The following is a 143481-nucleotide window of genomic DNA, read 5'->3' on the forward strand; positions in this document are numbered from 1 at the left end:
CACCGTTTTAAAAAACAACAAACACTTAAGATTAGATCTGACATAAAACCTCAAGTATTTTTGCTCTAAGATTATGCTCTTTACAATTAGAATATATTTAAACGTAAGGGGGAGCTAAAAGCAAATGGGGGTAAACAAACCAGAAAAATCAAAATACAAATATACACAGAGCCAAAATAGTATTTCCGTCAGCAGCAAAACAGAAACAATTCCAAAATTAATGTGCAAATGAAAATAAAGTAGTTAACAGTCATTCATTTAATAAGCTTGTGTATTTGATAATGAAAACGCTTAGCTTTCCTTTTCTGACCTCGGAAAAGTAATCACCATCTTTAGTAAGGTATTACTTTTAAAAGTATGACTTTAACAAGCGAATAAAGCATGTTTAGAGTATGTTTATGTTTAGAAACAATACCTTGAACACTACAGAAAACAACAATATTCTGAAAATCCAGTTTATTTTCCATGTCGTGGACAGATCCAGTCAGTGTGATCAGTTTTTCTGCGTGTGTAATAATTTATCAAAATAAGTTTTCTCACAAGACTCTTTTCCATCAACTCTGAAAACCCTGGTCTGACAACATACCCCAATAAAGCTTTTGAAAATCACCTCTTAAAATGTGGAAGAAAATGTGCCAAGTCTTTTCCTGTAACATTTACTGCACTACAAATGGCTAAAGAGCAATTTATGGTTTAAAAGGTGAATAGTACAAGTGAGTTCAGGAAATTGTTTTAGTGCACTTTGCTCCAGTTTTAGCCAACATGCTACATTTTCCTTTTTGGTTTTTGTTTTGTTGTTGTTGTTTTTTGGGGGAAGGAGAGGGGGACCGCACAAAGTGGACTTGAGGATTTCCATTGTACGAAAAAGATATGACTCTGCAAGCAAAACAGTGTAAGCTGCCTTTTTTCTTAAGACCTGGACATTTTAAGACAGAAGCTTTGCAAAACATTACACAATTTTTTATTATTAAATGAGAAAATCTCATTTGTTACATCGTCACATTGCTAGTCAGAGAAATGTTGCAGTGATGAAGAAAGTCAATGTTGGACCAACCCAAGTCCTCATTCCTACAACATTCATTTACAAAGAAATAATGTTCAACACAGCCCAACAAAACATTCTTGGTTTTCTTCATATTGAAGTCCCCCAAAAAATCCTCTTCTAATGGGGTATTTCACTACATAAATTATAGTTCTTCATTTTTACAATTCACCCCAAACTGTATGAGAGAGATGTATCACACTAAGATTTCTAAAGCTGTTAGGAAATCCTTCACACATCGTCATCATCTGATGTATCACTGCTACTTGTCTCTGTGTCATCATTCTCAGTTGTGGGTTTGAAAGTGCTGTTCTTCCACGGTCCAAACTTGAAGTCACAGATCAAGCCATTTTTCAAAATACCATTTTTTCTCAGACCATTCTTCTGTAACTAAAATGTTAACAGCAAAATAAATAAATTATCCCTCAAGAGTTACAAACCTACTGTAATAATATAAGCATGAATATAATAAAATTGTATCCTATCCCAAAAACTACACAAGTAATGATATTTCTGAAAAAATTCTGGATCCAGACAAAGTAGATGTGAGTAATAATTGTCACACTGATTAAGGTACTAAACTTTCCCACATTTTTATTGCCTCAAGTGACAACTGTAATAAATACCTTCAGGGACTTACCAGAATATAATCAGAAACCATTAAGCTGTATCTGTTATTTTTATTATTCTGACCTAAATTAATACACCCCCCAATCTGCTTTGTTCATAGTTTGTAAAGTAGAATGAGGTATATAAAGTTACAAAATTGTCTCGTTTAACCGGAGATGAAGATACTAGAAAAAATACAGTTCTCTATTTCTGAAAATGAGAAATCATAACTAAAAGGTTGGTAATAAATAAGAATTGAGTCAAAACATCATCAAAGAAGAAAAAAGATAGTTGGCCCAAATTAGAAACAATTTAAAGACAGAAAATAAGCCCAGTGTAGTGGCACAAGCCAGTAGCCCCAGCTGCTCAGGAAGCTGAGGCAAGAGTATTGCTTGAGCCCGGAAATTTGGGGATGCAGTGAGCTATGACCAGCCACTGCACTCCAGCCTAGATGACAGAGTGAGACCCCAACTCTTTAAATAAACAAATAATGGATTTGAAAAAAAAGCATCTCAACTTCCTGATGCTCTAACAAAACTTCCCTAATACTCTTTCAGAAAGGTAACTAGGGAGACATTAAGCAAGATGTTTTAGAATATGAAATACTCTTGTGCAAGAAAAGGATAAAAGATGAAGTTACTTAGGAAGCTACTAACACTCTCTACTTCTTATCACTCTTGCTCCTCCCCCAGAAAAGCCAAAAACAAAAACAAAAAACAAAACAAAAAAGGTCTGGAAAATGACTAATCATAGACATCACTTACACTAATTCCTAACTATTGCACACCCAATAGTTTAAATAAGTCACTATTGCAGACTTCTATAAAGTCAATTCAACCAGGTGCAGTGGTTCCTGCCTGTAGTCCCAGTTACTCCAGAGGCTAAGGTTGGAGGATCACCTGGCACCCAGGAGTTCTAGAGGCCAGCTGGACACCATAGCAAAAGCCTGTCCTCCCTCTTTTTTTTTAAAAAGCAATTCTGACCTATCGTGATAAATTCCTAAATCTCCCCCACTCCATGCTTACATGTAATTATATTGTTCTAAATAAGGGCAGTTTAAAAGTGAAGTTGTATGATTCAGGTTTTCTTACCTGTTCACTAATAACTTGGAATTCTCTCATTTCATCCTCAGTTAAGGGAGCACATGTTTCATCATTTTCACTGTCTTCCTGCCAGCCCATTTCCTTTAACAATCTGAAAAGGAGAGGAAATTAAGTTTAATGTAAAGCTTACCCTGAGTAGGACAGTATCATTTACATTATGTATAAGAAAACATGATCCACCAGGATCCATTATACAAAGACCCCAAGACACATCAAAAGGATTTTTGAGCTCAGGCTCTGAATATCTTTCTGAAAATGAATAAACAGGTAAGATTAATAAACTGATATTAAAATTAGAATGAACTCCTTGACTGCTTAATCCTTGGTGTCAAAGGCTCTTCAGGCTGGAAACTTTTAACAGATGTGAAGCAAATCTGCTAAATTCTTATACTAAAAGTAACAGCAATATCACTCCTCTTTTTCTTCAGTACCACCATATTTCTGACTACTCATTAGGTTTTCTACTTGGGCAGTCATGAACACTGCAGCAATAGCTACTTCATTTGATCAGGAAACCTCCAAGCTTGTTTCTTATATGGCCACATATCTTGTATTGATATGAAAGGGTTTGTTTTTAAAAAATGAAACCCCTAAGTACTTCTGTTACTCCTACAAGGAGTCTTCAAAAAGTTCATAAAAAATGTGTATCATGGAAAAACTATGCAAGAATTTCAAGAAAAAAATTCTGCACCAAAATAAACTTGTGCTAACTTGTGATAACATGTTTCAACAGAATCTTGTTTAAGGCACCACAAAGGGTAAGACATCAGTTTGGGAAAAGCCCCTATCAGATCAACATGAATTCTGCTAAAATCGAAGCAAGAACAAATACCAAATTTATGGTGAAACTTGGGTGGAAGAATAATGAAATCACTGATGCTTTACGAAAAGTTTATGGGGACAATACCCCAAGGAAACAAGAAATTTCAAATAGATAACTCATTTTAAGAAAAGATGAGGTGATTCTGAAGATGAAGCCCTCACAGAAGCAGCAGCAGATCATCCCCATCAATTGACAAGGAAAAAATTAATATTGTTAGTGCCCTAACTGAAGAGGACTGACGATTAACAACAGAAATAGCCAATACCACAGACAAGACATCTCACTTGGTTCAGCTTACATGATTCTGAATGAAAAATTAAAGTTGAATAATTTCCACTCAATGTGTGCCCAGATCATCTGCAGACAAAAATAGAGCTTTCAATGGAAAGTTTAAACAAGTGTGATCAAGATTCTGAAGCATTTCTTCAAAGAACTGCACACGGCTTTACCAGTATGATCCAGAAGACAAATCACAATCAAAGCACTAGCTACCAAGAAGTGGAAGGGATCCACTCAAAGCAAAAGAGGACCAGTCAAGAGCAAAGGTCATGGCAACAGTTGTTTGGAAGGGATAAAGAACAGTAACATCTGCTTATTATGAGAGTGTTTTGAGAAGGAAAGCTAAAGCTTTAGCAGAAAAATGCCTGGGAAAGCTTTAGCAGAAAAATGCTGGGAAAGCTTCACCAGAGAGTCCTTAACCACAATACTCCTGCTCATTCCTCTCATCAAACAAGGGCACCTTTGCAAAGTTTCAATGGGAAATCATTAGGCATCCACCTTTCAGTCCTGATTTGGCTCCTTCTGACTTCATTTCCTAATCTTAAATTTTAGAGGGGGCCCATTTTTCTTCAGTTAGTGTAAAAAAGACAGCACTGACACGGTTAAACTGCCAGGGCCCTCAGTTCTTCAGGGATGGTCTAAATGACTGGTATCATTGCTTACAAAAGGGTCTTGAACTTGATGGAGTTATGTTGAAAAACAGAGTTAATAGTTTTTATCATTTAATTACATTGTTCCACAAACGTTTAAGTCCCCTCTTATTTACACCTACTCATCTTTTTAACTTGCACCTGCTACACAATAGCTGCTTATAGACTTTTAGACCTTTTTTCAGAGTCTCACAGAATATCTGAGACCTTGAATAAAACATAACATGATATCCACATTTTACAGATGAACAATCAAGATCATATAAGTAAAATAATTGCTTACTTGATGGCAAAGACAAATAGAATTTTGGTTTTCTGTCTCCCAAATTAGTATGTATTGCACAGCACCTTGTTGCTTCTGAACAAAAATGTCACAGTCAGCATTAATCATTTCTTCTTTCATTCCTTTTAGCCACGACTTCTTCCAATGCACTATCTTTACTCTTTAATCTGGATGGCCTCCTTTTGGAATAGCATTTTCATTCACTTTTACCATTCAATGACACCTAATACAGAGACTATTAAATCTAGACTAGCAAGACAATTTAACTGCGTTTTGCTGGATCCAAACTTTTACCTGTTTTACTTTTAAAAACTGAATCGTAACTAAGCAATAATGCAGATGGAAAAAATTATCAACTATTATGAAAGAGAATATAACAGAAGGCAAGTATTTCTACTTCTCCACCAGAGGCTGTAGCTTTTAACTGTTCCTGAAATAGCTTTCAAAATAATCTAGCCGAGCATGGTGGCTCACGCCTGTAATTCCAGCACTTTGAGAGACCGAGGTGGGAGGATCACTTGAGCCCAGGAGTTAAGACCAGCCTGGGCAACAAAGTGAGACCCCATTTCTACAAAAAGAAAAATAAGAAAAAATAAAAACAATCTGTGTTTCCCTTTCCCCCCTAAACATACAAACTATGTGCCACGTAACTATATTTTGGTCAGACAACCGCACATATGATGCATAATCCCATGAGACTGTAATACCATTTTCTTACTGTACCTTTGTATATGTTTAGATATGCTTAGATATACAAATACATACCACTGTATTATGATTACAAATACTATACAATATTCAGTACAGTAACATGCTATACAGGTTTGTAGCCTAGAAATAACAGTCTATACCATATAGCCTAGGTAGGTACTAGGTTATACTATCTAGTTTGTGTAAGTACACTCTATGAGTTTCACGCCATGACAAAATCACCTAACGACACGTTTCTCAGAATATATCCCTGTCATTAAGCAATGCATGACTGACTATATTACTGTAACCCTTATCTGTACTTTGCTTTTTCATTTCAATTATTCCTTCCCACTCTCTCCTTCAAACTATTGCCAAATCATCCTGATACCAGTTTCACAACTACCATCCTCTGATAAATATTTTCGGTGGCTTCTCACTTTCTAAAGAACAAACTCCTTAACTGTGTTTGTGCCATGGTCACAAATTCAAATTCCTCAGTAGAGAAAATCTAGGATTAGAAGTTAGAAGACCTGGGTCACAGTTCCTACTCTATCACAAACCAAGTATAAGACATCTCTAAAGTCCTGCCTTTTCAATATGATCTTTAACTTCAGTGAGTAAATTGCCTGCTTGTGTCAAAATATCCCACTCAACACCCTTAAAACAAACTAGGTATATACACCATTCTAACCATGTCTTTACATCCTTTCTTTTTCCAAAATACTATCTAGCACGCTTGCTCTTATTTATGTCTAACCCTTTCAAGATTTAATTTAGGTCCCAATTAAATCTTTCTGACTAGGGCCAGGTGTGATGGTTCATGCCTGTAATCCCAGCAATTCAAGAGGCCAGGGCAGGAGGATTACTTGAGGCTAGGAGTTCAAGACCAGCCTGAGATACAGTGAGACCATGTCTCTAAAAAATAAATATTTATACAATTAACTATTTTAAAAGGAAAGAAAGAAAGAAACCTCTGACTGGTACCCAAGTCATAATGATCTCTATCCCCAAACCCTCTGAATTTCTTTAGCATTTACTTCCACTAATTTGGTGCCTGCTTAAACAAGTTGACAACTGTATCCCTTTGATGTTGAGGCTACCTCGATACCCTGATAAAGTGGCTAAAACTTGACAATAAAACTAAGAATGATCTATGTGCCTTAGTATTGAATATTTCATATTTTAATATTTGAAAAGCATTATCCTTAAAAAACCTATCACTGGCCAGGCGCAGTGGCTCACGCCTGTAATCCCAGCACTTTGGGAGGCCAAGGCGGTGGATCACCTGAGGTCAGGAGTTCGAGACCAGCCTGGCCAACATGGTGAAACCTCGTCTCTATTAAAAATACAAAAAATTAGCCAGGTGTTGTGGCGGGTGCCTGTAATCCCAGCTATGCCGGGAGGCCGAGGCAGGAGAATCACTTGAACCCAGGAGGTGGAGGTTGCAGTGAGCAGAGGTCACGCCACGGTACTCCAGCCTGTGTGACAAGAGTGAAACTCCATCTCAAAACAAAAACAAAAACAAAAACTATCACTGCCCCATATTATTGAATTCAACTAATATGAGTATTTATATGTATATAACTTAAGAAGTCACAAAGTTTACAGAAAATATGAAGCAATGGAAAAGAAGTAACATTCCATTTTGACAGGGAAAAAAACCCTAAAATCTAAAAGAAGCCATTAACTCTCTTAGCTTAAGAGTGGGGGAAAAGGTATTGATATACGTCTTTGAAACATTTACAAACACATATTCTACTTAAACAGTCAAGGAAACTCAAACTAAGAAATTTAAATAAAAACAGTTCCATATCAACTAGCCCCTTTACTTGTCTTAGGATCTTTTTCAGCAAGTGCAACATTTCTATAAAACTATCCCTCTATTCCAACTAGCGGCTACCAAATCTGAAATCTTGAATCCACAATTTTATTCTATTCTTGGCAAATAACAAAATGTTCTTATTGTTTGCCCCCTTCATCTTCATGTCCACACTAGATAATGGTATTCGTATGCATAACTCTCTCTTTTTATAGTTTAAACTATATGGTTTAAGGGAAAAAAACTTGGTTAAAACTTTTAAAGTAACCTAAATATAAAAGAAAAGTATCCACTGTTTTAAAAAGACGAAAACAATGTAATCTATAAAGTCTCAAAAAAATTAAAACATATATACTAAAATAATCATTCAAGTAGGTCATCACTGATACTATTCTCTTCATGCAGTATGGGGTGTTTTTTTTCCCCCTCCCTCTAGAGCTTACTCCAATTTAGGATGTTTTTGTCTTTTATTTTTTATTTTTTGAGAATGGAGTCTTGCTCTGTCATCCAGGCTAGAGTTCAGTGGTGCGATCTCAGCTCACTGCCACCTCACCTCCTAGGTTCCAGAGATTCTTGTGCTTCAGCCTCCTCAGTAGTTGAGAATACAGGAACACGCCACCACGCCTAGCTAATTTTTGTATTTTTAGTAGAGATGGGGTTTCACCATGTTGGCCAGGCTGGTCTCAAACTCCTGGCCTAAGTGACCCACCTGCCTCAGCCTCCCAAAGTGCTGGGATTATAGGCGTGAGTCATTGTCCCCAGCCAGATGTTTTCATCTTGATTTGCCTTAGTTTCTAAATCTCATCCTCTCCATTTTCTCCTGTTAGTAGTCACAGAGAACCAAATTCTGTCAAGTTATGAAACTAAAGTCTCTCTTCCATAAGTCTTCCTAAATGAAACAAGAACCATCAAAATGCTTCCTGCACTAAACATCTGCTCTGTAGATTAAAAAAATAAAATTAAACATTAGATATGTCTATTAGGGGTTATAAGAAACATTTTCTAAAGGTATGGGCCAACTGTTTTTTTGCTACTAAGTACTGAAGGGAAATCGGAAGACAAGATATTAGGTGACAACTTTCTCACTATGGCCTTAATGAATAGATTCTAGGAGTTAAAAAATCTTTTATCTGTATTCTTTTACTGCCTATGCTCTATCTCCTTAAGAGGTAACATTCATCTTTTACTATCATTAGAATATCTGATATGTTTGTGTTTTATTCTCCTTTCTACACACAGGCCTTTTCCCTTTCTACCAATTGTGTGACTAGAAATATTTCAATGATCATTGGTGAGAGTGCAAATTATCAGAATGTTTTTGGATAACATGGCAGTAGCTGATTATTTTAAATATGTATGCCATCTGACCAATCAAATTCACTCCTAGTAATCTGTTACCTACACATTTATACAAATATTCAAGAATATAAATACAAGGATGCTGATAACAGCATTATTTGGAATAAGAGGGGGAAGAGGAAAGGAAAGAGAGGAAGAGGGGAGGAGAGGAAAGGGAGAGAAAGAGAAGGGGAGAGAAGAGAGAGAGAGGACGTGAACACACATAAATCTTCATCACAGGAAAACAGTTTCACAATTTATATCCATACTATAGAATAGTGGTTTCAAATGGCAGAGGGGGAAAAACAAGGTGATTCATTAGAATGATCAAAAAAATTCTGAAATATCTGTTTATGTTAATCTTTTTAAAAAAGAATTCATGTTTGCTAAATTTTTTCTATATTTGACATTTCAGCCATCACTCAAGCCTATTAGTCACAAGTCATAAACTGTATTATGTGGTAGCATGAAGTTCCACAATTTGGGAGGCAATAAAAATAGTGTGGTTATTTATTCATCTGTTCACATTAAATGTACAATAAATTATACTTTGTCTAAACGAGTGAATTTATAGATATCTGATTAAGTTAGTTATAAATTAATCTAGCTAAATTAATTCTCAAATGCAATTATCATCAGCCCAATAAATTATTTTAGGAGAAAGGTCCAAATACAAAACTTACTCTTTTTTTTTTTTTTTTGAGACAGTCTCACTCTGTCACCCAGGCTGGAGTGCAGTGGCACGATCTCGGCTCACTGCAACCTCTGCCTCCCAGATTCAAGTGATTCTCATGCCTCAGCCATCTGAATAGCTCGGATTACACGCATGCACCACCATGCCCAGCTAATTTTTGTATTTTCAGTAGAGACACGGTCTCACCATGTTGGCCAGGCTGGTCTTGAATTCCTGACCTCAAGTGACCCACCCACCCTAGCCTCCCAAAGTGCTGGGATTACAGGTGTGAGCCACAACGCCCAGCCTACAAAATTAAATGCCTACACATTGACATACAATAGTTACAGCCACATTTAAGAAGCAAAACAGGACATGATTTGGAGAAGGGAAACAAAAGTAACCACGAAGATAAAGTAGTAATATATGATTAAAGACAGAAAGATAAAGATTTATTCTGAAGGAGCAATCTAAGGGAAAAAAAGCAGGGGGCGTGGGGAAGGGCTGGGCATGGTGGCTGTAATCCCAGCACTCTGGGAGGCCAAGGCAGGAGGATCGCTTGAGCCCAAGAGTTTGAGACCAGCCTGGGCAACATGGCGAAACCCCATCTCTACAAAAAATACAAAAGTTAGCCAGGCATGGTGGTACACACCTGTAATCCCAGCTGTTCCAATGGCTGAGGCAGGAGCATCATTTGAGTGGTTTCAGTGAACCATCACTGTGCCACTGCACTCCAGGCTGGACAATGGAATAAGACCCCGCCTCAAAAAAAGAAAGAAAAGAACGAAAGAAGATCTAGCCAGGTGTCGTGGCTCACGCCTCTACTCCCAGCCCTCTGGGAGGCTGAGGCAGGAGTATCACTTGAGTCCAGGAGTTTGAGATCAGCCTGGGAAACACAGTGACACAGTGAGAGCTCATCTCTATGTTTTTTTTGTTTTTTTTTTTTTTAAGGGGGCAGCCATAACCCTTGGCAGGAGAAATATAAACTATTAAAACATTTGAAAAAATTAGAAATAAAAAGTAAAATTAAAATATTCCTCAAAAAAACTACAGATTTACATAACAGGTAGAAAAATACTGCAATATTTACTTCCCTCATTCATTTAACAAATTTAAGCAAAGTAATGTGCCAAGCACCATTCTAGGTGCTAGATATAGTGAACAAGATGGACAAAATGTTTGGCCTCATGTAGCTTATGTTCTTAATTAAAATAGAAGTTGAAATTATAAATAAATTCCACAAAAGTTATCCAAGAGGAGATATAACCCAGTTTTCCACTGTCTTAGAATTAAATGAGGTTCTAGAAGAACTGGCAAAAAGTCAAGTCAATCAACTGGGCTGTTAATAAATGTAACTTAGCCCTAAGCTTGCTCTTAGAAGATGTAAGACTTTTTAAGTTAAAAAAAAAAATCAGTTTATACAAAGCAATTACAGAATAATAATATGATAATCTAAGGGTATAAACTATTAACTTTCTTTGCTTTCATAGTTTTTAACATCTTTTAGTTATGCCGAACCATGTGGTTATTTAAGGAATACAGTAAGGGTATGTCATTTCTGCAAAAATACCTGCTTTTAACTACAAAAAAACAAAAATAAATTCTAGATATGAATACTCTTCAATTCTAAGACTAAACCACTTAAGAGATCACTATTTTTTAAAACGCTTTAGACTATACTCATGGAAGCAAAAAGTGCTGTTAAAAGTTTACAGCAGGCTGGGAGTGGTGGCTAACACCTGTAATCCTAGCACTTTGGGAGGCTGAGGCAGGTGGATCACTTGAGGTCAGGAATTCGAGAACAGCCTGGCCAACATGATGAAATCCCATCTCTACTAAAAGACAAAAATTAGCCAGGCGTGGTGGCGTGTGCCTGTATTCTCAACTACTGAGGAGGCTGAAGCACAAGAATCTCTGGAACCCAGGAGGGGAGGTGGCAGTGAGCCAAGATCCTGCCACTGAACTCCAGCCTGGGCAACAGAGCAAGACCTGTCAAAAAAAAAAAAAAAATGTACAATAAAAACTAAATGACTGGCTGGGCACTGTGGCTCATGCCTGTACTCCTAGCACTTTGGGAGAGCGAGACGGGAGGATCGCTTCAGCTCAGGAGCTTGAGACTAGCCTACGCAACATAGTGAAACCCTCATCACTACAAAAAAATACAAAAATTAGCTGGGTATGGTGGTGCACACCTGTGGTCCCAGCTACTTGGTAGGCTGAGGTGGGGGGATCACTTGACCCTGGGAGACAGAGGTTACAGTGAGCTAATACCGCACCACTGCACTCCGGCCTGGGTGACAGAGTGAGACACTGTCTCGAAAAATAAATCACATATTGGGACAATTCGCTGTCCACGTGGGAAAGGATGAGTCTGGACTCCTACCTCACATCATCCAGGAAACCTGCATAAACCATACAAGGAAAAAAATGAACTACATCAAAATTAAAACTTTCTGCCCTTCAATAGGTACCACTGAAGCCGTGCATGGTGGTGCAAGCCTGTAATCCCAGCTACTCAGGAGGATCACTTGAGACCAGTCTGGGCAACACAGAAAGACCTCATCTCAAAAGGTGCCTGTGGGGGTGGGGGTGGGGGTGGGGGTGGGTGGGAGGTGGTTGCACTACTGAGAGAATGAAAAAACTCGCAGAATGGGAGAAATTATCTGCCAATCATATATCAGACTTATACACAAATATATAAAGAACTCTTACAACTTAGTAAGAAAATGTAATTTTTAAATGAGCAAAGTATTTATACAGTTATTTCTCTCCAAAGAGGATAAATGGCCAATAAGCACATAAAAAGATACTCAACACTATTAGTCATTAGGGAAATCATACTTCACACCCACTAGAATGACTGTAATCAAAGATAGATGGTACCATGTGTTGGTAAGAATATGGAGAAACTAGAACCTTCTATATTGCTGATGAGGAAGTAAAATGACATAGTCATCTTGGAAAATAGTTTGTCAGTTTCTAAAAATGTGAAACACAGCTATCATATGTCCTAGCAATTGAACTCCTAGGTATCTATCCAACAGAAATAAAAACATATCCACACAAGAACTTATATATGAATGTTCACAGCAGCATTATCCAAAACAGTCAAAAAGTAGATTGGACTAGAGCCTACTGTTAAAAAAAAAAAAAAAAAAAAAAAAAAGGTGGAAACAACTAATATTCATCAACTGATGAACAAAAAAGCAGTATAGTCATATAGTGTACTATTCAGCAATAAAAAGGAACAAAGTACTGACGTGCTTACAACGCAAATAAAACTTGAAAATATTATACTTAGTGAAAGAAGCTACACATCAAAAATCACATACTATATTATTCCACTTATATAAGATACATACACAAGGCAAATCTATAGAAAGAATAGTAGCTGCCTAGGACAGAATGCAAATGAAAAGTAAATGCGAATGAACAAAGGGCTACTTTGAATATATTAAAAACCATCTGTACATCATAATGGGTGAAATTTATGGCGTAAGTTGTATTTCAATAAACCTGTTAAATCACGTAAAAACTCTATAATATTGAAATCTCGAATACAGAAAATGCTAAGCAAAAAGTACAAACAAATACTAGCCTGTGTTCTGCCTCAAGTGAACTTGAAAGAACATCAGTTTGTGGGAAGGTTGAAGACCGAATGATCTGCTGGGAAATCACTGAGGCATTGCCATTCTCTTGAGGAATTTCATTTTCATCGAAGTTTCGGTTTATATCCCTTTCTTGGTGAGTACTATTGCTGTTATGTAAATTAAATGAGTCGTCATCCTGATTTTTAGAGAGTTAAAAAAAAAAAAAAGAATGAGTTCTACAGAATACAGTTATTAAAAACTTTTAATAGATCCTAACTAAGCTTCCATTGAAAATACATAAATGTGGCCAGGCGCAGTGGCTCACCCCTGTAATCCCAGCACTTTGGAAGGGCAAGGCGGGTGGATCATCTGAGGTCAGGAGTTTGCGACGAGCCTGGCCAAAATGGTGAAACCCCATCTCTACTAAAAATACAAAAAAATTAGCTGGGCGTGGTGATACACGCCTGTAGTCCTAGCTGCTTGGGAGGCTGTGGCAGGAGAATTGCTTGAACCTAGGAGGTGGAGGTTGCAGTGAGCCAAGATCATGCCATTGTACACTATACTCCAGACAAGAGCAAAACTCTAAAAAAAAAAAAAAACCAACAACCATAAATGTAATACTTATAATTGTTAAATTTAGGAATGAAAAATTAAGCCAGGATGGATATCCAAAGCTTTCTTACCCTAAGTATTCATATCTATACAACAAATGCAAAATTAAAAGCATGAAGGCAGGCAAGATGGGACAAGCAAAAGAGAGCAGATATAAACAAGAATGCTTTTTAAATGTATTTTTCCACAGAAACTATAGAATGAAGCAAATCTACTTTAGAAATGAAGTCATGGCCAGGTACAGTGGCTCACGCCTGTAATCCCAACACTTTGGGAGGCCAAGGCAGGCGGATCACCTGAAGTCAGGAGTTCAAGACCAGTCTGGCCAACATGGTGAAACCCCGTCTCTATAAAAAATGAAAAAATTAGCCAGACGTACAAAAAACACAAAAATTAGCCAGGTGTGGTGGCACATGCCTATAGTCCCAGCTACCAGGAAGGCTGAGGAACAAGAATTGCTTGAACCTGGGAAGTGGAGTTTGCTGCAGCCCAAGATGATGCCCTTACACTCCAGCTTGGGTGACAGAGTGAGACTTTGTCTCAAACGAGGAGGAGGGGGAGGGGGAAGGGGGAGAAGAGGGAAGGGGGAAAGAGGGGAGGGGGAAGGGGGAAGGAGGGGAGGGGGAAGGGGGAAAGGGGAAGGAGGGAAGGGGGAAAGGGGAAGGAGGGGAGGGGGAAGGGGGAAGGAGAGGAGGGGGAAGGGGGAAGGAGGGGAGGGGGAAGGGGGAAAGGGGAAGGAGGGAAGGGGGAAGGGGGAAGGAGGGGGACGGGGAAGGTGGGGAGGGGGAACGTGGGAAGGGGGAAGGGGGGAAGGAGGGGAAGGGGGAGGGGGAAGGAGGGGAAGGGGGAGGGGGAAGGAGGGGGAGGGGGAAGGGGGAGGGGGAAGGTGGGGAAGGGGGAGTGGGAAGGAGGAGGATGGGGAAGGAGGAGGATGGGGAAGGAGGAGGATGGGGAAGGGAGAAGGGGAAGGAGGGGAAGGGGAGAGGTGAAGGAGGGGAAGGTGAGGGGGAAGGGTAGGGGGAGGGGGAAGGAGGTGAGGGGGAAGGGGAGGGGGAGGGGGAAGGAGGGGAGGAGGAAGGAGGTGAGGGGGAAGGAGGGGAGGGGGAAGGAGGGGAGGGGAAGGAGGGGAGGGGAAGGAGGGGAGGGGAAGGAGGGGAGGGGGAAGGAGGGGAGGGGGAAGGAGGGGGAAGGACGAGAAGGGGAGGGGGAAGGAGGGGAAGGGGAGGGGGAAGGACGGGGGGGAAGGAGGGGAAGGGGGGAGGGGAAGGGGAGAGGGGAAGGGGAGGGGGAAGGGGGAAGGGGGGAGGCGAGAAGAGGAGAGAGGAGGGGAGAAGCCAAGTCATTATTTATGCAAATGGCTTTCCAAGTTTCTTTCCAAGGAAATGATTCAAATGTATTCCAAGGTCCTAATACATGCTCAAATATTTCAATGACATATCAATGTCAAATCAAGTATTGCTATAAATTCAATTACCTTCTCTGAGCCAGCACGGCTTTCATCTTCATGTTCCTCTTCTACTCTGTCTCTTTTCAATGCTTTCAAAAATTCACTCTTCTTATCAGTGCGCATTCGTGTCAGTTTGGTTAGACGAGGCTGCTGATTAAGTTTGTCAACAGGAGAAGAGGAATTTGAGCGATTACACTAAGAGGAAATTCAGAAATACTGATAAATATGTAGCCAAGGAATCAATGTCAACATAAAATTCACTACTACCACAGCTTCCTATTTTACCTTTACTCAGAAAATAAAATTGATTATAATGTCTATGTTACAGTCTAGTTCTCTCTATCCCTGTTTTTTCCCCTACTGAATGAGTCAACAAAATAATTTTCTTATCCCACAAACAATGAAGGTCTGATAATACTCAGAACTATGATTCTAAATTAGGTGTCTATTATTTTATAAATGCATCCTAGAATTGTTTAAACTTTTCTATAATACACAGAAGAGCAGCTTTTCAAACTGTGTTACACAGAGTTCTAGAGTTCAGTAACAGCTCCAATAAAATCTATTTTATAATTATTTATACACATACATAGGGTTTATAAGAGTGGATTTCACCTGGTAAAATGTTTGTGAGATGGCAGGGAGGAGAGGAGAAAGAATCCTTTTGCTTTTGGCTCTTTGGTGTTTTGACAGTGGAACACAAAACAATGTTAAAACTCTGTGTCATATGGATTATTAGTCACGGAAACAAACCATAATAATGCTTACTTGTTGGCATTAATGTATGTATATTATAACTAATCTTAGCAGAATTAACCAGCTAGGAATGCTAGTCCTTCCCTCAAAGCTCAAAAATTCTGTCTGAGATCATAAATAAAAAATAGTATCTGAGGGGTTCCAATACAGTACCCAAAGCAATTTCAGGTACAATAATATAAGTGCTATGGGTGTCCTTTGACACTAGACTGGTCAGAGAACTCCCTGTTCTGGGAGTTTCAAAACCTTGATCAAATGAGAAAGAAAATACCTGAACTACCAGGTACTCACAGTCAGTACAGTAACAATACATACCTTTCTCTCTTGTTCCTCCTTTCCCCCCAATCAGTGTTAATAGTAATAAAATGTCCATCATCCCCAAAAGAAGACATTATACAATACAAATCCTCATTAGTTAATTTCAATCCTACAAGGTAACTATCACAAGTATCAAATTAAGAAAATTGCAATTTTCTTAATTGTTTTCTTAAAAATTACTCTTGGTCCAGGTGTGGTGGATCATGCCTGTAATCCCAGGAACTGGGAAGCTGAAGAGAGAGGATCACTTGACACCAGGAGTTTGAGACCAGCCTGGACAACATAGCAAGATCCTCGTCTCTACAAAAAGTAAAAAATTAGCTGGCCCAGTGGCAAGCACCTGTAGTCCCAGACAATCAGGAGACTAAGATGGGAGGATTGCTTGAGCCCAGGAGGTCAAGGCACCAGTGAGCCACAAACGAGCCACTGTACTCCAGCCTGAGCAACAGAGACTCTGTCCCTCCTACCACCCCCCAAAAAATTATTCTTTGTTTATTAGGATGTTTGGAATTCCCCCCCATCCCCACTCTGCCACCACTTTTGAGACAGGGTCTCACTCTGTTGCCCAGGTTTGAGTACAGTGGCACAATCACAGCTTGCTGCAGCCTTGACATTCCCAGGCTCAGGTGTTCCTCCCACAATAGCCTCCCAAGATCTGGGACCACAGGCACATACCACCATGCCCAGCTATTTTTTTTAAGTAGAGACAGGGTTTCACCATATTGCAGAGGCTGGTCTGAAATTCCTGGGCTCAAGTGATCCTCCTGTCCCACTTCCCAAAATGTTGGGATTACAGGAATGAGCTGGGAATTTTCATTTAAAATATTTTAAATGATTCCTACTTTCCCAAAGTGCAAAATTGGTTAACAAATGAAGTAAATGAATCCAGTTTTCTGAAGGAATGAAACTCATTCTAATGTATTCATTTAATGAATTTCTACCTTTTATTCACTGTTAAACTATCATAATTAAAATGTTACATTCCTCAAGTGTGATTTTTAATGTCATACCTCTTTCACTGAATTTGTAGATGGACTAAAGTTCCTGGCAGTTGATTTAAAAGCATTAAAGTTGCCAACGCCAAATGTGGACTCATGAGGGAAAGAAGTTCCAACTTTATTTTCTTTTGTTTGGCTTTTCCATTGGGTAGGCTAAAGAAAAACACACAAACATTAATGGCTATCAAAAACAGGTTACAGGAGAAAGACAAAAACAGTGAATATTATAAAACAAAAATGACTACACTAGGCTCATGGAAACAATTATTTTTGTATCACACTGCATTATTCCTACATAGTTCTCTGTCCTTTTCTTTTTCAACAAATAAAATAAAAACTGAACATTTAGGTATCTAACTAAATTGCTATTTTTCCAAAGCTACATAAAGTTGGGTTTCTTTCACTTGAGAATAAGAAAAAACATGTAAGTTTCCAAAACCTAAAACTGAGCACCAGGTAAAACAGCATTATATATTATCATTAAGCAAATATATCACAACTACATCTAGCAAAAAAAAAATTGTTTTAAGTTTCACTTACTACTGCTAAAACAATAAAACCACACACACGCACACACCACATCAAAGATAATTAAGAGCACATATGGGTCAACTCTTGCCACCTAGAACTCAGCACCCCACGAAGTACCTCCATACACACTTTAAATTCTTTAACATTTCCCCCCATAGGACATAAATTGGTTATCAACTCAAAATTTACATTTGTGGTAATTTAGAACTTACTTTTGTAGGTGGAGCAGCAGGTTTAGGGACTAAACCTTTATAAACACTTGGACCAGTTCCATTCTTAACTGGCTGTGACGGAAGATTTCCTACTACTGGGAATCCAGATAGCTGTAAGTCTTTTGTATTACCTTTCTTAATGACCAGCATCCTTGGAGCTCTAGATTTAGGATTCGGAGGATATTCTGCATAAATAAAGCATGACCAAGAGTCACTCACAATTTCAAGTTTTAGTATAGAATAAAACCACCAAAAGAACAGTATATTCCAAATTTTTTTTTTTTTAACTAACAGCTGCCTCCTGGGTAAAATAACTAAACTAAAAAAGTACAAACTATATTCCAACTGAACAAGTAAAGCTAAAACATTATCCCACAGAACATAGGAAGAATTGGGCAATGTCAAGTAATACAGATAAATTCTGCTACACAGTGGCTCAGAATGTTAAAACCAAGACAAATTATATTTTAACATGCCTTGCATTAACTATAAAAAATTGCAAATATCAACCTAATGACTCTTAAGATTTAGAATATAAAATACATTTGTATTTTCCCTTCCCCATTTGAAGAGAATTAAAATTTCAATTTTTTCATTCTTTTTACTCCACTTACAAAGTTATTACCAATAAGCAAGAAATTACATTCCTTTTATTTCTAAATACTTCAGTTATGACTGAGAATTCTATTTCACAATATCAATTCATTCATGTATTTATTGACCATTTATCTACATTCAAAGCATTATATGAATGCAGACCAACCAACTCAATCCTGATTTCTGAAGATAAATACTACGAATAATTGCTGAAGGCAGACTTTTCTCAAGACTACTGCAGTTGCCAAAAATACCTATTATTCCTATAATTTAATCAATGTGTGTGTGTAATCAAACAGACATTGCAGTGAAGTCTTTCTTTCTTCCCTTACAAAAACTTTTAAAAGCATCAGTTTCACAGCTGGAAAGTTTAGAATAAATTAAGTTCTCCACATTAAATAAGATCATGTGAATTAGTGAGCTGGGTAGATATCTGTAATGATTCCCTCCTCAAAAACTAAATCAAGCTTCCTCATGGATCATCTCAAAACCCAAAACTAAATATGGACTCCTAGGGAAACCCGGAGGGACTCTCCAGTTCATGGGAGGATTCAAGCTCTCCAAAAGATAAAGCCGGTATGGTGCTTCACCTATGGAAATGCTAAAGGATAAAAAGAACAAGGGCTTAAAATAATCTGAGAAAAGGTTCATCTTTCCAAAAATTAAACACATGTTGACTTACTAGGGTAAAGATTGAAACTTCCTGACAGTCTTAAAAAAGCCCAATATAAAGGGCTAAAAAAGACAACTTCTGGCACACAAAAACACACAAAGTATTACTACCAAAGTATAGCTTTTCTGATATTACACAACAAAGTTAACAAAACAAAGATGAATAAAGATCTCAAACAGACTGCACGTGGTGGCTTAAGCCTGTAATCCCTGCACTTTGGGAGACGAGGCGGGCAGACCATGAGGTCCGGAGCTCAAGACCAGCCTGGCCAACATGGTGAAACCCCGTCTCTACTAAAAATACAAAAAGGAATTAGCGGGGCGTGTTGGCATGTGCCTATAATCCCAGCTACTCGGGAGGCTGAGGCAGGAGAATCACTTGAACCTGGGAGGCAGAGGTTGCAGTAAGCCGAGATCACGCCACTGCACTCTAGCCTGGGCGACAGAGCAAGACTCCATCTCAAAAAAAAAAAAAGGTCTCAAACAAAGAATAGTAAATAATATTAGGATTGTACTCAACAATGTAAGATTTCCAATTATTTTTGGTAAACAGATGATAATGGCATGGATAAAGTATAAAAAAAATTCTTGACATTAATAAAATGTGAGAGAAAATCTTAGCATGTAACTCAAAATCTAAATTAAGTAAAGCCCAGGAATCTGAGGAATGATCAGTGCTACAAAATGTGAAAGGTAATCTCATCTGAGAGGAATCCAGGTGTTAAAGCAGGGGGCAGTTCTATAACTATACTACAACTAAGTAAGTTTAAACATGGCTAACAGAGACTTCTAGTTCAATGTGGCTAAGCACACAAGTTTATCTTCTTCTAGATTCTTATATTAAAATTACTGTAAGGGAGGAAACCAAACACAACTATATAAAATAGGAGTAGAGTCATCAGCAAGAAAATGATTTCAACACACATTTCTAGAGAAGTAAATAAAAAGTTTCAATTTAGAGTGTACACAAAGGAACCTAACAGCTGAGGAGGACCTAATCTACCACATAGAGCCTCAAAGGGATCAGGACTTGAAAATGCCAGATATGGCAGAAGGCAGAAATGCAACTTCGATAAAAATAGAATAATTCAAGAAAAGATCCTTACTAATTCTAAAGAATGTACTTTAGGCAGAAGGAAAATGATCCAATGTGGAAAGCTGAAGATATAAGAAGAAATAAAAATTTTTATAAATATGAAGGTATCAGATCCAGGAAGTAGGCTGGGTGTGGTGGCTCATGCCTGTAATCCCAGCACTTTGGGAGACCAGGGTGGGAGGACCGCTTGAGTCCAGGAGTCCAAGACCAGCCTGGGCAATATAGTGAAACTTTGTCTCTACAAAAAAAATTTTTTTAATTAGCCAGACACAGTGATGTGCACCTGTAGTCTTAGCTACTTGGGGGGCTGACACAGGAGAATCCCTTGAGCCCAGGTTGAGGCTGTAGTGAGCTGTGATGGCACGACTGTACTCCAGTCTGGGCCACAGAGTGGGACCCTGTCTCAAAACAAAAACAAGGAAGCAGAAGACATAAAAACTAGATAGGCAAGTAGATATACTGTCTTTAAGCCTCAATATAGTTTCTGAGTACAAATTTCACCTTTCCTAAAGCTGGATTCCTAGATGCCTAGGAGTAAGAAATATTCTGGCTAGTTCCTCAATGAGGTCTTCAGTACAAAGAATGATGAAATATTCTATAAAGAAGGAAAGTGAAACCTAAGAAATCATTCACAGAAGAGTAGGTAGCAGAGTAAGAGATGACAAAAGTCCCTGAAGAAAGATGATAGGGACTGAGAGGAAAGGGGAGGGATATATCGTTATTGTGCTTATTAAGAATTCGTATTAGGCCAGGCACGGTGCCTCATGCCTATAATCCCAGCACTTTGGGAAGCCGAGGCAGGTGGATCACGAGGTCAGGAGTTCAAGACCAGCCTGGCCAATATGGTGAAACCCCATCTCTACTAAAAATACAAAAATTAGCCAGGTATAGTGGCAGGCGCCTGTAATCCCAGCTACTCGGGAGACTGAGGCAGAGAACTGCTTGAACCTGAGAGGTGGAGGTTGCAGTGAGCCAAGATCACACCACCGCACTCCAGCCTGGGAGACAGAGTGACACTCCATCTCAAAAAAAAGAAAAAAACAAAAAAAGTAATTCATATTAGGCCGGGCGCAGTGGCTCACGCCTGTAATCCCAACACTTTGGGAGGCTGAGGCGGACGGATCACAAGGTTAGGAGTTTGAGACCAGCCTGGCCAACATGGTGAAACCCTGTCTTTACTAAAAATACAAAAAGTTAGCCAGGTGTGGTGGCAGGCCCCTCTAATCCCGGCTACTCGGGAGGCCGAGGCAGAAGAATCACTTGAACCCGGGAGGCAGAGGTTGCAGTGAGATGAGATCACACCACTGCACTCCAGCCAGGGCGACAGTGCGAGACTCCATTTAAAATAATAATAATTCATATTTAGGCCAGGCATGGTGGCTCAAACCTGTAATTCCAGCACTTTCGGAGGCCAAGGTGGGATGGATCACTTGAGCCCAGGAGTTCAAGACCAGGCTGGGCAACATAATGAGACATCATCTCCATGAAAAATTTAAAAATGAGGCAGGAAGATCGCTTGAGCCTAGGAGGCTGGGGCTGCAATGAGCCATGATCGCACCACTGCACTCACGCCTGGGGGAGAGGGCAAGACTCTGACTCAAAAACTACAAAAAGAATTCACATTTAAATATTACAGAAGAATGTGTACTTTTGTACCAGATTTATCAGAATTTGAATACTAGCTCCAACCTTACCAGTTGTATAATCTTATATAAGTTACTTAATCTCTCACCTATAAAATGAAAAACAATAGCTCTTATCTGGGATTTACTGTGGAATGTTTCATATTCAAATAATTATTAGAAAACAATACAGAAAAGCCATACACTGTCACTAGCATAGGATTCCAATTACAATTCAAATTAAAGGTGCCCTTTTGCAAGAATTTCAGGTTGCTTAACCTGCAATTAGATATCGGGGGGAAAAAAGAATTTTAGGTTGACTGGTAAGAGTAAGAAAAAGAAAAACTTTAAGATAGACATGATAAAACCAATCTATGTCCTGTGTAACAACTCTGAATAATCGACATAAACCTGCTCATTTAAGAAAAAGAAGTGTTCTTAATGGTAACAATAACCTGTAAGTAATGGAAGAAGGGATGTGGGACTAAAAGGCAAGAATTAATTTGCATCATGTATCCCCATTTTATATTATTTAAAAATTGGCTCATCTATTCACAGATTTTCTCCACAAATTCTCCTAGGAAAACCTTGCCAAGTATTTAAGCTCTTAGAGTCAAACATTATCCAATGTTTACTTTCTGACGTGGTTAATTATATGAAGAAGACCCCAAATGTTTACATTTTAAAAGAGAAAACTTATATATTGATGACAGACCTTAATACCTATATAAAATGAGAAAGTAAGTGACTATCTTCTATAAGTTTCATGTGCTTATTACGTCAACCTCACCTACACAGGTATTCTCATGTTCAAATTTCAGAACAACCGAAGGCAAATGTGACCTTTGGATTTTCTTAACATTATTTCCCTCTATCCTCGCAAATAAATGTAGCCTGACAATAACTGACCTTTTTATTTTTATTTTTGTAGAGACAAGGTTCACTATGCTGCCCAGGCTGGTCTCAAACTCTTGGCTTCAACTGATCTTCCCACCTCGGCCTCCCAAAGTGCTAGGATTACAGGCCTGGACCACCAATCCTGGCCCTATAATTGACTTTAAATATTAAATATCACTTTTATTGTCTTGTTATTCATGCTCTTCCCATACCTATGAATGTAAGAATTAGTTTTCTTCTATAAATGCAGTGGTGACGGGGATCTGGCCCAATTCTCAGGAAGACAAATTAGAACAAAAATACTGCCACATATAATACAAAGTAAATTGGCCACAAAGATAATTCAGAGTTGACATTTCAATTCCTCACCTCTTTCCTTTCACTACACTCTCCATATAGCTACCTTCTACATACATCAAGTTTGTGACTCAATCACTACATTTAACTACTTCATTCTTTGGCCCACTACCTAGAAATTCATTTTTGCCTTCTAACAAAGCTACAACTAGAATCTCCTTCATTCATTGGATTTGAACAACATAATTAGCTGACATTTATTAAACACCTGTGACATGACCAAATATTTTTACATAGTAGACAATTTAACCTTAACAATGCCTTTTTTTTTTTTTTTAATGGGAGACAGAGTTTCACTCTTGTTGCCCAGGCTGGAGTGCAATGGCGCGATTTCAGCTCACCACAACCTCCGCCTGCCTCAGCCTCCTGAGTAGCTGGAATTACAGGCATGTGCCACCACACCCAGCTAAATTTGTATTTTTAGTAGAGACAGGGTTTCTCCATGTTGGTCAGGCTGGTCTTGAACTCCCAACCTCAGGTGATCCACCTGCCTCAGCCTCCCAAAGTGCTGAGATTACAGGTGTGAGCCACCACTCCCGGCCCAACAGTGCTTTTCTCATAATTTTTGTGGTCATCCTCACCTCACAGATGAATAAATTCACTCAGATTAAGCAATGTGCCCAAAATCTAAATAATCAATAAGCAAAAGATCTAATGTTAGCCACATCTGATTCTGAACTCAATATTCTTCCACCATTATATTAATGAAGAAAATGGAAATTGTTCCTGTGGCAGATATTTCAAAATGTTTACCATTCCAACTCCACTAGTAAACCTACACTGAATGGTTGGGGTAAGAGGCTTATAAGTGTGCACTATACCAAGTGACGTCAAGAGTCATCATCACATTGATGCCAGTTACTAATTTAGTTTCCTATTATTTTGACAGAAGAGGTAAATTTAATGTATCAACAAAAGCATGTAGCCAAGTGAAGGGTAATCAGTATCTGAATTAATCAAGTTTTCATTTCTTTCTTTGGAGAAAGAGTCTTGCTCTGTTGCCCAGGCTGGAGTGCAGTGGCACAATCATAGCTCACTGCAACCTGGAACTCATGGGCTCAAGAAGTCCTCCCACCTCAGCCTCCCAAGTAGCTAAGACTACAGACACACACAACCACGTCCAGTTAATTTTTTATTTTTTATTTTTGTAGAGACAAGGGTCTCCCTATGAGAGCTCCTGGCCCCAAGTGATACCCCCATCCTGTGCTCCAAAAATGCTGGGATTACAGGCATGAGCCACTGCACCCAGCAAGCTTTCCAATTAATTTGAAGAGAAAACTTATCACTAAGACAATAGTATATACACAGACCAAATGCAAAGACTCTATAAGACAGCAATTTAAACAAATTTCTATTGTGAACACTAGTTTTAATACCAAAAAAAATGTTTAAGATCATTTTTACAACAATTGGTGCTGTTTGAATGTTGTTGGTTTCTGATGTTTGTTCGGAGATGGAGTGTCTCTTTGTCACCCAGGCTGGAGTGCAGTGGCGCGATCTTGGCTCACTGCAACCTCTGCCTCCCCGGTTCAAGCGATTTTCATGCCTCAGCCTCCCAAGTGGCTGGGATTACAGGCACACAGTACCACGCCCAGCTAATTTTTGTATTTTTAGTAGAAACGGGTTTCACCATTTTGGCCAGGCTGGTCTTGAACTCCTGACCTCTGATGATCAGCCCACCTTGGCCTCCCAGAGTGCTGGGATTACAGGCATGAGCAACCACGCCCAGCTGGTTTTTAACGTCTTTATTTTATTAACAAATCTATTTTGGTTTACAATACTATGAGTTTTAGTCAAATGAGTTTCACTAACTGTTATAATTTATATCAACACCAATCGATATGGTACTTTCCCTTTAACGGGGGCTCTCAACGTTATTCATATAAAGAACATGCTTAAAGAAATGCATTTCACAAATATCAACAATTTCCATGGTGAACAAGTAATTCAGACCAAATAAAATGTACTTGGGTCAAGCTGTATCAAGCTGTCTACTCAAATCCTATTAATTTTCCCTTTTCAACCATGAACACGTTGTACTACTTTTTTCTTAAAACACTATAATTTCAACAACTGTTTTCATATAAGACAGATATTAAAAGTCATTTCAACATACAAAGCAATTCATCAACAGAATACTGTCAAAAAAATTCAACGAAGAATTTTCCCTTCCCTTAATTCTGTTTACCAAAGTTCCTATTAATAAAATCAATCCCCATTGGCTTTCATCATAATTTACCTCACTGAATGCAATTATGTCACTCAATCTGTATGCTTGTGGCAAATATTGGAATTCTCTAGAAAACAACCCATTTATATTAACTGGTGACTAATTTGCTTTGATTTAGAATGCTCAACAAACCAAAAGAACTCTGAGCAATGAACCTTTATGTTCTTAAGTAGTATATCAAATATGAGCTAAAATCAAGAAAGCTCATCAAACTACCAAGGAGCTGAAAAAATATATAAATGCTGAGTTGGAAGAAGACCATGCTTAAGCTAATTACTAGTCACTGAAATTTCTGATTTTTTAATATCTTAAGTAAATGTTAAGCTCTGCCAATAGTATGTTGCTGACATAGTCACTGACACAAAAACAGTACTCCATAGGACTTCTAAAAACACATGATCAGTAGCCACTAATTTATTTATTTATTTATTTATTTTTTGAGACGGAGTTTCACTCTTATTGCTCAGGCTGGAGTGCAATGGCGCGACCTTGGCTCACCGCAACCTCTGCCTCCCAGGTTCAAGCGATTCTCCTGCCTCAGCCTCCCGAGTAGCTAGGATTACAGGCACGCACCACCACACCCGGCTAATTCTTTATTTTTAGTAGAGATGGGGTTTCTCCATGTTGGTCAGGCTGGAGTCGACCTCAGGTGATCCACCTGCCCTGGCCTCCCAAAGTGCTGGGATTACAGGCATGAGCCACCATGCCTGGTCGCCACTAATTATTAATGCAACTCAACTCAATTGCACACTAACACTTGAACATACATCACTCTTTCTTCCTCACTCACCAAAGAAATCAAACAATTACATTATTTTTAAATTCTCATAGGCAGCTTGAATTCCTGTTTCAGTTTTAAATTAACAGCGTGGAGATGGACTATTTAATAACCATTAATTTTATGTACCTAATAGCTATGATTCTGGTTAACATAAAAACACTATTGAAGTCACAGATATAAGCTGCATGAGGGTGTTTCCAGTAAAGCCAACTAGGTTCTAAGCAGAATTCAATTTATGTAGCTATATTATAAATCACTTAACTACATTCCCCGCAGGGTATTTCTCAAATTGGGGCATCATGTTTAAGTCTGCCAGTTTTCAATCTACAAAATTATAGTTTCAGGGACAAATTGCTTTTTTTTTTTAATAAATATTATATTTTCGTTAGTAAATTTTTACTTACCTGGAAGGAAGTAGCACTAGAAAAGCTCTATTGAAGTCTTTCCTAAAATTCTCTTGTCTTCCTCAGGAACATAGCTATTTTAAATGTTGCAATAGGGAAAACAATACTTGGGAACCCAGGGGGGAAAGTGAGAGAGGAATAGTAAAGTGTGATACAATGAGAGTTTCATTGTATTCCTATGGGAAGTACTGGGAATTTAACAATTAACCATTCCACAATTAACCATTTTCTTTTTTTGTTTATGCAGACACATTTCTTAGTTTACCTAAACACAGTAAAGAGTACATCTTCCTTTTGAACATCTTTTCAACTAGTACTCAAAATCCTTAGACCAACCCTGAAACAGTAGAACCAAAATCTTCATATTAATACATTTTACTCTCATTATTTTCAAATATGTCTTTGTCTCTAAATCATTTCTAAGATTATTAAATCAACCCAGGATCAGTACCAATAGTATCTATAGATAGCTTTATATGACAAACGCTCACTGGCATTCTTGATTTTTAAAACTTTCATTCTAATCAAATCCAAATTATTCCTAATTTCTTAGAGATTCTATTTAACACCTTCCAGGTGGTTCTATATTCTTATGCAATCAGTTGTTCCCAGAAAAACTGAATAATAAGGAAACATACCTAAGAGAGGAGCTTGGGAGATTTTTTTGGTTGGGTATGTGTGTGTCTGGGCGTGTAGGCCTGGGGAGAGTGGTAGAAATACTAATTTGCAATACAGAAAAAACAATGCCATTCACATGGTTCTAACAAAAGTGTCTGACCACCCCCACCCCCACCCTCAAAAAGCCCTTAAATAAAGAGGAAGATCAAAAGAAAACAAAATAATTCCCGAGTTTCACCTCATACATACAATATAGCACAGGAAGTGGCAAAGTTTAAAATAATGCCTTTACTGTTAGGACTAGTATGCTGTCAAAAGCCACAATCCTTTTGTTTTAGTGAGTTGATTTTCAATAGAAAAATACAAATGAACATGTGTTTAAGTTCCAACATGGATTGAGCACCTCTGAATTTAGTATCAAATGATTAATTTTATTTTTCAGATGTCAAATCTTAGTATCATAAAATTTTCCATTATTTTAAACTTCACTTGAATCTTTAAAAAAGCTGTCTAAATTGTACTATATGAGTTCAGTTTAATCTTCTGTAAAATGCTAACAAATTGAACTGTCAGCAGTCTTTTAAAAAAAAATGGGGGCTGGGTTATTACTAGAAGAACTCTCATTAAGCTTTGAAAATCAGAAATCAGAGACAAATAACTTCAAATATACACTAGCTCCACAAGCAAATTTATACAATTATCTGTAACAGTCTATACATATATGTGTATATATATATACGTAACCACTTTCATAGGTAAAAATATTAACTTCATGTCACACTATGATCAGAAGTATTTTCAGTTAAAGTTTTCAACTTTGAACAACTAAAAATTAATTTAAACTCAGTTTGTTTCTTTACATTATCCAGCTGCTCTCAAAATGGTATCAATTCATTACACTAACTTATTATCATTTAAGTCATATTCAAGTTGAGTATGTTTAATGATACTAACATGTGCAAATCAACTACTTCAAACTCTTCTATTCCAATCCTCCTTTTTAAAGACGAATGTTACCTTTTTTGTAGCTAAGCACATCAAATACAAATACTTTAAAAAGAAAGTTTTATTCTAGCCTGCTCTCTATTTTAAAAAACACAAAAAGTGAAACCTATAAATATCAACATTTTGTGCCCCTCAAATATAGATAAAAAATTACTTACCCCACACACCTGCAGCTAAAGACTTATTGTGATTTGGTTCTCTCTCATATTCAGGATTTAAAGACGGCTGGAAGAAAGTTGGAATAAACATTTCACATTTTAAAAATAAATCCTTTAAAAGCAATCTCAGAATCATACACATTGTAACTGATGAATCAAATATGACCAACTCTTAGCTACAGGTTGAATAACCCTAATCTGAAAAGCTACAAAATCTGAAACTTTTTGAGTGCCAGTGTCACGCTCTGCCTACTCATTGAAGCACTTGGATTTTGGATTTTCAGAAACAGGATGCTGAAATAATAAACGTAAAATGTGAAAAAAATCCAAAATCCAAAACACTTCTGGTCCCAAGCATTTCAGATAAAGGACATTCAACCTGTATTAAACATGAATTACTCATAAACCTTACTCTCAGCTTACTTTGCTAACCATTAAACTAGTTACTATCTATACTAATTGCTGGTCAGAGAAAACAAGAGTGTGTTTAAGTTTCCTTATCCATAACTAAGAAAAAAGTCAGGGTTAAAAAACAGGCTACTCTGCCTATGGAGTAGCCATTCTCTTATTCCTTTACTTTCTTAATAAACTTGCTTTCATTTAAAACAAAAAAAAAAGAAAAGAAAAACTCAAGAGAATGGAGGTCTTTGCATCAGTCTAAGAAATAATCCCTCCTTAGCATAAGGTCAAGATCAGAGAAGAGGAAAATCAGATTTTTTTTTTTTTTGAAATGCAGTCTTGCTCTATCACCCAGGTGGAGTGAAGTGGTACGATCTCAGCTCACTGGAACCTCCGCCTCCAGGGTTCAGGTGATTCTCCTGTCTCAGCCTCCCAAGTAGCTGGGATTACAGGTGAGCAGCACCATGCCCAGCTAATTTTTGTATTTTTAGTACAGACGGAGTTTCACCATGTTGGCCAGGCTGATCTCCAACTCCTGGCCTCAAGTGATCCACCTGCCTCTGCCTCCCAAAGTGCTGGGATTACAGGAGTGAGCCATCACACCTGGACTAATAATAACTTTAATTTTTTTTTTCATTATAGCAACACATGTTTATTATCTCATAGCTCTGTAGATCAGAAGTCTGGGTTGGCTTGACTGGTTTCTCTGCTTCAGGTTTCACCAAGCTATAATCTGTGTTGACAGCATGGGTTATAGGAAGATTCACTCAAATTGTGGGCACAATCCAGTTTCTTGTAGCTGTAGGACTGAGGTCTCCATTTCCTTGCTGGCTGTCACCTGGGAATTTCTATTAGCTTTGAGAATTCTCTTTTTAGCTTTGTATCTGGGCAACTGTATCTCAGAGCCAGTGATTGCACATCAAATCCATCTCACACGTGAAAGCTCTTGGATTTCCTTTTCTGCTGCACATCTGACTTTAGCTGGAGAAACTTCTCTGCTTTTAAGGGCTCAAGTGATTAGACTGGCCCCAATAATTTTAATTTTTTAATAAAAACTTTGTAGATAATGGGTCTTGCTATGTTGCCCAGGCTGGTCTCAAATTCGTGGCTTCACTTGAACCTCCCACTTCAGCCTCCCAAGGTGCTGGGAAAACAGGCATGAGCCACTGAACCCAGCCCCAATTCTTAAAGTTGTCATCACTAGTTAACACACGCACTATCAAAGCCAAAGCCAAGTCCAAATCTGTATTTCAACAAGTGATATTCAGGATTATTAAAAACAAAAGTGAGATGAGCATTGAATGAGTGCTCTAAAGCTAATCTTGGTAGATGCGTTTATCCTCCAAAATTCTAAATTTCCAGTATTCTATCAGGTATTTTTCCTAGCACACAAACTGCCTCTTTTAAAGAAGGTACTTAATATATATTAAATAAAATCAATTTTAATATAAACATTTTAATCACCTAAAAAATGATTACTAACATTGTACTGAGATTATTGTAAAGCAAATATACATGCATGCCACCATGATTCCTTCAGAGATACAAACTAAACAGAATTAAGATTTTGGCGGTGGTTACATGTGCATAGCATCTTTAAAGTATACTATTAGAAATTATACTCTGCCAAGTCTAGGATTATAATAGCCAATGACAACCACATCTTGAGAATGGGGGTGGGATATGAAAATAACAACAGCAATTAGTTTTTATTGAGTGCTTACTATGTGTCACACACAGTTTTAAGTAATTTAATTGTATTACTAATTTAACCCTCACAACACTATGAGAGTACTATTACCATTCCCAGAGTTTGTTTATACAGTTGAACCTGTGCCACCTGAGACAGCAAGACCAACCCCTTCTCTTCCTCTTCAGTCAACTCAACATCAAGACAAGAATCAAGACCTTTATGATGACCCACTTCCACTTAATCAATAGTAAATATATTTCCTCTTATGACTTTAGTAACAGTTTTTCTCTAGCTTACCTGTAAGAATACAGTATACAATACACATACAAAATATGTGTTAACTGTTTATATTATCATCAAGAGTTTGGTCAGCAGTAGGCTACTAGTAGTTAAGTTTTTGGGGGAGCCAAAAGTTATAAGCAAATTGGACTTCAAGGGGGGATCAGTACCACTAACCTCTGTGTTATTCAAGGGTCAACTACACTGTAAAATTTTAATGTTATGATTATTAAGTGGAAAAAACAGATCACTAACATGAGAATACAGAGTAATTACAAAGTTACTTGATAACAGGACCTAAGAGTAATCTTTTATTTTTCTATTTCCCTCACCACTCCTCGCCCTAAACCCAATCTATCAAATTTTTCCTCTTACTGAAACCTTCCATCCAAAATACTTCCAAATCATATCCAAAAACTATTTATTTTCATTTATCTCAACTAACTACCCAGTTCAAGCCATCATTTTCTCCTGAAGTATTCTCTTTTGCTATAATCCGTTCAAGACCTAAGAACTGTAAAAACTAACAATGCATCACGACTCCTCTCTAAACCAGCTTCTCATTCACCTTGTAATTAAACCAAAATTCTGTACTTTGATGACCTGCAAAAATTCCATTCAATTTAAATCCTTTCCTCTCTCTCTAACCTTGTCTAATACTAAACTACTCTTTACTCATACTAGCCTTTTATCCCTTAAACATAACAAGGTTGGCTGGGTATGATGACTCATGCCTATGTTAGAAATGCTTGTTCTTTGGTGCCGTAAATAAATAGCACTTGAACATAAATTTAACTTCCTCGGCAAGGCCATTTTTACTTTCTGCAGAAAGGACACACTCGCCACCAGTTTTGCCATGAGAGTACACCGAACAAAGGAGACAGGGTCATTTATAACTTGACGCATCTACTTTACTGCTGTGTCCAGTTTCTATTGGCTGGAACAGGACTTCACATTCTGTATTTGTCCTGATTGGCTAGCAACTTAGAACTTTTCAAAAAGTTTTTAAACTTTTTAAAAGAGGCAAAGGCAGAGAACAAAGGAAGGAGGAAGTAACTTGAGGAGTGCTGATAAAGGTAAAAACACCTCCAAATAAGGAAGAACAGGCTATGACTTAATGCCTGCTTGGACTAGTATAAGCATGCCAAGGCAAATATTTAGGCTTAATTGTAGGAGCTAAGAACATAAAGTACGTTGATTTCTTTATTACAGCTAGCAGATAATTAAGAATGTTAGCATAAGTGTTTGAATAAATACTGCTTCTAAGAAGAGTTACTAATTATTCTTAATTAGACTAGGAAGAAAGTCTCTTTGAAGAACCTCTACTTTACTTTTTACACCTATAATCCCAGCCCTTTGGGAGGCCGAGGTCGGAGGATTGCTTGAGGCCAGAAGTTCAAGACCAACTAGGCCAACATAGTGAGCTAGGTGTAGTGGTGTGCATCTGTAGTCCTAGAGGAGCTACTCAAGAGGCTGAGACAAAAGAGGACTGCCTGAGCCCAGAAGTTTGAAGATGCAGTGAGCTATGAACTCCAGCCTAGGCAAAAGAGTGAGACCCTGTCTCAATTCCACCACCACCCCCCACCCTGATACACACACACAAACATGAAAAAAATAAGATAAACCAAGGATGATCGCATCTTGGCATGAGCTCTCTCTCTCTTCCTTTCAGTCTTAACAAAAACTTGCTGCTTATCAAGTATGTTCCAAATTAAATGTCACTTCCTGCCTAAATTCACTACAAAATATTACTTGCTTAGAGAACAGAAACTTGGTAAGAGTAAGGGCTTTGCCTATCTCAATCCAGTATGTATTGAGTGTGCCAAGAACACCAGCTGACTCAGAGTCACTCATATATACTGAATAAGAATTGACAATGAATATATAAAAAGATAGAGTGCAAATTCTATCTAGCTTTTAAATTATCAAGAATGAATCGCAAGAACTAGATAAATATGACTGTACACTAGGTCAATTTTTCTGTAATTTAAGAAATACAGTATTTTGGCCGGGTGCAGTAGCTCAGTGTACAGTGGCTCAGTGCGCAGTGGCACAGCGGCTGTAATCCCAGCACTTTGGGAGGCTGAGGCAGGTGGATCACCTGAGGTCAAGAGTTCAAGACCAGCCTGGCCAACCTGGTGAAACCCTGTCTCTACAAAAATATAAAAATTAGGCGGGCCTGGTGGTGGGTGCCTGTAATCCCAGATACTGGGGAGGCTGAGGCAGGAGAATCACTTAAAATAGCACTTACAGAAACTTCATTTGTATAAAAGTCATAAAAAACTTACAAAATCCTCAGCTTCAAACTGTTTGCGTTCTCTCTTGTCTTCTTTCCTCCCAGTTTCATTGTCAGGTATGTTGTTTTCATGTAGTCCTTGGCTTTTTCCTGCATGGAAAATACTGCTACGAGAACGGGAACTTCCACCATGGTATCCACCTCGATGATTTATGTTTTCTGTACCATTTCTTCCATGTGTACGCCATCCATTTTTTTCTTTCCTTCCAAAGTTACCTTTATTTGATAATAGCAAAGTAATATAAATTCAAAGAAGAGAGGCTTAAAGATTGAATCACATCAAAACATTCTTTAAAAATCATAAAGAAAATTAGCCATAAACATCATTCCTTAGCAAATTTTACCTCCATTAGGACGTCCAATAGCAGAATCAAAGCCATCTGAAGAGTTGTGTCGTCGACGGTTCACATCATAACGATTCTCTGTCCATGCAAAGTTTTCAGAATGCTTCTCAAAATTCAATGACGACTGAAACAAATTATAAAAATACAGGTATTTATGAAACCTAAATATAACTTTAAAAACTAGTAATACTCCAACTTCACTTATTTCCAAAAATTTTAAATGATTAAGAAAAACATATTGCAGTTATTTTCAAGGTATTTGATAACTGGGTAACTGTATAATGGATTCACCGATGGTCCATTTTCTTCTATCTAATGGAAACAAGCACATGTGCTTAGAGTTCGACATCTTTTTTTCCAAAAAATATAAAGGTAAAATGCCACTGTATGGAAAACAAGTTAAAATATGATGTTTCTCGTATAACAAAATGTTAAGTCTTTATCATACACTACTTGATATAAATTTTCACTACAGCTCAGTTTCCTTCTACATCAGAGAAAAATTGTCAAATGAATCTTCAGTTCTAAGTCCCTTAAATTTATTTCCATATTCCTCTTCCCCAAACCAAGTGTTTTTAAAAAGGTATCAAAATAAAAGAATGTACAATAAGTATTCCAAAAAATTAGAAATACAGAAAAGTTCTAACAATGTATAAAAGTCACTAGCCCCAAATATTAATCTACTAATCTGATAAAACCACAATCAAAACTTCCAACAGTTTTTTTAAAGAATTTAATTTTAGGCCGAGCGCGGTGGCTTACACCTGTAATCCCAGCACTTTCGGAGGCCGAGGCAAGCGGATCACCTGAGATTGGGAATTCGAGACCAGCTGACCAACATGGAGAAACCCTGTCTCTACTAAAAACACAAAAAAATGAGCCAGGTGTGGTGGCACATGCCTGTAATCCCAGCTACTCGGGAGGCTGAGGCAAGAGAATCGCTTGAACCTGGGAGGCGGAGGTTGCAGTGAACCGAGATCACGCCATTGCACGTGAGAAGAGAAGGGACGGGACGGGACGGGATGCGACGCGATGCAACGGGACAGGAAGGGAAGGGAGAATTTTAACAAGTGGTCTCAGTAATCTAAAAAGAAAATGCATGAAAATGATCAAAAAATGTTTGAAAAAGGCCAGGCATGGTGGCTCACACCTGTAATCCCAGCACTTTGGGGTACTGAGGTGGGCAGATCACCTGAGGTCAGGAGTTCGAGACCAGACCAGTCTGGCCAACACAGTGAAACCCCATCTCTACAAAAAATACAAAATTAGCCATGTGTGGTGGCACACGCCTGTAGTTCCAGCTACTCGGGAGGCTGAGACAGGAGAATTGCCTGAACCTGGGAGGCAGGTTGCAGTTGCAGTGAGCCGAGATGACACAACTGTACTCCAGAGCCTGGACGAGACAGAGTAAGACTCCAACAAAAAAAAAGAAAAGGAAAGGGAAAGAGAAAGAAAAAGGAAAAAGGAAAAGGAAAGGAAAGGAAAATAGAGCTCTATAAATCAATACAAATAAGGACAACCTAATGGGGAAAACACGAGCAAAAAGCCAGTTCTCAAAAATTAAAGAGCCACAAATCACATGAAAACACAGCCAGGTTCTCTTGTAATCAAAATGCAAGATTAGAACAAAGCTGGCACCTCTTGCCCATTGGCCAATATATAATGACAGTAAGGGTTGAGAAGACAGACAACTCTTTTTTTTTTTTTTTTTGAGATGGAGTCTCGTTCTGTCGCCCAGGCTGGGGTGCAGTGGCACGATCTTGGCTCACTGCAACCTTCACTTCCTGGGTTCCAGCGATTCTCCTGCCTCAGCCTCGTGAGCAGCTGGGATTACAGGCACCCACCACCACAACCGGTTAATTTTTATATTTTTAGTAGAAACGGGGTTTGATCATTATTGGCCAGGCTGGTCTTCAACCCCTGACTTCAAGTGATCCACCTGCCTTGGCCTCCCAAAGTGCTGGGATTATAGGAGTGAGCCACTGCACTCAGCCCAGACAATTATTCATTACTGGGTTAGAAAACATACACATACATATACGCTTGCTTACTTCTCTCAGTAGGGAGAGAAATGCACATGTATATCTGTACTTATATTTGTCATCTTTTAAGTCTTTATGGTTAGTTTTTTTTTCAGTCTTGCATGTATTTCAATAGATTTATCCTAGCACCTTATAGCATTTTTAAAATTTTTTTGTATTATGCCCCAGAACTGAGCAGATGCCATTTATACCGCAAATATTTTTCTACAGCTTATTTTTTTTAATTTCCTTAAAAAAATTTCCCCTGCTGAAATCTGAGTAAAATAAAGAATGGAGGCGATTTTTTTCCCCCTTAGAGACAGATCTATATTGCTCAAGCCAGACTCGAACTCCTGGCCTCAAGTGATGCTCCTGCCTCAGCCTCCTGAGCAGCCGGGACTACAGGCATGCACCACTGCACCCAGCTTTGAGATACAGATATAGATGTAGACTTTTTTTTTTTTGAGACAGAGTCTCGCTCTGTCACCCAGGCTGGAGTGCAATGGTGCAATCTCAGCTCACTGCAACCTCCGTCTCCCAGGTTCAAATGATTCTCCTGCCTCAGCCTCCCAAGTAGCTGGGACTACAGGTGCCCACCACCACACCTGGCTAATTTTTGTATTTTCAGTAGAGATGGGGTTTCACCATATTGGCCAGGCTGGTCTCAAACTCCTGACCTTGTGATCTGCCCGCCTTGGGCTCTCAAAGTGCTGAGATTACAGGTGTAAGCCACCACGCCCAGCTAGCTTTGATATTCTAAAAAGACTATATAGGTGGTTTTAATGAAGTATTTAAACATATAAAGAAGTAATTAAACAGGGTAAGTACTTGTTACTATTTTAAATATTTTTTAAAGCCTTAAGTCTTTGTTGCACTTACAATTCTATCTTGTATTAGTCTTTTATCTAGCAACTTTATTTCTAGTAACCTTAATTCGTACTTTGTAGCATGTCTGTTGGGATTTTTTTACACGGACAGTTACTGTTCATAAATAATACCAGTTTTCTATCTTGCCCTTTAGTCCTGTTACCTGTTATTTCTTACTCATATTTTACTATGCTGGCTATATGTCAGAGTCTTTCAAGAGTCTGGGATGTTACCATCTGTGCAAGCTAACAAGCTAGCCTGGATACTGTTTCATGGATGCTGGCAAAAGACATGAGACAAAGACTTTATTACTCATGGTACAGCAAGCAGCATAAGCGTGATGTTGGCACTGGTTCTGTACAGCCCCCTAAGACCTTTGGGGATTGACAGGGAGGGTCCCAGGTGGATGCTGCCCTTGCACTGAGTTTGGCAAATCAACCACATATATAAAGAGCTTGGTCTTTGTCCCTCAATGTTGCTTACTGCAAACAACCAAGAAACAGCCCATGCAAAGTGTAGTCAAGATTTTGCATTCTTGGTATACAAGCAAGAACGTGTAGGGGGCTGGGTGCAGTGTCTCATGGCCATAATCCCGGCAATTTGGGAGGCTGAGGCAGGTGGATCACTTGAGGTCAGGAGCTTGAGACTAGCCTGGTCAATACAGTGAAATTCCATCTCTACAAAAAATACAAAAATTAGGCCAGGCGTGGTGGCTCATGCCTGTAATCCCAGTACTCTGGGAGGGTGAGGTGGGCAGATCACCTGAGGTCAGGAGTTTGAGACGAGCCTGGCCAAAATGGTGAAACGGCTCACTAAATACACTAAATTCACTAAAAGTACAAAAATTAGCTGGGTATGGTGGTGAGTGCCTGTAATCCCAGCTATTCAGGAGGCTGAGGTAGGAGAACTGCTTGAACCTGGGAGGTGGAGGTTGCGGTCAGCCAAGATTGCACCACTGCACTCCAGCCTGAGCAACAGAGCGAGACTCCACCTCCAAAAGTTAAAAAATAATTTCAAAAGAATACAGGCCGGGCACGGTGGCTCACGCCTGTAATCCTAGCACTTTGGGAGGCCAAGGCAGGAGGATCACGAGGTCATGAGATCGAGATCATCCTGGCTAACATGGTGAAACCCCGTCTCTACTAAAAATACAAAAAATTAGCCAGGCGCGGTGGCGGGCACCTGCAGTCCCAGCTACTTGGGAGACTGAGGCAGGAGAATGGCATGAACTCAGGAGGCGGAGCTTGCAGTGAGCAGAGATCGCACCACTGCACTCTAGCCTGGGCAATAGAGCGAAATTCTGTCTCAAAAAAAAAAAAAAGAAAGAACACAAAAATTAGCCAGGTGTGGTGGCGCACACCTGTAATCCCAGTGACTTGAAGTATGAGAACTGCCTGAACCCAGGAGGCGGAGGCTGCAGTGAGCTGAGATCGCGCCACTGCACTCCAGCCTGAGTGACAGAGCAAGACTCAACCTCAAAAAAAAAAGCAAAAATGCTCAGAGCCCAGGATGAATTGCCTCTCTCAATGATCTACCCATCAGCCCTATACATTCTTGGCTGAATTTGAATTTTCCATTATTCCACTGTTAGTAACTCATATTAATCTTCCTGACAGAGACTAGAACAAAATTCATTTAATTGGTCTTATACAGCATTTAATTAAGTCTATTATCAACATCTCAAGTGAGGTCAGGACCCAGCCAACTGAATAAACCCTGGAAGGAGGAACGCTGGTGGAGGTTGGGAACCACCAATAAGTAATTTTGCCGGGATATGGTCTAAGGCCATGATTATCCATTACAGTTCATTAACAGGAATTTAAACCGACCTGACTGTTGGTGTCATTCATTAACAATTACAAGGGCAACAAATGGGCCAAAAGTTACCCCTCATTGTCAATAGAGAGATGTCCTGTATCTCATTCTCTCACATAAAAACCAACCACCCCAAGGGACACAGGTCACTCCAAGATCTGTTGTTAAACTTGATTTGGATTACTGTTAATAGCTTAGTTCAGAAACATGAACACTGTGTCAAAGTAACTGGAGCCCCAGTTGCTGCACATGTCGTTAACTTTCAGGTATCTGGATAAGCATATGAATTGTTATTAATCATAACGAAACAAGGTTGTATGGATCTGAGTGTTCAAATGCAGATTTAGGAGCTGCATTGATGGCATCAGGAGTAGCAGGATAGCTGACTGCCCATGTCCACATCAATTTTTCCAAGTTCAAAGCATGTGGACAGAGGTGACAAATCTAGCAGTGTGTCAGTGTCATCTCCTCCAGCTGCTGTTTGACTCAGGCAGTGATGCTGGTTCAACAGTACAGAGAGGGCATTAATTGTTCACCTTTCTGCACCTCCTGGGGTAATGTGTTTCTCAAGTGTTGGAGTTGTCTGCTCTCCCTCCACAGCCATGAAATTGGTTAGTCTTGTGTCTAGCAATCTTAATTCTTACTTTGTAGAATCTGTCGGAGTTTTTTTTAATATGGACAGTTAATTGTTCACAAATAATACCAGTTTGTTTGTTTTTTTTGTTTTTGTTTTTTTTTTGAGAAGGAATCTTGCTGACTCCCAGGGTGCAGTGCAGTGGCACGATCTTGGCTCACTGCAAGCTCCGCCTCCCGGGTTCATGCCGTTCTCCTGCCTCAGCCTCCCGAGTAGCTGGGACTACAGGCGCCCGCCACCACGCCTGGCTAATATTTTGTATTTTTAGTAGAGACGGGGTTTCACCATGTTAGCCAGGATGGTCAAGATCTCCTGACCTCATGATCCGCCCGCCTCGGCCTCCCAAAGTGCTGGGATTACAGGCATGAGCTACCGTGCCCGGCGAAATAATACCAGTTTTCTATCTTCCTTTTTAGTCCTATTGTATTTCTTACTCATATTTTACTGTGCTGGCTATATGTCAGTCTTTAAAGTACAAGAGCTGTGACTTCACTTAAGAAAAAAAGAAAATCTCCTACTTGAACCTAGACTTTTCATCTGGGGGGGTAAGATGTGAATGAGATGGGGGCATTTTTATGTAATTTGCAGTGATCCACTGTGTCCCCTACCTTGGTTCTCAATGGATACTGTAGGGGGAGAGTAGGTGAGCAGTTCACTCAAGCAAATGGTCATTGTCTTCATGATCTAGGATGTCAACCCAAGAGAATCTAATAAGTTAGAATTATTTAGATTCCATTTTGGCCAAGCTATCACCCTGTGGTATGGCCTGGACTTTAATTACTCTTAGGGGAAAGCAACATCATGTCCAGGGATGGTCAGGTCATAATCCCGAATTTTAAAACTATAAACTGGGTACAGTGGCTCACGCCTATAATCCCAGTGCTTTGGGAGGCCAGGAGTTCAAGACCAGCCTTGGCAACATAGCAAGACCCCATCTCTACAAAAAAATTAGCTGCGCATGGTGGTGCGCACCTGTAGTCCCAGCTACTTGAAAGGCTGACTAGAGAGGATCATTTGAGGACAGGCACAGTGGCTCACATCTGTAATCCCAGCACCTTGGGAAGCTGAGGCAGGTGGACTGCCTGAGGTCAGGAGTTCGAGACTAGCCTGAACAATATGGTGAAACCCCGTCTCTACTAAAAATACAAAAATTAGCCGGGCATGGTGGCATCTGCCTGTAGTCCCAGCTACTCGGAAGGATGGAAAAGGAGAAATGCTTGAACCTGGGAGGCAAAGGCTGCAGTGAGCTGAGATTGTGCCACTGCACTCCAGCCTGGGCAACAAGAGAAACTTTGTCTCAAAAAAAAAAAAAAAAAAAAGAGGATCACTTGTGCCCAGGAGTTCCAGGTTGCACCAAGCTATGATCACGCCACTGTACTCCAGCCTGGGCCATAGTCTGAGACCCTGTCTCTAGAAAAAATTTTAATTAAAAATATAATTTAAGGCCGGCGCGGTGGCTCATGCCTGTAATCCCAGCACTTTGGTAGGCCGAGGCAGGCGGATCATGAGGTCAGGAGATCGAGACCATCCTGGCTAACATGGTGAAACCCCGTCTCTACTAAAAATACAAAAAAATTAGCCAGGCGCGGTGGTGGGCGCCTGTAGTCCCAGCTACTCGGGAGGCTGAGGCAGGAGAATGGCATGAACCCAGGAGGCAGAGCTTGCAGTGAGCCGAGACAGCACCACTGCACTCTGGCCTGGGCGAAAGAGCGAGACTCCGTCTCAAAAATAAAATAAAATAAAATAAAATAAATAAATAAATAAATATTTTTTTAATTATAAATTTTAAAATTATATATACAATTTTAAAATATATATATAACTAAAATGTCTACATTCTCACAATTTCTCATTTCTTTTATACCAATTATACCCAGAAGCAACTATGAAGACATTTCTTTAGTTATGCTGCATTCATTGACCAAACAGCCTTACGGAGGTGTGAGGAGGTAAGGAAGGTGGAGTTTTAACTTGTTTTGAGCTGAATTTTGAGGCGGCTCTTCTAGTACTACTTCACAATACCAGATGTCTGTGGATGGTAGAGAGCATGGAATGTCCATTGATTATATTGAATATTGATCCTGCAAGGTATTCTTGAAAAAGTTTCAACCATGATAAGGTACCACTGATAGCACCAAGAATTGGAGCTAATCTGACAAACTTCTGGAAAGAGTATAAAGAAAACAGTCATAGAGGCCGGGCACGGTGGCTCATACTTGTAATCCCAGCACTTTGGGAGGCTGAGGTAGGAGGATCAAGGGGTCAGGAGATCAAGACCATGCTGGCTAACACAGTGAAACCTGTCTCTACTAAAAATACAAAAATTAGCTGGGCGTGGTGGCACACGCGTGTAGTCCCGGCTACTCAGGAAGCCGAGGCCAGGAGTTCAAGACCAGCCTGGGTAACACAGTGAGACCCTGTCTCTAAGAGGGGAAAAAAATTAAGGACATTTTTTAAATATCAAACAAGCTGCAGAAAAACATTTGCAATATAAATGGCATCTGCTCAGTTCTGGGGCGCCATATGAAAAAAAAATTTTCATAAAAAATATAGTCAAACATAACCCAATATGAAAGGAGCTATAAATCACTAAGAAATACACTACATAAGCAATTCTGAGATAAAATTTCTAACACAAAAATATGCTCCATCGTCATTAAGTGATGCAAATCAAAACGAAATACCATCTTTTCATCTAATTTCACAAAAACGTAAAAATGAAAACATCCAGTGTCGCCGAGACTGAAAACCTGTCCCCCTCCCCATAAAACTGTAATGGGATTATAAGTAGATACGAACATTTTGGAGAGCAGTTAGGCATTATCTACCAAAATGTACAAACCTTCTGACTCAGCAATTCTACTGCTAGAAATTTACCTTACCATTATCAAAGAAATGCCCAGGTATTTCTACAGTCTAGTCCATTAATAGGTAATTAATTACATAATCCACATAGATCCACTCAACAAAAGTTTACATAGCCACTAAAAAGAGATGAATTTCCTATGACTGACTATAGAAAGATACTAGAGATGGTATCCTTGACAAAAAGGGAAAAAACAGTTATTTCATCTGTTTCTCCAAACTGCGATAAAAATATATTCTGGTGTATGCATAAAAGTAACTTAGCATTTCACTTCTGAAACCTAGTCTACTATCCTAATAATCAAGAAAAAAAGTTATTAAACTGATGAATTTTAAAGTCTGATACATATGGCTTCCTATTCCAGCTCTAGTATGTCTCAGCAAATTAATCTCTCAAGCTGAGTTCCCTCATCTGTAAATGGTGGGGCAGGGGGAGATAAGAGTGTCTACCATCTTAAGATTTTTGTTACCTTAATATAAGTGTTTTATTACAACAAGTAAGGCAGAGACCATCTCCATCCATTCCCTCTTACACTGCCTTTCTTTCTGGACTGTTTTTAAAAATAGTTTTAAGGCCAGGTACAGTGTCTCAAGCCTATAATCCCAGCACTGATTTCAAGACCAGCCTGGGCAACATAGTGAGACCCTGTCTCTACAAACAAACAAAAAAAACAAAAAAACAAAACTAAAATTGAAAAAAAAAGTTTCATTTAAAATTTTCTCTAAAGCCCAGAATACCTAAATAAACAATAAACCAAAAAATCTACACAGTAAACCTTCTCCACAGAAGTTTCAATGAAATCTGGCTAGGTACCTTCAGAACAGCAAAAATCAAACTAAAAGTTTCAATGAACTCGACTAGCAGTCTGGCTGAATTTTCTGATCCTTTTAGCCTAAAAGTATAAATAGCCTACATTTTCATCGCAAGCTGACACTGCTTACATTGTCAAAGGAAAGTTTTGGTACAGTAATACTAATCTTTTTAACACTGCCATAAAAGAATCAAAAAATGCTACTATTATACACTATAGAGAAAACTACAGATTATTGAATACAAACATGAAAATGTATTCATCATAGTAAAGTTCCACCACAACACATTTTTTGTTTAAAAAGAAAAAAAATCTCCAACTTTCTATTTTATACCATTCATCTACCCTTTTAATACCACAACCCCGAAATCTTTCATCAAACAATTATGAAGATACAGCATCCTGTTTACAGGGATTATTTTGTCATCCTTCCTAGCATAACAAATGGAATTTGCTAGTTATCTAAATTTGTCAATATCTGTTCAATATTCTTTCAGTAATACTTTCAAACTGCTGGTCAGGACCTATTAACAAATGATAAGATCAGTCACAATTGGCATTATTTAATGGAATTAAAAAAAACCCAGAAAATCACAAAAGAAAAAACTAGTGCGCCACAGGTATATAAAATTTGTTACATATACATGAAAATGAAAAGACTGTGTAAAATATCCTTCTCACTACAGGTCACAATCAACAGTTTAAAAGTCACTGCCCTAAATAAGAGATTTATACTCAGCCACATGCAGTTTAAATTTTTACCACATGATGGGGCTAAAGTTCTACACATCTCAAAACTACTGCCATACAGTTCTGAAAACATTTTTACCCTTAATTCAAATCTTCATGCCATCTTTTCAAACAAAAAATAAATACTGCCGTTTAATTTAAGTAGAGAATGCAATACTAATTAATGTCTGTTCCAATTACTCAGAACAATATTAAAAAGAGAAACAATGTGGGTAAACAAAAGTCTATGGCAGAAAACAAGAGGTTAATTACAAATAGAATTCATAAATGATGATTCTGAGAAAGAATAAGACAGAAAAGGTACAATAAAAGTATCACTAGAAAGTATTGTGTTTGTCAAAACCACTTTGGGCAAAGAAACAAATCTCAAATACTGCTAGTTAAGAGTTCAAATTGGGCGGGGTGCAGTGGCTCGTGCCTGTAATCCTAGCACTTTGAGAGGCCGAGTCAGGTTGATCACCTGAGGTCAGGAGTTCAAGACCAGCCTGGACAATATGATGAAACCCCATCTCTACTAAAAATACAAAAATCAGCTGGGTGTGATAGCAGGAACCTGTAATCCCAACTACTCAGGAGGCTGAGGCAGGAGAATCGTTTGAACCTGGGAGGCAGAGGTTACAGTGAGCAGAGATCACACCACTGCATTCCAGCTTGGGCAACAGAGCGAGACTCCATCTCAAAAAAAAAAAAAAAAAAAAGAGTTTAAATTGTCAACTATTTTCTAAAGCTAATTTTTAATTAGAAGAATTCAGAATTTAGAACTGGCGTTCCAAATTCTAAGAGTAAAACCATCATCATTATGAGGGCCTATATAAATTAATCAAGAGTCAGGTCCAAAAAGCATTGAGAATTTCAACGCACGTTAACAATTATCAGCCAGGCTCAATGGCTCACATCTGTAATCACACTTTGGGAGGCCAAGGCAGAAGCATCTCCTGAGCTCAGTAGTTCAAGACCAGCCTGGGCAAGATAGTGAGACCCTGTCTCTATTTTTTTTTTAATTTTTTAAATTACCAATCTTAACTTCAAGTTAACATTTAAATGAAGACAAGTATTTACAAGCTTTTTTTAATGTTTTGTGTATCTTTCCAGATTTTTTTTTTTTTTTTTTTTTTGAGACAGGGTCTCACTCTTGTTGCCCAGGCTGAAGTGCACTGACACAATCTCAGCTCACTACAACCTCTGCCTCCCGGGTTCAAGCGATTCTCCTGCTCAGCCTCCCGAGTAGCTAGGATTACAGGCACGCGCCACCAAGCCCAGCTAATTTTGTACTTTTAGTAGAGACAGGGTTTTTCCACGTTGGTCCAGCTGGTCTCGAACTCCCAACCTCAGGTGATCCCCCTGCTTCGGCCTCCCAAAGTGCTGGGATTACAGGCATGAGCCACCGCACCCGGCCCAGATGCTAATTTTTATTACTGTGCTTTATGTTAGCTATGAAATCACTTAAAAATTACAAGAAGTCTTACATTTATTTCAGAGAAAATGACAAAAGAGGAAAGCAGGAAACCCAAATGCATCCAGGCAGGACTGGGGAAAATGCTGACTTAAAAGACAAACAAGAGCAGCTCGGTACAAGGGAATTCCAGGGACCCACAAACGAATGAGAAGGTGGCAAAAGTCAATAACAAGAATTGATTTCAGTGGCTTAATCAACAGAGGTCTCCATTCCCCAACAATTTCAAGTACCTTTTTTTTTTTTTAATTTTAATTATTTGTTTTGTGTGTGTGTGGTTTTGTTGTGTTTTTTTTTTTGTCTTTTTTTGTTTTTTTTGTTTTTTTTGTTTTGAGACAGAGTCTCGCTCTGTCACCCAGGCTGGAGTTCAGTGGCGGGATCTGGGCTCACTGCAACCTCTGCCTCCCGGGTTCAAGCGATTCTCCTGCCTCAGCCTCCCGAGTAGCTGGGACCACAGGCATGTGCCACCACACCCGGCTAATTTTTGTATTTTTAGTAGAGACGGGGTTTCACCATGTTGGCCAGGCTGGTCTTGAACTCCTGACCTCAGGTGATCCACCAGCCTTGGCCTCCTAAAGTGCTGGGATTACAGACGTGAGTCACCACGCCCGGCCTCAAATCCCTTTTTTACAGTCTATGAATTTTTACTCATTTTACAGAATTCCAAAATGAGTCCTATGGAAAGATCACAGAATAGCAGATGCATCCTGGATTCTAATCTAGGCTCACACTAATCAGCTATGTGAAAACAATTCAGTTAACCTTCCAAAATCTGTATAAGGTTTAGATGATCACTAAGATCCATCTTCAAACCCTAAAATTATATTCTATAGGAGAATTTTATAACTTAAGTGTATCTTTTTCAACACATATGGCCAAAATTTATTAGGACCTGATAAGTCCTTATGCGAGAACAAAATTCCAAATTATAAAATTGATTCCGGGTCGAGCGTGGTGGCTCACGCCTGTTATCCCAGCACACTGGGAGGTAGAGGCAGGCGGATCACTTGAGGTGAAATCAAGTTATCAAGTCCCTGTGATAACTCAAGTTTATGTTAATAGTCACTTAGACTGGGGCCCCCAACAGTCTCAGCGCAGGGCCAGTAACAGGAAAAATCAAGTGATTAGAGGGTATGAACTTTCAGCCCCACCACCCATAGACCAATTGCTGAACACATGAAAGTGCTGGGAGGGTAGTACACCCAGACAGGGCATGGAAGCTCCACACACCACACCACCTCCCCTCACCTAATACCTCACCATTATCAATCTATTCACCTGTAACCTTTATAATAAAATCAGCAAATGTGTTTCGCTGAATTCTTTGAGCCATCCCAACAAATTGTTCAGACCCAATGGGGGTGGTTGCAGAAATCCTGGTTTGTAACCAGTGAGGAGTACTGGTGACTGGGACTGGCTATTGGCATCTGAAGTGAAAGCAGTCTTGTGGGACTGAACATTTAACCTGTGGGATCTGACCCTATCCCAAGCAGACAGTGTCAGAACTGAAATGAATTATAGGATACCCAGGTAGTGTCTGCTGGAGAACTGCTTTGAGGGGGAGAATCCAAATTATGTGGTTATAGAAGTGTTCTGTGTTGAGAGTAGAGAGGAAAAAAAGTGGGGTTTTTTTGTTTATTTTTTCTTTTACACAGGTCTTATAGTCTAGAAAAGTCAAAACACCTATAGGAATTACTTTAAATCAAAATGAACACAGCTTGCCTGAACCAAAAGTATAAATTACTATAAAAAATTTCATAAGTGAAAAGAAATTAACTAGTATTTATGAGAAAGATATTTTTAAATAAACTCTTAATCTGTGTGAAAATTTTCATTTATTTAATTTACTTTTGTAGAGAGACAGGGTTTCACCATGTTGCCCAGGCTGTTCTCAAACTCTTGGCCTCAAGAGATTCTCCAGCCTCAGCCTCTCATAGTACTGGGATTATAGGTGTGAGCCACCACATCTGGCCCAAGAGAGTCAATATGCTTTTTCTGAAAATGGTCATATTCTTAATTATACTGGCTCTTTGCATTCGCATTGTCTCATTATTTAGAGGCAAATATCTAGACAGTTACAGGTAGATCTTTGACCATTTGTAGTTGTGTTTTTTTGTGTTTTTTGTTTGTTTGTTTTGAGACAGTATTTCACTCTTCTTGCCCAGGCTGGAGTGCAATGGCACGATCTCGGCTCACCACAACCTCCACCCTCCCGGTTAAAGCGATTCTCCAGCCTCAGCCTCCCAAGTAGCTGGGATTAAGGTATGCACCACCACACCGGGATAATTTTGTATTTTTAGTAGAGACGGGGTTTCTCCATGTTGGTCAGGCTGGTCTCAAACTCCTGACCTCAGGCGATCCGCCCACCTCGGCCTCCCAAAGTGCTGGGATTATAGGCGTGAGCCACCGCACCCAGGCAGTAGTTGTTTTATGTTTACACACTAGATCATGCTGGAGGGAAGGCCCATCAAAAAGCTCCCCTAACAAAATAACTTGACCAAAAAAATTGTATTACGACTTTTTATCAGAATATGCCGCTATTTTCCACTTTGCAGACTATTAAAGAAATCACTAGTGGCATATAATCTATCAAAAAAGTCCATTTCTAGCATCTGCTTCAAAAATTCTTAGCACATCTTAAAAATAGACAATTTTAATAATTTGCACTCTCCTTGAATGTCTGTAAATGTACCTGTAAAAAACTATTCTATTTTTATTTATATAAGTTAAATCAACATTCCTTAGTGAGTCCTAATATATAACGATATTGCAAAATTGACATTATTCCTGAAATTGTAGTCATGAGCCATTCGAGTCTTATTTATATGAAAAAAAAAGCGTTCCAGATATATGAAAAGGCTTTGAAAAAATGTTCATAAGGAGAAAGTAAAGCAGGTTATCAGAAGAATAGTACAGAAACACGAAGTTTTCAGATTTTCTTAAATAAATGTTTCTTCATTTGCTATGTGCCCTTAGAATTATTTTCAGACTTTTAGTGTTTTTTGTTTTGTTTTGTTTTTGAGACAGAGTCTCACTCCTTCACCCAGGCTGGACTGCAGTGGCACGATCTCGGCTCCCTGCAACCTCTACCTCCCAGGTTCAAGTGATTCTCATGCCACCGCACCTAGCTAATTTTTGTATTTTTAGTAGAGACGGGGTTTGGGCCATGTTAGCTAGGCTGGTCTCGAATTCTTGACCTCAAGTGATCTGCCCACCTGTGCCTCCCAAAGTGCTGGGATTACAGGTGTGAGCCACCACGCCCGACCACGGTGTTTTGTTTTTTAATCGTTTTCCCCAGTTGTACTTGTTCAGACTAAAACTCAATTGCAAGAGTCTGCAGCACTTGAGCTACAACCAGCTACCCTCCCCACATCCAATCTGGGCAGCTGTAATCAAGAAGACAGGTTTCTTCCCTTCTATCATCTTCTAAACAAGGGGGGTACACCTTACTGGGAGAGGCAGACTGCCAACATTTCTCACCCTCTCCAATTCCAACTGAAGAAGTTAAAGTTCTGATAACTACAGTCGAGAACTCTGGAGCTCCTTTATTCCACCCAACCCCCACTCAGAGTGAAGGCTCTACCCCAGGTTCATCAGCCCAAGAACACTGAGGCCCTAATTGCTCTTGCTCCAGCTATCTAATAGGGCAGTAGTTTCACACTGGAAAAACTCAGATTCAGGCTATTGCTCCACCTAGCGCGTGGAATAATGACTCAAAGATTTTGCCAAGGGTAAGAAGCAGTCTCTCAAAGGAAATAACTTTATTCAAACACTAACAGCCCTCTCAGAAACAATGGAGATACTGGTAGTAAGAAAATAAGAGGCTCCTCTCCATGAAGAGCAATAAGCTGAAGAAGCAATAAGTAGTTTCACACTGGAAAAACTTAGAAGATTCAGGCTATTGCTCCACCTAGCGCGTGGAGATGACTCAAAGATTTTGCCAAGGGTAAGAAGCAGTCTCTCAAAGGAACTAACTTTATTCAAACACTAACAGCCCTCTCAGAAACAATGGAGATACTGGTAGTAAGAAAATAAGTAGCTCCTCTCCATGAAGAGCAATAAGCTGAATCACAGGCCAGCTAGTTCTGAATGAACCTGAGAAAGAGATACGTAAGGAGAGCCCTACTAGGGTCAGAACCAACCTCAGGAGACTGGGCCTCAAAACTACACCTGCCATAACTAAATTGGATCAGAGCATGGATCAAATTTAGGCCCTTCAGGCATTAATGAAAACAATAGAGCAATCAGCTGGGAATTAATGGAGCCTAACGGATGGGTTTGATATCAAATGAGGCAAACAGCTTTACAGAAAGATGGGGAAAGACACAGAAAACTCAGATAAATCACCCTCATCCCAAAGTGACTGTGCACAAACCCTTTACTCTGCACCTCAATCATTTTACTTTCCCTCATAAAGGAGATCAATATTTAAAATGAGTACAGCAGGGACTAAGAATAATTCTAAATCACCACATTCATGGAATTATGAACAAATTAGATAATGTTCAGCAAAGCACTCTGCAAACTGAAGTACATCATGTATGGTGGATATCATTAACAAGTCAATCCATTTAAGAGTAAAAAACGGTATAGAAAAAGGTAAGATGCTCTGTTCAAAGTATATGACTGGTAAGAATTAAAATTTGTGAAACTCTGATTACTACAAAAGACAACTTTGAAATAAATGGCTTAGTGTACGCTGATGGTATAATAAAAACTGACTTGTTAACTAATAGAACAGGTTGGGCACGGTGGCACATGCCTGTAATCCCAGCACTTTGGGAGACTGAGGCGGGCAGATCACTTAACGTCAGGCGTTAGAGACCAGCCTAGCCAACATGGCAAAACCTCACCTCTACTATTAATAAAAATACAAAAATTAGTCAGGCATGGTGACCCACACCTGTAATCCCAAATAGGAGGATGAGGCAGAAGAATCGCTTGAACCCAGGAGGTGTAGGCTACAATAAGCCAAGATCATGCCACTGCAATCCAGCCTAGGCGACAGAGCAAAGCTCTGTCTCAAAAAAAAAATTTTAATAGAGCCAACAAATTAAATAACTTAGATGTTAATATAAATGTTTTGGGTTTTTGTTTTTGTTTTGTTTTGTTTTGAGACAGTTTCGCTCTTGTTGCCCAGGCTGGAGTGCAATGGCGCGACCTCAGCTCACCACAACCTCTGCCTCCCCGATTCAAGTGATTCTCCCACCTCAGCCTCTTGAATAGCTGGGAATACAGGCATGCACCACCACGCCTGGCTAATTTTGTATCTTTAGTAGAGACAGGGTTTCTCCATGTTGGTCAGGCTGGTCTTCAACTCCTGACCTCAGGTGATCCACCCACCTCAGCCTCCCAAAGTGCTGAGATTACAGGGGTGAGCCACCGCACCCAGCCACAAATGTACTTCTCTGCAAAGATATTATTACTCCTCCATGACTTAATTACATTTGTGTAAAAAATGAATGCAAGAGAAGCAGACAGAAAGAAAGATGCAGAAAGAGTACCTTTGTTGATGATGGTGGAGTAGGGAAATTAAGCCAGGCTGGAGCAAAGTCATGCTGCGCCATTTAGGTCCAGTCTCTCCAACTCAGTGAAACAAGGCTTCAACACCTCATGGCAAGTCCCTGTCACATAAAAATGGAAGGAATTAGACCTGCAGCTCCTGGCCAAAAATTAGCGCCTTTATATTACAATGATCTTACTACTTACTACTATAGGATTCTATTTATAATGAAAATCTAGAAAAGACAAAACTATAGAGATAGAAAATAGATCAACTTGGAAGGGGGATGACTGCAAGAAAGAAGATGGAATTTTCTGGGTAACTGAGTATTATCTTGATTGCGGTGGTTATTACAACTGTACACATTTGTCAAACCTCAAATTATAAACTTAAAACTGGTTTTTTCATAAAGTATACCTCAGTATAGCTTTTATTAAAAAGTCAAATAGACAACTAGACATCAAATGTTTCCTGATATAACCCAAAATGAAATACAGAGTACCATCTATGATGTAGTCTTGTGCCCACCTAAAATAAAATTTGAAATCTGATTTAACTACCAATTAGCAGGACATTCAAGATGGAGAACAAGTTAAAGGACATCTGGGGGAAGTGATAATCTAAAGGTTAAATGAACTGGTTTCTACGACAAATAGTGGCTTTTAATGGGCAGATGAACTAAGAATCCTTTATGTGAACAAATCAATCTTAAAAAAAAAAAGAAAATTATGAAACAATCAGAACTTTGAACATAAGCTAGATATTATTAAATGGCACTAAGGAATAATCACTTTAGATGTGATAATGGTGTGGTGGTTATGATGTTTTAGAAGGAAGACACCGGCCAAGCGCAGTGGCTCATGCCTGTCATCCCAGCACTTTGGGAGGCCGAGGAGGGCAGATCACCTGAAGTCAGGAGTTCGAGACCAGCCTAGCCAACATGGTGAAACCACATCTCTACTAAAATAAAAAATTAGCTGGGCATGGTGGTGGGTGCCTATAATCCCAGCTACTTGAGAGGCTGAGGCGGGAAAATCACTTGAACCTGGGAGACAGAGGTTGCAGTAAGCCAAGATCACGCCACTGCACTCCAGCCTGGGCAAAAGAGCAAGGCTCCCTCTGAAAAAAATAATAAAAAAAAGACATATACTCAAATCTTTACAACTAAATTGATGATACATCTGGACTGTTCTAAAATAAACCAGGGAATGGTCCTGGCATTGTGGCTCACGCGTATAATCCCATCACTTTGAGGGAGGGGGCTGAGGCAGACAGGTGGATCACTTGAGGTCAGGAGTTTAAGACCAGCCTGGCCAGCATAGTGAAACCCTGTCTCTACCAAAAATACAAAAAAAATTAGCTAGGTGTCGTGGTGTGCGCCTGTAATCCCAGCTACTCAGGAGGCTGAGGCAAGAGAATTGCTTGAACCCGGGAGATGGAGATTGCAGTGAGCCGAAATAGAGCCACTGCACTCCAGCCTGTGCAACAAGAGCAAAACTCCGTCTCAAAAAAAAAAAAAAAAAAAAAAAGAAAAGAAAGGTTAAGAGTAACCAGATATAAAAAACAAATACAAGTAGTTAAAACTGGCAATGTAAGTGAAAATGTTTAAATGCTCAATATGGGCTTAGGGAGAAAAACTCTGATACAACTTGAAAACCTTAAGAGGAATTCCAATAAAACACTCATGAAACAAAATACAGGTTTTAAGACTATGTCTAACCAAAATATACTGCACATCACAAAAATTCAGGTACTCAGAGTCCTATTTATTTCTATTGGCATTAAATGTCAAAGTCTTGTGGAGTAACAATGAAAACTAAGGTGTCTGAAAATTTATAAAATATTTTCATCTTTTAACATGAAGTTAAATACTAAACGGTGCTTTAGTATTTTAGTATTTAGTATTTAGTATTTACACACTTTTCCAACAACTTCCTGGCCAGAAACTTCAGAGAACTTAACCAAAAATGGGCTGGGCTCATGTATAATCCCAACACTTTGGGAGGCTGAGGTGGGTGGATCACAAGGTCAGGAGTTCGAGATCGGCCTGGCCAAAATGGTGAAACCCCATAAAAATACAAAAATTAGCAGGGCACGGTGGTGGGCACCTGTAATCCCAGCTTCTCAGGGGGCTGAGGCAGGAAAATCGCTTGAACCTGGGAAGTGGAGGTTGCAGTGAGCCGAGATCGCGCCACTGCCCTCTAGCCTGGGTGACAGAGGAAGACTCTGTCTCAAAAAAAAAAAAATTTTTTTTAATTAAAATTGATAAATTTTCAAAAAGGCATATCATACAAAATGGTAAAAAGTTATGTAATGGCCGAGCACGACGGCTCACGCCTGTAATCCCAGCACTTTGGGAGGCCGAGGTGGGCAGATCACCTGAGGTTGGGAGTTTGACCAACAAGGAGAAACCTCGTCTCTACTAAAAATACAAAATTAGCCGGGCGTGGTGGTGCATGCCTGTAATCCCAGCTACTCAGGAGGCTGAGGCAGGAGAATTGCTTGAACCCGGGAGGCGGAGGTTGCAGTGAGCAGAGATCGCGCCACTGCACTCCAGCCTGGGCAAGGAGGAAACTCCATCTCCTCCAACAACAACAACAACAACAACAACAACAAAAATTCCCGGAGGCAAACCACTAAAATCACCTATTCATTTCTGCAATGTCTTTATATTAACTTTAATTTAAATCTAGTTCTTAAAGTATGGGCCTGGTGTGGAGGCTCACACCTGTAATCCCAGCACTCTGGGAGGTGAAGTGGGAGGCTCCCTTGAGCCCAGGAGATTGAGGCCAGCCTTGGCAACATGGTAAGACTCCCGTCTCTACAAAAAATTTTAAAAACCGGCTGAGTGTGGTGGTCCATGCCTGTAGTCCCAGCTACTAGGGAGACTGAGGGAAGAAGACTGCTTGAGACCAGAAGTTTGAGGCTGCAGTGAGCTATGATCACGCCACTGTACTCCAGCCCAGGTGACAGAGAAGATCCTATCTCAAAAAAAGAAGTTAACTCATGTTCTGAAAAAAGATTAAAAAAAAAAGGCAGTATTGTTATGGCTATGGCAGTTACACAAGTATATAAAGGCTAATTAAAGTTTCACAAGTTCCACACCACTCGTCTTAACTGCATTGTGGCATCTGATTTTGTCTCTTCTTCCTTTCCCTGTGTATGTTATGGGTTGAACTGTGTCCCCCCAACCAACAAGATTTGTATGTTGAAGTCATAGCCCCCAATACCTCAAATGTAGCAATATTTGAAGATAAGGTCTTTAAAGAAGTGATTAACTGCAAATGAGGCAATTAGAGTGGGTTCTATTCCCATCAGACTGTGCCCTTATAAGAAATTTGGACACATGCACAGATAAAAGGACCACGTGAAGAGGCAGCAAGCAGGCAGTCATTTACAAGCCAAAGAGAGAGGTCTCAGAGGCAACCAACCCTCTGCTGATGCCTCTACCCTGAACTTAGAACCTCCAAAACTGAGAAAATAAATGTCTGTTGTTTAAGCCACCCAGTCTGTGGTATTTGATTATGGCAGCCCTAGTAAACTACAAACAACTTTAGAAATAGACCAACTAAAATGTTTATGTATTAAATATTTCCTTTACACATACACAACAACCAGGTACATACAGGAGACAACTACCCTCCCCCTCAAAAAAGGCAAATCAACAGTCCTACTAACAACTGAGGAGTCAGGATTCCACAGCTTATTAGAAATCTTCTACTGGCCCCCCAATACTAAATTTGACTGGCTTAAAAAAAATTTTTTTAAGAAATCTACTGGATTCTGTCATATCTGAAGGTCCCATGTGGACATAAAGAGTTTAAGATACACAAATACTGCTAGTATGAAAACCCTAATTTTTTTCTCTGTCACCCAATTTACAATTTATTCATGACATCCATGAAGAATAAAAATTTCCCTGGGAGAAAGTTGGTTCTGAAAAAAATAAAACCTAAGTGTACATCTTTAAGTGCACATGCCTGACTTTTAATTTTTAAAAAAAGATTATTCTTCAGACTGAAAAAGAATACACTTTGGCAAAAAATACACAAATAGATGAGACTTTTTTCTCTTTCTTGTTATGTTTTATTTCTGACCCTACCAAATTTGTGCCACGTTTTCAAAGAAAAACTTACTCAAATTGATTTCATCAGAATAACAAACTGTCTTTATAATGATTTCAGAAAACTTTAAAATAAGCTTTAAAATCACAAAGACCATCAAAAACACCCAAAATCAACCAATAGCTAAGGAATTCTAACTACAACCAAAGTACTGAGTAAAAATCCTCAATGAAATACTAGTAAACCAAATCTAGCAGCATATTAAAAGGATTAAACACCATACAAAGTAGTATTTTCCCAGGAATGCAAGAGTGACTCAACATACAAAAATCAATCAATAATACACCATATTAATAACATGAAAGAAAAATACCAAACGATCATCTTAATTGATGCAGAAAAAGCATTTGACAAAATCTAGCACCCTTTAATTATAAAAATACTCAACAAACTAGAAACAAGAAGGAAACTTGCTCAACCTGATAAACAGCATCTATTTAAAAAAACCACAGCACATCATCCTCAATGGTGAAAGACTGAAAGCTTTCCCCTTAAGATCAGGAACAAGACAAGAATGCCCTGCTTTCACAAGCTCTATTCAACACTGTAGTAGACGTTCTAACCACTGCAACTAGGCAAGAAAAGAAATGAAAGGCATCCTGAGCCACCACAGTGCAAAGCACCTGTAGTCCCAGATACTTGGGAGCCTGGGACGGGAGAAGTGCTAGAGCCCCACAGTTTGAGGCTGTAGAGTGCTATAATGGCACCTGTGAAAAGCACTACACTCCAGCCTGGGAAACATAGTGAGACAGTGTCGTATTTTTTTAAATGGCATCCAAATTGGGAAGGAAAAAGTAAAATTATTCCTATTCACAGATTACATGATCTTATATAAATTCTAAAGAGTCCAGAAAAAATATGTATTAGAGCTAATTAAATTCAGGAACGCTGCCAAGATACAAGATCAACACACAAAAACAGCTGTCTGTGTATACACTATTAACAATCCAAAAAAGAAATTAGGAAAACAACTCAATTCGCAGTAAAATCCAAAAGCATAAAATACCTATAATAAATAAATATAACCAAGAAAATGTTAAGACTTGCACACCAAAAACTATTAAGACAGTGCTGAAAGAAATGTTAAAAGACCTAAACAGAAAGACATCCCTGGCCCGGCACAGTGGCTCAAGCCTGTAATCCCAGCACTTTGGGAGGCCCAGGCAGGTGGATCACATGAGGTCAAGAGTTTGAGACCAGGCTGGCCAACATGGTGAAACCCCATCTCTACTAAAATAAAATATTAGCTGGGCATGGAGGCAAGCACCTGTAATCCCAGCTACTTGGAAGGCTGAGGTAGGAGAATCGCTTGAACCCAGGAGGCGGAGGTTGCAGTGAGCCGAGATCACACCATTGCACTCCAGCCTGGACGACGGGGTGAGACTCTGTCTCAAAAAAAAAAAAAAAGAAAAACAAAAGACAGATATCCCTGTGTTTGAGGACTGGGAAACTCAACACTGTTAAGACAACAACACTACCCAAACATGATCTACAGATTCAACGTAATCTCTTAAAATTCCAACACCCGGCCAGGCTACAGTGGTTCACGCCTATAATCCCAGCACTTTGGGAGGACGAGGTGAGCAGATCACTTGAGCTCAGTGGCTCAGGACCAGCCTGGGCAACATGGTGAACCCCGTCCCTACTAAAAATAAAAAAATCAGCCAGGCATGGTGGCTCATACCTGTGGTCCCAGCTACTTGGGACACTGAGGCGGAAGGATCGCTTGAGCCCGGGAAGTGGAGGTTGCAGTGAGCCAAGATCACACCACTGCACTCCAGCCTGAGCAACAAAATGAGACTCTATTGATATGGAAGGAGGCAAGGAAGTGCTGGGAAGAAAAGGGCATGGTCCCTGGCTAGGGCTCCAATCCCCTGAGAAAGAGTAAGACCCTACTGATACAGAAGTGTGCAGGCAAGCGCTGGGAAGGGAAGGGCATGGTCCCTCGCGAGGGCTCCATCCCCGGTTCTCTGCCCACGGATCTAGGTGAGGACAGGCATTTCTGTTTTCCTGACCAAATGATGCATTTCCCAAGACCACTCTGCCAGTCACACCCCCATCGTGTGCCTATAAAACCCTCAGAGACTCTAGTAGGCAGAGACACAAGTGGCTGGACGTCATCGAGGACATATCGGCGGAAGAACACACAAATAGCTGGATGTCCAGGGAAGCATGCCGGTGGAATACCACATTGACAGAAAGCAGGCTGGCAGGCCATCGACCAAAGAAGGGCGTGAAGTTTGGCTGGGTTTGGCTGGTGCGGTCAGAGGAGAGCCCAGGTCACTGAGCTGCAGGACTCCAGGGGAAAACACCCTCCCACTCCATCTCCCTCCTGGCTTCCCATCCATCTGCTGGAAACTTCCACTCAATAAAACCTTGCACTCGTTCTCCAAGCCCACGTGTGATCTGATTCTTCCCATACACCAAGGCAAAAAAGCCCTCTGTCCTTGCGATAAGGCAAGGCATCTAACTGAGCTAACACAAGCCGCCTACGGATGGCTAGACTAAAAGGGCACCCTGTAACACATGCCCACTGGGGCTTCAGGAGCTGTAAACATTCACCCCTAGGTGCTGCCGTGGGGTCGGAGTCCCACAGCCTGCCCTGTCTGCATGCTCTCCCTAGAGATTTGAGCAGTGGGGTGCCAAAGAAGCACACCCCCATCACATGCCCTGCAAAGGGGATAAGAGAACCTTTCACTAAGTTTCACTATTTCAAAAAAGAAAAAAAATCCAACACTCTCTTTTGTACAGAAATAAAAAAGGCCATTCTCAATTTCCTTTGGAAGTGCGAGGGGCCCTAAACATCCAAAAACAATGCAGAAGAAGAATAAAGTTACAGAACTCACACTTCCCTATTTCAAAACTTACTGTAAAGTAACAGTGAGCTGGCCATTTGTAGATCTTCTTAGGAAAAATATTCAAGTCCTTTGCCCATTTTGATTATTTTTCGAGACAAAGTCTCACTCTATCACCCAGGCTGGAGTACAGTGGCACTACCATGACTCAATGCAGCCTCCACCACCTGGGTGCAAACGACCCTACCACCTCATCCTCCCAAGTGGCTGGGAATATAGGCATGCCCCACCACACCAAGCTAATTTTAAAAATATTTTTCGTAGAGATGGGGTCTATGTTGCCCAGGTTGGTCTCAAACTCCTGGAATCAAGCAATCCTCGCACCTTGGCCATAGTGATCGAAACTGTAGTATGGCCTAAGAACAGACATATAAACCAGAAATAAGCCCACACATCTATATCCAAGTTATTTTCAACAAGAGTGCTAAGATCATTCAATACGGAATTGTCTTTTCAAAAAAACAGACCGGGACAACTAAATAGCCATTGGACCCCCCTACCCAAACCATATACAAAAATAAACTCAGCTGGGTGCAGTAGCTCACGCCTGTAATTCCAGCACTTTGGGAGGCCAAGGCAGGTGGATCGCTTGAGGTCAGGAGTCCGAGACCAGCCTGGCCAACATGGCAAAACCCAACATGGCATTGTTGTAGGTGCCTGTAATCCCAGTTACTTGGGAGGCTGAGGCAGGACAATAGCTTGAACCCAGGAGGCAGAGGTGGCAGTGAGCCGGGATCGCGCTACTACACTCCAGCCTGGGCAACAGAGCAAGATTCTGTCTCAAAAATAAATAAATAAAATAAACTCAAAATAAATCACAGACCTAAATATAAAAGCAAAAACCATAAAACTCTTAGAAGAAAACAGGGAGATAAAGCTTCCTGACCTTGGATTTGGCAATGAATTCTTAAATATGACACCAAAACCAAGAGTAACAATTAAAAAAAGAAAACAAAAACTGAACTTCATGAAAATTTAAAACATGTGCAAAAAATATTTTCTATAAAGTAAAAAGACAACTGACAGAAGAAAATATATGCACCTCATATCTAATAAGGTCTAGTATCCAGAATATATAAAGAACTCTTACAACTCAACAACAAACAGACAACTCAATTTTAAAATGTACAAAGGGCCAAATGCAATGGCTTGTGCCTGTAATCCCAGCACTCTAGGAGGCCAAGGCAGGAGGATCACTTGACCCAGGAGTTTGAGACTAACCTGGGCAACACAGTGAGTCCCTATCTCTACAAAAAAATGTTTAAAACTTAGCCAGGTGTGGTGGGGCACACCTGTATTCCCAGCCACTCAGGAGGCTGAGGTGGAAGGATTGCCTGTGACCAGGAGGTGGGTACTGCAGTGAGCCTTGATAGTGCCAGTGCACTATAGCCTGAGTAGCAGAACAAGATCCTGTCTCAAAATATATATAAATAAAATAAAAATGGGCAAAGCACTTGAATATTTTCCCAAGAAGATAAACAACTGGCCAATAACCACATAAAATATACTCAGTATCATTAGGGAAATGCAAATCAAAACCACAATGAAATAATAGTACTTCGCTCCCACTAGAATGGCTATAATCAAAATATGAAAAAAAAAAAAAAAACAGAAAATAAATGTTAGCAAAGATGTGGAAAAACCAGAACCCTTATATATTGCTGGTGTGAAGGTAAAAGGGTTCAACAACTGTAGAAGTTTGGCAAATCCTTAAAAAGTCAAACACGCAATTACCACATGACTCGGAAATACCATTGCTAGGTATATACACAGAAGAATTGAGAAAGGATGCTCAAATTGTTGTACACCAGTGTTCAAAACAGCACTATTCACAGTAGCCAAAAGGTAGAAACACCCCAAATGTCCATCAATAGACAAAAGAAAATGTGGCATACACAATGAAATCGTAACGATAAAAAGGAATGAATTACTAACACATGCTGAGTATAAACGTCAAAAACAAAGAGAAGCCAGACACAAAAGATCACGTTGTATGCCTCAAGTTATAAGAGGTATCCATAACAGGTAAATTCATAGAGAAAAAAAGCAAACTGGTGTTACTAGAGACTGTTGGGAGGGTGGAATGCGGGTGACTGCTTAGAGACAGTTTTCTTTTGGGGTGATGAAAACATTCTGGAACTTGATAGAGGTGGAGGCTTGAAAACACTATGAATGTACTAAATGCCAATGAATTGTATGCTTTAAGTGATTAACTTTATGTGATGTTATTTTTACTTTAATAAAAGTAAGTAGAGTACTATATTATAATCTCTTGAATAAATTAAAAAACATAAATCCAGATAAATATAAATAAATGTATGTAAATTTAGGAAACAGGTTATTCTATAATTTCTAAGTACCTCATTCCCCCAAAAAATTAATTGCAGCTTTGCAGTGAAATAGCCTGGCAAATGCACCCTTAATCAACAAATTAAAGTGAACAACATCAGTAACAGGTCAAACTGATATTGTGTGCCTGAACAAAACAAGCACCACTTCTGTAATATTCTAGACCAAAGGTAAATAACCTGAATCTAGACAAGAGAAAAGCCAAACCTGAGACACACTAACATAACTGACCCAAAATTTTCAAAAGTGTCAGGTTTAAATTCAAGGAAAGTAATTTTTAAAAATCAATCGAGCCAGGCAAAGTGGCTCATGCCTATAATCCCAGCACTTTGGGAGGCCCAGGTCGGGGTATCGCCCGAATCCAGGAGTTTGAGACCAGCCTGGTCAACGTGGCAAAATCCGATCTCTATCAAAAAAATACAAATATTAGCCAGGTGTGGTGGTGCAGGCCTGTTGTCCCAGCTACTCAGGAGGCTGAGGCAAGAGGATGGTTTGGGCCTGGGAGGTGGAGGTTGTAGTAAGCCAAGATTGAGCCACTGTACTCCAGCCTGGGCGACAGAGCCAGACTGACCAAAAAAAAACAAGACAAAACAAAAAAAACAAGCTGTAAAACATGTTTATTCTATTTTTGAGTTACGTTTTTAACTTTTAAAAACTATGACTTTTTATTCCACTGAATTGTTTGCTTCAGTTTTAACATAATTAACGAAACTTTATTAATATTTAGTAGACATCTACTGCATGCTAAGTGATCTACAGACTTCCCTTGTTGATTCTGATTCAATGGTACTTAAGCATTGCATAGAAATCTGTTTTTAAATAAATACTAAGAGTTACGGGTCATCAGATAAGGATGGTAAATGGCCCTACTATTCAAAGAAGAAAACACCTGTCTAAGGAACATGGCCTCTAAAGGTAGCAAAAATTCTATTGCTTCCCTATTTTTTAGATGTTTGGTCCAGAAAGAAGTATCCAATGTCTTATCTGTTAGTTACCAAGCTATCTGTTTACAGATCACATGATCTGAAACATGAAACTGCATTCATAAATTTTTAAGAAATCTAGGTTATTAGAAAGTCCCAACATTTGAAAACTTCCATTTTATTGTTCCTCTTATCTGAAATTTGTTAGACTCCATCCTCTTCAATTTACCTCTTAAGCTGTCAGCACATTTCTATGCTCTTTTTCTTTTTTCTTTGAGACAGAATCTTGCTCTGTCACGAGGCTGGAGTACAGTGGTACAATCTTGGGTCACTGGAACATCCCGCTCCTGGGTTCAAGCAGTTCTCCTGTCTCAGCCTCCCAAGTAGCTGGGATTACACAGGTGTGTAGCACCACGTGGGCCTGGCTAAATTTTTTTGTATTTTTAGTAGAGACAGGGTTTTGCCATGTTGCCCAGGCTGGTCTCAAACTCCTGCCCTCAAGTGATCTGCCCGCCTCGGCCTCCCGAAGTATGAGGAGTATAGGTGTGAGCCACAGCGCCATACCCTTTCTATGCTTTACTTACATTTTTATCATAAAAATCAAAACAGGAAGTTACAAAAATTATTCTATTTGTTAAATTATTCCATATGAAAACTGCTATAAATGTATGTAAGTACATACATACATACATACATATACATAAATATGGTACATTCAGCCTCCTAAGAAAAATAAGGTTAAAAAAGCATTATATTCTGAAAACAAATGTTTTTAATTCTCAATTTTTGAGACATATTAAAGATGCAACACACAAAATATAATTGAACTTCAAAACTTACAACGAACTTAACTTTCATATAAACTTCACTACCACAAGAAAATAAGCTTTACTCTCCATAAGGTAAACAAATTTCTACTTAATGAGCTTCTCTTTCCTCACAAACTGAATCTGACTGAGTCATCCCTGAAATTTATTCTAACAGCCTATGGAATCCTTTTTTGTTTTAAAGATTGGCAAGTTTTAATTTAGAAATATATTGCAAACAGTATGAACTCACTGGGATAAAATTTAATTTAAATCAACTCATTTATTGAACAGCTATTAATAATATGAGCAATATGGCCTAAGCAATGGAAGATACAAGGCATAAGAGAGGGCATTCCTGCCTCTAACAGCTTACAATCTAATAGCATTAACAAATAACTGTAATGCAATGTTGCTGCCTCAAATCCTCTTAGAAGTGTAGACAAGCAATTTTTTCTCTGAAATACCAAAAAATGTCATCACTTCGAGGGTTCAAATGATAGATAAGCTTTTAAAAAAAAAAATGCTGCTGGGCACGGTGGCTTATGCCTGCAATCCTAGCACTTTTGGAGGCTGAAACAGGCTGATCACTGCAGGTCAGGAGTTCGAGACCAGCCTGGCCAACATGGTGAAACCCTGAGTCTACTAAAAATACAAAAATTAGCCAAGCGTGGTGGCATGCGCCTATAATTCCAGCTACTCAGGACGCTGAGGCAGGTGAATCACTTCAACCTGGGAGGTGAAGCTTGCAGTGAGCCAAGATCAGGCCATTTGCACTCCAGCCTGGTGACAAGAGTGAAACTCCATCTCAAAAAACAAAAACAATGCTGGAGCCAGGCCCACTGGTTCATGCCTACAATCCTAGCACTTTGGGAGGCCAAGGCAGCCCGACTGCTTGGGCCCAGGAGTTTGAGACCAGCCTGGTCAACATGGTGAAACCTCGCCTCTACAAAAACTAGCCGAGCGTAGTGGCATGCACCCGTAGTCCCAGCTACTAGGAAGGCTGAGGTGGGAGGATCACCTGAGCCTGGGAAGTCAAGGCTACAGTGAGCAATGATCGCTCCATTACACTCCAGCCTAGGCAACCAAGTGAGACCCCATCTCAAATTAAAAAAAAAAGCCAGACTGACTTAAATTTAAAAAACGCAGAATTATGAAAGATTAAAGTAATTTGCCCCTAAGCTACAAGAGCCAATAAATGACAGAAACTAGGCAATGTGAACCCAGGTACCCCCACCTCAAAAGCCCACTTTTTCACTACAGTATCTCTCTCAAACTTTCCCACAGCAATTACTGAATGTTAACAAACCCATTCTCCTGACCCCCCCAAAGACATTTTTCAGAAAGTAACCAAATAATCCGTCTTCAAGACCTGTTTAACAAGTTAATGAAATTTCTGCATTGCACTACAATATCCATGTGTTTTAATATAAAAAAGAATGTTTACTTACTATCAAGTAAAATAACCTTACAGCAAGAGGCCACCTTAGGTGTCGGCTACCCTAGGTGTTTCTTAAGCAATTTGTATAAAAAAACACTGCTGAACTATGTAAAATCCTAGAGATGGCTTAGTTCAACATGGACAAAAATAAGGCTACATGACTATTATATTATCAAAAAGAACTATCTGGCCAGATGCAGTGGCGCACGCCTATAATTCCAGCACTTAGGAGTTCGAGACCAGCCTGGGTGACACCGTGAAACATCATCCCTACTAAAAATTTTTAAAAATTAGGAGACCAATTTGAGTAATAACTCCATCTCCTGTGTGGCATGGGCAGCAATGCATCAATTAAAGTCTTTCTTTACCGGGAAAAAAAAAATTAGCTGCACATGGTAGCACACACTTGTAAGTCCCAGTTTCTCAGGAGGCTGAGGCAGAAGGATCATGAGCCTGGGCAACAGAGCAAGGCCCTGACTCAAAAAAAGAGAGAAATACCTGACAATTACCTCATACGATACAGAATTTAACTTTTTAAAAAACAAGGCTCATGGCCGAGCGCAGTGGCTCATGCCTGTAATCCCAGCATTCTGGGAGGCCGAGGAGGGCAGATTACCCGAGATCAGGAGTTCAAGACCAGCCTGGCCAAGATGGTGAAACCCTCTCTCTACTAAAAATACAAAAATTAGCCAGGCATGGGCCAGGCATGGTGGCTTGCACCTGTAATCCCAGCACTTTGGGAGGCCGAGGTGGGCGAATCACGAGGTGAGGAGATCAAGACCATCCTGGCTAACACGGTGAGACCCCATCTCTACTAAAAATATAAAATAGCCGCGCGTGGTGGCTGGCGCCTGTAGGCCCAGCTACTTGTTAGCCTGAGGCAGGAGAATGGCGTGAACCCGGGAGGCGAAGCTTGCAGTGAGCCGAGATCATGCCACTGCACTCCAGCCTGGGCAACGGAGTGTATCCCTTAAGATACAAAAGTAAGTTTTGTTATTTAAAATTTTCAGGCCAGGCACAGTGGCTGACACCTGTAATCTCAGCATTTTGGGAGGCCGAGGCGGGAGAATCACAAGGTCAGGAGTTCGAGGCCAGCCTGGCCAACTTGGTGAAACCCTGACTCTACTAAAGATACAAAAAATTAGCCAGCCATGGTGGCGCATGCCTGTAATCCCAGCTACTCGGGAGGCTGAGGGAGAAGAATCACTTGAACCCAGGAGGCAGAGGTGGCAGTGAGCCGAGATCGTGCTACTGCACTCGTCTGGGAGACAGTATGATACGCCATCTCAAAAAAAAAAAAAAAAAAAAAAAAAATTCAAACTTATTTACTCAAGACACAAAAACTACAATGCTTTATGTTTTGTTTTAATTAAGCGGAAAATGAAATTACCTTCTCAAGCACTAACATAGAAAGAACATGGAATTTATCACCGTTTCTCCCTGCCTGCATCCATGCCTTGGCCAGCAGCATAATTCTAAAACGAAAGAAAGAAAAGGAAGGAGAGGAAGGAAAGGGAAGGAAGCAGGGGAGGGGAGGGGCGGGGCGGGGCGGGGACGGGTGAGGCAAGGTGAGGTGAGGCAACAAAGTCACTTTAAGAATGGGCCACAGACAGAGCAAGACTTGTTTCAAAAAAAAAAAAAAGATTTTCAAGTAAGGGCCAGGCACAGTGGCTCACGCCTGTAATCCCAGCACTTTGCGGCGGGTAGATCACTTGAAGTCAAGAGCTCCAAAAGAAAAAAAAAAAAAACCACTGTTAAAAATACATCTGAAACCACTAGGTCTAGTCAACCAAACACCACTTAATATATTCCAGGTATACCTAAATTCTAGTAGTATGGAGACAGTAGGGGGTCTTGAACAGCACACAGCAGTATGAGAAATCAGAAGTTAATCCAGCAGGCAAGGGAAGTATTTAGAAGTTTTAAAGTGACGATTACATATCTGGAAGCATGCTTTCAGAAAATAAATCTCAGGGGGAGGGATAGCATTAGGAGATATACCTAATGTAAATGACGAGTTAATGGGTGCAGCACACCAACGTGGCACATGTATACATATGTAACAAACCTGCACGTTGTGCACATGTACCCTAGAACTTAAAGTATAATAGATAGATAGATAGATAGATAGATAGATAGATAGATAGATAGATAGATAGATATAAAGAAAAGAAAATAAATCTGGTAGCAATGTGTTAAAGGAAGGAGAAGTGTCACCTTTCAATTCTTATCTCCTTCATCCAATTTCCTTTCCAGGGCTAACCCAATACACCACATTACTGGTTTCCCCTGTATCCCTATGGCTGCTCCTCCTCAGTCTCATCATCAGGTTCCACCCATCCCTAATGTTCATATATCCCAATGTCTAGTCCCAGTTCTAACACTAATAATATAAAACTGTGAGTCAAAAACTATAAAAAATAGTCAGAAACTAAATAAACACTATGACACAGCTGACTTTTGTTATATCTACAAAACAAGAATATCGCTAGTTTTACTTCACAGGAGTATGATTACGTACAACTATTTTGTATGTTAAAAGAACATAAATATTGTGGAAGTGATATAGTAGTATTCTGAAAGAACACAGAAAAAAACTGTACTAAGTGTACCCCGCCATTGTAAATGTACTTCGATTTTGTTTGAGAAATATTTATTGGAGTCCAAATCATGATTAATTCATATTAAATCCTACTTTATCATCATGAGATATAGTAAGATTTTTCCTGTTTAACAGATGCCTATTACCTAAAGAAACAAAATACTTTTAAGCATAAAATTATTGCAACTGCAAAGCCAAACAATATATTCATAACTGGAAAAAAACAAAATGTGAAGCAAATGACAATGAAGTACCAAAAAGAGTTAAATAATTACTAATAAATATTTGAGACAGTCTCACTGTCACCCAGGCTACAACCTCTGCCACCGAGGTTCAAGCAATTCTCCCACCTCAGCCTCCCGAGTAGCTGGATTACAGGCATGCGCCACCATGCTCGGCTAATGTTTGTATTTTTAATAGAGACAAGGTTGTACCATGTTGGCCAGGCTGGTCTCCAACTCCTGACCTCAAGCAATCCGCCAGTCTCAGCCTCCCAAAATGCTGAGATTACAGGTGTGACTGCGCCCGGCCTAATAAATATTTATAAAGAACTATAGAAAACTAAGAAAACTATGATAACCACTACCATAATAGAAATATAAAAATACTCGATTTACACAAGATACTGAACTTGTTTATTCGGTTCATTAGTACCCATTACAAATACAACAGGATTTCAAGTTCATGATGGCATCCTGACTTCAAAGATCCTATTAAAAAAGCAAAACAAAGGAGTTACAGAATAATAAAGGAATAAACTGTGATAATGAAAAGGCCATGAGCCACTTCATGAAATTTTTGGAATGACATAAATGAAAGCATAATAACTGATGAAACTAGACAATGAAAGCCAAGGCCTAGAATACATGTGGAAGGTAGAATACAGTGGGAAGCTGATCTGCTCCCTAGAATGCTGAAATGATTTAGGACTGCAAAACTACAGATACAAAGGAGGGCAGAGTGGGAAATGAGATTGAAAAGAAGTAGCTGAAAAATTTGAATGCACAGTTGTCTACATGAATATAAGCAAACACATAAACATAACAACGACACCGAAACAAAAAGGAAAGGTAGATTCTCTCAAACACAAATAAGGAGCTAATATGGGTTCTGGCACCAAAAGATATTTGGCTTTTCAGGGTCCTAGAACATTGACAGCCGTTCAATAAGCACTGCTCACATACACCTAACTCTCAAACAACTTTTTATTGCCTCATTCTTAAATATGAACTAATAATCATCAAACATTTTAAGCAAAGTAGCAAATGAAAGAGATCATTAAAAAAAACTATGAATAAAAGGAAACAAAGAATTTAAGAAATAACTAGCAAGATAAATGAATTTTTCAGAACCAAGGACAAAGAACAACTTCTAGAAAGAAAACAACACCTGCCTGCAAATGAAGAAAAACATGACATCAAGCAAAAAAAATTGAAGCAGGCCAGGCGCGATGGCTCCCGCCTGTAATCCCAGCACTTTGAGAGGCTGACGTGGGTGGATCACCTGAGGTCAGGAGTTCTAGACCAGCCTGGCCAACATGGCAAAACCCCATCTCTACTAAAAATACAAAAACTTAGCTGGGCATGGTGGCAGGCACCTGTAATCCCAGCTACTTGGGAGGCTGAGGCAGGAGAACTGCTTGAACCAGGAGGCGGAGGTTGCAGTGAGCTAAGATCGCACCAATGCACACTCCAGCATGAGCGACGGAGCGAGACTGTCCAAAAAAAAAAAAAAAAAAAAAAAAAAAAAAAAGGAAAATGATATTCTTTACAATTTTGGGAAGCCTAGGGACTGCTCAGGAGAGTTCCTGCTCTGAGCATGGAAATAAAGATTCTATAATGATTCTTCTCCTCAAATGGAGGAGGACAATGTGTAGGAAAGCCTTGTAAACTGTAAACTACTATATAAATTACTTTTTTTTAAAAAAAAATGGCCTAGATGTGATGGCCAGGCAGGAGGATCACTTGAGGTCAGGAATTTAAGATCAGCCTGGGCAACATAGTGAAACCCTGTCTCTACTAAAATTCAAAACAGGTCGGGCGTGGTGGCTCACGCCTATATCCCAGCACTGTGGGAGGCTGAGGCAGGCGAATCACTTGAGGCCAGGAGTTCAAGACCAGCCTGGCCAACATGGTGAAATCCCATCTCTACTAAAAATAAAAAAATTAGCCAGGTATGGTGGTGCACTCCTGTAATCCCGGCTACTTGGAAAGCTGAGGCGGGAGAATCGCATGAACCCAGGAGGCAGAGGTTACAGTGAGCCAAGATCGTGCCACTGAACTCCAGCCTGGGCAACACAGCAAGACTCCGTCTCAAAAATAATAATAATGATAATAAAATAAAATTCAAAACAATTAGCCAGGCATGGTGGCACACACCTGTGGTCCCAGCTACTTGGGGGGCTGAGGCAGGACAATGGCTTGAGCCCAGCAAGTCGAGGTTGCAGTGAGCCCTGATTGTTCCACTTTATCACTCCAGCCTGGAAGACAGAGCGAGACCTTGTCTCCAAAAATAAATAAATAAATAAATAAATAGATGATGACAATTTTATTTAAATCCTCGTCCTTTTAGCACCATGAAAGCAAATTTGTTCAGTGGTTATTTGCCATTTATAGCATCTGATGCTACACAACACAAAACAGGGGAAAACAAAGGTGCACTAAGGTAATGCTTATCCTGAAATTACCAAATGTGAAGTCCACCAGATTAAATTTCTCTACTATGAATTTGATAACAAATTAATTCCATAACTGGTTACTTGGTGTTGAAACTCCACATCAGTAAAGAACAGTCGAAAGAAGTCTTGACTCTGAGGCCAGGCATGGTGGCTTATACCTGTAATCTCAGCACTTCTGGGGAAGTTAAGACAGGAGGATCACTTGAGGCCAGGACTTCGAGACCAGCCTGGCCCAAAAGAGAGTCCTTGGCTCTACAAAATATTAAGAAAATAAAACAATAAATCTCGACTTTAAAAACTGAAAGTAGGCAGAGATAGAAAACACTGACAAGAAGTAACCATCATATGGAAAAGGAAATACTGAGAGCCTATGTGCAGATATCATATTGACTTTTACATATCTCAACCCTTGCAAACAAAAAAAAAAAAATTTTTTTTTTTTTTTTTTTTTTTTTGAGATGGAGTTTCACTCTGTCACCCAGGCTGGAGTGCAGTGGCACGATCTCAGCTCACTACAATCTCCGCCTCTCTAGTTCAGGTGATTCTTCTGCCTCAGCCTCCAGAGTAGCTGGGACTACAGGCGCACGCCACCACGCCCAGGTAATTTTTGTATTTTTAGTAGAGACGGGGTTTCATCACATTGGCCAGGAGGGTCATGAACTCCTGACCTCAGGTGATCCGCCTGCCTCAGCCTCCCAAAGTGTTGGGATTACAGGCGCTCACGAGCCACTGCGCCCAGCCAAAAAACGTATTTTAATATTCATTTCGCAAATAAAAAACCTTCGGGCTTAAAGAGGTTGTGCCTAAGTCATCACAGCTAGCTCCTAATGGCTTCAAATACAAGCAAATACATCTTACTCCAGTCTTTTTTCATCTACATTATGGTACAGAATTCAGTTTTAAAACTACAACTTCGCTAACTACAACAAAATAGGCTTTATAATTTGCATGTCCCAGGCTAATCAACTTCCTAGAATTAGAAAGTAATTAATTAAACAAAATGTTAAGAATAAAATTTCTAGGCCAGACGTGGTACACTTTGGGAAGTCAAGGCAGAAAGACCATTTATGCCCAGGACCTGGAGACCAGCCTGGGCAAAATAGGAAGACTCCATCTCCACAAAATATACAAGAAATTAGCCAGGCATGATGTCATGTGCCTCTAGTCCCAGCTACTGAAGAGGCTGACATGGGAGGACCACTTGGGCCCGGGAGATCAAAGCTGCAGTGAGCTGTGATCATGCCACTGCACTCTAGCCTGGGCAATAAACCCTGTCTCAAAAAGAAAAAAGAACTCAATAGAAAAATGGGCAAAGGATATAAACAAAGTTCAAAGACACTGATCTTATACATGGAAAATTTTTATTCTCATTGCGAAAAAAAAACCCATCCTTAAAAACCTAAAATCAGAGCTGCCATATGATCCAGCAAGCCCACTGCTGGGTATATATCCAAAACAAAGGAAATCAGTATATGGAAAAGATATCTGTATTCCTATGTTTACTGCAGTAATATTTACAACAGCCAAGATATGGAATCAACCTTACTGCCAATCAACGAATGAATGGATATAGAAAACATGGTATGTATATGGCTATGGAATATTATTCAGTCATAAAAAAAGAACAAAATCCTGTCGTTTGCAACAACAAGGATGGAACCAGAGGACAGTATGTTAAATGAAATAACCCAGGCACAGAAAAACAAATACTGCCACATTCTCTTATGTGGGAGGTCAAAATGAACTCACAGATAGAGGAGAATAATGGTTACTAGAGGCTGGGGAGTGGGAAGGTTGGGGAGATAAAGAGCGGGAGGTTAGTTGGTACAAAAATAGAAGGAATAAGATCTAATATTTGGTAGCACAACAGGGCAACTACAGTTAACAATAATTATATATTTCAAGATAACTAAAATGGAGTTGGAATGTTCCTAATATAAAAAATTATGAATGCTTGAAGTGATATTCCCACTACCCTGATTTGATCATTACACACTGTATGCTTGTATCAAAATATGTGCTCCTTAAATATGTGTAACTATTATTCATCCATAAGTAGAAATATATATATTTTTTTACACAAGGCAAAAATGCCAAACAAAAAGGTCTGATACACCTCATTAGCACTAGAAATATACATTGGTACACCTCTATGGAGAACAACTGGGCATTATCTCAAATTACACTCAGAAATTCACTTACAGGAATTTGCCTTATATTTACGAGAACTATTCACTAGCGCCACTCATAATAGCAAAAAAGAAACAAAAACAAGAAACAGGCTAATATACATCAATAGAGGTCTAGTTATACTAGCATGCAGCCAATAAAAAGAATGAGGTAACTTTACACATACTAATATGGAATAATGTTCTAAGTTCATTAAGTAAAAAAAGACTGTAAAGCAGGGTAGACATGATGCTACTACTTGTATTAGAAAGCAAAAGAATGTGGTTTTATATACATCTCTAAAATACATAAGAAACTAACAGTGGTTTCCGCAGAGGGGAACTGCTAAGAAACAGGATTAAAGGGGTGACTTTCCTCTAAACCTCTTGTGGTACACCTTTTGTAATCTGTGTGCATAAATTCAAAACAATTTTAAATCTTTTTTAGTCTGACTCAATTTTACTGTTTCCTGAATAAACTGTTTTGTTTTTTTCAAATCCTTAAACTCTTAATCCATTTTTTTTCTGAAACTGAGTTAGGCTGAAGACCAATCATCCCAAGCACAGGAAACAAGTTCCAACAATTTAATTTTTTAAACACGCCTAATCCTACGAACCAGATAGCACTAACAAAGACAGAATACTTTTCATAGTTTTTTTTTTTTTTTTGAGACAGGGTCTCATTCTATTGCCCAAGCTTGAGTGCAGTGGCATGATCTTGGCTCACTGCAACCTCCACCTCCTGGGCTCAAGCGATCTTCCCACCTCAGCCCCTCAAGCAGGTGGGACTACAGGCGCAAGTCACCATGCCCAGGTTGTTTTTGTATTTTTTTGTGGAGATGGGGTTTCATCATGTTGCCCAAGCTGGTCTCAAATTCCTGAACTCAAGTGATCTCCTACCTCGACTTCCCAAAGTGCTGGATTACAGGAGTAAGCCACGGCACTCTGCCTAGGCAGTTTCTTTTTGAGATGGAGTTTCACTCTTGTCACCCAGGCGAGAGCACAAGGGCTCGATCTCGGCTCACTGCAACCTCGGCCTCCCAGTTCAAGCAATTCTCCTGCCTCAGCCTCCTGAGTATCTGGGATTACAGGCACCCACCACCATGCCCAGCTAATTTTTGTATTTTTAGTCGAGACAGGGTTTCACCATGTTGGCCAGGCTGGTCTTGAACTCCTGACCTTAGGGGATCCACTCGCCTTGGCATCCCAAAGTGCTGGGATTACAGACATGAGTCACCGTGCCCGGCCAACAGTTTCTTTGACATTCATCTCATTTAGTCCTCATCCCATCTCCAGGAGGTTGATGTTACCTTCTTTTCAAAACAAGAAAAATAAGTGTTTATATAAATGTGAAGTCCATTTTAAAGTTCCCAAGGTCAAATAGTAGCTGAAACTCTTAACTGCTCTGGATACATATACATACTGTAAGTAACATAGGATACATCAGACAGAGATCTTACCTAACACAAAACATTAGCCTTCGTAATAGACATGTAAGTAACTCCTAATTTTTTTTTTTTTGTTTTTGAGACGGAGTTTCGCTCTCATTGCCCAGACTGGAGTGCAATGGCGTGATCGCAGCTCACCGCAACCTCCGCCTCCCAGGTTCAAGCGGTTCTCCTGCCTCAGCCTCCTGAGTAGCTGGGATTACAGCCATTCACCATCACGCCAGGCTAATTTTGTATTTTTAGTAGAGACGGAGTTTCTCCATGTTGGTCAGGCTGGTCTCGAACTCCTGACCTCAGGTGATCCACCTACCTCAGCCTCCCAAAGTGCTGGGATTACAGGCGTGAGCCACCGTGCCCAGCCAACTCCTAAATTTTAAGTTTTACTCAGGCACTGTCTTACACTACTGCCGTGTCAAAAAGTACAAAATACAGGTCTCAATCACCTAGACAGGTAAAAGATGAGCAATTTGAGCTACCACTGCAATCTAGCGCTATCCCCAAACAGACTACTGTCCTCTCAGCATTTAAATTAAGTACTCAGAAGTACTTAACAGGAAGTACTTAATAGAAATGTGAAACTACCAGTCAAGTTAAAAGAAAAAAATTAAGGCACCCAGCTCAGGTAAGTGCATTTTTCAAGTAGTTTTCAACCTAGCCAGTGTTCCAGAAACAATTTCAACACTCTCCTGAGGATACTCACCTGAAACAGCCTCAAGTTTAGCATCCTTCTAAGAGCTTCAGTAAATAAGGTCCTTGCAAGGGATCTATATAACATGTTTTTCTTACATAGAAGGAAAACAAGATCACACAGATAAACTTTGTAACACCAAAAATAATTAAAGCTCTGTGGATATTTATCTGCATTAGTTTCCTCCTCAAAGACACACTACAAATGAACTATCATGGTCTCATCTCTGAAAAATGATAAGTCTTAAATTCTGCTCATATATTTCAAAGCCACTCCTTAAAACCTAGATAGGCCGGCGTGGTGGCTCACGCCTGTAATCCCAGCACTTTGGGAGGCAGAGGCGGGCAGATCATGACGTCAAGAGATTGAGACCATCCTGGCCAACACAGTGAAACCTCGTCTCTACTAAAAATACAAAAATTAGCTGGGTGTGGTGATGTGCATCTGTAGTCCCAGCTACTCGGGAGGCTGAGGCAGGAGAATCACTTGAACCCAGGAGGCGGAGGTTGCAGTGAGCTGAGATCGCACCACTGCACTCCAGCCTGGTGATAGAGTCACACTCGGTCTCAAACAAACAAAAAAAAAAACCTAAAGATAAATGTATTTTGTTTCTTTGAACCTGAGAGCAAAAATTACCTAGGTTTCAAGGCTTCTGACTCAACAGTTCAAAATTGGGGAAATTTTTAAAGGCAAGGGTCACAGTAAACAAATCTTTATGAGATGAGGCAGTCCCTTCAAAAAGCTAAGAGCAAGGCTGGGCACGGCGGCTCACACCTGTAATTCAAGCACTTTGGACAGCAGAAGCAGATGGATCACTTAAGGTCCGGAGTTCAAGACCAGCCTGGCCAACATGGCGAAACCCGCCTCTACTAAAAATACAAAAATTAGCTGAATTAGCTGGTCATGATGGCAAGCGCCTGTAATTCCAGCTACTTGGGAGCTGAGGCACAAGAATCACTTGAACCAAGGAGGCAGAGGTTGCAGTAAGCCAAGGTTGTGCCACTGCACTCCAGCCTGGGTGACGGAGAATGCCTTAAAAAAAAAAAAGAAAAGAAAAAAACAGCTAAGAGGAGCCAGGCACAATGGCTCACACCTGTAACCCCAGCACTTGGGGAGGCCAAGGCGGGCAGATCACTTGAACCCCAGAGTTCAAGACAATATGTTTTGCCTAGAGTTCAAGACAACATGTTTTGCCTAGAGTTCAAGGCAACATGTTTTGCCTAGAGTTCTAGGCAACATGGCAAAACCCCGTCTCTACCAAAAAATACAAAAATTAGCCAGACATGGTGGTATGTACCTGTAGTCCCAGCTACTCAGAAGGCTGAGGTGGGAAGATTGCTTGAGCCCAGGAGGTCAAGGCTGCAGTGAGCTGTGATCATGGAGCACACTCTAGCCTGGGTGACAGAGCAAGACCTTGTCTCAGGGGGGAAAAAAAAAAAAAAAAAAAAAGCTAACAGCAAATCCAAAGCCAGTCTTGAATCTAGCAGACAAAAAGCTCATATAACAATTTATTTAATTCTAGACACATAAAATAGCTTTTTTCTTTTTTTTTTTTTTAACTGAGATGGAGTCTTGCTCTGTCACCCAGGCTGGAGTGCAGTGGCGTGATCTCAGCTCACTGCAACCTCCACCTCCTGGGTTCAAGTGGTTCTCCCGCCTCAGCCTCCCAGTAATTGAGATTACAGGCGCGTGCCAACACGCTTGGCTAATTTTTATACTTTTAGTAGAGATGGGGTTTCACCGTGTTGGCCAGGCTGGTCTTGAACTCCTGACCTCAGGTGATCCACCTGCCTCGGCCTCCTAAAGTGCTGGGATTACAGGTATGAGCCACCACGCCCAGCTGATAAAACAGCTTCTAAATGACATGACAACAAATCAACCCTCCTATAATCCAATAACAAATTCCACCTAGTCCCCAAGCAGTTAAAAATAGCTCTATAATAAAAACAAGCATATACACCCAATCCCCCCCCCTAAAAAAAAGTAAGGCTAAATTATTTATAGATGTTAATAGTTCTTTTACTGTGCAAATAAGTGCACTGAGACTACAACAGTAAACAAATGAGACAAGGTCCCTGCTCTCAAAGAGCTTATGTGATAAAGACGGGCACAGAGTAAACAAGATAATTACAGGCTGTGCTTTAAGTGAAATAATATAGAATAATAAGAGAAATCAAAGTATTGAATAGAGTGGCCCACTTTACACAAAATGGTTAGAGAATTTCAGAGAAAGTTAGGTTTGAGCTAAAATTGACCTGACAAGGGAAGAACAGAGAAGAGGGAACAAATATAAAGAAAAATGTCTCATGTGTTCAGGTAAGAGAAAGAAGGCCAATGGGCCAGTAAGACAGTAAGCAAGGTTCCAGACAAGGAGAGGGAACAAATAAACAATGCAGATCCTTGCAGGCTATAGAGTATGCATGTTATTTTTAGATCCAATGGAAAGACATTAAAGGGTTTTAAGCACAATAATGACACAATCTTGAATATCATTTTTAAAGGATCACTCTGCTCTGTGAATAATGAAATAGAGTACACAATGGTACAGGAATAAAGTTAAAAGGCTACCACAGTAGTTCAAGTGAAAAAAGAAAGTGGGCCGAGTGCAGTGGCTCAGGCCTGTAATCCCAGCACTTTGGGAGGCCAAGGTGGGTGGAACACCTCAGGCCAGGAGTTAGAGACCTGCCTGTCCAACATAGTAAAACCCTGTCTCTACTAAAAATACAAAATTAGCTGGGCTGGGCATGGTGGCTCACGCCTATAATCCCAACACTTTGGGAGGCCTAGGTGGGCAGATCACCTGAAGTCAGGAGGTCAAGACCAGCCTGGCCAACATGACAAAGCCCCGTCTCTACTAAAAATACAAAAATTAGCTGGGCACGGTGGCAGGCACCTGTAATCCCAGCTACTCAGTAGACTGAGGCATGAGAATGACCTGAACTGGGAAGCGGAAGTTGCAGTGAACTGAGATAGTGGCACTACATTCCAGCCTGGGGGACAGAGCGAGACTGTCTTCCAAAAAAAAAATTAGCCGGGTATGGTGGTGCATGCCTGTAATCCCAGCTACTTGGGAGGCAGAGGTTGCAGTGAGCCAAGATCACACCACTATACTCCAGCCTAGGCAACAAGAGTGAAACTTCGTCGCAAAGAAAGAAAGACAGACAGACAGACAGAAAGAGGCTTGTACAAGTCTAGTAGCAGTGGGATATTAATGAATACATTTAGGAGATTTTGAAGGTAGAACACATAATTTGCTAATGGATTAGATGGGGGGAAAGAAGAAAGCCAAAGATGATTCCCACGTGTTTTAGCCTGAATAAATAGGTAGCTGGTGGAGCCATACTGAGATGAGAAAGAATAGAGAGAGTATGGGGCTAGGAAGTAAGACTGTAGCTTGCCTTTTATTTTTTTTGAGACAATGTCTCGCTCTGTCGCCCAGGCTGGAGTGCAGTGCCACGATCTCGGCTCACTACAACCTCTGCCTGACGTGTTTAAGCAATTCTCGTGCCTCAGCCTCCCGAGTAGCTGGGATTACAGGCACCCACCACCATGCCCAGCTAATTTCTGTATTTTTTTTTTTTAAGTAGAGACAGGATTTCACCATGCTGCCCAGGCTGGTCGCAAACTCCCGAGCAATCCACCTGCCTCAGCTTTCCAAAATGCTGGGATTACAGGTGTGAGCCTCCACGTCCAGCCTGAGTGTAGCATTGAACGTTAAATTTTACATGTAGAGAAGTCAAGACGGCAGTTAAGTTATAAGCCTGGAATATGGAGAGAAGATCTGAACTGGAAATTTAAACTTGAGATCATTTGCATAAATATACCTTTTAAAGCTATGGTATCATACCACAAATTACACAAGTATTATCCCAAGAGTGGAATGCATGTGCTTCAACAATTTTTTTTTTTTTTTGAGACAGTCTCTCATTCTGTTGCCCAGGCTAGAGTGCAGTGGTGCGATCTCAGCTCACTGCAACTTCCACTTCCTGAGATCAAGCGATTCTCTTGCCTTAGCCTCCTGTGTAGCTGGGACTACAGGCGTGCACAATCACGCCCGGCTAATTTTTGTATTTTTTGGTAGAGATGGGGTTTCACTATGTTGACCAGGCTGGTCTCAAACTCCTGACCTCAAGTGATCCACCCACCTCAGCCTCCCAAAGTGCTGAGATTACAGGCATGAGCCACCAAGCCCAGCCTTGATAATTTTAAATGTCATATATACATATATATTATATATACACAAATACATTATACATATATACATATATCTGGTTTCTGCTTCTTCTGTCCCTTCAATTTATACTTACCTATGTCCTCCAATTCATAATCTCTCCCTCCTGGTTGATCATATGATATGGTCTTCAACCACTATCACCTGTGACCAGCCACAACACCACTGTCTGAATTATTTTACAATTTCAAAGCATTTAGCATTCATTATTTCACTTGACTTTAATAACAACAACTCTGTGAGGCACTATTTTATAGAGCAAGAATTGTCATAAAGACTATGTTGGCCAATATCACATAGCTATTATATAATGTAACAGATGGCATGAAACCATAATTCAAATTCAAGGACTCTTTTTATTCTGTATTCATAGAACTTCACTGCAAACTTCATGGACAGAGGAATCTTACATTTTTGCCTTGTTCACTAGAAAATCCCCAGCACCAACGATACCATAGGCACTCAAACATTTCCTGAGGCAAAGGAAATCTCTAGCACATAATTAGCACTCAAGAGAGAAGAGTCCCAAATCCACTGTTGAGATAATATATCATAGTAAATAAGTTGATACTTTTACATCCTACTTTCTCATTTCCAGTATAGAAATGTTGTCATTTTCTAAGTATGCTCAAGTATGAATTAGATATCTAACATTTCAAGCCACTTAAAAGAAGATTGACATACAAATTCAAGATGACGTTATTTTGCAACAGGTCTTACTTCACACACCCACAAAAACAATTTCCCTGTTGCTCCAAATTTCCTATAAAATATTTTAGAAAATGTAAGACATCCAATGTTAAAGCAGAAAAAAAAAATCAAATACTATTTTATTTATGGACTAGCATTCCATGGAATTAGCATAATACATACAAACATACATACACACACACACACACACACACACACACACACACACTTCTCTGAGTCCAGAAATAGACACTCATAATTTGATTTTCATCACAGAAATTTCAAGGTGATTCAATGGGAAACAATCTTTTCAACAAATGAAACTTGCACAACTGGACATTTACATGGAAAAAAAAAATAGGGGTGGTCACAGCGGCTCTCGCCTGTAATCCCAATACTTTGGGAGGCCAATGCAGGAGGATCCCATGAGTCCAGTAATTTGAGACCACTCTGGGCAACACAGTGAGACTCTGTTTCCACACAAAAAAATTTAAAAATCAGCCAGGTGTGGTGGCACATACCTGTAGTCTCAACTACTCAAGAGGTTTGGGAGGATCGTTCCAGCCCAAGAAGTCAAAGCTGCAGAGACCTGTTAATTACGCCACTGCACTCCAGCCTGGGTGACAGAGTGAGACCCTGTGTACCCCACCCCCCAAAAAGTGAACATCTTTTTATTGCACCACATGCAAAAAATTCAAAATGAATCAAAGACCTAAAAGATAAGAACGAAATTACACAACTTCTACAAGACAGGAGAAAACTCTATGACCTTGGGTTAGGCAATGATTTCTTAGGACACAAAAGCACAAACCATGAAAGAAAAAAAAAAAAATTTTTTTTTTTTAAGAGGCAAGGTCCCGCTCTGTCACCCAGACCAGAGTGCAGTGCCGCAATCATAGCTCACTACAGCCTTGAACTCCTGGGTTCAAGCAAACCTGCCACCTTGGTCTCTCAAGTAGCTGAGGTATGCCACCATGCCCACTTAATTTAAATTTTTTGGAGAACAGGCGTCTTAGTATGTTGCCCAGGCTGGTCTTGAACTTCCAGCGTAAAAGGATTCTCCAGCCTCAGCCTCCTAAAGTACTGAGATTAAAGGCATGAGCCACCAGGCATTTTATTTCAGTACTTAAAATTTTTGCTCTTCAAAAGACACTGTATCAAGAAAATGAAAACAAACCACAGTCTTGAGAGAAATTATTTGCAAAACATGTATCCAAAATACATGAAGAATTCTCACAATTCGTTAAGACAACCCAATTTTTTTGCTTTTTTTTTTTTTTAAGATAAGGTTCACTCTCATCATCCAGGCTGCAACCTCTACCTCCTGGGCTCAAGCCTCTGCAGTAGGTGGGACTGCAGGGGGCACGCCACTGTGCCAGGCTTACTTTTATACTTTTTGTAAAGACAGGTTTTCATCATGTTGCCCAGGCTGGTCTCGAACTCCTGGGCTCAAGCGATCTGCCCACCTCGGCCTCCCAAAGTGCTGGCATTAAGACATGAGGCACCGTGCTCAGGCCCCAGTTTTTTGTTTAAACAGGCAAAATATTTGAACAGACACTTCACCAAAACACACGGAAAGATGCTATCATTATTAGGGAAATGCAAATTAAAGACATAATGCTAATTCCAACTATACACAATGGTTAAAATTTAAAAGACATAACTAGCCAGGCGTAGTGGCTCACGCCTGTAATCCCAGCACTGCAGGAGGCTGAAGGGGGCGGATCATCTGAGGTCAGGAGTTCCAGACCAACCTGACCAATATGATGAAACCCCGTTTCTACTAAAAATACAAAAATTAGCCGGGCATTGTGGCATGTGCCTGTAATCCCAGCTACTCAGACACTGAGACAGGAGAATCACTCAAACCCGGTAGGCGGAGGTTGCAGTGAGCCGAGATTGCCCCATTGCACTCCAGCCTGGGCAACAAGAGCGAAACTCTTGTCTTTTTTAAAAAAAAAAAAAAAAAAAAAAAAAAGACCTAACCAAAGATGGTTGCCAAAAACAAATTTTAAAGAGGGCTGGTGATAACAACTAACACCCATTGCTGGTGGGAAGGCACACAATTCACATGACCCGGGCAGTTCTGCTAGGGATTTTCATATGAGAAATGAAAATTTAAGTCCACACCAAGTCCTATGCACAAGTGTTCCTATTCACTTTATTTGCAACAGTCAAAAACTGGAAACAAACAAAATGTCTCTGAACGAGAGAACGGATAAACAAATTGTGGTATAACCACACAAGAGAATACTATTTAGCAATAATAAAAATCAACTAAGATGTCCCCACAGGGAGTTAATAAATAAAATGAAATAAAAACATCAACTATAATACATGAAACAACATGCATGAAAGGCCAATCCACTGTATAATTCCTTTGACATTCCGGAAAATACCCAATAGGAAAGGACTTCAATACTAAACAGACTGGGACTTTACAGGGACTGAGGATGATGGGTGAGGACACAAGGTAACTTTTTGGGGTGATGAAAATATTCTATATTCTGATTCTGCAGTTACACAACTGTATACACTTTAAAGAATTTTCTTGTTATTGATGCAGTTTGGATGTCTGTCCCATGAGATATCCAATGTGATCCCCAATGTTGAAGGCGGCACCTAGTGCCAGGTGTTGAATTGTGCAAGCGGATCCCTACTGAAGGGCTTAGCACCAACCCCTTGGTGATGAGTTCTTGCTGATAGTTCACCAGAGAGCTGTTTAAAGAGTGTGTGGCACCTCCCCCCTCACCTCACTCTTGCTCCCTCTTGCCATGTGACATGCCTGCTCCAGTTATGCCATTATTGTAAGCTCCCTGAGGCCTCACCAGAAGCCAAGCAGATGCCACTACCAAGATTCCTACACAGCCTGCTGAACCAAGAGCCAATAAAACCATTTTTCTCTATAAATTATCCAGTCTCAGGTGTTTCTTCAAAGCAACACAAAAACAGACTAACAAAGTTATGTACATTACACCCCAATAAACCTAATTTTTTTTCCCTTTGAGACAGTGTCTCAATCTGTCACCCAGGTTGGACTGCAGTGGCACGATCTCGGCTCACTGCAACCTCCATCTCCCAGGTTCAAGTGATTCTCCTGCCTCAGCCTCCCAAGTAGCTGGGATTACAGGTACGCACCACCACGCCCGGCTAATTTTTGTATTTTTAGTAAAGACAGGGTTTCACCATGTTGGCCAGGCTGGTCTCAAATTCCTGGGTTCAAGCGATCCACCAGCCTCAGCCTTCCAAAATTCTGAGACATGGCAGAAGCCCATCTCTACAAAAAATAAAAAATTCGCTGGACATGGCAGCACTCATCTGTGGTCCCAGCTACTTAGAAGGCTGATGTGAAAGAAAGGATAACCTGTGTCTGGGAGGTCGAGGCTGCAGCGAACTGTGATGGCACCACTGCCCTCCAGCCTGGGTGATAGAGTGAGACCCTGTCTCCAAAAAAAAAAAAAAAAAAAAATTCATATCCCCCCCGTATTAAAAAATATTAGCTATCAACTCTTGAAATGTTAATTTTAATACAAAAACATAGACTAGTATTTCCCTTATACTACACTTTCATCATAATTCTTTTTTTGAGATGGGGGGGGGTTCTTGTTTGGTGCATAGGCTACAGTGCAGTGGTACAATCATAGCTCACTGACATCTTAAATTCCAGGACTCAAGTGACCCTCCCACCTCAGCCTCCCAAGTAGCTGGGACTACAAGGCTCACTACTGACCTGGGCTAATTTCTAAATTTCCTGTGCTGGATTACAGGTGTGAGCCACAAGCCAAGCCCAGATTCTCAGTTTCGGAGAAAGGATAACTTAAGAGTTGTACGTATGTTTGTATGTATGTATGTTTTTATTTATTTAGAGACAGAGTTTTTACTCTTGTCACCCAGGCTGGAGTGCAATGGCATGATCTCGGCTCACTGCAACCTCTGCCTCCTGGGTTCAAGCGATTCTCCTGCCTCAGCCTCTCAAGTAGCTGGGATTACAGGCATGTGCCACCACGCCCAGCTAATTTTTTGTATTTTTATTAGAGACGGGGTTTCGCCATGTTGGTCAGGCTGGTCTTGAACTCCTGACCTCAGGTGATCCACCCGCTTCAGCCTCCCAAAGTGCTGGGATTACAGGCATGAGCCACCATGCCTGGCAACTAAGAGTTTTCAAAATTTATTCTTGCATGAAAAGTGTAGGAAAAAAATTGAAATATGGCTTTAAAATATAATTTGAAAACTGAATTAAGAATTAAAGGGGGCCAGGCGCAGTGGCTCATGCCTGTAATCCCAACAGTTTGGGAGGCCAAGGCAGGAGGAACACTTGAGATTAGGAGTTCGAGACTAGCCTGGGAAACATAACAAGACTCTCTCTCTACAAAACAAAAAAAATTAGCCGAGCATGGTGACATGCGCCTATAGTCCCAGCTACTTGGGAGGCTGAGGCAGGAGGACTGCTTGAGCCTAGGAGGTCGAGATGGCAGTGAGCCGTGACTGCACCACTGCACTCCAGCCTGGGTGGCAGAGTGACACTTTGTCTCAAAAATAAATAATTAAGAATTAGAAGAAGCCGAGTGCGGTGGCTCACGCCTGTAATCCCAGCACTTTGGGAGGCCGAGGCAGGTGGATCACGAGGTCAGGAGTTCAAGACCAGCCTGGCCAACATGGTGAAACCTCATCTCTACTAAAAATACAAAAATTAGCTAAGTATGGTGCCAGGCGCCTATAATCCCAGCTACTCGGGAGGCTGAGGCAGAAGAATCACTTGAACCCGGGAGTTGGAGGTTGCAGTGAACCGAGATCGCGCCACTGCACCCCAGCCTGGGCGACAGAGTGAGACTCCATCTCAAAAAAAGGCCAGGCACAGAAGCTCATGGCTATAATCCCAGCACTTTGGGAGGCTGAGGTGGGCAGATCACTTCAGGTCAGGAGTTCAAGACCAGCCTGGTCAACATGGTGAAACCCCATCTCTACTAAAAATACAAAACTTAGCCAGGCCTGATGGCAGGTGCCTGTAATCTCAGCTACTAGGGAGGCTGAGGCAGAAGAAGCACTTGAGCCTGGGAGGTGGAGGTTGAAGTGAGCCAAGATCATGCCACTGCACTCCAGCCTGGGCAAGAGGGAGACTCCGTCTCAAAAAATTTATAAAATAATTAAAGGGAAGAAAATGGAAAGACCAAAAGCACTGCACCCACCAAGCTGTGAACAAAATAATAACTAAAGACCAAGAAACTAAATGACATATCTTGTATATAAAAAGATGCAGAAACTAGCAATTATTTGCAGGGTTATACAGCAAATCTGTTAACTATTGTGATGGGTGAGACAGCTGACAAAATGGGAAAAGCAAGCAGGTAAAAACTGAAAAACAGTCACAACCACAAAACAGTTTACCAGTAACCACTAACATTTTGTTTTTCAACATTTCTGTTGAAGGTAATGGACCTTTCCAGAAAAATGCACTGAAATGCCCACAAAATTATCAATTTCAAAGAATTCTCAGAAACCACTGTCTCAGCCTGGCAATGGTGGCTCACACCTGTAATTCCAGCACTTTGGGAGGCCGAGGTGTGTAGAACACCTGAGGTCAGGAGTTTGAAAAGAGATGTATTCCCTGCCCCCGCACCGCCCCCCCCACCCCCCCACCCCGCTTTTTTTTAAATGTTCCCTAGGCTGGTTTCAAACTCCTGGGCTCCAGTGAGCCTCGTGCCTCAGGCTCCCAAAGTATTAGGATAATAGGCATGAGCCACCATGCCCTGCCCCCTCACCCCTTTTTTAAATAGTATTTTGTATGTCAGAGGTTCTTTTTTTTTTTTTTTTTGACACAGTCTTGTCACCCCAAGCTGGAGTGCAGTGTCGCGATTGCAGCGCCAAAAATACCGAGGTGTCCGGCCTCATCTCTTTAATTCTTATTCATTTTTGAGGCAGGGTGTCACTCTGCAACCCAGGCTGGAGTGCAGTGGTGCAATCACCGCTCACTGCCATCTCGACTTCCTAGGCTCAAGCAGTCCTCCTGCCTCAGCCTTCCAAGTAGCTAGGACTACAGGCGCATGTCACCATGCTCAGCTAATTTTTTTTATGTTTTGTAGAGAGACAGTCTTGTTATGTTTCTCAGGCTAGTCTCGAACTCCTAATCTCAAGTGTTCCTCCTGCCTTGGCCTCCCAAACTGTTGGGATTACAGGCATGAGCCACTGCACCTGGCCCCCTTTAATTCTTAATTCAGTTTTCAAATTGTATTTTAAAGCCATATTTAAATTTGTTGAGGTGGGTGGATCACCTGAGATCAGGAGTTGGAGGCCAGCCTGACCAACATGGGGAAACCCCATCTCTACTAAAAATTCAAAAATTAGCTGGGCGTGGTGGTGGGCACCAGTAATCCCAGCTACTTGAGAGGCTGAGGCAGGAAAATCGCTTGGACCTGGGAGGCGGAGGTTGCAATGAACTGAGATTGTGCCATTGCACTCCAGCATGAGTGACAGAGCGAGACTCTGTCTCAAAACAAAAAACCCCCAAAAAATCTTTACATCTGTATCACACTTCACAATTTACAAAAACCCTCCATATATATTTCCATCAGTATAATGAAGAAAGTAAGGCCAAAAAAAGTTAGGTGAACATACAGTCACACAGGCATTTTTCTAGATATTCCATATCCTAAACCAAGTTCCCTTCCAAACCCTCAGCCATGACCCTTTTTCTACATCAGTACCTTACCTGGATCTAAATGTTACCTAAACATTGATAGATCTAAATGTTGTTACCTAAACATTTGATAAACATTTTTATCAAAAAAGAAACAGAAAAGATGGTTTGGTTAAACAAAGTTAAATAATCTGACCAGGTGCAGTGGCTCACGCCTATAATCCCAGCACTTTGGGAGGCTGAGGCAGGTGATCATCTGACCTGAGGTCAGGAGTTCGAGACCAGCCTGGCCAACATGACAAAACCCCATCTCTACAAAAAATACAAAAAATTAGCTGGGCATGGCAGCGGGGACCTGTAATCTCAGCTACTTGGGAGGCTGAGGCATAAGAATCACTTGAACCCGGGATGCGGATGTCACTGTGAGCAGAGATTGTGCCACTGCTTTCCAGCCTGGGTGACAGCAAAACTCCGTCTCAGAAAAAAAAGTTAAATAATCTGGCCTGGTTTTAAACTCTATCCTCACTTGCTTATTTTACTTTCAGATTAGAAGTCCTCCTCAATTACCCCTTTCTTGTAACTCTCCCCAGTTTTTTTTTTCCTGCTCATCTTCCTGTTCTTTCCCCATTACTTCTCCCTTCCTCAATTTTAACATATCAGCAGCTTCAAGCACAAAAATCCATGTAACTATTTCAATTCAAAAACAAGAGACAAGGGGCCGGGCCCAGTGGCTCTCACCCATAATCCCAGCATATTGGGAGGCAGAGGTGGACAGATATCTGAAGTTAGGAGTTTGAGAACAGCCTGACCAACGTGGTGAAATCCCGTCTTCTAAAAATACAATATTAGCCAGGCCTGGTGGCACATGCGGGTAATCCCAGCTACTCAGGAGGCTGAAGGGGCAGGAGAATCGCTTGAACCGGGGAGGCAGAGGTTGCAGTGAGCCAAGATCACGCCATTGCACTCCACCCTCAGAACAAGTGCGAAACTCTGTCTCAAAAAAACCCAAAAAAACAACAAAAAAAAGACAAGGTAAAACAAAGCTATGCATTTAGCTCCATGCCTGTGGAAACAGGCTATGGGTGAAAGAAAAATACAAGGCCAGGCACTGTGGTTTAGGCCTGTAATCCCAGCACTTTGAGAGGCCAAGGCAGGAGGAACCCTTAACCCCAGGAGTTCGAGGTTGCCTGAGCTACAATCGTGCCATTACACTCCAATCTGGGTGAGAGAGCGAGACCCTGTCTCAAGCACACACAGACACACACACACAATTAATTTTAGCTAACCAAAGATATCACCCAAATAGTTACTGCAAATAGCAAAACAGTAATATCTCTTAGTTTATTTCCAAACTCCATTAGCAGTCTGTAATCAACATCAACCAAAGAGAAGCAGTACATGAAAAGAAAAAAATATCAAAGATAATGTTCAAATAAATGAATTAGTAAAGTAAAATCCCCAAGAAGGCAGTGTAAGTACGGCATAGTGCTGAGTATGTGCTCTGGAGTCAGACTGCTTGAACATTTATTTGGTCAAGATTACAATTCTAACAAAGTAACTTTCTCCCAGTCTCAGCCTCCCTAAATCCTAATTTTCTCATCAGTACCACAGTGACTATAATAGTACTTTCCTCACGGGATTAAGAATTAAAATATGCCACATAAATTACACAGCAAAACATATGACACCATCATCATCTATAAATGCTAGCCACTATGATTATTATTTTTAGACCTACAGTTTAGAAAGGGAGAAAAAAGCAAAATATAAAGAGTAGAAAAGATAAAAGGAAAAGTGGTGTTAACTTCTGGGGAAAAGCAGCAGTCCAGCAATAGTTCCAATTACCAACGGATGCAACTATTTATTCCAATCTCCAGAAAAATAAAATACTGAAAATATCTGTCAAAACGTTCAAGTAAATCTGTCCTTGAAGAACTGCTGTAAACAAAGTTGACAAATGTTATAGACTATTCACAGATTAAAGTTAATTGCTAAAAACTCTGATCTCTGGAGTAATCTTTATCCTAACACTACTGCTTAGAGTAACAATATCAGTAATGGCAATTTAGAAGAAAACAAGGCTGGACGCAGTGGCTCAGGCCTGTAATCCCAGCACTTTGGGAAGTGGAGGCAGGTGAATCATCTGAGGTCAGGAGTTCAAGGCCAGCCTGACCAACATGGTAAAACCCTGTCCCTACTAAAAATACAAAAAATTAGCTGGGCGTGGTGGCGGGCACCTGTAATCCAAGCTACTTGGGAGGCTGAGGCAGAATCGCTTGAACCCAGGAGGCGGAGGTTGCAGTGAGCCAAGACTGCGCCACTGCACTCTAGCCTGGGCACGCGACAGAGCAAGAGTCCGTCTCAAAAAAAGAAAAAATCACAAATAATAAATATTATGTAGTTTTCTAGAAGAATGATCGTTTGACTCCAACTTAATCATATTTAAGATGCATATTGTAAAGCAACTTGAAAAGTCATTGAATTGAGGAATGAACAAAATACATGCTCTCCCAAGTGAAAGGGTGTGGAATGTTCTCACCGATTTTATAAATCAAGGTAGACACTCAACTAGAATTACTACACACAGGTCTGACAGACAAAACACATATAACCTAGTCTATTATGACAAAGGAAATCACTGAACTAATATCAATTTCAGAGAAAAAAACTCTATTTTACATTTACTACCACTTTCACTCTAGGGGAGCTAGCAAGATTCAACAGTTTAAGCAAAAAAAAAAAATTGGTTCAAAATAAGCAACTGACAAGTTATTAGGTTAGGCCATCTTGGTAAAGAGTTCAAAAATTGCAATCTCAGCCGGGCGCGTGGGCTCAGGCCTATAATCCCAGCACTTTGGGAAGCCAAGGCGCAAGGATCACCTGAGGTCAAGAGTTCGAGGCTAGCCTGACCAAAAAGGCGAAAACCCAGGTCTCTACTAAAAAAAAAAAAAAAATTGGCCGAGCGTGGTGGCGGGCACCTGTAATCCCAGCTACTTGGGAGGCTGAAGCAGGAGAATCGCTTGAACCCGGGAGGCGGAGGCTGCAGTGAGCCAAAATCATGCCATTGTACTCCATCCTGGGCAACAAGAGCGAAACTCGGTCTCAAATAAAAATTAGTCTTTCGTCTCAGAAAGACAATTAATTGAAATACCCTCTAATTTTAGTTATACTCGTGTTCACTAATATTAACTGCCTAAAAATTAAATTTTGTCATTAGTCAAAGAGGAAAAAAATTAAATTTTAGTGTATCTCTTTAAAATACACTAAATGCCTATGATTCACTGAAAAATTAAATGTAGTAACTAACGGTAACTAAAAACACCGTTTAATCCTGAAAAATACAAACATTAAAAGATAACTCTCTCACCTGTCAAAACAATTTCTATTATAGCAATTAATTCACAACTTTTTTTAAAAAAAGCTTTGCTTACAAACTTAGGCCAGCATAACCTCTTGAGTGGAAAAAAATGTATACTCATATTTTCTTAAGTTATTTTAAAGGTTCTTAATTCAGCTTGCTCAGTTCCTCTGAGCTTCTGGTCCTGGTAATACCCTTTTTTTTTTGAAAGTAAAGAAATAATTTGAAATACAAAACCATTTCAACAAAACTATTTCAAAAACTTAATTTCTATAACGGATTAATATGTTAGGAACAGCTATGCCTTAAAACAAGCTAGTTCATGAAATACATTAAGAACTACTACCTGTAATATAACCAAACTATGTAACTCCAAATGCAACACTAAACTGCATTTGGAATGCAGTCTAAACTCACATTTGCAAAGTCAACTGGCTATCAAGGCACACGCATTTAGAATACAAACTGGCTAGGAAGACACGTGGTGAATTATTTGTTGCATTTTTTCCTACCTTTCTACCACTGTGAATGAATCTTCAAAGCCTAAGGCAATATATACCGGCCATATGAATTTAGCTTTTTACTTAAAAAGCGCAAAAACTTGTAGCTTAGGACTGTTTGAATCTGAAAAGTTCCTAAGCCTTAAACGTTTTTTCTGAATTTCAGTTTACTCAGACAATGGTTAATAGTTGTTTTCAGACTGTCAAGGAAACTGAAACCAAGCAATATTACTGCAAGAAACTGAAAGGCTTCCAAGAATAACATAGGATAAACTCAACTCTCATTACAGTTTACAAATGAACATTTGATTTGCTCACCATAATAGTACTTACAAATTCCAACAGGACTGCACAGGAAGGTGTTGGTTTTTTCTCTGTAATCTTTATTTTCCAGTTTGTATTTTTATTTTGTATCCTCTGAAATAATATCGAAGTTCTTTGAAGATACTTAACCTACGACTATTTGACATAGAGTTACTTCAAGTCAGCTACCCATACTTCTGTTTTAAAGTTTTCATATGGCTATCTCCCGAATTAGCCAAGTTCTTTAGATTTAAGATCAAAGTCTTCTTTATTATTCCATGTACTTGCCACTGTTGTACTTGTCCACTCCAGATGAAATATCCAATTTACGAGCCAAAAAGCAAAAACAAAAAGAAAATTTCACATCGGAAGAGCATTCCTAAACATCAGCATATATACAGAGACACACATAGCTATCTCAATACTACCATGCTGCCGGAAAACTGCAACATCTTAAATTTCCACGTAAATAAAAGATAAAAGGAAAAAAACTCTGTATTCTTTCAATGTCTTCATTCAGAAAAAGTGTCCCATTGTGACATGAAAGAGCTGAAGTCAAAAATTCCTAAAACTTTCAATAAAGGTAAAAATAAACTGCCATGAAACTTCAGCAATACTCAGTCATTTGAAACTGCTGAAACTACTCAGTACACAAATCAACGTCTCTCAGTTTCGGCTGAAGAACCCCAACAACGGGGTGGGGGAAGGGGAGGCAAAAATTACCACCAGCTGAAATACTGTAACCAGTTATATAATCCGTTTGAACCAAAATACTGAAGAAATGCTGCCTGGGTCTCTTTTTAAGTAGCTTGCTGAATTGTTCACTACTATCAATTCACTTCACAGACGATTCTTGCCAATTTTAATAAACTTCTGGGGCAAAATTATCCAAAAACACTGTAAATCCAAAATGGCCACTTAAAATATCCGGGGCCTTTTACACAAAACCTAGATGATGATCTTCATATCTGAGTAATTCAATCACCTGTAAAAGTTATAAAAAAAATTATATACTGAGTTTTGATTTTGAGCTAAAAAAATCAATCCCCAACTTAAAAAGTCAACCTCTGGAGAGAAAATCACTTCTATATAACCCTACAGGAGCCTGGAAAAGGGCTTCTTTACCCAAGCAAGCACCCGATAAAAGTCTACTGAATGAATAAGACATCGGAGTAGAGGGAGGGAAAAACGGTAGGTGACGGTATTATGGAGGGCAAGGGCAGATTTCACCTGGGAAGGGGTGCAGATCCCATACTGGGGAATTACATAAGCAAACCTTATACTTCTTGAATAAATTTTAAAACTATGAAATTGGCACATAATCTTACAAAAGATCTCCAACCCTCTTCGATGGACCAAGGAAAGCGAAGACAGGTGTGCTGCCACGGAGCATTAGCAAATGTAACTCAGAGATAAGTGTAAAGAGAAAGAGGCTCCCTCCAAATCAGAACGTCTACTAGAGGAGGCATATTCCCACCCAGTAAGGCCAGAAAGGTGAACTAGAAGTAGGGCAAACCCGCTTCTTAAATTCTCCCGAGGAGACTTCCCCACTTCTGAGGGAGCAAAGGGCTAGAAGGTGTAGGTTTCCACTTCCTCGAATTAAGAAAACAGGTTTCTCCCAAAACTGAGGGGGTGGAAGGTACAGGGCCCTTTTCGTAAACCAAAGAATGGTTCTCTCTCAAAAATGCACATGTCCCCTCAGACCCCACAGGACTCGGAGGAACAAAGTAGCCTTCGCCCAGTCCACGGCAAGTGCCACGGACCTGGGAGAGGCGGGGAAAGCTGAGGCGCTGCTGAAGAAACCGCCGAAGGCCACAACTCGGCCTCGACTCCCTCAGCCCTGAGAAGGGTAGTGGTGCAAAACCAGGCGGGCGTGTGCAAGAGGCCGGGGGAAGGAAGGCCGAGCACGGAGAGCGTCGGACTCGCTCCCAGCCTCCGCCAAACGCCAAACACCCCCCAACCAAGCCGCCGGGGCTAAACCACCCACCCCCTCCTCACAACCACCACCTCCGCTCCACCCCGGCCGAGTCAATACCTAGAGGGGCCTATCTGCGCCTCCCTCCCCTCTCACTCCTTGCTTCTCGCCGCCCCTCCGTCGGCGGGCAGCCTCACACCTCGCGCCACCAACGCCGCTCCCGACCCCTCAAACCCCAACACGGACACGGGCACTCCCCTCCTCCCCCGGGCTCGGGCGTGGAGCCTAGAGGACGGTATTACCTTCTGCCCCACCAGAGGTGCCCCTGGCCTGGGGGTGCCGCCGCGCCTGATCCCGGGAGAAGGTTTTCGGTACTTTGAATAATCCCCTTTTGCCGCTTTTCCCTCCCCCACAACCAGTCTCAGTCCCAAAATGGCGCCGACCCGATCCGCAATGTTCTGGGCCAAGTCTCGCGAGATCGCGGACAGTGGCGAGGCGGGGAAGGAACTAGAGGGATTGAGGAGGGAGGGAAGGCGGGGCGAGGAGAAGGAGGGAGAAAGGGTGTGGAAGAAGCGGTGCGAACGAACCTACTGGGCGGGACACCAGGAAGAGCGCCTCCACCAGAGAACCTTCTGGCCCAAGCAACCGCTCACGCCGCGGTCAAAGAAGCTCCGCCCTCTACGTCGGGCGCCTGGGGGGAGGGGGAGAAGGCGTGGCTAGGGCTGGGGGCGGGGCTTCGAGGAGGCCCCGGAGCAGGGGCGCGCGGGGGGCGGTGGCTCCACGCGGTGACGTCAGGAGCAGCTGGAGTCGGGGATTACCCCCTGCTGCTGACGTGAGGACGGTGAACAATCGGGAACGTTCGGTGGAAGGGGGAATTCCCCGCCGCTCCCTGAGGAGCCCCTCCTCCCGCACCTCCCCCCGTCCGGGGCTGCCTCGGAGTCCGGGCTGGTGGGGCCGCGCAGAGGGCGAGAGGGGGGTGCTGCGCCGGGAAGCGGCCGCGCAGGCTCGAGTGGCGCGCGCTGCAGCGTCTTCCCCAGCTCTAAGCTCCCGAAGCTGCGCCGCAGCTCCTCCGAGCTTCACGCTGCGGAAGACGCTGCGGCGCACGCCCTTCGCCGGGTACCCTGCTTGGGCCTCGCGCTCGGGCCTGGGTGAATCGGCGCTCACACGGCGCCTATGCTCAGCTCTGCGCAGGCGGAACATCTGCCGAGCCGGCGCCGGAGCGGTAGGGCACGCTGAGGGGATGCTCCACCGTGGCATGCGAACGCGGACTGTGTCAGGCATGAGAGGTGCACACGGGAGCCCTGCGGCTGAGGAAAGCAGACGTGCGGGGAGCCAAGCCCAGACTCTCAAGAGGGTAGAAATGGCTACTAGGTATAATCATGCTAATTATTTTTCTTTCTACTAAATCTGCAGTAGGTGAATTATTTCAACAGCCAGAGTATCAGAACCACAGAGCCCATTCGCGATTTTTAAAAATCAGTATTACCGTGTTCAAAGTTGTTTCTCTAATTGTGACACCTTTTCGCCTTATAACCGTAGCCTCACTTTAACACCTGGGAAGTTGGCATTCTATGAAAAAGAAAAATCACATTTGTTTAGAGGGAAGGTGGGGGGAGGTTGTCTCAAAGAGGGAAAGTCTGGAAAATAAAGATATTTGGCTGTTCGCCCTCCCCTAAGCCACAAGGACTTCATAACGTAGAAATTTTATGGTAGTTGTACATGCATTATGGGGTTTGTAGTTTAATGGAATGTTTCTAGAAGATACCTGAAAAAGGGTGGAACGTAAACTCACCAAAATTTACCGTCCCCAACCTTCTGTTTTAATCTTTATCGGGAGTTGGCCACTTTAAGCAATTAATAATGCCCCTCTGCGGGGCAGAGGAAAGGGAATTAACACTTGCTGGATGCCTTGCCCGTGCCGGGCATTTTAATGCTTGTATCACCCTCTGGGGTGGGTACTATTTTGCAGATAAGGAAACAGGATGAGATTGACGTGTTTAACGTTACAGAATATGGAAGTTGGGCGCCACAACTTGGCTGTACCACATTTAAACTCAAGTCTATTAGGGGCTTGATCCACTTTCTTTTCTCTACACCACATTGTTTCCGTATAAGCAACTTACGTGTTGGGAGAGGACCTGCTCGTGCTTTTATGTGTAAGCATGATATCAAACCAAGAAAAAATAAAGGAAACAAAAAAAAAACCCAAGGATAAAACTGATAACTTAGACACACAATTTGTGCCTTTCATGTGACAGAAGACACTATAAAGTCGAACAACTGGTAGTGAAACAGAGAAACAATTGTAGTAAATCACAAGCAAGTTAATATTTATATTCGATTACCATCCTTAGCGTATGTTTTATTTGCATAAGAAAATATAAAGAGCTCTTACAAATTATTAAGAAAAAGATAACACCCACTCTTTTACAAAGTTAAGGGCGGACCGGGCACGGTGACTCACGCCTGTAATCCCAACACTTCAGAAGGCTGAGGCTGGAGGATCACCTGAGTTCGGGTGACCAACACAGCGGAAACCCCCTCTCTACTAAAAATACAAATATTAGCTGGGCGTGGTGGCGGGCACCCATAGTCCCAGCTACTAGGGAGGGTGAGGTATGAGAATCGCTTGAACCCAGGAGGGAGAAGTTGCAGTGAGCCAAGATTGCACCACTGCACTCAAGCCTGGGCGACAGAGTAAACCCTGTCTCAAAAAAAAAAGTTTAGCCCGGGCGCGGTGGCTCACGCCTGTAATCCCAGCACTTTGGGAGGCCGAGGCGGGCGGATAACCTGAGGTCGCGAGTTCTAGACCAGCCTGAACAACTTGGAGAAACCCCGTCTCTACTAAAAATAACAAAATTAGGCTGGGCGCGGTGGCTCACGCCTGTAATCTCAGTACTTTGGGAGGCCGAGGCGGGCGGATCATGAGGTTAGGAGATCGAGACCATCCTGGCTAACACGGTGAAACCCCGTCTCTACTAAAAATACAAAAAAAAATTAGCCGGGCGTGGTGGCGGGCGTCTGTAGTCCCATCTACTCGGGAGGTTGAGGCAGGAGAATGGCGTGAACCCGGGAGGCGGAGCTTGCAGTGAGCCGAGATCTCTCCACTGCACTCCAGCCTGGGCGACAGAGCGAGACTCCGTCTCAAAAAACAAAAACAAAGCAAAAAATATATATACACAAAATTAGGCCGGGCGTGGTGGCTCTGGCTCACGCCTCTAATCCCAGCACTTTGGGAGGCTGAGGCTGGTGGCTCACCTGAGGTGAGGGGTTCAAGGCTAGCTTGACCAACATGGTGAAACCCCATAGCTAGTAAAAACACAAAAATTAGCCAGGCGTGGTGGTGCGCGCCTGTAATCCCAGCACTTTGGGAGACCCAGGCGGGCGGATCACTTGAGGTTAGGAGTTTGAGACCAGCCTGGCCAGCATGGTGAAACCCCGTTTCTACTAAAAATACAAAAAATTAGGCCGGATGCGGTGGCTCATGCCTGTAATCCCAGCACTTTGGCAGGCCTAGGCGGGTTGATCACGAGGTCAGGAGTTCAAGACCAGCCTGCACAACATTGGCGAAACCCCGTCTCTACTAAAAATACAAAATTAGCCAGGCTTGGTGGGGAGCGCCTGTAATCCCAGCTACTTGGGAGGCTGACGGAGGAGAATCACTTGAACCCGGAAGGTGGAGGTTGCCGTGAGCTGAGATCACGCCATTGCACTCCAACCTGGCATTGCACTCCAGCCTGGGCGACAGAAAAAAAAAATACAAAAAATTAGCTGGGCATGGAGGTGGGCGCCTGTAATCCCAGCCACTTGGGAGGCTGAGGCAGGAGAATTGCTTGAACCTGGGAAGTGAAGGTTGCAGTGAGCCGAGTGCAGCTGCACTCCAGCCTGGGCAGCAGAGCAAGACTCCGTCTCAAAAAAATAAAAAATAAAAAGTCAAGGGCATGAACAAGCTAGCTGGGTGTGTATGTGTATACATACATAACATATGGGGGGATTTAATAATTATATGAAAAATTATCGCACCTCACTAGAAATCAGAAAAACTTAAACAGTAATATACCACTTTCAAATAGCAGATTGACAAAGATTTTAAAAGACCAAAAACCTGGATGAGGATAAGGAATTGGCCGGGCGCAGTGGCTCACGCCTGTAATCCCAACACTTTGGGGAGGCCAAGGTGGGTGGATCGTTTGAGGTCAGGAGTTCGAGACCATCCTGCCAGCATGGTGAAATTCCGTCTCTACTGAAAATACAAAATTAGCCGGGCATGGTGGCGGGTGCTTGTAATCCCAGCTACTCCGGAGGTTGAAGCAGGAGAATCGCTTGAACCCGGGAGATGGAGATTGCAGTGAGCCGAGATTGGGCCACTGCACTCCAACCTGGGCAATAGGAGGGAAACGCTGCCTCAAAAAAAAAAAAAAGAAAAAGGATATAAGGAATAGGCATTTATTTGCATTAACCATATCAAGAATGAAACTCTTGATATGTGCAAGGCTTTCTGGAAGACAGTTTGGCTTTCATAAAAATGTCAAAGCCTTTAAGACACCCTTTAAGCAGTTGTCTTACTCCTTGGAATTTATTTTAATAAAATAATAGGAGGCCAGGCACTGTGGCTCACGCCTGTAATCCCAGCACTTTGGGAGGCCGAGGCGGGTGGATCACAAGGTCAGGAGGTGGAGACCAGCCTGACCAAGATGGTGAAACCCCATCTCTACTAAAACTGCAAAAATTAGGCTGGGCGTGGTGGCTCACGCCCGTAATACCAGCATTTTGGGAGGCCGAGCCAAGTGGATCAGTTTAGGTCAGGAGTTCAAGACCAGCCTGGCCAACATGGTGAAACCCCGTCTCTACTAAAAATACAAAAAATTAGCCGGGCGTGGTGGTGGGCGCCTGTCATCCCAGCTACTTGGGAGGCTGAGGCAGGAGAATCGCTTGAACCCTGGAGGTGGAGGTTGCGGTGAGCCGAGATCAAGCCATTGCACTCCAGCCTGGGCAACAAGAGTGAGACTCCGTTTCAAAAAAAACAACAATAAAATAAAAATAAATAAAACTACAAAAATTAACCAGGTGTGGTGGTGGGCACCTGTAATCCCAGCTACTTGGGAGGCTGAGGCAGGAGAATTGCTTGAACCCAGGCAGCAGAGGTTTCAGTGAGCTGCGATCACACCATTGCACTCCAACCTGGGCGACAGAGCAAGCCTCCATCTCAAAGAAAAATAAATGATAATAATAATAGGAAAGGTGTCCAACAATTTATGAAGCTGTTCATTGATAACTTCTTTAAAACCCCACACAAAAAAATAGGATGGTCCGAGTGCAGTGATGTTTTCAACTAATTGATGACAACTGGTTAGAGATTTCTTTGTTCCTTCTCCACTCCCACTGCTTCACTTGACCAGCCTTAAAAAAAAGAAAATGAAAGAAGAAAACCACAAAAAAAAGAGAAACAACCTAAATGTCTATAATAAATTGACAAAGTAAATTATATTACATCCATAGAGTGGAATATGAAGCCATTAACAATGGTATTTATTAAAAGATGGTCACATGAAAAGATGCTCACAGCATACTATTAAGAAAAATGGGCTGGGCGCGGTGGCTCACGCCTGTAATCCCAGCACTTTGGGAGGCCAAGGCAGGCAGATCACAAGGTCAGGAGTTCAAGACCAGCCTAACCAACATGGTGAAACCCCATCTCTACTAAAAATACAAAAATTAGCCGGGTGTGGTGGTGTGCACCTGTAATACCAGCTGCTCAGGAGGCTGTGGCAGGAGAATAGCTTAAACCCGGGAGACAGAGGTTGCAGTGAGCCAAGATTGAGCCACTGCATTCCAGCCTGGGCAACAGAGTGAGACTCAGTCTCAAAAAAAAAAAAAAAAAAGAAAGAAAAAAAGAAAAATGAGAGGTAGATTACAAAACTGTATATATAATATCCTATTTTTGTCAAATAAAAAAGTATAATCAAAGGAAAAATTTTGACAGACTAGAAACAAAATGTTAACAATGCTTATTCCTAGGTGGCAGACTAATAGAAGATCTTTATTCTTCATACCTGCTAAGAGCATATATTACTTTTGTTTGAGATGGAGTCTTGCTATCAGCCAGGCTGGAGTGCAGGGACGCGATCTGGGTTCACTGCAACCTCTGCCTCCTGGATTCAAGCGATTCTCCTGCCTCAGCCTCCCGAGTAGCTGGAATTACAGGCATCTACCACCATGCCTGGCTAATTTTTGTATTTTTGGTAAAGACCGGGTTTTACCATGTTGGCCAGGCTGGTCTCGAACTCCTGACCTCAGGTGGTCCGCCCATCACGTCCTATCAAAGTGCTGGGATTACAGGCATGAGCCACCGTTCCTGGTCTACTTTTCTAATTATAGAAAGATAAAAAGCTACATCTGTGCCCACTCTGAGGGGACTACAAAAGATTTTAAGAAAAATTTTAAGAAAAAAAGGTACAGCCAGCTGCATTGGCTCACGCCTGTAATCCCAGCACTTTGGGAGGCAGAGGCGGGTGGATCACAAGGTCAGGAGTTCGAGACCAGCCTGACCAACATGGTGAAACCCCGTCTCTACTAAAAATACAAAAATTAGCCGGGTATGGTGGCGCATGCCTGTAATCCCAGCTACTCAGGAGGCTGAGGCAGGAGAATCACTTGAACCCGAGAGGCGGAGGTTGCAGTGAACCGAGATCATGCCACTGCACTCCAGCCTGGGCAACAGAGGGAGACTTCATCTAAAAAAACACACAAAAAACAAACAAACCAAAAAAAAACAGGTTGGGGGTGGTGGGTTGGTGTCACCATGTTCAGCTTAGTTTTGAAATTTTTATTTTATTTTTTATTTTTATTTATTTATTATTTTGAGACAGGGTCCTACTCTGTTGTCCAGGCTGGAGTGCAGTCATGTGATTTCAGCTCACTGCAGTCATCACCTCCCAGGCTCAAGGGATCCTCCTATCTCAGTCTCCTGAATATCTGGGCCTACAGGCACATGCCACCACACTCAGCGAATTTTTTTTGTATTTTTGGTAGAGACGGGTTTTTCCATATTTCCCAGGCTGGTCTCAAACTCCTGAGCTCAAGCAATCCTCCCCGCTCAGCCTCCCAAAGTGCTGGAATTACAGGCATGAGCCACCACACCCGGCCAAATTCTTACTTTCTTTTAGAGATGTAGATCTCTGTTACCTAGGCTGGTCTGAAACTCCTGGCCTCATGCTGTCCTCCTGCCTTGGCCTCCGAAAGGGCTTGGATAATAGGTGTGAGCCACTGCACCCAGAACTTCAGGAGTTTTTATATTAACTGCTGGAGAATTTACTACATGCTTCTTTTTATTTAATTTAATTTATTTTTTCTTTTATTTATTTATTTATTTATTTTTGTAGAGACAGGGTCTTGTTGCCCAGGCTGGTCTCAAACTCCTGAGGTCAAGTAATCCTCCTGCCTCAGCCTCCCAAAGTGCTAGAATTAAAGGCATGACCTACCACACCCAGACTTACTACATGCTTCTTAATCCAAAGAGATGCATGGGTTGACAAGTATTCCGCCCTGCTCCAGTTTTGGGTGGCCCAGTTTCCCTAATTGGCACTTCCACCTCTGTGCCTCTCCCTCTGTACTAGAAGGTATATGCAAGAACACACAGCATGATCACAATTACCAGCAAAATTAAAAAAAAAATTTTCTAATATGTGACTTTCAAAACGCTGCCTCTATAAATGACATTTATTATTTTAAACCTACAGCAAGAATGTAAACATGTAAATTCTTGTAGGTAAGGTGAAGAATATATTTTGTAGTGTTTCAAAAGAGTGCTGTATTTCAGTAGGTTGTATCCTTTGTCTCTAGAAATGGAAAAGAATACAGGGAACCCTGGAGGTGTAGTTGATTCCCTGCATCTTGTTAAAGACTGGGTGACACAAGGAGAAACCCAGTCCAGCACCGGGCTACTTTGCTCCTTCCTGATCCTATGTAAAATGAACATGTGGGACCATGGTTAGGAGTATTCTGTTTGTTATGTTCTCTAGATATGACAACATACACTGCAACCCCAACTTCCTGTTTCTGTCTAATACACTCTGGAGTGAAAGGAATGAAGTATGGCCAATGAATGGTTGAAGAGAAGGGCAAACACACGTGGTGGAATTTCCCTCTTATTTATCCTCTTAGGTTTCTTTCCAAGTCATTTTTGCATAGCATCTTCCACTTTTAACTCTGGCTACCCATTTTAGGAAAGGAAATCCACCATATTTTTCAGAAACTTGATTGAATCCATAGCTTCCCAGTGTAACTAAGTGGCAACCCTCCCAACCACTCTACTTAAATGAATTAATATTTCTCATAACATTGAGTCTAATTGTCTGATGAGCCTATAGGGATACAGACAAGCTAAATGACATGGTCAAAAGCCAATCAAAGGAAATGGAGATAGAAGTAAAACTAAAGATTTCTCATTTGGGCTGGGCTGGGTGGCTCACACCTACAATCCCAGCACTTTGGGAGGCTGAGGCAGGAGAATCCCTTGAGCCTACGAGTTTGAGACCAGCCTGGGCAACATAATAAGACCCCGTCTCTATTGTAAGAAACATTTTTGTAAAAAGATTTCTCATTTTGGTGTCTAGTATTGAGCTTTTAAGTTTCAGAACTAGAGTAGTCATAGATCACTTCAACTTTAGTGACACTAGGACATGTTTTCATACTAATCAGCTTTTTAAAAAATTCAGTCCAGGAGTGGTGGCTCATGCCTGTAATCCCAGCACTTTGGGAGGCTGAGGCTGGCGGATGGCTTCAGCTCAGGAGTTCGAGACCAGCCTGGGCAACATGGCGAAACCCTGTCTTTACACAAAATACAAAAATTAACAGGGTGTGGCGGCCTGTGCCTGTAGTCCCAGCTACTTGGGGGACTGGGGGACAGAGGCAGGATTGCTTGAACTTGGGAGGTCAAGGAAGCTGCAGTGAGTGGCAGTGAGTGGAAATCGCACCTCTGCACTCCGGCCTGGGTGACAAAGTGAGACCCTGTCTCAAAAAAAATCCTTGCGATAGTTTGCTGAGAATGATGGTTTCCAGCTTCATCCATGTCCCTACAAAGGACATGAACTCATCCTTTTTTATGGCTGCATAGTATTCCATGGTGTATATGTGCCACATTTTCTTAATCCAGTCTATCATTGTTGGATATTTGGCTTGGTTCCAAGTCTTTGCTATTGTGAATAGTGCCTCAGTAAACATATGTGTGCGTGTGTCTTTATAGCAGCATGATTTATAATCCTTTGGGTATATACTCAGTAATGGGATGGCTAGGTCAAATGGTATTTCTAGTTCTAGATCCTTGAGGAATCGCCACACTGTCTTCCACAATGGTCGAACTAGTTTACAGTCCCACCAATAGTGTAAAAGTGTTCCTATTTTTCCACATCCTCTCCAGCACCTGTTGTTTCCTGACTTTGTAATGATCACCATTATAACTGGTGTGAGATGGTATCTCATTGTGGTTTTGAAATCAAGCAAAAGTATATGTTAGAAGTAAGGTCCTACTGTATTTCAAAATTAAACTTTTTAATTATTGTTATTATTTTGAGACAGGGTCTCACTCTGTTTCCCAGGCTGTGAGTGACTTTTGTATTTTTTATAAAGACTGGGTTTCACCATGTTGCCCAGACTGATCTCGAACTCCTGGGCTCAAGCGACCCACTGCTCAATGAATTAGATGTGATCCATGCTACCCTACCATTTGTCTTAAAATGCTACTATTTTCACTTTAATAGACTCAGATTAATCTGGTTTCCACATAGCAGTGGAAAGAGTGTGGGCTTTGGAGTTAGACAGACCTAGGCTTGAATCCTAGCTCAGTTCATTTTGGATTTATTTCATATTAAGTGTTGTTGCTGTGCTATCTGTTGCGGATACACAAATGATGAGGATATAGTTCCTGCCTCCAAATTCCTACCACCTGAGAGATAAAACTGACAAAATATCTACACTCACTGCTGTACCCTACAGTACCTAGCAATAGTAGCCATTCAATAAATATTTGTCAAGTGAATACATTTCAAGACGTTTTGCTAGGTGCTGTGTTAGAGGCATGTACAGGGTGCTGTGGGATGGCTTTTCAAGAAAAAGTTTTAAAAGCTGAGTCTGGTAAATTGAACAGAATTCCAGGGGGCGGGGGCCTTCCAGGTAGATGCTGTTGCACAACTAGAAGCACAAGGATAAAAATAAGCCACAAAGGGGCCGGGTACAGTGGCTCATGCCTGAAATGCCAGCACTTTGGGAGGCCGAGGCAGGCGTATCACCTGACATCAGGAGTCGGAGACCAGCCTGGCCAACATGGCAAAACCCCATCTCCACTAAAAATACAAAAATTAGCTGGGCATGGTGACGCACTCTTGTAATTCCAGCTACTCTGGAGGCTGAGTCAGGAGAATCACTTGAACCCAGGAGGTGGAGGTTACAGTGAGCCAAGATTATGCCACTGCACTCCAGCCTGGGCAACAGAGTGAGACTCCGTCAAAAAAAAAAAAGGCCACAGCAAGGCATTTCCAAAGATGCAAAGAGAAATGACTGTTACCACCCAGGCTGCTGGGAACCCAGAGAGGGTTGAGATCGCATCACAAGGGCCTCAACACTGTGCTAGGAAGATTAGATGTTTATCCTGGAGGCTTTGGAAAGTCTTTTAAGCAGGAGAAAGACATGATTGGATTCATGCTTTCAAAAGAGCCTTCTTGTGATCCCCTGAAAAAGAGATAAGGAAAATGAGGCTATAGGAAGAGAAAGAAGCTACAAACCTATTGCGGTAATCCAGGTGAAAGATGATGGTGGCTGGGACTCCCCTGGCCTCCTTTTGGTTTCTCCCACACACCATGATTCTCCCTGATGAAAATCATTACGCAAACTGTTTCTTCTGCCTGGAACACATGTACTCTCCCACTTTCTGTCTCCATCTCTTACAAGCTTTTAAGTCACAGCCTAAATGTCACTTTTATAGACAGCTGTATTGACTACCTACCTAGTTCCCCTACTCTCCCTTATTGCACTGATCATACTTATAAATTAAGGTTATTAATAATTTATAAGTTTATTTAGCTGGGCATGGTGGCTCACGCCTGTAACCCAGCACTTTGGGAGGTCAAGGCAGGAGGATTGCTTGAGGCCAGGAGTAGAGACCAGCTTGGCCAACATAGCAACGCCATGTCTCCAAAAAAAAAAAAATTTTGCCGAGCTCAGTGGCTCACACCTGTAATCCCAGCACTTTGAGAGGCCGAGGCAGGCAGATCACCAGAGGTCAGGAGTTCAAGACCAGCCTGACCAACATGATGAAACCCCGTCTCTACTAAAAATACAAAATTTAGCTGGGTGTGGTTCTGGGTGCCTGTAATCCCAGCTACTCTGGAGACAGAGGCAGGAGAATTGCTTGAACCTGGGAGGCGGATCAAGCCATTGCACTCCAGCCTGGGCAACAAGAGGAAGCTCTGCCTTAAAAAAATAAAAAATAAAAAATAAGATTATTTATTTAATATCTGCCTCACCCACTGCACTCTAGGTTTCATGGGGAATTGAATGAGTGAATAAATGAATGAGCAGAGAGTGGTGGAGCAACATAAACAGATTCAAGAATAGGATATAGAACTCAGAAAATGTGATGTTTCAATGTTTGTGAAGACAAGGCAGAAAAAAGTCAGCGATGACACCCAGTTTCTAATTTAGGCACTTGGGTGGCTGTTAATGGCATTCCCTGAGTTAACTGAGGCCCAAAAACAAGTTAGGTGGAAGATGGAAATCATGAGTTCAGTTTGGGACATTGCGATATTATGAAATACATATTTGGGCCCGGCGCGGTGGCTCACGCCTGTAATCCCAGCACTTTGGGAGGCCAAAGCGGGCGGATCACGAGGTCAGGAGATCGAGACCATCCTGGCTAACACGGTGAAACCCCATCTCTACGAAAAATACAGAAAAAATTAGCTGGGCGTGGTGGCGGGCGCCTGTAGTCCCAGCTTCTCGGGAGGCTGAGGCAGGAGAATGGCGTGAACCTGGGAGGTGGAGCTTGCAGTGAGCCGAGATAGTGCCACTGCACTCCAGCCTGGGCAACAAAGCAAGACTCCATCTCAAAAAAAAAAAAAAAAAAAAAAATACATATTTTGTCTTGTCCCAGCTTCCTGGCATGCAACTCTTAAAATCCTTGAAATCTCTAAACTGATTAAGTGTTTTTCTGTATGCTAGTAAATTGACTGATGGCTGGTGATTCCTGGATAGCCTTAGGATAGGGTTGGTTGCCTGGAGAACCAACCTTGTGATTAGAAGGTTGAGATTTTCCAGTTCACCCACCAACCTCCAGGTTGGCTAGAGGTTAAGTTGATCACCAAAGCACCAAAAGCCAATTACTTTTTATTTTTTTTGAGACAGAGTTTCACTCTTGTTGCCCAGGCTGGAGTGCAATGGCCCGATCTTGGCTCACCACAACCTCCAACTCCCGAATTCAAGCAATTCTTCTGCCTCAGCCTCATGAGTAACTGGGATTACAGGCATGCACCACCATGCCTGGCTAATTTCGTATTTTTAGTAGAGATGGGGTTTCTCCATGTTGGTGTTAGAAATGCTTGTTCCCCAGTGCCTTAAAGAAATAGCACTTGAACATAAATATAATTTCCTCAGCAAGGCCATTTTTTACTTTCTGCAGAAAGGGTACACTCACCAGCAGTTTTGCCGTGACAGTACATCGAACAAAGGAGACAGGGTCATTTATAACCTGATGTGTCCAGTTTCCATTGGCTGGAACGGGATCTTACAATCTGTATTTGTCCCAATTGGCTAGCAACTTAGAACTTTTTAAAAGAGGCAAAGGCAGAGGAGAACAAAGGAAGGAGGAAGTAACTTGTGGAATGCTGAGAAAGGTAAAAACACCTTCAAATAAGGAAGAGGAACAGGATATGACCTAATGCTTGCCTGGACCAGTATAAGCATGCCAGGGCAAATATTTAGGCTAAATTGTGGGAGCTAAGAACATAAAGTACACTGATTTCTTTATTACGGCTAGCAGATATTTAAGAATGTTAGCACAGGTCTTTGAATTAATTTTGCTTCTAAGGGAAGTTACTATTTATTGCTAATTAGATGGGGAGGAAAGTCTTTGAAGAGGAATCTCTACTTTACTTTTTGCATTGGTCAGGCTGGTCTTGAACTCCCGACCTCAGGTGATCTGCCCGCCTCAGTCTTCCAAAGTGCTGGGATTACAGGTGTGAGCCACTGCACCTGGCCCGAGAAGCCAGTGATTTAATCATGCCTATGTAGTGAGGCCTCTATAAAAACCCAAAAGGAAAAGGTTACTTTTTGTTGTTGTTTGTTTTTATTTGTTTTATCCAAAAAGACAAGTTTTGAAAAGCTTCTGGACAGCTTAACATGTAGAAGCTCCTGGAAGGTGGTGTGTACAAAGAGGATCCCAAAGCTTCTTCCCCCTTACTGATTCCCATGTAATATCCTTTATAATAAACAGTAAACATAAGTAAGTGTTTCCCTGAGTTCTGTGAACCAATCTGGCAAATTAAACTCAAGGAGATGGCCATGGGAACTCAGATTTATAGCTAGCCAGGAAGTCAGAAACAGAGATAAAACAACCAAGTAGATAGCATCAGAATTGAATTGAAGGACACTGGTGTCCTCTGAAGATTCCACCGCAGAACTGATTGGTTGTTGGTGGGGAAAAATCCCCACACACTTCTTGATGACCAGAGGTCACAAAGTCTTTAGATACATTGAATGAGAAAACGGAAAAAACACCTTTTTTTCCTGTATCTATGGAGACGCATACTATGAATCTCAAACTGCAAACTCAAGTTAGCAAGAAATGAAACTCAGTGAAATTTTCACAATAAGCCCTATACTCCAGTGTTAACCTCAGTCAATTTAGGAAGTTTCCCCTTTGTCTCCAGTTGTCTTATGTGGATATAGGTAACTTATGTATGCTAATAATTCAGGGAAGGATAGGGTTTCACGTCACCTGGGAGTCAACGTTGGAATCTGCTGAGAGATTTTTTTTTTCTGCTGAGAGACCTTTATGCTGAATATTTATTTATTTATGTATTTATTTGAGATGGAATTTCACTCTTGTTGCCCAGGCTGGAGTGCAATGGTGTGATCTCGGCTCACTGCAACCTCCACCTCCTGGGTTCAAGCGATTCTTCTGCCTCAGCCTCCTGAGTAGCTAGGATTACAGATATGCGCCACCACACCTGGCTAATTTTGTATAGTTAGTACAGATGGGGTTTCTCCATGTTAGTCAGGCTGGTCTCAAACTCCCAACCTCAGGTGATCCGCCCACTTCCACCTCCCAAAGTGCCGAGATTATAGGCGTGAGCCACTGCACCTGGCTTTTATGCTGAATTAATGCTGATCATTGGCTCAAAAAAGTTCCACTCTTGAGTCTTCCCTTCGTAATGGCCCAGGAAATTAAGATTCTAATAACACACAATGGACAAATTTGGAAGAAAGTACAGCAATAAGAGGTTGAGTCCAGAGAGAAAGAACAGAGGAGAGATACAATCAGTAATAGCTTACAACATGGATGGTGATAAAAGATAGGAAGGTAAAACAGAGTGGGTGAGACTCCTGGTCTTAACGGGTCTTTATGCTATTAGAAGTAATTTTGACATTTTTCTAATTTCTATTAAATTAAGTTTTGTGTCTCAAAAAAAAAAGTAATTTTGACTTTTTTCTATACAAGAGAAGGAGCCGTTGGTTAATTAATTAATTAGTTTTTTTTTCTGAGGCGGAGTCTCACTCTATTGCCGAGGCTGGAGTTCCGTGGCCTGATCTCAGGTCACTGCAACCTCCACCTCCCGGGTTCAAGCCATTCTCCTGCCTCAGCCTCCTGAGAGCTGGGATTACAGGTGTGTGCCACCATGCCCAGCTAATTTTTGTATTTTTAGTGGAGACAGGGTTTCACCATGTCGTCCAGTGGTCTCGAACTCCTGAATTCAGGTGATCCGCCCGCCTTGGCCTCCCAAAGTGGTGGGATTATAGGCGGGAGCCACCAAGCTTGGCCTGCCTTTGGTTAATTAATTAATTTTTAAAATTAAATTTAAAAAAATTTTTTTGAGAAGGAGTTTTGCTTTTGTTGCCCAGGCTGGAGTGCAATGGCATGATCTCAGCTCACTGCAACCTCTGCCTGCCGGGTTCAAGCAATTCTCCTGTCTCAGCCTCCTGAGTAGCTGGGATTACAGGGGCCCACCGCTGCACCCAGCTAATTTTTGTACTTTTAGTAGAGATAGGGTTTTACTATGTTGGCCAGGATGGTCTTGAACTCCCAACCTCAGGTAATCTGCCTGCCTTGACCTCTCAAAGTGGTGGGATTATAGGCGTGAGCCACAGTGCCTGGCAGCCTTTGGTTAATTTAGATGGAAAAGTGACATGATCAGATTTACATTTAATAAAAGTACTCTGGAAATAAATTGGAGGATGAATTGAAAAAAATTGAGGCTGGAATCTGGGAGACTGCTTATGAGGTTATCGAAGAGTCTCGTTGGCTGGGCGTGGTGGCTTATGCCTGTAATCCCAGCATTTTGGGAGGCTGAGGTGGGCAGATCACTTGAGGCCAGCAGTTAGAGACCAGATTGGCCAACATGGTGAAACCCAGTCTTTACTAAAAATACAAAAATTAGCCAGGCATGGTGGTACGCACCTGTAATCCCAGCTGCTCAGGAGGCAGAGGCAGGAGAATCTCTTGAACCTGGGAGGCAGAGGTCGTAGTGAGCTGAGATCCCACTGCACTCCAGCCTGGGTGACAGAGCAAGACTGTCTCAAAAAATAAATAAATAAAAAAGAGTCCAGTCAGGGATTCCTTTCTTAACAAATATATCCATCTATATGAGTGATGTCAACCTGGGCAATTTTGACCCCCAAAGGGTATTTGGTGATGTCTAGAGGCATTTTCGGTTGGCCAACTGGGTGGATGCTGGTGAATAGAGACCAGTGATACTGCTAAACATCCTACAATGTTCAGCACAGCAAAAGATTGTTCATCCTTCTTACACGTTCTGTAGTGTAAGATTAAGAAACCCTCATCTAGATGGGTAATATAAAATTGGGATTATGGTCTAATAATTTTTAATAATTTTTTTTTTTTTTTTTTTTTTTTTTTTTTTTTTTTTTTACTTAGCAATACACTTACCATCTTTTCAGGTTAATGATTGTAAATCTGGCCAGGGATAGTGGCTCACACCTGTAATCCCAACACTTTGGGAGGCCGAGGTGGGAGGATCACTTGGGACCAGGAATTTGAGACCAGCCTAGTCAATATGACAAAGCCCCATCTCTATTAAAAATTCAAAAATTTGCTGGGCGTGGTGGCATGCTCCAGTAATCCCAGCTACTCAGGAGGCTGAGGCAAAAGAATCACTTGAACCTGGGAGGCAGAGGTTGCAGTGAGCCAAGATCACGCCACTGCACTCCAGCCTGGGCTACAAAGAGAGACTCTGTCTCAAAAAAATAAATAAATAAAATAAAAAATGAAAATATAAAAGTTAGTTGGGTGTGGTGTCACATGCCTGTAGTCCCAGCTACTCAGGAGGCTGACACATGAGAATCATTTGAATCTGGGAGATAGAGGCTGCAGTGAGCTGAGATCTTGCCACTGCACTCCAGCCTGGGCAACAGAGCGAGATCCTGTCTCAAAAAACAAAATAAAAATAAAAAAATTAAAAAGTTCTTGTAAATCGGAGTATTAGTAATTTTTACTAGAAATAGATGATTTTAGGCTGGGTGTGGTGGCTCATGCCTGTAATCCCAACACTTTGGGAGGCCGAGGCAGGTGGATCACCAGAGGTTATGAGTTCGAGACCAGCCTGGCCAACATAGTGAAACCCCGTCTCTACTAAATAAAAATACAAAAAATTAGCTGGGCATTGTGGCACATGCCTGTGATCCCAGCTACTCAGGAAGCTGAGACAGGAGAATTGCTTGAACCCGAGAGGTGGAGGTTGCAGTGAGCCAAGATCATGCCATTGCACTCCAGCCTGGGCAACAAGAGTGAAACTCCATCTCAAAATTTAAAAAAAAATCTTTCTTTCTTTCTCTTTCTTTCTTTCTTTCTTTCTCTCTTTCTTTTTTGATTCAGAGTCTCAAGAGTGCAGTATTTTGATCACAGCTCACTGGAGCCTGAAACGCCTAGGTTCAAGCAATCCTCCTGCCTCAGCCCCTTGAGTATCTGGGACTACAGGTGCACACCATTGTGCCCAGCTAATTTTTTAAAAACAATTTTTAGTAGAGGTGAGTTCTTTCTAAGTTGCCCAGGCTGGTCTCAAACTCCTGGCTGAAGTGATTCTTCCACCTTAAAAATTGAAGAATTACGTGGGGCACTGTGGCTCACACCTGTAATCCCAGCACTTTGGGAGGCAAGGCGGGCAGATCACTTGAGCTCAGGAGTTCGAAACCAGTCTGGGCAACATGGCGAAACCCTGTCTCTACCCCCCCAAAAATACAAAAGTTAGCCAGGTGTGGTGGTGCTTACCTGTGGCCCCAGCTACTTGGGAGACTGAGGTGGGAGGATTGCTTGAGCCTGGGAGGTGGAGGTTGCAGTGAGCCACTGTCATGCCACTGTACTCCAGTCTGGTGACAGAGTGAGATTCCATCTCAAAAAGGAAGAATCAAGTGATTCTTCCTCTCAAAGTGCTGGGATTACAGATGTGAGCCATCGTGCCTGGCCCAGAGATGATTTCTGATAGAAAGGAATTTATTAATTTTTTTTCCTTTTGTTTATTTATTTTTTGAGATGAAGTTTCTCTTTTGTTGCCCAGGCTGGAGCGCAATGGCGTGATCTCGGCTCACTGCAACCTCAGCCTCCCAGGTTCAAGCAATTCTCCCGCCTCAGCCTACCAAGTAGCTGGGATTACAGGCGACAGCCACCACGCCCGGCTAATTTTTGTGTATTTAGTAGAGACGGGGTTTCACCATGTTGACCAGGCTGGTCTTGAACTTCTGACCTCAGGAGATCCACCTGCCTCGGCCTCCCAAACTGCTGGGATTACAGGTGTGAGCCACCATGCCCGGCTTTTTTTTTTTTGTTTGAGACGGAGTCTCACTCTGTTGCCTGGGCTGGAGTACAGTGGTGCGATCTCGGCTCACTGCATCCTCCATCTCCTGAGTTCAAGTGATTCACCTGCCTCAGCCTCCTGAGTAGCTGGGATTATAGGCACCTGCCACTACACCCAGCTAATTGTTTGTATTTTTAGTACAGACAGGTTTTCACCATGTTGGCCAGGCTGGTCTCGAACTTGTGATTCGCCTGCCTCGGCTTCCCAAAGCTGAGATTACAGGTGTGAGCCACTGTACCCCACCTGCTTTTTTTTTTTTTCCATCTCAAAGGTCTAGACCTCCACAGAGAGTGGAATTTATTAAATATTAAAATGAGGTGGGGTGCAGCAGCTCATGCCTGTAATCCTAATACTTAGGGAGGCCGAGGCGGGTGGATCACTTCAGGTCAGGAGTTCGACACCAGCCTGACCAACGTGGAGAAACCCCGTCTCTACTAAAAATATGTATATAATTAGCTGGGTCTGGTGGCGCACGCCTGTAATCTCAGCTACTTGGGAGGCTGAAGCGGGAGAATCACTTGAATCCAGAAGGTGGAGGTTGCAGTGACCCGAGATCACACCATTGCACACCAGCCTGGACAACAAGAGCAAAACTCCATCTCAACAATTAAAAAATTAAAAAATTAAAAGGGTACCAGAGTAGTCTGAGGAATTGCTGTCCTTTTAGATCCTCAAACTTGGAAGAAGTTTAAAGTGAAGACTTAAAAAAAAAAATTGGGAGGGCTGACCAGTACATATTTGCTTCTCCTGAATACAAAATGCTGATTTCTTGAGGGAACCCATTCTGTTTATTAGTGGGACTGACCCCACCTGACTACCAATTTCTCCCACCCCCACTCCAATTCAAGGTGTTGAGATGTGTATTTGATCTGCCTAATGAAAATATACCATCTTTGGCCGGGCGCGGTGGCTCACGCCTGTAATCCTAGCACTTTGGGAGGCCAAGGCGGGCGGATCACAAGGTCAGGAGATCGAGACCATCCTGGCTAACACGGTGAAACCCCGTCTCTATTAAAAAATATAAAAAATTAGCCGGGCGTGGTAGCAGGTGCCTGTAGTCCCAGCTACTCTGGAGGCTGAGGCAGGAGAATGGCATGAACCTGGGAGGCAGAGCTTGCAGTGAGCCAAGATTGTGCCACTGCAGTCCAGCCTGGGCAACAGAGCGAGACTCCATCTCAAAAAAAAAAAAAAGGATAATATACTATCTTCGACCGGGCATGGTGGCTCACTCCTGTTATCACAGCACTTTGGGAGGCTGAGGAGGGTGGATCACGAGGTCAAGAGTTCAAGACCAGCCTGGCCAGCATGGTGAAATCCCATCTCTACTAAAAATACAAAAAATTAGCCAGACATGGTGGCACACACCTGTAATCCCAGCTACTTGGGAGGCTGAGGCAGGAGAATTGCTTGAACCGGGGAGGCAGATGTTGCAGTGAGCTGAGATTGCACCACTGCACTCCAGCCTGGGCCACAGAGTAAAACTCCATCTCAAAAAAAAAAGAAAAAAGAAAAAAAAGAAAAAATTCCATCTTCATGGCCACAGTGTCAATTTGAGGATGTGACTCAAGCTTGACCAATTATAACCTTGTGTAGGACTTTGCCACAGATGCTCTCATAAAGACATTCTCTTTCTACTGGGGTTACTAAAACTGAGAGGTTGTAAATCTGGGATCACCAGTCGACAAAATCTGGGATTTCTATTGTCTGCCATGTAGCTCTCAGAAACAAAAATAATCAGAGCATTGACATATGTTTTAGTCTTTGAATGTAGTCCTTCCTTCCTGAAGCAGTGATCGTCTCTGAACTTCACAGTAATGGAAGCAAATACATTTTCTTTACTTCTTTACTAGTTTGTATTGGGTTTCTGTCATTTTCATTCTAAGGAGCACCTATGAATTCAGGGCCCTTGTCCTGTAAGTTGACTGATACAATGCAGTGTTTTCTTTCATCCATGATCTCCAAAGTCTATTGAGGAAGACCTTCAGCTTTTGGTAAAGAAACTGGCCATCTGAAACAACCTATAAGGTAAGTGTAACAATTCTGGTGTTTTTCTTTTTGTGTCAACAGCATGGCTAGCCCAAAGAAGAATCAGAATCACTGGCTCTGTCTATAAATAAGTTTCCCTTAAAAACAGGATCCTTTTTGTGGAATATAATTGAAAAGGAAGCAATTTATCCTATCCAATTTTCCTCTATCACCCAAAGCAGAAGCTCTTTTCACGTCAGCATAATGAAAGGCAATCTGAGAAAGACTCTGGGAAGCCTCCTTGCAGTTAGCATTCTTTTCTACTGCAAAAGGTGAATCCAGCCAAACTTCTAGAAGTGTAAAATGAATGGGTGAAAAAAGACAATTTGAGGAAAAAAAGTTGGTGTATCAAAGGTTAAGAGAAAAGTAGAATTGGAATGAAAAAGTAAAATTGGAGGATGAGAAAAAGAAAATGAAAACAGAAAAATTACTTAAATTTTTCTGTGTTGTTTTTTGCTTTAACTTACATGCAGAAAACTTAGTTACTAATGGCATAGTAATTCATCCATTAAACAGTTAGTCATATACAACCTACTCTGACTTAGGGACTGGGCTAAATGCTGAGGATGCAACAAGGAGCAAGATACCCATGGCCTCATCTCTGTTTATAGAAGTCAAAATTTGGTTCTAAGTAGGAAATAAATGAATCTCAAACACACACTGTATTAGTGTGGTGATGCTCTCCCTACTAGCCAAATGCCCTGGGCAATGGGCAAGGGGAGGCTAGAGCTTAGCCCCTTCTCAAGCTAAGCCTCCTGTTTATTATTATTATTATTATTATTATTATTGTTGTTGTTGTTGTTGTTGTTGTTGTTTTGAGACGGAGTCTCGCTGTGTCGCCCAAGCTGGAGTGCAGTGGCGCGATCTCGGCTCACTGCAAGCTCCGCCTCCCGGGTTCACGCCATTCTCCTGCCTCAGCCTCCCGAGTAGCTGGGACTATAGGCGCCCGCCACCCCGCCCGGCTAATTTTTTGTATTTTTCGTAGAGACGGGGTTTCACCGTGTTAGCCAGCATGGTCTCGATTTCCTGACCTCGTGATCCTCCCGCCTCGGCCTCCCAAAGTGCTGGGATTACAGGCGTGAGCCACCGTGCCCCGCCAAGCCTCCTGTTTAAGGGGCTTTAGAAGAACAAGTGAGCTAGGTTCACATTTTCCCCTGAAGCTTGGAAGCCACACAGCACCTGACTCGGCAAGGCTGTGTTGACTGCTTTTCTGACAAAAGAGCTAAGGGAGGGGACTGTGTTGGGAATGGTCTGCACCCAGTGGTTGGTGGGGCAGAGGATGCGTGAGTTATTCATAAGCCAAAGCCAAATATGGACTGGGGTAAGGGAGCTGGATTTGCACCAAGAAGACTGCTTGTAAGGATGTGGTGACTCCAGCAGAGAGGTGGGTCACTGGAAACTCCTGGAAACCAGGGGCCAAGGGAAGACCACACATGGCCAGCTGGAGGAATCATTGCTTTACATAAAAAACAGTTTTTTTGTTTTTTTTGTTTGTTTTTGAGACGGAGTTTTGCTCTTGTTGCCCAGGCTGGAGTGCAATGGCGTGATCTCGACTCACCGCAACCCCTGTCTCCCACGTTCAAGCTATTCTCCTGCCTCAGCCTCCTGAGTAGGTGGGACTACAGGCATGCGCTAGCATGCCCAGCTAATTTTTGTATTTTTAGTAGACATGGGGCTTCACCATGTTGGCCAGGATAGTCTCAATGTCTTGACCTCGTGATCCGCCCACCTTGGCCTCCCAAAGTGCTGGGATTACAGGTGAGCCACTGCGCCGGCCTAAAAAAAGGTTTTTAACATTAGAAATTCTCAAAGTGGTTGGGTGTGGTGTCCTACACCCGGGACACCACAGCTACTTGGGAGGTTGAGGCAGGAGGATTCCAGCTACTTGGGAGGTTGAGGCAGGAGTATCCCTTGAGCTCAGGAATTCGAGGCTGTAGAGCACCAGGATCCCATCTATGAATAGCCACTACACTCCAGCCTGGGTAACATAGTGAGACTTTATCTCTACAAAGAAATTCTCAAAGTGGGAGAGTATCTAGAGAAACTCTCTATGGGAAAAAACCAGCATTTAACATCCGTTCAATCTAGAGGACACCAATACCAGATTATAACTGTATAAGACCTTTCTGTTCTTTATTTCTGCTTCCTCCCTTCCAAACAATAAAACATGAAATATATTTGAGCTTGACGGGAGGAGAACTTGAATTGGTGACAGTTTGGAATGTGGACTATTCAACTGGACTGGCCTTTTTCTTGTCTAAAATTGACAGTAAAAAAACTACAAAACATGCTTAAAGATTTTGTCCTGGGACAGACAAGAACCATTGTAGAGAAAGGATTTAAATGTACAAACTGAGAAAGAGTGAAATAGTTTTCTGTTATCAAACTATTTACATGCCTTCCTTCATTACCCCATCTTCCAACTATCCCCAAGAGTGGGCTCACTTGCATATAATAAAGCACAGACTGTTTATGCAAAGGTTTCTGCTTACGTGTAGATGGGATTGTTACTAATTTTCATTCTATCCTGAAAGGGGTCTATTGGTCCAAAAGTGAAAAGCTGTTACTCTAGGCCAGTGGGTCTCAACTCTACAGATCTTTTTTTTGAGACGGAGTCTTGCTCTGTCACCCAGGCTGGAGTGCCGTGGCTCGATCTCAGCTCACTGCAACCTTCACCTCCTGGGTTCAAGCTATTCTCTTGCCTCAGCCTCCCAAGTAGCTGGGATTACAAGTGTGCACCACCATGTTGGCTAATTTTTGTATTTTTAGTAGAGACGAGGTTTCACCATGTTGGCCAGGCTGATCTCGAACTCTTGACCTCAAGTGATCTTCCTGTCTCAGCTTCCAAAAGTGCTAGGATTACAGGTGTGAACCACTGGGCCTGGCCAACTCGACAGATCTAACACCTCCCTTTTCTTTCAATAATTAACATTTTGTGTTCATTAATTTACTATAGTAAATAAACTGGAAGTAATTGATAAAACACACAGTTCAATGTGTAAATGTTTAGTCATGGTTTCACTAGAATGCATAATGGGATGGTCATACGTCTGTACACATATGTGGAATCACTGAAAAGCTACAAGTGCAGAAAAGCAGGTATATTGTACTGACTTAGATAAAATTAGCTGACATGTTATTACTGGTATTCTTTTCTTTTTTTTTGAGATGAAGTTTTGCTTTTGTTGCCCAGGCTGAAATGCAGTGGTGCGATCTCAGCTCAGTGCAGCCTCTGCCTCCCAGGTGTAGAAAGTAAAAAGTTTCCTCTTCAAAGTTTCCCTTCTTGTTAAAGAATAAATCATAAGTGTTAGAAATAATAGTTTCTTTTAAAGACTAACTTTCTTCAAGCCTCCTTGCTTTGTGTTAATAACTCTTTGTTAAGCCCTATCCTATGCAGCTGTTGGACATGCTCACAGCCTGTGCCCCTTCTTTATTTGAAATTGTTACTGCTTCTTTAAATCTTTCGTAAGCAACTTCTTCCTTTCCTTTGTTCTCCCTTGCCTTTACCTATTTAAAAAAGTTTTAGGTTGTTAGCAAATCGGTTATCAGTTTAGACTGTGAGGTTGGGCTCCAGCCAACGGATGCAGGACACAGCAATAAGGATAAGCCATATGCGTAAGGGATAAATATGTCTGCTTTTCCTTTGTTCGGTGTACTCTTGTGGCAAGACTGCTGGCAGGTGTACCCTTTCTGCAGAATGTAAAAATTGCCTTGCTGAGAGATCTTTTGTCTCTGTGCTGACTTTTCTTCGCAGCACCGATTATCTATTTCTAACACAGGTTCAAGTGATTCTCCCACCTCAGCCTCCCGAGTAGCTGGGATTACAGGCGCACACCACCATGCCCAGCTAGTTTTTGTATTTTTAGTAAACACGGGATTTCACCAAGTTGGCCAGGCTGGTCTCGAACTCATGACCTCAGGTGATCCTCCTGCCTCAGCCTACTGGTATTATTTTCTGAAGCTCTGAATGTTTCTTGGTAAAGTTTCCCATAAAAGGAAGTATGATTCTTCAGTTTATTCAGTAGTTGCCTTCTTAGAAAATTAGTGTACATTTAAGGCATGCCAGAAACACTTAGTGTTTATATATTAAACAAAGTTGACTAAATTTAGATTCCCTATCTTTGAAACAATCAAAAACACCCTCACAAATTCCCAGATTACCCTCAGGGGAAGATTCTACCGCTCAGCATTGGGTAGGTCTGTGAGGTCATCCGTTCCCACTTCTCTCCGGCTGTCTCAGTTCCTACTTATCCCTTCCCCTTACCTTTCCTCACTTCAGGGGAATTCCTAGGCTGATAAGAACTCTCTTTACAGTATTTTTCTTTTAGAAATGCTAATGAATTGAGAAGATCACTAAATCTGATTATCTCATCATAACCAAATCTTGACTGAATTTGGATGTTCTAAAACTCCCTAGTCTGTCACATACTCATTATTATAAATGACTATTCTCAACCATTTCCTTAATAATGGTTTTGTTTTCAGAGGATTATCTCTCTACATTTGGGGGTTTTTCTATAGAAAAATCCCAGAATCATGCTGATTGGCCCTATTCCACATTTATGATCGCCAATTTCAGTTTTCATGGATATGTGTACTTTTCTTTTCTTTTCTTTTCTTTTCTTTTGAGACGGAGTTTCGCTCTTGTTGCCCAGGCTAGAATGCAATGGCACGATCTCGGCTCACCGCAACCTCCGCCTCCCAGGTTCAAGTGATTCTCCTGCCTCAGCCTCCCAAGTAGCTGGGATTACAGGCATGCGTCACCACACCAGGCTAATTTTGTATTTTCAGTAGAGACGGGGTTTCTCCACGTTGGTCAGGCTGGTCTCAAACTCCTGACCTCAGGTGATCTGCCCACCTTGGCCTCTCAGAGTGCTCGGATTACAGGCATGAGCCACCATGCCTGGACCTTTTTTCTTTCTTTCTTTCTTTTTTTTGAGACAGGATCTCCTTCTGTCACCCAGGCTGGAGTGCAGTGGCATGAACACTGTTCACTGCAGCCTGGATCTCTGAGGCTTAAAAGATGCTCCAGCTCATTTTTAAATTTTTTGGTAGAGACAGGGTCTTTCTTTGTTGCCTAGGCTGGTCTCAAACTCCTGGGCTCGAGGGATCCACCTACTTCGGCCTCCCAAGGTGCTGGGATTACAGGTGTGAGTCACCACGCCTGGACTCTCTCCAGGTATTTGAAGGGACTTGGGTATTACTATCTAAGTTTCTGGTCATTGCAGCTATATCTGTATTAGGGGACACCCCAAGCCCGGTAATGCTGTCATCCTTGCAGACTTGTAGAGGTACCCCCTTGGTGATCTTGAATAAGATCTTTGAAAATTCTCTGGATTACCAGGCAGAAACTCTTGTTCTCTCCCCTTACTTTCCCCTGAACAAAGAGTTTCTCTCTCTTTGCTGAGCTGCCTGGAGCTGGGGTTGGGGTAACACAAGCAGCCCTGCAGCCACCACCACTGGGACTGCACTGGGTTAGACCTAAAGCTAGCACAATACTGGGTCTTGCCCAAGGCAGGCTGTAACCACTATCTGGCTACTGGCTGTGTTCGCTCAAGACCCCAGGGCTCTACAATCAGCAGATAGCAAAGCCAGCCAGGCTTGTGTCCTTCACTTCAGGGCAACAAATTGTCCCAGTCCCTGGATGGGTTCAGAGATGCCATCTGGGAGCTAGAGCCTGAAGTTAGAAACTTCAGGAAGGAAGTTTAGGAATCTACCTGATGCTTTGCTCTACTATGGCTGAGCTGGCATCCAAGGCCCAAGAGAAAGTCCTTCCTATGCATCCTTCCTCTTTCCCTAGGCATGGGGGTCTCTTGCCATGTCCATAACTACCACAAGCACAGGGTGAGTACTGCCAGGCTACTGCTAATGTAGAAGTTGGTATTCCTATGGGGAAGAGATCAGTGGAAGCTTCTGTTCAGCCATCTTGCTCTGCCTCCCAAGAGATAACTTTATTACTAATAAAGTGGGTGAAGAAATAAATTTACAAAAAGTATTCTGCCACCTATACACCTGAAGGAAAAGTTAAATTGTTTAGTGAGTGGGTATTTTATAAAATGAATGGTTTTGTTGATTCAAATGGCAAAATTCTGAAACATATTTGTATGAAATTAAAAGTGTGCTGTATATTATTACTTTTGTGCTGTAATGTTCTGATTTGTTTATAATTTTACTCTTTTGCCTCTGTGCTAAGTATCCCATTGTGACACCTGACTTAATTTGAAGGATCTGATATCGCTTTTTTTCACATGCCCTGTATTAAATAAAACTTAAACTGAGCTTCTGTACTAGGCCCATCAGACCAAATAAAAATGGAGTTACTCATGCTCTAGTTCCATGCCACTAACCCGAAACTAAGTTGTTTATCTGACCTTCTGAGAAATCAGAAAAGAGAGAGAAGAGCTGAATCCCCAAGCAAGCCAGTTTTAGCAAGATAAAGTTATCTCTGCTTTAACTTTTACAAGTAAAGTAACTTTGAAATGGCCTATCTACTTTTTGTTCTGTTTCTCTTTCCTTAAGCACTTTTCTGCTTTTAAGAACAATCTCAGGCCGTGCGCGGTGGCTCACGCCTTTAATCCCAGCACTTTGGGAGGCCAAGGCTGGTGGATCACGAGGTCAGGTGTTCAAGACAAGCCTGGCCAACATGGTGAAACCCCGTCTCTACTAAAAATACAATAATTAGCTAGGCCCGGTGGCACGCACATGTAATCCCAGCTACTCAGGAGGCTGAGGCAGGAGAATTGCTTGAACCCAGGAGGCAGAGGCTGTAGTGAGCCGAGATCGCACCACTGCACTCCGGCCTGGGTGACAGAGCGAGACTTCATCTCAAAAAAGAAACAAAAACAATCTCCTCTGCTCAGCTCCTCATAATACTCATTCTGTTTTTTAGAATTACAAATAAAAGCCAATGACATCTTTAAACTAAATTTGTTGTAATTTTGTCTTTGGACAAATATTTTCCTGTGCTTTCAGATGCCGCTGTCTCAATCTTCATATAATCTCTGGAAGATCAGTACATTTTCCCTTCAATATTAAGTTGATACTGACATTTTACTATTAATTACCTCCAGGCTGTGAAATTATAGGTGACTGTTTCACTATTTTATGTTTCCCAGATTTTAAATTTATTATTTAAATTTATTACATTTTAAACTTTTTTTTTAACTTTGAGAGATGTTAAAATACAGAAATGTGCAGAAAAAAACATAAACTAATACCTGTGTCCTGTGTTCCCACAATCCAGAGTTCATCTATAATGTTATAATTAACAAAATAATACAATTTTCTTTTTTTTTTTGAGATGGAGGAGTCTCTTGCTGGCTGGAGTGCAGTGGCACGATCTTGGCTCACTGCAACCTCCACCTCCACCTCCCAGGTTCAAGTGATTCTTCTGCCTCAGCCTCCCAAGTAGCTGGGATTACAGGCATGGGCCACCACGCCCGGGTAATTTTTGTATTTTTAGTAGAGACAGGGTTTTGCCGTGTTGGCCAGGCTGGTCTTGAACTCCTCACCTCAGGTGATCTGCCCGCCTCAGCCTCCCAAAGTGTTGGGATTACAGGCGTGAGCCACTGCACCTGGCCATTTTTTTTTTTAAGGAGTTTTTTAGACGGAGTTTCACTTTTGTTGCCCAGGCTGGAGTGCAATGGTGCGATCTCGGCTCACTGCAACCACCACTCCTGGGTTCAAGCGATTCTCCTGCCTCAGCCTCCCAAGTAGCTGGGATTACAGGCGCCTGCCACTACACCCAGCTATCTTTTTTTTTGTATTTTTAGTAGAGATGGAGTTTAGCCATGTTGGCCAGGCTGGTCTTAGACTCCTGACCTCAAGTGATCCACCCACTTTGATCTCCCAAAGTGCTGGGATTATAGGCATGAGCCACCGCGCCCAGCCTCATTTTAATAAATTAATAAATTCTGCTCTCTCTGGAGGTCTAGACCTTTGAGAAGGCTTAAAACAAAAAAGGAGGCCAGGCATGGGGCTCACGCCTGTAATCCCAGCACTTTGGGAGGCCAAGGCACTGCACCCAGCCTCTATAACTTTTGTGCTGCAGATTTTTTTCATTTTTTTCTGATAATAATATATAAAGTAAAACATTGTCTTGTAGAATGTAAAGAGGTAGACTGATCACAGAGTCTGAAGACAGAGGTCATTATTAAATGTGTAAAAAGTAAAATATTTTCTCAAGTCCAGCTACTTTGGAGAGAGTAAAATCACAAATAAGGGATAATTTTAGATGATAAAGATACCCTTGCTTTGAAAATAATAATATAGAGACCACTGCCTACTATGTGCCACATACTGTTCTAAATATGCTATGAATGTTATCTTCTTCTTTTTTTTTTTTTAGTAGAGATGGAGTTTCACCGTGTTAGCCAGGATGGTCTCGATCGCCTGACCTTGTGATCCACCCGCTTCAGCCTCCCAAAGTCCTGGGATTACAGGCGTGAGCCACCACGCGAGGCAATTTTTGTATTTTTAATAGAGACAGGGTTTCACCATGTTGGTCAGGCTGGTCTGGAACTCCTGACCTTGTGATCCGCCTGCCTCAGTCTCCCAAAGTGCTGGGATTACAGGCATGAGCCACCACGCCCAGCCGGATGTTATCTTCTTTAACCTTGGCAACAATGTGAAATATTGTTGTCATTATATCCCTATTTTACAGATGAAGAAACTGAGATATAGAGAGTATAAGTGGCTTGCATACAGTCATACATCTGGAAGGTAGTAGATCTGGGGAGTATTAATCTTGATAGTATAACTCCAGGGTCTATGTGCCTAACCATTATACTGAGCTTTCATAGGTAGAAATGCTAGAACCCCAGAGTCACATCAAGTCTGTCTTTCCCCCAGTAGAATTCAGGGAAGTGTATTAGTTATCTGTTTCCTCATAACGAACCATGCTAAAACTCAGTGGCTTTAAGCAACAATCAGTTACTTGATGCATAAGCCTGCAATCTGAGTACGTTTCAGCAGGGAAGGCTCACGTCTGTTCCATGTTAGTGTCAACTGGAGGAACTCAGCTGGAAGCTGAAAGATCCACTCCATGATGGCTCACTCACATGGCTGATAACGTGGTGCTAACCATTGCTGAGGACTCAGCCAGGGATGAAGACTGGAAGGACATAATTTCTTTCTATGTAGTCCTTTTAACAACTGCTTCAATACCACTGTTAGCAGTGTTATTAGGCCCTAAACTTAGATCATGCTTCCTGACACTTATAACAGTCCTTGTGTTGTAGGACTTTTCTGAACCACTCTTTTAGTTTCTCATGATGTCCCATTTGGAGTCATTATCTTGTAGGCCTGGTCAGAAGACACTGGAAGAAACAGCACACAATACAACCTTAAATATCAAACTGCCCTGCTGACTATCCCCTGTCATTCCTTGCCTCTGCCTGTGCTCTCTAACTCTCCTACATCAGGATGTGTCCCTTTGGCAGCCAGGACACTATGAGGTCTATAAGGTTAAGAGGACCCCCAGGTCCCTGCCCTACCCATCTCCCTATTTTCCTCATTGCTCCTCTCTTTCCTAAAAACACAATTTGTTTGAAAGCTTCCATTCAAGGCAACACAGGCTATATCATTTAGGAGGCCCAGTGCAAAATGAAAGTTGGGATTCCTTTTTCAAGCAAGAAAAACGTATACTTAAAGACACAAAAGTATAAATTTTTTTTTCTTTTCTTTTACAGTCTTTTTGTTTTTTATTCTATTTTATTTATTTTATTTTATTTTTTGAGATGGAGTCTTGCCCTGTTGCCCAGATGGGAGTGCAGTGGTGTGATCTTGGCTCATTGCAACCTCTGCCTCATGGGTTCAAGGAATTCTCCGGCCCTCAGCCTCCCAAGTAGCTGAGACTACAGGTGCATGCCACCATACCCAGCTAATTTTTGTATTTTTAGCAGAGATGGGGTTTCACCATGTTGGCCAGGCTGGTCTGGAACTCCTGACCTCAAGTGATCCGCCAGCCTTGGCCTCCCAAAGTGTTGGGATTACAGGCATGAGCCACCACACCTGGCCTTAAAGTCTCTTTCTTGACTTCTCTTGGTATTTTGTTGTTCTAAGTAAAGAACAATAGGTCAGGCATGTCACAGTGGAAAAGAAAACTGGGCTGAATTCAGCTGACATCCACAGAGAGAGCATTTAGACAAGTCCTAGCCAGAGGGGTATCACCCACCCCAGCAGTTGGAACCTGAGTTTTAGCAAGTGTCACCATCACGGAATAAAGTGCTCTGGGGCCCTAAATAAACTTGAGGGGCAGTCTAGGCCATGAGGACTGCCACTCCTAGGCAAGTCCTAGTGTTGCGCTGGGCCCAGATCCAGTGGACTTAGGGGGAATGCAACCCACTGAGATACCAGCAGAGGTGGCTAAGGGGTTGTGCCTTAGCCCAGACATGACAAACAAGCATAAGCATCAGTATCATCCAGGAAAACATGACCTCACCAAATAAACTAAATAAGGCACTCAGGGACCAATCCTGGAGAAACTGAAATACGTGACCTTTCAGACACAGAATTCAAAATAGCTGTTTTGAGGAAACAAATTCAAGATAAAACAGGGAAGGAATTCAGAATTCGATCAGATAAATTTAACAAAGAGATTGAAGTAATGTATAAGAATGAAGCAGAAATTCTGGAGCTGAAAAATGCAATTGACGTGCTCAAGAACGCATCAGAGTCTTTTGTTTCTGTTTTTGTTTTTTCTTTGAGATGGAGTCCCTCTCTGTCACCCAGGCTGGAGTGCAGTGGCGCAATCTTGGCTCCCAGCCTCAAGCGATTCTCCTGCCTCAGGCTCCGAAAGTAGCTGGGATTACAGGTGCCTGCCACCACGCCTGGCTAATTTTTATATTTTTAGTAGAGATGGGCTTTCATCATGTTGACCAGGCTGGTCTCGAACTCCTGACTTCAGGTGATCCACCCGCCTCGGCCTCCCAAAGTGCTGGGATTACAGGCACGAGCTACCACACCCGGCCTGAAGCTCCCTTTCCAGGACTTCTGTGAGGTCATGTTCTCTCGCGTTCCATCCTACTTCTTTGGCCATTTCATCTCAGTCTTTTTCTAGGAACCTCTTCTGCTGCCTATCTTGGGAATGTAGGTGATCCTCAGGGTTTTGTCTGGCCTTCTTCCCTTCTCTACTGAATGATCTCTACCATGTCTATAAGTAAAAAACAATGAAGCATGCCTATAAGATCTAGAAAATAGCCTTAAAGGTATAAATCTAAGAGTTATTGGCCTTAAAAGAGAAGGTAGAGCCGGGCGCGGTGGCTCATGTCTGTAATCCCAGCATTTTGGGAGCCCGAGGTGGGCAGATCACCTGAGGTTGGAAGTTCGAGACCAGCCTGACCAACGTGGTAAAACCGTGTCTCTACTAAAAATACAAAAATTAGCCAAGCATGGTAGCGCATGCCTGTAATCTCAGCTACTTGGGAGGCCGAGGCAGGAGAATTGCTTGAACCTGGGAGGCGGAGGTTGCGGTGAGCCGAGATAGCACCACTGCACTCCAGCCTGGGCAACAAGAGTGAAACTCTGACTCAAAAAAAAAAAAAAAAAGGTAGAGAGAGAGGGGTAGAAAGTTTATTTGGCCAGGTGTGGCGGCTCATGCCTGTGATCCCAACACTTTGGGAGGCAGAGGCCGAGGCCAGTGAATCACCTGAGGTCAGGAGTTCAAGACTAAAAATACAAAAAATTAGCTGGGTGTGGTGGCAGACGCCTCTAATCCCAGCTACTGGGGAGGCTGAGGCAGGAGAATCACTTGGATCTGGGAGGCAGAGGTTGCAGCGAGCCAAGATCGTGCCATTGCACTCCAACCTGGGCAACAAGAGCGAAAATCCGCCTCAAAAAATAAAAAAAAATTAAAATAAAAAAAGAACGTTTATTCAAAGGAATAACAAAACTTTTCAAACCTAATGAGCAATATCAATATCTAAGTACAAGAAGGTTGTAGAACACCAAGCAAATTTAACCTAAAGAAAACCACTTCAGGGCATTTAATAGTGAAACTCCCAAAGGTCAGGGTTAAAGAAAGAATCCTAAAAGCAGCAAGAAAATAGAAACAAATAACATACAACAGAGTTCCAGTATGTCCAGCAGCGAACTTCTCGGTGGAAACCTTCCATGCCAGGAGAGAGTGCCGTGAGATGTTTACAGTACTGAAGGAAAAAAACTATTACTTAGAATAATATATCCAGTGAAAATATCCTCCAAAGATGAAGAAGTAAAGACTTTCCTGGACAAACAAAAGCTGAGGGATTTTAGTCCTACGAGAAATGCTAAAGGGAGTTCTTCAGTCTGAAAGAAAAGGACATTAACAAGCAATAAGAAATCATCTGGGCTGGGTGCGGTGGCTCACACCTATAATCCCAGCACTTTGGGAGGGTGAGGCGGACGTATCACGAGGTCAGGAGTTCGAGACCAGCCTGGCCAACATAGTGAAACCCCCATCTTTACTAAAAATACAAGAAATTAGCCAGGTGTGGTGGTGTGCGCCTGTAATCCTAGCCACTCGGGAGGCTGAGGCAGGAGAATGGCATGAACCCGGGAAGCAGAGCTTGCAGTAAGCCGAGATCACTGTGCCATTGCACTCCAGCTTGGGTGACAGTGCGATACTCCATCTCAAAAAAAAAAAAAAAAAAAAAGAAATCATCTGAAAGTACAAAACTCACTGGTAATAGTAAGTACACAGAAAAACATATAATATTATAATGGGGTAGCTGTGGTGTGTAAGCTACTTTTTTTTAAGTAGAAAGACTAAAATATTGTCCAATCAAAAATAGTAACTATGGACTGGGTGTGGTGGCCGTAATCCCAGCACTTTGCGAGCCCAAGGCAGGCAGATCACTTGAAGTCAGTGGTTCCAGACCAGCCTGGCCAATATGGTGAAACCCTGTCTCTACTAAAAAATACAAAATATTAGCTGATATGGTGGCTCACGCCTGTAATCCCAGCTACCTGGGTGGCTGAGGCATGAGAATCACTTAAACCTGGGAGGCAGAGGTTGTGGTGAGCCGAAATCACACCACTGCACTCCATCCTGGGTGACAGAGTGAGACTCTATCTCAAATGTAATAATAATAATAACTATGGGCCAGGCATGATGGCTCACGCCTGTAATGCCAGCACTTTGAGAGGCCGAGGTGGGCAGATCACCTGAGGTTGGGAGTTCGAGACCAGCCTGACTAACATGGAGAAACCCCATCTCTACTAAAAATACAAAATTAGCCAGGCTTGATGGCACATGTCTGAAATCCCAGTTACTCAGGAGGCTGAGGCAGGATAATCACTTGACCCCAGGAGGTGGAGGTTGCGGTGAGCCAAGATCACACCATTGCACTCCAGCCTGGGCAACAAGAGTGAAACTCCATCTCAAAAATAAAATAAGAACAATACTAATAACTATAGCTGGGCATGGTGGCTCATGCCTGTAATCCCGGCATTTTTCGGTAGGTTGAGGCAGGCAGATCGCTTGAGCCCAGGAGTTCAAGACCAGCCTGGGCAACATGGAGTAACCCCATCTCTACAAAAAACACAAAAATTAGCTAGATGTGGTGGTGTGCTCCTGTAGTCCCAGCTACTTAGGAGGTTTAGGCAGGAGGATAGCTTGAGCCCGGGAGGCAGAGGTTGCAGTGAGCTGAGATTGCACCAGTGTACTCTAGCCTGGGTGACAGAGTGATACCCTGTCTCAAAAGAAAATTAATAATAATGACAACTTTTCAAGACATAGTACAATAAGATATTAATGGGAACAACAAAATGTTAAAAAGCATAGAGATGAAGTAAAGATGTACAATTTTTTTTAGTTTTCTTTTTGCTTGTTTGTTTGTGTATGCAGGCAGAGTTAAGTTGTTATCAGCTGAAAATAACGGGTGATAAGATAGTATTTGCAAGCCTCATGGTAACCTCTAATAAAAAAACATACAATGGACACACAAAAAATAAAAAGCAAAAAATTAAATTATACCACCAGAGAAAAATCCCCTTTACTAAAAGGAAGACAGGAAGGAGGGAAAGAATTGAAGACCACAAAACAACCAGAAAACAAATAACAAAATGAATGGCAGGAGTAGGTCCTTATTAATAATAACATTGAATGTAAATTGAGTAAACTCTCCAATCAAAAGACACAGAGTGGCTGAATTGATTTAAAAACAAAAAGACCCAATGATCTCTTGCCTATGAAAAACACACTGCACCTATAAAAGACACACATAGAATAAAAATAAAGAGACATAAAAAGATAGTCCAAGCCAATGGAAACCAAAAAAGAGCAAGAGTAGCTATAGTTAGACAAAATAAATTTCAAGACAAAGGCTTTAAGTAGGAACAAAGAGGGTCATTATACAATGATAAAGAGGTCAATTAAGCAAAAGGATAACCATTGTAAATATATATCCACCCAATACTGGAGCACCAAGATACATAAATCAAATATTAAATCTAAAGAGAGAGATAGACCCCAGTATAATGAAAGCTGGAGACTTTAACCCTCCAGTTTCAGCATTGAACAGATCTTCCAGGCAGAAAGCCAACAAAGAAACATTGGACTGAATCTGCACTATTGACCAAATGGATCTACTAGTTATTTACAGAATATTTCATCCGGCGGCTGCAGAACATACTTTCTTTTCCTAAGCACATGGATTATTCTCAAGGATAGGCCATATATTGGGTGACAAAACAAGTCTTAAAACATCCAAGAAAATCAAAATTATATCAAGAATTTTCTTGGACCACAATGGAATAAAACTAGAAATTAATAACAGAATTTTGGAAACTGTAAAAACACATGGAGATTAAACAATATGCTCCTAATGATCAGTGGATCAATAAAGAAATTAAGAAGGAAATTGGAAAATTTCTTGAAACAAATGGCAATGGAACCACAACATACCCAAACCTATGGGACATAGTGAAAGCAGTACTAAGAGGGTAGTTTATAGCTTTAAGTGCCTACATCAGAAAAGTAGAAAAATTTCAAGGCTGGGCACAGTGGCTCATGTCTGTAATCCCAGCACTTTGGGAGGCTGAGGTGGGTAGATCACCTGAGGTCAAGGGTTCGAGCCTGGCCAAAATGGCAAAAACCTGTCTTTACTGAAAATACAAAAATTATCCGGGTGTGGTGGTGCATGCCTGTAATCCCAGCTACTACTACTTGGGAGGCTGAGGCAGGAGAATCACTTGAACCTGGGAGGCAGAGGTTGCAGTGAGCCAAGATCATGCCACTGCACTCCAGCCTGGGCGACAGAGCGAGTGCAGTGGCACAAGACAGATCGTCTCAAAAACAAAGAAAAAGAAAAAGAAAACAAAAAAAGTAGAAAAACTTCAAATAAACAACTAACAACTTAATGATGCATCTTAAAGAACTAGAAAAGCAAGAGCAAACCAAACCCAAAATCAGTAGAAAAAAGTAATAATAAAGATCAGAGCATAAACAAATAAAATTGAAATGAAGAAAACAACACAAAAGATTAACAAAACAAAAAGTTAGTTTTTTTGGTTGGGACAGAGTTTAGCTCTTGCTGCCCAGGCTGGAGTGCAAAGGCACGATGTTGGCTCACTGCAACCTCTGCCTCCAAGGTTCAAGCGATTCTCCTGCCTCAGCCTCCTGAGTAGCTGGGATTATAGGTGCCTGCCACCATGCTTGGCTAATTTTTTTGTATTTTTAGTAGAGACATGGTTTCACCATGTTGGCCAGGTTGGTCTTGAACTCCTGGCTTCAGGTAATCCGCCTGCCTCGGCCTCCCAAAGTGCTGGGATTACAGGCATGAGCTACCGTGCCCGGCCAAAAAGTTAGTTTTTAAAAAGGTAAACAAAATTGACAAATATTTAGCCAGACTAAGGAAAAAAGAGAGGGCTGGGTGCAGTGGCTCACGCCTGTAATCCCAACACTTTGGGATGCTGTGGCGGGTGGATCACGAGGTCAGGAGTTCAAGATCAGCCTAGCCAAGATGGTGAAGCCCTGTCTCTACTAAAAATACAAAAATTAGCCAGGCCTGGTGGCAGGTGCCTGTAATCCCAGCTACTCAGGAGGCTGAGGCAGGAGAATTGCTTGAACCTGAGCAACAGAGGTTGCAGTGAGCCAAGATCGTGCCACTGCACTACAGCCTGGGTGACAGAGTGAGACTCTGTCTCAAAAAAAAAAAAGAAAGAAAAAAGGAGAGAAAATCTAAATAAAATCAGAGATGAAAAAGGAGACATTCCAACCAATACTGCAGAAATTCAAAGGATCTTTAGAAGCTACTGTGAGCAGCTATAGGCTCATGGACTGGAAAACTCAGAAGAAATGGATAAATTCCTAGACACATGCAACCTACTAAGGTTGAACCATAAAGAAATCCAAAACTGGAACAGACCAATAAGAACTAATGGGATCAAAGCTGTAATAAAAAGTTTCCCAGGGCGGGGGAAAAAAAAAAGCCTGGGACCCAATGGCTTCACTGCTGAATTTTACCAAACATTTAAAAAATAACTAATACCAATCCTACTCAAACTATTCCAAAAAATAGAGGAGGAGGGAACACTTTAGAACATACTCTATAAGACCAGTATTACCCTGATAGCTAAAGCAGACAAAGACACATTAAAAAAAAAAAAAACTACAGGCCATATTACTGATTAATGTTGTTGCAGAAATCCTTTACAAAATGCTAGCAAACCGATTTCAACAACACATTAGAAAGATCATTCATCATGACCAAGTGGGATTTATCTTGGGAATGCAAGGGTGGTTCAACATACTTGGATAAATCAATGTGATACATCATATCAACAGAATAAAGGACAAAAACCATATGATCATTTCAATTGGTTCTGAATAAGCATTTGACACATTTCAATATCACTTAATAACAAAAACCCTAAAAAAACCTGGGTTCAGAAGGAATATACTTCAACATAATAAAGCCATAAACAGCAGTTCCATAGCTAGTATCATACTGAATTGTGAGGAATTAAAACCTTTCCTCTGAGATCTGGAACATGACAAGAAGTCCCACTTTCAGCACTTTATTACACATAGTACTGGAAGTGTCAGCTGGAGCAATGAGACAGGAGGAAGAAATAAAGGGCATCCAAATTGGAAAGCGCTGGGTGCAGTGGCTCACATCTGAAATCTCAGCACTTTGGGAGGCTGAGGTGGGCAGATTACTTGAGTCCAGGAGTTCAAGACCAGTCTAAGCAACATTGTGAAACTCCATCTCTACAAAACACACACACACACACACACACACATACACACACACAATTGGCTGGGTATGCAGGTGCGCCCCTGTAGTCCCAGCTACTCAGGAGGCTGAGGTGGGAGGATCATCTGAGCTTGGGAGGTAGAGGCTGCAGTAAGCCATGACCATGCCACTGCAGTGCAGCCTGGGAGACAGAGTGAGACACTGTCTCAAAAACAAGGAAACAAAAACAAAAAACAAATTGGAAAGCAAAGAATCAAATTATCCTTGTTTGCAGATATGATCTTATATTTGGAAAAACCTCAAGACTCCACAAAAAAAAAAAACGATTAGAACTGATAAACAAATTCACTAAAGTGTAGGATACAAAATCTACATACAAAAAACAGTAGCATTTCTATATGCCAATAGCAAACAATATGAAAAAGAAATCAAGAAAGTAATCCCATTTACAATAGCTACAGATAAAATTGAATACATAGGAGTTAATCAGCCAGGCCCGGTGGCTTACACCTGTAATCCCAGCACTTTGGGAGGCTGAGGCAGGCAGATCACCTGAGGTCAGGAGTTGGAGACCAGCCTGGCCAACATGGTGAAACCCTGTCTCTGCTAAAAATACAAAAAAATTTACCCAGGCATGATGGTGTGTGCCTGTGGTCCCAGCTACTCGGGAGGCTGAGGCAGGAGAATTGCTTGAACCCAGGAGGTGGAGGTTGCAGTCAGCCGAGATCACACCACTGCACTCCAACCTGGGTGACAGAGCGAGACTTTCTCAAAAATAAATAAATAAATAAATAAATAAAAGGAACTAACCAAAACCAAAGAAATGAAAAATCTCTGCAATGAAAACCATAAAACACTGATGCAAGAAATTGAAGAGGACACACAAAAAAGGAAAGATATTCCATGTTCATGGATTGAAAGTATCAATATTGTTATTCCAATATTCTATGTTCATGGATTGGAAGAATCAATATTGTTGCAATCTACAGATTCAATGTAATTCCTATCAAAATACCAGTGACATCCTTCACAGAAATAGAAAAAAAAAAAAACCCTAAAATTTATATGGAACCACATAAGCCCCAGAATAGCCAAATATACCTTGAGCAAAAAGAACAAAACTGGAAAATCACATTATTGGATGTCAAATCATACTACAGAGCTGTAGTAACCAAAACAGCATAATACTGGCAGAAAAACAAACACATAGATCAGTGGAACAGAATAGAGAATACAGAAATAAATCCATACATCTACAATGAACTTACTTTTGACAAACATGCCAAGAATATACATTGCAGAAAAATCTTCAATAAATGGTGCTGGGAAAACTGGATGTCATATGCAGAAGAATGAAACCTGATCAATGTCTCTCACTTTGTACAAAAATGAAGTCAGGCCAGGCGAGGTGGTTCACGCCTGTAATCCCAGCACTTTGGGAAGCCGAGGCGGGTGGATTACCTGAGGTCAGGAGTTCAAGACCAGCCTGGACAAAATGGTGGTGAAACTCCATCTCTACTAAAAATACAAAAAATTAGCTGAGCATGGTGGCGGGCAACTGTAATCCCAGCTACTAGGGAGGCTGAGGCAGGAGAATCGCTTGAACCCCGGAGGCAGAGGTTGCAGTGAGCCGAGATCACGACATTGCACTCCAGCCTGGGTGACAAGAGCAAAACTCCATCTCAAAAATAAATAAATAAAAATACAAAAACTAGCCAGGCGTGGTGGCGCATGGCTGTAATCCCAGCTAATGGGAGACTGAGGCACGAGAATTGCTTGACCCAGGAGGCAGAGGTTGCAGTGAGCTGAGATCGTGCCACTGCACTCCAGCCTGGGCAACAGAGCAAGACTCTGTCTCAAAAACAAAAAAAAGTAATAATAATATATAGATATGCAGATTTTTTTCTGAGACACGGTCTCCCTCTGTCACCCAGGGTGAGTGCAGTAGCAAGATCAGGCCTCACTGCAGTCTCAACCTCCCAGACTCAAGTGATCCTCCCACCTCAGCCTCTCAAGTAGCTGGGACTACAGGCATGTGTCACCACACCTGGCTAATTTTTTTTATTTTTTAATTTTTTATAGAGACAGGGTCTTGCTATGTTGCTCAGGCTGGTCTTGAACTCCCAGACTCAAGCAATCTTCCTGCCTCAGCCTTCCAAAGTGCTGGGATTACAGGTCTGAGCCACTGCACCTGGCCAGAAAAAAAATATTTTTAAAAATTATAAAAGATAAAAATTAGCCATCTCAGAATGATGTGAGCAATTATTATTTTTTAAAAAACACTTCGAGGTATTTATTAGTGGTTATGGCATACAATCTACATGTGACATTTTTAGATAAGATAATTTAATAGACAGTGCCAGATAATGTTATCTGTTTTTATTGAATCTGCCTAAGGTTTTATTATCTGAGAGGCCTCAGGATTTCTTTTTTTCCCCCAAGAAAATCTTCCTTGTTGGTAAAATAGCTAAAACATTTAAAAGACAAAAATATATACTCTGGCTGGGCAGGGTGGCTCATGCTTGTAATCCCAGCACTTTGGGAAGCTGAGGCGGGAGAATCGCTTGAGACCAGGAGTTCAAGACCAGCCTGGGTTAACATAGTGGAACCCATCTCTACACACACACACACACAAAAAGAAGAAGAAGAAAAGAAAAAAATTAGCTGGGTACATTGGCACATGCCTATAGTCCCAGCTACTTGGGAGGCTGAGGCAGGAAGATAGCTTGAGCCCAAGAGGTTGTATTTATAGGTAAAATAGCACTGCTCAGATCCTATAGCAGCAGTAGAAGAAGAAAGTCAAGCTGTACAGCTGTGATGGTCCCACCAGTCCTAGCTCACAGGCAAGATGGGACCTAAAAGGGTTGCTGGTCAACAGGAATGGGTGGCTTGGAGACCTGATCCCAGAAGAGGGCAGCCAAGAGCTGCCTTAACCATTGAGGAAAGAATCAGAGGAGCCCTTCAAGGGTGACTTTAAAAGGGGTTCTGGGCCGGGCCAGTGGCTCAAGCCTGTAATCCCAGCACTTTTGGGATCTGCCTCGGGCGGATCACGAGGTCAACAGATCGAGACCATCCTGGCCAATATGGTGAAACCTTGCCTCTACTAAAAATACAAAAATAGCCGGGCTGGGTGGCGCGCCTGTAGTCCCAGCTACTCGGGAGGAGAATCGCTTGAACCGGGGAGGCGGAAGTTGCAGTGAGCCGAGATCGTGCCACTGCACTCCAGCCTGGGCGACAGAGTGAGACTCCATCACACACACAAAAAAAGGAAATAGAAAAAAAAAGTGTGTGTATGTATTTATAATCAAGGTCCACAAAAGGAACTTTTGCCTATTTAAATATACACAATAGTTATGATACACTTGAAAATACAATAAAGGTATGCTCTAATGATGAGTTTGAGGGCACTTTCAGGACTAGAAGCTAGAAGGAAGCTGTGATGTAACATTGTATTATGACTTAAACCTCCCTTGGAGCATTCTTGGAAGTAAGAGCTAAAGCTTAAATGCTACCCAGGTGTTATCTGAAGTCTCCTACCTACGAGATCTAGACAAGATTGGCTTGAATGCTAGTTACTCACTATGAGAAGTCCAAAGCCCTCCCTAAGATTTCTGTGACTCTCTGGGAGGGAGGAGGTAGATGTTGGGGAAGGTATGACGTTCTCATGGTCACTTTTATATGTATAAACAAAGCATTTAGAACAAATCCTGGCATGCCTTGTAAGTATTAGCTATTTTCACCTCTTCATTTTTCTTCCTCCTCCTCCTTCTCCTTGACTTTCTCTGCTTCTGGCTTCCACTAAGCAGGGTCAGTTAATAGATTGTCACCTTATTTCTGACACAGCTGTTCCATTCTGCACCATGCGGATCCATTGGTTAATTTCATTACCTGTTTCAATTGATACATACTTATAATACCACTACTCACTCCACTGCTCACCTCCCACCCCACGCCCACCTCCACAGATGTTATTATCTGTTAACACGAAGTTTGTTTTTTTTTTTAGACGGAGTCTTGCTGTGTCGCTCAGGCTAGAAGTGCAAATAGCACAATCTCTGCTCACTGCAACCTCTGCCTCCCAGATTCAAGCAATTATCCTGTCTCAGCCTACTGAGTAGCTGGGACTACAGGCGCACATCACCACAAATTTTTGTATTTTTAGTAGAGATGGGGTTTCACCATATTGATCAGGCTGGTCTCAAACTCCTGACCTCATGTGATCCAACCACCTCAGCCTCCCAAAGTGCTGAGATTACAGGCATGAGCCGCTTTGCCCAGCCAACATGAGGTATTTTTGCTTTTGTTTTTTGAGACAGGTTCTTGCTCTGTTGCCCAGGCTGGAGTGCAGTGGCAAGATCATGGCTCACTGCAGCCTCAACTTCTTAGGCTCAATTGATCCTCCCACCTCAGCCTCCCAAGTAGCTGCTACCACAGACACATGCCATCATGCTCAGCTAATTTTTTAACATTTTTTTTTCTAGAGACAAGGTCTCATCATGTTGCCCAAGCTGGTCTTCAACTCCTGGCCTCCAGTGATCCTCCCACCTCAGCCTCCCAAAGTTTGGGGATTTAACAGGTGTGAGCCACTGCACCCAGTACATTTTTCTTTTTTATCAGACTTTGATGAAAATTTTGGGAGTGAAAATGAATGAGGTATGGGTATTCACAGCTCAACAACATGAACCCTTCCACTTGAATACTAGATACTTCTTTTTTTTTTGAGACAGAGTCTTGTCCTGTCACCCAGGCTGGAATGCAGTGGTGCGATCTCAGCTCACTGCAACTTCTGCCTCCCGACTTCAAGCGATTCTCCTGCCTCAGCTTCCTGAGTAGCTGCAACTACAGGCGTGTGCCACCACGCCCAGTTAATTTTTGTATTTTTAGTATGTAGGGTTTCCCCATGTTGGCCAGGCTGGTCTTGAACTCCTGATCTCAGGTGATCTGCCTGCCTCGGCCTCCCAAAGTTCTGGGATTACAGGCATGAGCCACTGCTCCCAGCCAAATACTAGATACTTCTTAAAAGTTCTTTTCCAAGGAATTTTTCTTTTTCTTTTCTTTTCTTTTCTTTTTTTTTTTTTCGAGATGGAGTCTCGCTCTGTCACCCAGGCTGGAGTGCAGTGGCGGAATCTCACAGGTTCACACCATTCTCCTGCCTCAGCCTCCCGAGTAGCTGGGACTACAGGCACCCGCCACCTCGCCTGGCTAATTTTTTGTATTTTTTAGTAGAGATGGGGTTTCACCGTGTTAGCCAGGATGGTCTCCATCTCCTGACCTCGTGATCCGCCCGCCTCGGCCTCCTAAAGTGCTGGGATTACAGGCGTGAGCCACCGTACCTGGCCCCAGGGAATTTTTCTATTGGCTTCTGACTCATATAGGTATTTAGTAACACCCTGGCTAGATTGTTTCTCTTCTCTCTTGGGTCTTGTATCATTTCAGTACCCTCTCCTTCCTGAACTGCAGCCCCCAAATGCAAATTCTTATTCTTTACACAGAACACAGCAGTTCTCACTGCTGTCTACTTCCAGGCTAAGATCTGGACCCCGTTTTGCATATCCAAACACATCCAAATGTTCAGTAGAACAAAAAGGCTTTTATTTACCAGGCTCCACCCTCCTTTGATGGACATTATGGTTGAAAATTTCATTTTTATCTCATTTTTGCACAGGCAGATAGAGTGAGAGAAATTTAACAGGGACCTCAGAGAGAAGACAAACTGGGAGGGATGTGGAGCTTCCTAGGGAGGGGATTAACATTTGGAGAGCAAGTATCAGCAGTAACAGCAGTTTTAGGCTGGAGACCAAAAACCTGAAATAATCCAGTTCATGGAAAATGAGGCATACTAAGAATTCAGATCTAGCGAATGGAAGAGTAGACACAAGTTCCTGCAAAATGAGGCTTGTCAACCAACTCCATACAATAACTAGGGTACCTGATAAAGGTCCCCCATATTCTGGGCACTTGTATTGTACAGTCTGAAGAATGGGCAAGGAAGAAACCCCCAAGCCTGAAAAATCCATGTGAAAAGGGCCGGGTGTAGCGGCTGACGCCTGTAATCCCAGCACTTTGGGAGGCTGAGGCCGGCAGATCACCTGAGGTCAGGAGTTCGAGACCAGCTTGGCCAACATGGTGAAACCCCGTCTCTACTAAAAATACAAAAATTAGCTGGGCGTGGTGGCGCGCGCCTGTAATCCTAGCTACTCTTGAGGCTGAGGCAGGAGAATCGCTTGAACCCGGGAGGCAGAGGTTGCAGTGAACCAAGATCTCACCATTGCACTCCAGCCTGAGGGACAAGAGTGAACCTCTGTCTCGAAAATAAATAAATAAATAAATAATCCATGTGTAAAGGACTTAAGTAGGCAAGCATTCTAGGGGCTTGATACAGATCTGAAGACATTCTGACATGCATGATATGATTAATAATTGTTTTATTCCTGCGAGAAACAAGTGTGATTAAATTAAAACATTTGTTTTGGTTGTTTGGTTGGTTGGTTGTTTCTAGAGACGGGCGTCCTGCTATTTTGCCCAGTCTGGTCTTGAACTCCTGACCTCCAGTGATCCTCCTGCCTCAGCCTCCCAAAGTGTTGGTATTACAGGAGCGAGCCTTGATATTTGATAAAGGTAGCACCACAAAACAATAACAAAAGGATGGATTGTTTCTTAGGTGGCATGATAAATCTGGCTTACAGTTTTACAGAGAAAAATCAAGCTTGAACTCTCTTTTTATCATGTGTAAAGGGGACTCAAAATGGATTCTACTATCTACTAAAATAATATTAATAGAAAATGCAGGGGACAATGTTTGTGAATCAGGAGGAAAACTTGAGCAAGATCCAAAATACCAACATGAGATTAAAAAAAAAAAAAATGAGGGGCTGGGCGAGGTGGCTCATGCCTATAATCCCAGCACTTTGGGAACTCGAGGCGGGCAGATCACCTGAGGTCAGGAGTTCGAGACCAGTCTGACCAACTTGGTGAAACCTGTCTCTACGAAAAATACAAAATTAACCAGGCATGGTGGCGCATGCCTGTAACCCCATATACTCAGGAGGCTGAGGCAGAAGAATTGCTTGAACCTGGGAAGCGGAGGTTGCAGTGAGCTGAAATTGTACACTGCACCCCAGCCAGGGTGACAAGAGTAAAACTCTGTCTCAAATAAATAAATAAATAGAAAAAGAAAAAGAAAAAAATTGAATGTGACTGCATATAATTTAAAGATTTGTGTTCAATGAAGTACAAACTTATGAGACAGGTGACTGAGTTGGAAAAGATAATAGCAATGGCTAAAACCTTCAGGGCATCAAAACTAGAATATAAATAACTCCAGCAAATCAGCAAGAAAATATTGGAAACTCAACAGAAAAATAGGAAAAAGATATGACTAGGCAATCTGAAGCAAGAGAAGTCCAAAGGGCTAACAAATAATGAAGACATAATCAGCCTCACTAGAAAGCAAATAAAAATTAAAGCAAAGATATTATACCGTTTGACACTCGTCAGATTGGCAAAAATGATAAAGAATGCTACATCTCAGTTTGGCAAGTATATGGGAAAGTAGGGTAAACTGATTCAGGTATTCTAGAAAGCATTCTGACAGAATTCGGTGAAAAAAGTTAGTATATACCTCTGACTCAATTATCTCTGGATATATTGTGCATATGCCAGGGAAATTCTTGCACAGGTCTGAAGGACAGTCATACAAGGATATTCTTTCCAGTAGTCCCAGCTACTGGAGAGTCTGAGGTGGGAGGGTCCCTTGAACCTAGGAGGTTGAAGCTGCAATGAGCTGTGATCATGCCACTGCATTCTAGCCTGAGCGTCAGAGCAAGACTCTGTCTCAAAAACAAAAACATAATGCTGAAGAGTGAAGAAGTAAGAAATAGAACAAACAAACTTGGGCAACCTAGGGAGACCTCATCTCTATGAAAAACTAAAAAAAATTAGCTGGATGTGGTGGTGCACGCCTGTGGTTCCATCTATTCCAGAGGTTGAGGCAAGAGGATTGCTTGAGCCTGGGAGGTCCAGCCTGAGTGACAGAGACTCTCTCTCAAAAAAAAAAAAGACAAAACAAAGCAAACAAAAAAAAATACCATATATCATTTATGTAAATTAAAATACATAGAAATGTGTTTATAACCTATATAAAACACATTAGGCTGGGTGCGGTGGCTCACACCTGTAATCCCAGCACTTTGGGAGGCTGAGGCAGGAGGATTGCTTGAGCTCCGATGTTCAAGAACAGCCTGGGCAGCATAGCAAGACCTCATCTCTACAAAAGAGAAACACACACACACACATTAGAGGCTGGGCATGGTGTCTCACTCCTGTAATCCCAGCACTTTGGGAGGCCAAGGCAGGCGGATCACTTGTGCCTAGGAGTTCAAGACTAGTCTGGGCAACATCTTGAAACTTCATTTCTTTTCTAAAAACAAACAAACAACAACAACAGCAAAAGAACATCAGTGTGAGGAGAAAAAAATGGGATTCAGGATTGGGGCATTCTTTATGCAGAACACAGCAATTCTCACTGGTGTCTACATTGAAGGAAACAAAAATAAATTTTAAAAATGAACCAGGCTGGGTACGGTGGCTCATGCCTGTAATCCCAACACTTTGGGAGGCTGAGGTGGGCGGATCACCTGAGGTTAGGAGTTCAAAATCAGCCTTACCAACATGGTAAAACCCCGTCTCTACCAAAAACACAAAATTAGCCAGATGTGGTGGCACACGCCTGTAATCCCAGCTACTTGGGAGGCTGAGGCAGGAGAATTGCTTAAACCCTGGAGGTGGAGGTTGCCATGAACTGAGATTGCACCACTGCACTCTAGCCTGGGCAACAAGAGCAAAACTCTGCCTTAAAAACAAAACAAACAAACAAACCCAGTAGTAGGCATTATGTAGCTGACTTTATATTAAGCAATGAATTGAGAGATATGATTAACTGAATTCTCTACAACTGACTTTTTTGTTTGTTTGTTTTTGAGACTGAGTTGTGCTCTTATCCCCCAGGCTGCAATGCAGTGGCCTGATCTTGGCTTACTGCAACCTCCGCCTCCCGGGTTCAAACAATTCTTCTGCTTCAGCCTCCTAACTAGCTGGGATTACAGGTGTGTGTCATCACATCCAGCTAATTTTTTGTATTTTTTAGTAGAGATGAGGTTTTCACCATGATGGCCAGGCTGGTCTCGAACTACTGACCTCAGGTGATCTGCTAGTCTCGGCCTCCCGAAGTGTTGGGATTACAGGCGTGAGCCACTGCACCTGGCCCTCTACAACTGACATTTAATATAAAAGGAAAAAAGAGTAAATAAATGATAAAATGTATGCTTATCCACCAGCACTAACCACCTTGAAAATATTATGATAAAAGAAACAGATAATTGCCACTAAAAGGACAAAAAAACCTTGAGAATATACTTAAGGTGCCAAGACAGGCATACTAAAAAACAAAACAAAACAAAAACAAAGAAACAAAAAAACCACAAACAAACAAAAGCCCAGAATATACTTAAGGAAAGATTGTATTACTGAGGCCAGGCACAGTGGCACACACCTGTAATCTTAGCACTTTGGGAGGCCAAGGTGGGCGGATCACTTGAGGCCAGGAGTTTGAGACCAGCCTGACCAACATGGTCAAACCCTGTCTCTACTAAAAAATACAAAAATTAGCTGGCATGGTGGTGCACACCTGTAGTCCCGGCTACTTGGGAGACTGAGGCACAAGAGTCACTTAAACCCGGGAGGCAGAGGTTGCAGTGGGCCTAGATCACGCTGCTGCACTCCAGCGTGGGTGACAGAGTGAGACTCCGTCTCAAAAAAAAAAAAAAAAAGTAAAAAAGAAAAGGATTGTATTACTGGAAATTTAAAGATGACATGAGCTAAAGGGTTCTGGAAGGAGAAAAAAGAAAAATAATATATTTTCACATCAAGTTTTAACTAAACATCATTCCAATCAAAATACTAATATGATTTTTATTTTTATTTTTTTTAGGACTTTGAACAGCATGCTAAGCCAATAAGGTTTTTCTTAGAAGTAGATGAAACTGATATAAAGTTCACTGGTCACAGCTATGAGTGAGACAAAACAAAAAGTTCACTAGGCTGGGCACGGTGGCTCACACCTATAACACTAGCAATTTGGGAAGCTGAGGTGGGAGGATCACTTAAAGCCCAGGAGGTAGAGACCAGCCTGGGCAACATAGTGAGACCTTGTCTCTACAAAAAAACAATTTTAAAAAATTAGCCAGGTGTAGTAGCACATGCCTTTAGTCCTAGCTCCTCAGGAGCCTGAGGCAGGAGGATCACTTGAGCCTGGGAGATTGAGGCTGCGGTGAGTTAAGATTGTACCACTGCACTCCAGTCTGGGTGACAGAGTGAGAGTTTGTCTTAAAAAATAAAAAAAATTCACTAAACAGGTTAAGGTATCAAAGAATAGCTTTAAAAACGAGAGTAAAGAGGAGACAGTCGCTGTCAAGATGGTAAATGACATTGTGATGCAACAATGATTTAAATAATAGAAGAAATAAATAGATTCATGGGACTGAAATAGGAACATCAGAAATAGAACCTTATTACAAATGATCATTTAATGTATAACACAAAGACACTACTAAATAGAAGAAAGGATTATTTTATGAATGTTGAGACAACTAGTTAACAGCCTGGAGAAAATTACCTAGAACCATACCTTATATATGTACCGCAGTAAGTCTGAAGAATAGTTTCTTTTTTTTTTTTTTTTTTTTAGACAGAGTCTCCTCTGTCATCCAGGCTGGAGTGCAGTGGCATGATCTCGGCTCACTGCAACCTCCATCTCCTGGGTTCAAGCAATTCTTCTGCTTCAGTGTCCTGAGTAGCTGGGATTACAGGTGTGTGCCACCACGCCTGGCTAATTTTTGTATTTTTAGTAGAGACGGGGTTTCACCATGTTGGCCAGGCTGGTCTCGAACTCTTGACCTCAGGTAATCCACATGCCTCAGCCTTCCAAAGTGCTAGGATTACAGGCGTGAGCCACTGCGACCAGCTGAAAAATTTCTTTTTCTTTTTTTTTTTTCAGACAGAGTTTTGCTCTTATTGCCCAGGCTGGAGTGCGATGGTGCAATCTCGACTCACCGCAACCTCCACCTCCTGGGTTCAAGCTATTCTCCTGCCTCAGCCTCCAGAGTAGCTGGGATTATAGCCATTCACTACCATGCCTGGCTAATTTTGTATTTTTAGTAGAGATTTTTGTATTTTTTTGCATCCTCCATGTTTGTCAGGCAGGTCTCGAACACCCGACCTCAGGTGATCCACCCGCCTTGGCCTCCCAAAGTGCTGGGATTACAGGCTTGAGCCACCACGCCGGGCTACAAAAAATTTCTTTTTTAAATCAACTTTTCTATGCTTTTTACATGTCACATTTCATTTTATTTTTTATTTTTTCAGATGGAGTCTTGCTCTGTCACCCAGGCTGGAGTGCAGTGGCTTGATCTCAGCTCACTGCAACTTATGCCTCGTGGGTACAAGCAATTCTCCTGCCTCAGCCTCCTGAGTAGCTAGGATTACAGACATGCACCACCATGCCTGGCTAATTTTTATATTTTTAGAAGAGACGGGGTTTCGCCATGTTGGCCAGGCTGGTATTGAACTCCTGGCCTCAAGGGATCTGCCCGCCTCGGCCTCCCAAAGTGTTAGGATTACATGCGTGAGCCACCACCCCCGGCCTACATGTAATATTTCATTTAACCTTTATAATAATTCTGTGAGGTAGATATACTTGTTACTGCTATTTTGTAGATGAAAAATTGAAGCAGCTGGGCGCAGTGGCTCACGCGTGTAATCCCAGCACTTTGGGAGTCCAAGGTGGGTGGATCACCTGAGGTCAGAAGTTCAAGACCAGCCTGGCCAACATGGCGAAACCACATCTCTACTAAAAATACAAAAATCAGCAGTGCGTGGTGGCACGTGCCTGTAATCCCAGCTACTCGGGAGGCTAAGGCACGAGAATTGCTTGAACTCTGGAGGCAGAGGTTGCAGTGAGTCAAGATCGTGCCACTGCACTCCAGCCTGTGCAACAGAGTGAGACTGCGTCTCAAAAAAAAAAAAAGACCGGGCCCGGTGGCTCATGCCTGTAATCCCAGCACTTTGGGAGGCCAAAGTGGGTGGATCACCTGAAGGCCGGAGTTCAAGACCAGCCTGTCCAACACAGTGAAACCCCGTCTTTACTAAAAATACAAAAAGAAAAAAAAAATTAGCTGAGCATGGTGGTGGGTGCTTGGAATCCCAGCTACTTGGGAGGCTGAGGCAGGAGAATCACTTGAACCTTGGAGGCAGAGGTTGCAGTGAGCCGAGATCGTGCCATTGCACTCCAGCCTGGGTAACAAGAGTGAAACTCCGTCTCAAAGGAAAAAAAAAAAAAAGAGGTGGGGTCTATTTACCCTTCCCTTGAATTGCTCTCTAAAAAAAAAAAAAAAAAGGAAAAATAAAGAAATTATTGGTTCGAATGACTAAGTTTTGGAATAATTTGTTACACAGCCATAGATAATGAAAATTCTACTTATTATCCTGTGAGTTAGGAATCATTTTTGTTCCAAGTTTGTAGAGGAGGAACCAAGGTTCAGACTGGTTAAGTAACATGCCCAAGGTCATATGACCAGTCAGTAACTGAGCTGGGATTTGAAACCAGGTGTGTGTGACTTCAGAATGCCTGCTGTCAATCTCATGCCATTCTGTCTCTGAAAAGGGAACTCAACTCACACCTGAGTCATTCGGCTTCCCACTCAGAACTTAATAGTTTGTAGAGAAGAATTCCAGGCCTCTAAATTCCATACTGCTCGGAGGGTCAAGTTCCCAAATTAAACTTCAGGAACATATAGAAATCTGGAGATTTAATAATGGTCAACAGAATCTAAAAAAGGAGGTATATGGGGGTTGAAGAAGTATTTCAATCTCAGATATAGTTCTACTTTTTAAATACATACAGCTCCTCAACTGGAAAGGACAACTCAGGCATCTCCAGTGTAGAAATATGTCCCTTGTAGAATGATGGGCAAGGCTTTGGTTTATTTTCTGTATTTTCTTCTTTTTTTATAGAGACAAGGTCTCACTATGTTTCCCAGGCTGGAACTCCTGGCCTCAAAAGGGCATCCTGTCTCTGCCTCTCAAAGCATTGGAACTACAGGCATGAGCCACTACACCCAGCTGGTTTATTTTCTGCTGCGGAGTATCACTAGCCAGCCTAAAACATTCCAAAGCATCTTTGTTCCTTTGGTTGGTTGAAATTAAAGCCACTCTCTCCCAGAAGTTTTCTTCCTTCTGTGCCCACCTTGTTCAAGGAATTGGTTTCTGCTTTAAGTCAGGACACTAATAATGACTTTATGGATTGACCTGAGGGGGAATTTCCTGAGGGAGAATTGACCTAGGTAAGATTCTTGGGGCCTCCAAGACCTTCATTTGAATCCAACCTTGAATGCAAGTGATATGATGATATGTTGAGCATTTCCTAGGGCTTTTTCCAAGGGAAAACAGGACCACTTGAGGTCCTCCCAGAAATGGAATTTAGTTCTGAAGACTGATTTTGGCAACCAAAGAAATTTGTAGGCCTTTGTTATAACAATTAAAAGTAACAACTGTGTGGTCTCTCATGAGATCTAAAAGCAATGCTCTTTTAATTTTGTTGCTTTATTCTATTGTTCTTAGGCTCCTGTTGTGCTTAAAATCGTTATCTCTTTGTCTAGGTGCTATGTGGGTTGTATTTATCTGTGCCTTGCACAGAATAGATACCACAGAAATATTTTTTCAAAGGAAAAATGACAATCAAAGCACATCACAAGCAGTGGCTCACACCTGTAATCCCAGCATTTCGGGAGGCTGAGGCGGGCAGATCACAAGGTCAGGAGATCGAGACCATCCTGGCCAACACAGGGAAACCCCATCTCTACTAAAATACAAAAAAATTAACTGGGCATGTTGGCGCGCGCCTGTAGTCTCAGCTACTTGGGAGGCTAAGGCAGGGGAATCCCTTGAACCCAGAAGGTGGAGGTTGCAGTGAGCAGAGATCGAGCTACTAGCCTCCAGCCTGGTGACAGAGCAAGACTCCATCTTGAAAAACAAACAAACAAACAAACAAAAAACACACAAACACATCACAGCTGTATTAGCTCATGGCCTCTGTTTCCCATTGTGGCATTTAACTTTGCATCCAGAAGAAGCAACTGTGTGTATAATTTTAAAATATAGAAAAGTAATAAGTTTAGCCAAGTAGGTATCACTGAAATTGTAAAACTTGAGTATGGCTTTGAAAATTTTCTGTCTGTCTTTCTTTAAGGACAGGAAAATCAAAGTGAAAGCATGTGGTTAAAAACTAAACTAAAATAAAAAGAACTGATAAAATAAATTAGTGAAGGGAAAATCACATGTGCTTGAGGATCACAGCAAGGTATTCCCCAAATTAAAGCTAAGGAGAAATGAAATTAGTTACATTCAAAATGTAATGAATGAGGCTGGGCGTGGTGGCTCACGCCTGTAATCCCAGCACTTTGGGAGGCCCAGGCGGGTGGATCACCTGAGGTCAGGAGTTTGAGGCCAGCCTGGCCAACATGTTGAAACCCCATCTCTACTAAAAATACAAAAATTAGCTGGGCGTGGTGGTTGGTGCCTGTGATCCCAGCTACTCGGCAGGCTGAGGCAGGAGAATCGCTTGAACCCGGGAGGTGGAGGTTGCAGTGAGCCAAGATCGCACCATTGCACTCCAGCCTGGGTAACAGAGTGAGACTCTGTTTCAAAACAATAACAACAACAACAATAATAGGCTGGCTCACACCTGTAATTCCAGCACTTTGGGTGACTGAGGCAGGTGGCTTGCTTGAGTGACGTAGTTTGAGAACAGCCCAGGCAACCTGTGAAATCTTGTCTCTACAAAAAATTACAAAAATCAGTCAGGTGTGGTGATGTGAGCCTGTAGTCCCAGCTACTCGGGAAGGTGAGGCGGGAAGATTGCTTGAGCCCTAGAAGCAGAGGTTGCAGTGCCACTGAACTCCAGCCTGGGCAACAGAGTGAGACTCGGTCTCAAACCAACAGACAAACAATAACAGTAATATCTGCTGGGGCAGTGGCTCACACCTGTAATCCTAGCACTTTAGGAGGTGGAGGCAGGAAGATGGCTTGAGCTCAGAAGTTTGAGACCAGCCTGGGAAACATGGTGAGACCTCTTCTCTACAAAAACAAAAACAAAAACCAAAAACAAAAAAAATTAAAAACAGCCAAGTGTGATGGCTAAAAAAAAAAAGTTTATTTAACAATAGTGTCTGTCACTAGACTTTGGTACAGGAGAGATAATAGGGAGGTCAGTAACATGGTAATCAGATACATGCATTAGCCCATCTAGCTAGTGTCAGAAGGTTCTTAGGTATAGCTAATTGTTGCTGTGTGGAAATGTGGGTCCAGTGCTGTCAAATGCTCTGAAATTTTTTTATATGAAATTTCTTTAAAATTCCTTACACTTAATTATTGATAACTAATATAAATATTTAAAATATCCTGTACAGCGGGTGCAGTGGCTCACACCTGTGATCCCAGCACTTTGGGAGGCCAAGGTGGGTGGATCACCTGAGGTTGGGAGTTTGAGACCAGCCTAACCAACATGGAGAAACCCCATCTCTACTAAAAATACAAAATTAGGCCAGGCGCAGGGGCTCACGCCTGTAATCCCAGCACTTTGGGAGGCTGAGGCAGGCAGATCACGAGGTCAAGAGATTGAGATGGCCAACATGATGAAACCCTATCTCTACTAAAAATACAAAAATTAGCTGGGCGTGGTGGTGCACACCTGTAGTCCCAGCTACTCGGGAGGCTGAGGCAGGAGAATCGCTTGAACCAGGAGGCGGAGGTTGCAGTGAGTCAAGATCACGCCACTGCCCTCCAGCCTGATGACAGAGTGAGACTCTGTCTCAAAAAAAAAAAAAAAAAAAAAAATTAGCCAGTTGCCTGTAATCCCAGCTACTAGTCGGGAGGCTGAGGCAGGAGAATTGTTTGAACCTGGGAGGCAGAGGTTGCAGTGAGCTGAGATCACGCCATTGCACTCCAGCCTGGGCGAAAAGAGTGAAACTCCATCTCAAAAAAAAAAAAAAAAAAGTCCTGGGCAAAGATCAGTAAAATGTTGATAATTATAGAAGTTGGGTGATGGGCACATGGTGGTTCATTTTGTACTCTCCCTCCTTTTCTGTATGTTTGAAATTGTCATAATAAAAAGTTTTTTTCTCAAATCCAACCTATGCTGGCCAAATTAAATTATAATTTCTGTCTTACTTGCTAAGTGCTAAGAATGCACTTACGCCTGTAATCCCAGCACTTTGGGAGGCTGAGGCAGGCGGATCACGAGGTCAAGAGATTGAGACCATCCTGGCCAACATGGTGAAACCTTGTCTCTACTAAAAATACCAAAATTAACTGGGCATGGTGGCACATGCCTGTAGTCCCAGCTACTCAGGAGGCTGAGGCAGGAGAATTGTTTGAACCTGGGAGGCGGAGGTTGCAGTGAGCCGAGATCGTTCCACTGCACTCTAGCCTGGTG

General features: G+C 41.6%; 1 protein-coding gene across 13 annotated transcripts; it reads right to left on the reverse strand.

The window, feature by feature from the left end:
- Positions 1-938: 938 nt before the first annotated feature.
- GPBP1 (GC-rich promoter binding protein 1) lies at positions 939-90520 on the reverse strand. Of its 13 annotated transcripts, none has more exons than XM_055112363.2 (13): positions 90244-90520; positions 87757-88726; positions 49946-50065; positions 33225-33348; positions 32873-33096; positions 28214-28280; positions 27071-27130; positions 17777-17961; positions 17046-17186; positions 14989-15156; positions 12911-13098; positions 2743-2845; positions 939-1432 (listed from the first exon to the last, which is right to left on the reverse strand). In XM_055112363.2, exons 3-13 carry the CDS (start codon positions 50006-50008, stop codon positions 1274-1276), a joined length of 1482 nt encoding a protein of 493 aa, XP_054968338.1. In that variant the 5' UTR covers positions 50009-50065; positions 87757-88726; positions 90244-90520; the 3' UTR covers positions 939-1273. The 13 variants fall into 13 exon arrangements, with proteins under 13 accessions (XP_054968338.1, XP_054968339.1, XP_008950994.1 ...); XM_055112364.2 differs by having other exon boundaries at positions 14989-15111; positions 87772-88726; positions 90244-90366; XM_008952746.4 differs by having other exon boundaries at positions 87772-88726; positions 90244-90366.
- Positions 90521-143481: the final 52961 nt, after the last annotated feature.

Source organism: Pan paniscus, chromosome 4 (genome assembly GCF_029289425.2).
Source record: "Pan paniscus chromosome 4, NHGRI_mPanPan1-v2.0_pri, whole genome shotgun sequence".
In the NCBI taxonomy this organism is placed as follows: Eukaryota; Metazoa; Chordata; class Mammalia; order Primates; family Hominidae; genus Pan; species Pan paniscus.

Coding starts and splice junctions, on each gene's coding strand:
- GPBP1 (XM_055112363.2), bottom strand. CDS start 50,008: ATGGCGCAGCATGACTTTGCTCCAGCCTGGCTTAATTTCCCTACTCCA. Junction 33,349..49,945: donor CTCCACCATCATCAACAAAG/GTACTCTTTCTG, acceptor AATTTGTTTCAG/TCGTCATTGAATTTTGAGAA. Junction 33,097..33,224: donor TATTGGACGTCCTAATGGAG/GTAAAATTTGCT, acceptor TATCAAATAAAG/GTAACTTTGGAAGGAAAGAA.